General features: G+C 42.8%; 1 protein-coding gene and 1 long non-coding RNA gene across 4 annotated transcripts in view; one reads left to right on the top strand and one right to left on the bottom strand.

Moving 5' to 3' along the window:
* The window catches only part of LOC138758382 (uncharacterized), a 67,351-nt gene extending 55,241 nt beyond the window's left edge, over positions 1–12,110 (top strand). For 2 of the 3 annotated variants that reach the window (XR_011354262.1, XR_011354264.1), the window contains 3 exons: positions 2,727–2,955; positions 9,650–9,891; positions 11,718–12,110. This is a non-coding gene — a long non-coding RNA (uncharacterized lncRNA). The remainder of the gene's footprint in view (positions 1–2,726; positions 2,956–9,649; positions 9,892–11,717) is intronic. The other variant, XR_011354263.1, reaches the window with a different exon arrangement.
* A 34,602-nt stretch (positions 12,111–46,712) lies between these two features.
* On the bottom strand, positions 46,713–133,978 carry LOC138758381 (zinc finger SWIM domain-containing protein 5-like). The gene is made up of 15 exons (XM_069927210.1): positions 133,605–133,978; positions 125,312–125,513; positions 84,759–85,115; positions 78,901–79,049; positions 77,679–77,829; positions 71,399–71,587; positions 68,674–68,832; positions 66,750–66,896; positions 66,270–66,407; positions 62,912–63,172; positions 59,239–59,374; positions 56,968–57,125; positions 52,729–52,892; positions 51,636–51,717; positions 46,713–49,570 (listed from the first exon to the last, which is right to left on the bottom strand). Exons 1-15 carry the CDS (start codon positions 133,875–133,877, stop codon positions 48,708–48,710), a joined length of 3,429 nt encoding a protein of 1,142 aa, XP_069783311.1. The 5' UTR covers positions 133,878–133,978; the 3' UTR covers positions 46,713–48,707.
* Positions 133,979–144,179: the final 10,201 nt, after the last annotated feature.

The following is a 144,179-nucleotide window of genomic DNA, read 5'->3' as shown; positions in this document are numbered from 1 at the left end:
CCACAAAAATGTGCACTTCCTAATTCTTGTCATGAGATAAGTGAGCTTATTTACTGTGTGATCACGGGGAACCGCCGTTGAGCACGTGTGCGTTCAGCTGAGACTATTCCCTGGTAGAGAAGAAATGAATAGACTCACGCAGGCTGAGGTGACAATTTTATCCAAAGGGAATTTTAGCAACACAACCGAAGTCTCCCTGAAGTTTGTGGCTCTCATAAGGATGATTTAATAAATCAAGGAACCCCACAGGCTCAACACTTTCTTTCTCTGATCTGAATTTAAAATGCCACACACATTTTCCATAACAGTTATTTTTTTCCAAATGTTTGTCCATTTCTGTTTCAAACATTGGGTTTCTTCTGCTAAGCAACATTTTTCCTTCACCCGAACCTTCTTCCTTCAAAGAATTCTGTTGGTTTATCCCTTCAGTTTTGTTAATCAGCTTACATTTCCTCACTAATTATTGGAGTGAAGTAATCTTTCCCACACTGTCTTAGAGGAACCATCTGAATGAACACTCAGGATGTCCCCTCCCCAAACATATCCCTTGCTCTTCCAATGAAAGGAGGCCGCCTAACCTCTCCGCTGACTCATGGCGGTCGGACAGGATGTGACATGGTGCTTTGGAACAGGAGGCGGGAGAGAGAGAGAACACACACAGTGCTCTGGTGTTGGTGGGATCTGGTTTCATATCACCACAGCCTTTCATCTCAACTGAGGGCAATCTGGTAATTGCAGGGTCACAGAATGGTTACAGAGCAGCCGTTCTGCTCAGTGGCTCTCTGCAAACCACATGCCTGAATGGTGGCAGGAGAGGGTACCGTCCACAGGATGCACAGCGGAAACTCCCCGAGACAGTACTTTCCAAACCACCCTGACCTGTTTCAGCTGGAAGGACAAGGATGGATCCACCTGGCGGATGCTATCCAAACCACACACCATCCTGGCTTGGAAATATCTCACCATTTCTTCAGTGTAGCTGGGTCAACACCTTCCCAATGGCATTGAGGGTACACCCCAGCTCAAGCTCAATGGCATTGTGTGTCTACCCAGCTCAATGGCATTATGAGTACACCCAACCTCAGCATCACTGTGTGGACAACTCACCTCAAGCCCACAGCATTGTGGGTACATCCCATCTCAAGCCCAATGGCATTTTGGGTACTCCCCACCTCAAGGACTGCAGCAGTTCAAGAAGGCAGTCTCCCACCACTTTCTCAAAGGCAACTAAATCCTGACAAGCTCATATTCCTTGAATTATTAATAAGAGTCCCGTAAAGGATCTGCATGAGACAACATTGTGCAGGGGGTGGGGTTGGGGGGGGGGGGCAGCAGTGGTTCCAGACCAGCCTGTTCTTTCTCAGCCTCACCATCGTGACCAACACCTTTATAGCATCACATCCACCTTATCCGAACTGCCTGACCCGGCCATCTGCCTACTACCTGAATATCAGTCAAACCAGTTTCCTTTTCCTGATCCAAGACTTTTCCCCAGATCTAAAATTGTTCAATAAAACCAATTGCCAATGAGGCGATTCGGTCCTGCCCTGCAGAGTTCCCTTCGATCCCTATGGCTCCAGGGCCCTCCGGAATGTGGGTAACTCTAGCAAGATCTAAAGAGGAAATCAATAATGAGGTGTTTAGGAAGTAGGAGAAGAGGTAATCAGTAGATCATGGACATGGGGACTATGGGGTTCATTGTGGGGAGGCCTGCAATTGAGTTACAAAACCCCAAGTGTGCAGATGTTTACAAAGAGGGAGTGTAATAAAAGCACAGAAATGCTGGAGGAGCTCAGCAGATCTTGCAGCATCCGTGGGAGGTAAACCAACATTTCAGGCCTGAGCACTTCAAGGTATGAGTAAAAAGCAGGCAGGTGCCTGCATTAAAAGGGTGGAAAGAGGGGAAGAACGGGTAGGGTGAGGTGTACAGTCCGACAGACAAAGAGTGATAACAATGGACAACAAATTTTTTTTTAAGTTTTGCTTGCTGAATAAAAATTGGGGATTATGATAGATAGATTATGATAGATAATTTCAGATTTGCTGTATCACATAGCAAGATGAAGAAACATTAAATTAACATTGATTGAATTTAAAATGTCTAATCACATAACGATGTTGACACGTTGCCTCAGTTCAACTGACCTTAAAATGTTTTGCTGCTGATTTTCGTTTGTACTCAGCATCTGATGCCCCTCATGTCAGTGCCCAACAATAGTCGGCCGGCATTGATGATTTCCAATTGCCCCGATACAACCTTTTCCATGGTCGCAAACCTTTCACCGTGTTTGTCACTGACTGAACCAAGATCAGCAGGGAAGACGTCCAAGTGCGAATGCAGAAAGTGAATTTTCCACGACATGTTGCACTTCATGGTTTTGTCTGCTTGACGTAGACTTAAAAATCACAAAAATAGGTTATATCTGAAAAATGGTACATGATAGTAAAATGCTAAGTTGATTTTTGTGATCAGCAGCCCCAAATCCATAAAATGCACCCAAAAGTGTTCAGGAAGCAAAATCTTTGTGGCCTGGTGTTATTGGCTATGGATGAGACACAGGAGAGATTTGACTGGGTCAACACCTTTGACTGGGCTGATTGGGGCTCTGTGGAAGCAAAGCTGGGGGAATGGAGACAGAGAGAATAGAGAAGAGTGTGTGTGTGTGAGAGAGAGTGCCAGCCAGACCAAAGAGGGAGGCTTTAACAAATTCTTTTTGGCTTTCCAGTGAATTGAGGTGGTGGTTTTCACCCAAAACACCAGCAACTTCCAGGAAACAGTGTCTTCTTTTGGACGGAACTCAGCGGTGTTGCAATCAGTCCTCAGATAAGAGAGCGGAAGCCCTTTCAGTGAGCAGCGGGGAATTCAGAGAATGTGGGTGACGCTGGTTTCTAGAAAGTCGGATGACAATATCGATGTGAGCACTTGGCATCCAGAGGTAGACGGAGGTTTCAGAAGTAAGCATGTGTTTAAACCATCTTCCTTCCCATCAACAGCCATTTCCTTATTCAGAATTGCATGGGGCCAGATATGCTCTCCCACTGACAGAGGATGTGGCACACCCCTGGTGTCTCTCAAGTGACCAGAGGTTCGATTCTGACTTGCAGTGGGGCGTGCTTCTAAGACCATGTGGATTTCCTCCGTGTCCTCTGGGGTCCTCCTGTAGGTTGGTGGACTAACTGTAAAATGGCCCTGGGGTGCAGGTGAGAGTCTGAAACTAGGGGTTAATTGTGGGGAAGTGAGGAGAGAATTAAATGCGATCGGCGCAAGATTAACAGAAGTGGGTGCTTGTTGGCTCAGCACAAACTTGTTGGGCTGAAGGGCCTATTTGCAGGCTGCGTGGCACCAAGGGCCCCTCTCTTTGAACTCAGCCCCTCCTCCTTAGATGAGAGATACTGCATTCACAGAAACAACCTCTTTGTTCCACTCCGTACAAATCATCAAACTCTTGTCTGTGCCAAGAGTAAAACCCGAAAGGCTGCAGACACCGTGGTTGAAGGAAAAACACGATGCTGGAGAAACTCAGCAGGTCAATCAGCGTACTTTATATAGCAAAGATAAAGATACAGAACCAATGTTTTGGGCTTGAGCCCCTCATCAAGGTCCTGGCAAAATGTAGGCAGGCACCCAAACACACTGGTAGTTGGGGAGGAGCAGGGAGAGGAGCCTGGTCCCACAGGCAGAAGGTGATAAATGGAGAAGGGAGGGAGGGAGTGAGGGGACAGCAATGGTCAAAGGGAGGAAGGATGGTTAGGTGAAGGGAGGGGAAAAGGAGGGAGGAAAACTGGAAAGGGAGAAAGGAAAACAGGCAAGCAGGTTAGCAAGAACCAGAGAAATCAATGTTAATGCCATCTGGCTGGAGGGGGCCCAACGGAAAATAAGGTGTTGCTCCTCCAATCTACGGGTGGTCAGGGAGGGACAGTACACAAGACCATGGACAGACATGTGAGCGCGGGAGTGTGACTTCGAATTGAAATGGTTGGCCACTGGGAGGACTCTGTTAGTGGTTGGTGGCTTGGTTCAATGCTGTAAGACTCTGTGCCTACCTTAGGCTGACCAGAAGAGAACGATTGGAGGTGTGTTCACAGCGCTTCGTGTCCATGGTCGATATCCACTGCTGTCGATGGGGATTCCTGGTGACGTGATTTCATACAAAACACAGAATCACATTGCCAGGGATTACCAATCGGTGACAAGTGCTGTTTCATCCGTCCAAGGATACCATGAACGGTCGAATTTCTTCATGTGGAACCGGGTAGAACCAAATGAGAGCTGTGCCACAAGTACTTCATCCAGATATTGTTTGTACAAACGTTCCTATCAGTGGGAAGTTCCTACCTCCGTCCCAGAAGTACCTGGTCTGATGTTTGTTAGTGGGGAGATCCTACCTCAGTCCCAGAGGTACCTGGTCTGATGTTTGTTAGTGGGGAGATCTTACCTCAGTCCCAGAGGTACCTGGTCTGATGTTTCAGTTAGTGGGGAGATCTTACCTCAGTCCTAGAGGTACCTGGTCTGATGTTCCCCTTAATAGGGAGATCCTACCTCAGTCCCAGAGGTACCTGGTCTGATGTTCCCCTTAATAGGGAGATCCTACCTCAGTCCCAGAGGTACCTGGTCTGATGTTTCAGTTAGTGGGGAGATCTTACCTCAGTCCTAGAGGTACCTGGTCTGATGTTCCAGATAGTAGGGAGATACCACCTCATTTCCAGGTCTGATGTTCCAGTCAGTGGGGAAATCCCACCTCAGTCCTAATGGGTTCCTAATGGAGAAATGGCTGAGTAACAAGATTGCAGCTTAAAAATGATCAAGTTTCTCTTGATAACATTCAGTTTTGCAATGAATTCAAGGCAGGTGATGTGAGACAGCAGTACTCAAGGAAAAAAGAATTCAATGATTATATATTTAAAATGTGTCTACTTAAAAATTAGTAAAACACGTAAGTCTGCAGACACTGTGGTTGAAATAAAAATGCAACGCTGGAGAAACTCAGCAGGTCAAACAGTGTCCTTTATAGAGCAAAGATAAAGGTGTATAACCAATGGTTCAGGCTTGAGTGCTTCATCAAGGTAGAAGCCAAATGTAGACAGGCGCCCAAAGGAAACTCAGCAGGTCAATCAGTATACTTTATGTAGCAAAGATAAAGAGGAATAACCAACTAATAATTGTTTTTTCTTGCACAAACTGCAGCTGTAAATATTTATTCATCCTTACTTTGATATTTATCATCTTTTTTTATGTCTCAGCAGATTGTGGCAAGTTAATTTATACAATTTTTCATTAATATATATTTACTTCAGCGCCTGCCTTCATTTTGTCCAAACTTTAAAGAAGGCCTTGAGCCGAAAACGTTGATTCTGTAACTTTACCTTTGCTACATAAAGGACACTGTTTGATGCTGAGTTTCTCCAGTGTTGTGTTTTTACCACGTAAAAATAAATATTTTCCAAGCTGTATAGATGGAACAGAGAAGAGAGACTGACACTAATTGCTCATTTCTTCCAAGGGGCTAGTAGAGGGAAGATGAGCTGAGTGGTGTTCAGGGCTGATTAATCACAAGACAATGCGTTAACAGCTGGATCAAATTGGGAGACAAATGGCAATGTTGGATGGAGATTGATCAGAAAAGGTTTATTGCAGACGGGACGGAGGCAGGGCCTCAGGATGCTGATTCACTACCACCTCATTGTGAACCCCAAGAATATTCTTTGTTTTATGGGCAAGTTACCCCTGCGTACTTCAGCAGGTAATGCAAGAAAATAAAAGAAATCTGTGATAGTCAGGAGTTCAATTGTACGTATTACCAGCTTCAGCCAAATGGTTAGGCACAGTTTGCGTAGCGTTTAGCGCAACGTTGTTATAGCGCCAGTGATTGGGACCGGGCTTCGAATCTCACACTGTTTATAAGGAGTTTTTACGATCTCCCCACATTTGCATAGGTTATCCCCCAAGGCTCTGGTTTCCTCCCACTGTTCAAACATAGCGGGGGGTTGTAGGTTAATGGGGTGTAATTGGGCGACACGGACTCGTGGGCCGTAACAGCCTGTTGCTGTGCTGTATGTTTAAATTTTTAAAAAAATAATGAATAAAAAACAGGTACTTGAAGAGAACATCTATAAAAGTAAACTAATTGAATTAAATTTAAAGAGCCAATGAATACATAAGATAGTTCGTAATTATTCACAGTAATCCTGTGCAATAGTGCAGTCAATCCACGATTAGTGTAACAAGGGGGATTGCTGCTGGAAAGAAACATTCTTGAACCTAGAGATTCTTGTCTTCAGGTTTTTGTACCTTCTGCCTGAAGGGAGCAGTGAGAACAGGTTGTGACCAGGGTGATGGGGGTCCGTTATAATCTTGACTGCCTTCCTGAGGCAGCGTTTCCTGTAGATGTCTGGAATGGACAGGTGCCTTGCTGTTTGATGAGGGTGACCACGTCTCTCCATCCACCATGATCTCTGACCCACTGCATTGTAGTTGTTGCCTCCCCTGTTCTCCTTCAGCGAAGGCTCCATCTTTGAGCTGAGACCATAGTCGATGTTGAGTTCATAATTATGCAAGGGAAAAATACTGAAGTGATTTCCTGTTGCCTTCTTCAGTGGATTTAGTTACAATAAAACATAGTTGCATAGTGGGAAAAAGAAACATCAATTAAATGGTGCAATCTTATATAAATGGAAGGTCTATTCAAGAGTCACTAAGGGAATGTCCTTTAAATAGGGAACATCCCTGACAGGGATACAAGATGGTAAAGAAGGTTGAAATGTCACACGGGCATGTCACAGGAAATCTGTCCCCATCTGGATGGGGCAGAAGAACTCCTTGGGTGTGCATTGCTAATGGTCCCTCAGTGTGATGCTTGGTGCACGGACCAGTAGTCCGTGTTGCCATCCTGCCTCGGTCCCTTCCGTGCCAGCCACCAGCGGTACAGGGCTTAGCTAGTTTGTGAACAGAGCTGTGTTTGTCCCCTTGTTCACAGTGGCTAAGTTCCGCACCTCTGGGGCAAAAGTCAACGAGACAAGAAGCTCAGTGCCCGGCTGGTGAAACATCTGGATTATCAGGATCTTATCTTGCTGTACACAGCACAAAGAATCTCTGAATCAACCATCTATCACACTGTATTGCTCTTAGTACTGGCTGTCCTTTTCCAGTTGACCAATAGCTCTGTGGACACTGTCATCTTGGGTTGGGTACATTATTAATGCACAGGCCTTAAACCAAAACTGGATATTTTGGCCTTAGAACACAAAGTGCTCCAATAAGACTTCTAATGGTTGGTAGAATTGTCCAGAACAAGAGGTTCAGCATTCTGTGATCCCATCTCATCTTCACTGACGAATGGTAACAATGCCAGAGCACCTTCTTCTGAAGTTGTCCTTTGGAATCGAGGATGACGTTCACTCTGTCATGCGAGAACCTGCCTTTCGCATTGGGATAATAACTCAATGTGAGGTAGAACAGAAACAGAGAGAAGGAAAATAAGCTGGGGTAACAAAACACAGCCTGTGTCTCAGTGTAATTGTCCTTCTAGACCATCTGATGAGATGAGACACAAGTTTACTGTCATACATACATACAATGTATAGATGCACCAGAATTCTGATGCTGCAGACACAGCCACGCAAGATACTTCAGCTTCAATAGTACAAGTTATCTTACGACAGGTGGCCAAGACACAAAAAGAGAAAAGAAACATGGAAAGATAGATAATAGCCATTCAGCTGCAGTTGGCGTAAGAAAACGGTGACATTTCAGTGGAGCAGACAGATCTATTTTTATGGTCCCAGATTAGATTATGGCTAGGGTAGGAGGGGAGGTTTGAGAGCCTGGTAGCTGTTAGGAGAAAACTCCACTTAGACCTAGAGGTGCTGGTTTTCAAGCTTCTGTACCTTCTTCCCAAAGGGAGCAACAGGAAGAGGTTGTGACCTGTGTGATGGTGGCCCTTTACGAGGTTGACTGCCTTCCTGAGGGGGCGCCTCACATGGACATCTTCAATGTATGGGAGGGCACAGCCTGTGATGGACTTGGTTAGGTTTTCCACTTTCTGCAGCCATCTTGCACACTTGGAAATGAGATTCCCCCATCCTGCTGTACGAGAGCCCAGAGCTAGGAGTCCTGCCAAAAGACTCGCCGTGTCTCAGATGTCCATCATTCACACATCTGAAATCTCTCTCTCCAGCTGACAGGCAACTGGCAATCCAACTCCACTGGTGATTGCTGGCAATTCTCCATTCTACAGACACTCTGTTATCTCAGTGGCACATTAACAGAGGCCTTTATTTGGAGCATGGAAGGATGAGGGGAGATTTGAAAGAGGTTTACAAGATTATGAGAGGGTATAGACAATGAATGTGAGTAGGCTTTTTCCACTGAGATTGGGGGAGGTAAATACAAGAGTCATAGTTTTAAGCTGAAAGGGGAAAGGTTAGGGGGAACATTAGGGGAAAATTTATTCGGAGAGTGGTGGGAGTGTGGAATGGGCTGATGTGGTGAATGGGCTGATGTGGTGAAAGCAATCCTGTGCTTTAAGGATAAATTAGATAGATACATGGATAGAAGAGGTCTGGAGGTTTTGGAATGGGAGCAGGTCAGTGGGCCTAGCAAGATGGTGGTCAGCACAGACTAGAGGGGCTGAATGGTCTGTTCCATGGGAGTCTGTTTTACAGAAGAACTCATACAACATTCTAGGCAAAGTGGATGCAGGTTTCCACAACTTGTGCAATGCACCATGGTGCAAAATATGAGGTCAGCAGTGACCACACAGAAGTCTGTAGACGCTGTGATTGTAGTCAAAACACAGAAATGCTGGAGGCCTATAAAAGATGACAATCTGTAGTTTCATCCATTATAACTATTACCAATATCATCTTCAATTCTAGATTTATTTTCAGCCCACTAGCTTAAGCTTGTAGAACACCTGATCAGTTAACCTAACCAGCATGTCATTTAGTAAAACCCCAGCAAAAGAAATCATCACACATTAGAGGACACGACAAGGTGCGGGGGGAGGAAGTTTAAGGGAGGTATGCAGGGCAAATATTTTACAGAGAGTGGTGGGTGGCTGGAACAGTCTGCCTGGGACAACAGTGGAAGCAGATACAGTGGAAGCGTGGAAGAGGCTTCTGGACAGACACAGGATTATGAAGGGGATGGAGGGACATCTCACTGGTGCAGAAGTTAAGCATGAAAGTCCAGTGGGGTTGCAGCGCCAGACACAAAAGTGTTGGAGAAACTCAGCAGTTCACTCAGTGTCTAGAGGATGCGCGAGAAATGCTGTTTCCCCGGCCCACCTTAGTGTCATGAAGCAGAGTTTTAGTTTGATCTGGACCTCACGTTCAGCACAGATGAGTGGGCTGAAGGGCCTGTTCCTGTGCTGTACTGTGCTACATTTTTCTCTGTAAAGCCAAGTCTCGTCAGCATCCAAAGGAAAAGGAAGGGGTTAAAATGGATGCTGATGTGAACTTTCATCATTTCCTCTTTTTGTTTTAATTACATTTAAACACAACTGTTTGAAGAACTGACATCATCCTGTGTGGTATAAATAGGGCTGGCTAATCTGTTGGGGAGAATGGTTTTTTAAATCCGATCTGCCTCCGCAATGCCTGTTGTTGCTTCTGGCGCGACACCAGTAATTTGGAGTCATTTTTCTCCCAGGGTTTCCTGTTTGTCCTGTGGATTTTCCAAAGATTTGCTTCCTGCCACCACATCATCCGGCCACCACGGTTCATTTCTATCCTACAAGCCAAGAAGGCTGAGCCAACCTGGTCTGTGAACCACCGGCGTGGACCTTCTTGGTGCAACTGTACTCCCTCCCGCTTTCTGCCTACTGACAGGCATGAATCTCGTGCCAGGTGACGCAGACCACCATCTCTGGCAAGACAGGGTACACAGCTTAGGTTTGTATTCTTTATAAAAACACAACACTGGAGCTGGTCAAACCGTGTACTTTGTAAAGATAAAGACGCAACACCAGTGTTTGGGGCTTGAGCCCCTCATCTAAGTATTTACAAGGGCTCGCCCAAAACATCAGTGATGGATCTTTATCTTTGCTGTATAAAGGACACAGTTTGACCGGCTGAGTTCCTCCAACATCGTGTTTTTACTTCAACCACGGCGTCTGCAGACTTTCGTGTTTTACTCCTGTATTCTTTGGAGTTCAGGAGAATGAGTGGTGGATCTTCAGGAAGAGACAGGGTAGATGTTGAGATGTTTACCCTGGTTGGAGAGTCACAAGGAAGGGGGTGACAAAATAACTCAATGATCATCTAAAACTGAGAGCTGAAGAAATGTTTTCTCCTAGAAGGTGGTGGGTGAATCTCTGGAATCCTCTTCTCTGGAGAGTTTGGAAGCTGGATCATTTGGTCTATTAATGTAGAGATTGATATATATTCAGAAAATTGAAGGATTAAGGGTTGTGGGGGCTGTTCAGGAAGAGGCCAGTGTGTATTAGCCATGATCACATTGAAGGGTTAGGCAGGCTTGGTCCGCTGAGTGGCCCGCTCCTATCCCTGTGCTTGTATACTCTGAGCCAGCCTATCTGATGGGTGTCTACAGGGGCAGTGAGGTGTGGCCAACACATGCTGGGGCTCTTGGCTCTCAGCAGTCCTCACCAATAGACCACTGTAAGCATTCCATCACTTTGGGTGGGCACATGTAACAAACCCCTGGACCACCACACGCTAGCAAGCTTCACCTCCTTCCCATTTTGTTTTGATGAGTAAATATTTGGAGAATTTTAGGGGGGGTTTGTTAGTTGTCAAATTTAAAACTATGTTTCACCTTTTACCAGTTTGTTCTATCAGAAAGATTTCTGTTCAACACCTGTAATAAGCCCACAGTCCACTGTGGATCACAGGCTGAAAAATACTGCCATGTATGAACAGTAAAATCCAGTTTTGGGGATGGGGGAACATGTGACCCACACTTTAATATTACAGAGAAAACAGATTACACTGGACAAAATTTTTTTTTCAAAAGGTTTGTTTCCTGGAAATAAATTGGGGATTATGATGGACAACATCAAGTTGGACACAAAGATCATTTCAGATCTACTGTATTACGTAGGAAGTTGGAGAAACATTAAATTGATTTTGATTGAATTTAGCATGTTCAATATTATCATGAAGCTGACACGTTGAGTTAGTTCAACTGACCTCAAAATGTTTTTGCCGCTGATTTTCATTTGTACTCGGCATCTGATGGCTCTCGTGTCAGAGTCCAATAATAGTCAGCCAGCATTGATAGATTCCAGTTGCCCCGATACAACTTTTCCATGGTCGCAGTGTCCTGGTGAAACCTTTCACCGTGTTCGGCACTGACGGCATCAAGATCAGCAGGGAAGACGTCCAAGTGCGAATGCAGAAAATTTCAACGACACGCTGCACTTCGTGGTTTTGTCTGCTTGAAGTTGACTTTAAAAAATGACAGGAAATCACAAAAACAGGTTTTACATTAGGAAAATATTAAGGTGCTTTTGTGATGAGCAGTCCAAAATCAATAAAATATACCCAAAACTGTTCAGGAACCAAAATCTTCCAGTGCCCAGTGTTATGGTTCTGAGCAAACTGTTTAAAATGGCAAATTAGTCTTGGAACCTAGTTAGAGAGTTAAATGGTGTGGAAAGTTTGAAGGATCGCAAAGATAGAGCAGGTTAGAGAGATAAGGATGTCTACACAGGTCATGGTGTAAATGGGCTCTGGGATGACTATCCATTTCTCGGCAGGTGGTTTGTGTGGAAGATGGGAAGGACACAGAGTCGGCCTCTGATAAAGGATCACAGTTCAAGGGGTCTTCTGCTGATGAACAGGCAACAAAGAAATGTTTGAAAGTATCAAGATATCTTCAAAAAGTACCAGGCGATGAAGGTTAATTGGGCAACATGGGCCCATGGGCCAGAAAGGCCTGTTACCATGCTGTATGTCTAAATTTTTCATTCGTTGATAGAAGAGATAAACATAGAGTTTGATTTATTGGATTAAAGAGATTGAAATTTGGGATTTCATAGCTCACACTTTGGAAGATGATACTTTGAAATTAGGATATATTAGAATAAATAAAGTGACATCTATATTTTAAAAATTTAGTCCCATTTTTTTCCTCAAATTCCCTGTGTGTTCCACTTACCTTTTTTGATTTGTTTTCAGGACACTATTGGACGAAGCATCCAAATCTGAATTAAAAGGTGTTCGCATCTGAGGATGGCTCGTGTCATGGACAATCAGATTTTAGCATGTTTGGTGGAATTGCAGGAATGATCTAAGTAACTTCAACAACACGATTAACTTGTGGCCAAAGGATGTTTGGTTTCTTGGGTATGATTACATCATCAGTGACAAACTCCAACTGTGTATCTCCACCAAAACGCTCAGAAGACAAATTGGACTTCACCTTCTGTGCCTACTGAGCTGAAAATCAGTTGATGTAGATATACTGGCTCAGTTCAGCAGGAACAGGAGTTTGGTCCCACCTTCAACAGGAAGAAGAGGTTGCCAAACAGTAAATGTGGTGTCCCATCATTAACCCTTTGGATCCCGTGTTTCTGTTTCTAGGGACTACCAACAAGCGCATATACTCCATGTCACAGTTTATATATCCCTCGGGGATAGAGAGCTCTAGAGGATATCCAGTTACTGGGCACCTCATTTTAAATGACAACCCCATAATAACTAGGTCCTTCTGTGCCAAGCTCGCCCACTGATGGAATCACCTCAATACATGTCCCGTTATATATCCCACAGGGATAGAGAGCTCTAGAGGATCACCAGTTACTGGGCACCTCATTTTAAATGACAACCCCATTATAACTGGGTCCCTCTGTGCCAAACTCTCCCACTGATGGAATCACCTCAATACATGTCCTGTTATGTGCTTTATAGTGGTCACCCCTTAGCCCTTGGCAACATTTCCTCCAAATCCACTCAGTATCACTGTTATTTCTGGGACGTGGCCATTGGTAAACTGTCTGCCAATTTCGATTGCCCATACACAGAACAGAAATTCTGTCATCTTTTTTTCTTTTTTCTCTGAATAAAATGCCTTCAAAATTTACCATTTTTGATTGTCTTTTGTGATATATTTGATTACATCCAATCGAGACGTTCAACACACTCCAAACAAAGAGTGTGGTACAGTTACTGCAGAGAAATGGGTTGGAGGTCATTCCGTAAGAATATCAGAGGGGATCACTGGGGTCTCCCCTCCATCGACGTGATCTACCAGGATCATTGTCTGAAGAGGGCGTGCAAAATCATCGAGGACCCCTTTCACCCTGCACACAGCATCTTTCAGCTGCTCCCGTCGGGGAAGAGATCCAAGGGGATCAGAGCCAGCACCACCAGGCTGAGGAACAGCTTCTCCCCACGGGCAGTGAGAAGGCTGAACGACCCAAGAAACTGCTCACACTGACCCTCCGAGACTCTCATGTGTTCAAAACAATACTTATTTGTATATATGAATACTATATTGTTTGTCTGTATGTGTGTTAATGTCTGCTTGTATGTCTGCATGTTTTTGCACTGAGGACTGGAGAACATCGGGTTATACTTGTACAATCGGATGACAGTAAACTTGACCTGACTTGAAAAACACAGAAGCTTTTTCTACCAGTTGTATATAACAGGAATGGCAATTGTGTAACTAAGACATGTTCCCAATCTGTGTTCCCTTCCCCCAAGGCCTGATAGGCCCAGACCAGCCCACGAAACATAACTCTAGTTTATGAGCAACAGCACCACTGATCATTCTAATTATTTGGCTGAAATAAAGTTCCCACACGCCTTTCCAGAGACGACCCTGATCACTGTCGTTCTCAATCTTTTGAGAAGAAATTGGACAAGATCTGACAAGCTTAGGGTATGTCGGGGATCAGCTGATGGATTACGCACGCACTCAATTTGCCAACAACAACAACTTGAATATATAAAACCACTTGCGATGGCATCCAGTATCCCAAGATGCTTTTCACAAATAGTATTGGACACTGGTTGAAGCAAGCAATGCCGGGAGATAATGTTCACTCCATTAGTCTTCATTCCATAAAGGATGTCTACAAGAGGCGGGTGTTTCAAGAAAGCAACCTCTGTCCTCAAGGAACTTCACCACCCAGGCCATACCCTCTTCACTCTGTTACCATCAGGAAGGCCTGAAGATGAGCACCCACCAGTGCAAAAACATCTTCTTCCCCTCCACCTTCTGAATGACCAATGAACCACAGACACTGCCTCACAAAAACACAATGCTGGAGAAACTCTGCAAACTTTATATCGCAGAGATAAAGATACAGAACCAATGTTTCAGGCTTCAGCCCTTCATCAAGGTGTGATGGTTTGTGAAGAGGATATGGCCTGGGTGGTGAAGGTCCCTGGAGTCTTGAGACACCACCTCTTGCAGATATCCTTAACGGAGTGAAGATTAATGCTTCATTCCTCGATGAAGGGCTCAGGCCCAAAACGTTGGTTCTGTACCTTTATCCAGCGTTGACTTTTTACTTCAATCACGGTGTCTGCAGACTTCCTTGTGTTACGTCCACCTAATTTTTACTCTTTTTTGCACTAATTACTTTTTAAAATCTTGTATTTACAGAATTATAATTTAAAGTAATCTGGCACCTTGCTCTGCACAAAACTGCTGCCACAAAACAACAAATGTTGTGACATGTTCATGACAATAAACCTGATTCTGAACAAAGAGAAGGTTGGGGACACATTAGGTCTGGTAGCATCCATGGCAAAACGTGATAATTAACCTTTATGGTTGAGATTCTTCAATCGAGATTAGGAAGGGAAGATGTCAGGTAAAAAAGGGGTGTGGGGAAGGTGAGGGGGCCGAGGTTATGGGGGTTTTTGGAGCAGAAGGTGGGAGAGGTGGGGAAACGTGGAGGAAGAGACCACAGTCAGGGGAAGGAGAGGGGGCTGTGGTTATATTGGACAGTGGAAGGAGGAGAGTAATGGAGGAAGAGATCATGGCCAGGGGAAGGAGAGGGAGCTGTGGTGATATTGGTCAGTGGAAGGAGGAGAGTCATGGAGGAAGACCATGGCTAGGGGAAGGAGAGGAAAGAGAGAAAAGTGAGATCAGGAGCAGGAAAAGGAGAGATGGACACAGTGGAACAGGATCAGGATGGGCGTTAAATAAACTGCTGAACCAAACTATGAAAGACCTCAACAATGAAGACGCTGTTTACATCCGGTACCGGACGGATGGCAGTCTCTTCAATCTGAGGCGCCTGCAAGCTCACACCAAGACACAAGAGAAACTTGTCCGTGAACTACTCTTTGCAGACGATGCCGCTTTAGTTGCCCATTCAGAGCCAGCTCTTCAGCACTTGACGTCCTGTTTTGCGGAAACTGCCAAAATGTTTGGCCTGGAAGTCAGCCTGAAGAAAACTGAGGTCCTCCATCAGCCAGCTCCCCACCATGACAGAAGATAATATGCTGGTCCTCAGGTTTATGTTTAGCCTCACCAAGGCAACAGGTGAGGCCGAGGACAGCATCTGTGTGTGATTGGGGAGGAGAATTAAAATGACTTCAAGCCAGGAATTCTAGCTTGGACAAACTGATGGAGCCAGGTATTCTGTGTCATGGATTTTGCCTGACTCGTTGAGTCCTTCCAGCTTCTCGCCGGTCACTCAGGCTTCTAGAGCTATGGTTCTGGTGTTCCTCTTGAAGAACAAAGATCATTTCAGGCCTTTTAGCCCATGATGTTGTGCCAGACTGTATAAATATAACCGAGGAAGGAGGTATTTAAATTTTGACGCACAGCGCAGCTCATGCCGCCTAATTACACCCAGTTGACCTACAATCCCCACATGCTTCCGAAGGGTGGGAAGAAACTGGAGCCCCCGGAGGAAACCCACACAGACACAGAGAGAACATACAAACTCCCTACAGAAAGCGCTGGATTCGAACCCACGTTGCTGGTGCTTTAATAGCGTTACACTAACTGTGTTGCCCCTATGCTAACCACGTTGCCTTTCCTTTTAAAATATTCTTATTGAGTTTAACAAATAAATCCTACATACAAAGTCTTCTAATATAACAAACAACAGGTCATATCATATACATATCTCAAATTAAATATAAATCAAAAACCTATTCATATTTGTTTAACAATATTTCTTTAAAACATTCAATTCTATCCATATGGTAATTAACCATCTATCTCTTTCTCACAAGATATTCGAAAATAGTTCTGGATAGAAAATTTTAAAAAGACTAAATTAAACAATCCCTTTATCTAAACAAATTCTGTCTTATTTAATGATGTAATCTATGACAACCAGATTTAAGCCCATGTTTAACAAGTTCATCTAAAAGATAGAAGAAAAAAACCCAAAAACCCTAAAACTAACTGAACCCCTCCCTCTAAACAAGGTTGACTTGTAAAAATTGTGAAGATATGGATCGAATAGCGACCTTCAGACACTAGACAGAGAGTCTCCACACCATCCAGAGTTCTTAAACCTTCCAATGATGTTAGTATTATTCTATGATTGGGCTCCACATGTTGTCAAATTGTAACTTTCTATCTTTAATGTTGCATCTAACTCCAAACTGAAATAGGACATTACATCAGTAACCACTGCACATGAGTAGGTGAAGAGTCATCTTTCCATTTCATCAAAATTGCTCGTATGGCTATCAACCATAGCACCTTACACTTACTGTACAACCCTACGAGCCATGCCACCCCTACACTGGGAACTCTCAGAGGTCAGGCAGAAGCTGTAGAGATAGAAACCGGGTTAAATATTCACGTTGACCACCTTTCAGCTGTCTAGAAGGAGGGCTATGGACCTGAACCATTAATTGAGTCTACCATCACATATGCTGTCTGGTTTGCTGAACATTATGTTTTGTACTTCCTGATTTCTACCATCTGCAGTTCTTTATCATTTCAATGAGACATTAAATTCTTACTGAAACGCTGCAGGGTAACATTCAATGGTCGAATTACATCAGTTCTGCCTTTTAAGACCTTGTACAGCAGGTCTGACAGCAAGTGAAAATAACCAATGTACTTTATATTCAAAGAACAGTTCAGGACAACAGGTGCCTTCATTTGCCTTAAGAGTGAACCCGAGGCAAGTACTGACTTCTCCAGTAATCAATGATAATGTCACATTAAAATCCTTTTACCTGTGAAACGTTTTTTATTATGCGAGCCTTAGGCTATGTCATGTAGGTTTAGATGTTAATATCCCTTATTGCACTCCTGAGACTTGCGCTCTAGACCCTGCGGGGTACCCAAGTGAGTGGTGGCATCTTCTGGGTCATCAAGTAGGCATCCTCCTTCCTCAGGGTTTCCCTGATAGACCCACGACACCTCCGGAGGGTTCAGCAGTGAATCCTGACATTGCGGGCTCACCCCCTAGATGCCATTCACTCACTTGGACGCTCAAGTGGAATCCTTTCTCCTCATCCAGAGCCACTGACTACCCTTTTCTGCAGCTCTGGAGAGATCTTTGACTGCTTGCCGGTGTGTCTTTCCTCGCACTCCCAACTCCCAGAGTAGCCTGGATGTCGACGTGGCTACAAATCCTCTGCGGCCTACTTCAACCGGTCGGAAACAGACCACCAGCCAATAGTTCCACAGGTGATAAATACTGTGAGTGGTTTTTGGCCCCTTATATAAGGAAGGATGTTCTGGCATTGGAGAAGGCCCAGATGAGGTTTACGAGAAGGATCCCAGGGATGAGAGGGTTAATTAATGAGGAGCATTTGATGGCTCTAGGCCTGTACTCGCTGGAGTTAAGAAGGATAAGGGTGGGGAGTTGTTGAAACCTACTGAATATTGAACTGGCTGAATAGGGTAGACATGGAGAAGATATTTCCAACAGTGGGAGAGTCCAGGATTAGAGGGGACAGGCTCCAAATAAAAGGATGACCATCAGACAGAGATGAGGGGAGGTTTCTTCATGCTGCACTTGCTCAGTGCTAATTGATCTTCCCTTTCATTATTATCCTCTACTCTGCAAATTGTGCACTTTACACAGTTGTATAAAGGTTTGAGATAACATGTTAGGCTGCACGCAGAAGAACCCCCTCCCACAGTACTAGATACAGCGTCACAAATAAACTTAAACCTGTTGGAAATACTTGGCAAGTCGGGCAGCATCTATGGAGGAAGAAACAGAGATCCTTTATTGTCATGTAATAGGACAGAGCATGCTCCTCCACTTGCTCCTTTCCTTAAACCAATGCTGTCTGGTTGCAGACATTCAAGGTTCCTTTATAGTCATGAAATAAAACAGGTATAATATTTCACAAAATTTGCTTTCGTTTGCCATAAGGCAGACAGATTGACCATTAGCAGAAATTGCCCATTGCTCCATACAGTCAGAGAAAGAGAAGCAAAAGAGAATCCCCTCCAGAGTCACTGAGTGGATTCGCCTCAGTGTTCCTGCAGCCACAGTCCAAACCATTGGCAATCCGAGCTCCAGGTCTGACATGATCAAGAAGCCTTCAGTGCCATCGGCACCCTCTCGCATCCCGGTTCCAAAACCTGGTACCTCTTCAGCCAGTCTCCAGCTGCCTGAAGCCTGCGTGGGTTCCTCACTTCAAGTCGCCAACAGCCCGCCACCTGTGTGTCCTTCAGTCGCAGACTCCTCACTTGTCCGCTGCTGTGGTCACCGTCCTGTGGGTCGTATCCTCTGCTTCTCCTTCTCAAACAGGGTGGGGGTGGGGGGTGTCTCCCCATTATCTTGTGACCTGCGCCAGTCCTCTGCTGATCACAGGCACTGCCATCTTGGGCCCAGACCCCGCGGTCGACAAATTTTGAAATAAACTACTGTCGGCCCCTATAACAGGCCATTTAAAGCCTGTGTGGAGCCATCGGTGATTGAACATTGCAGGAGAATGCTGCGTCTCCACTCTCCGTCGGCCCGCACCAGTGGCAACGCCGCCGTTACAGGTGCTCTGGCAACGCCGCCATTTTTTTTTGTTCTCCCACTGCATGCCTGATTCCCTCGGTCCACTTCACTGCTAGGAAAACAACAAGGCTGGTGAAACAGCACTGCTTTACTGTGGTAGTACAGCCCAGGGGGCCACTCAGCCCATCACGCAGGCTCTCTCTGAGTACAATCCAACCAGTCGCACTCACCCAACCATTACTTTTCCTTCCAGATTGTTTTTGAATCTGCTTCCATTACCCCCTACCCCTACACCCCTGAACATGAGCTGAGTATAAAAGTTGACTCTCACGTCACTTTTTGCTTCATTGCCAATCAACTTCCTTCGACACCCTCTAACTCAATGGATGGAACAAAAGCAACTGTTGAACTCCCCAGCTTCCTGATCCTGCTAATTCTCTCCATGTGTGCGGGTATATGTGTGTGTGTTTCCAGCTGTACTGGTGTTAGCTGGCATTTGGAAAATGATCCTGCATGTTGGAAATTATTTCCCCAGCGAAAACATGGAAAGGATGAGGCAACACCTTGGGAAAGTTCTTTCCACACTGCAACAGGAAGCAATTCAGCTCTCCAACCACTCTGCCCACCACGTGGACCAATCAACCATGCCCCCGAGAGTGCCGATGAACCACACCTGCCTGCGGGGCAGAATTCATTGCTTCGGATGTATTTCACAAGAGGACAAGATATAGGAGCAGAAGGAGGCCCATTGGGCCCATTGAGTCTACTCCACCATTATAATCATGATCCATCCACCCACTCAGCCCCACTCCCCAGCTTTCTCCCCGTAACCCTTGATGCCCTGACTAATCAAGTACCTGTCAATTTCCACCTTTAATATACCCAATGTCCTCATTTCCACAGCCGCCTGTGGCAACAAGTTCCACAGACTCACGGCCCTCTGTCTAAAGAAATATTTCCGCATTTGTTTTAAATTGACGCCCTTTTATCCTAGACTCCCCGACTATGGGAAACACCCTCACCACACCTACTCAGGCCTTTCAGCATTCAAAATGTCTCTATGAAGTCCCTCTCATCCTTCTGTACTCCATCGAGTTCAGTCCAAGAGCTGTAATCATTCCTCATATGCTAACCCTTTCATTCCTGGTATCATTCTAGTAAATCACGTCTCAAAGCCACACAGTTCCGGGTTTACCATGGCCACGTGCTCCATAAAATGTTTGGTATTCTGCCAAACCTCTTCAAGGAATGCCTAGCCTGAAGTTCTCCTTTGGGACTTCTGTAAGATTCTCTCTCACTGCTCCCCATCTGTAATTACCGCTGCTCTCATGCTCGATGGCCATTTACTCACCCAGACTCATTTCCTCCACCTCGTTGTCTTCCTTGCTGTTCGCCTTGTGTCTTGTGGTTTCCATCTCTGGTTCCAGGCCTCCCAGTTTGGCCACCACCAGGATCTCAATACCTGCACAGCACTGACTGTTGCTCTCGACGAATTCTATGTACCAAGATTTCGGCGGCAACTCACTCTTGCACTGCCACAACTCCATACCTCGCTGGCCACGTCTGTGCCTAGTAATAGAAGAGTAAAAGAAATTAGTTTTTCAGAAATGCTCACCACTTTCCAGCTGATGCTTCCGGCATTCAAATACAGTAAAAGTCCAAAATTCCAGACGTTAGAAATCCAGACCAGACGAGAATCTGGACTTCTCGAAAACATTCAAACTTTAAAAAATTTCGCAGGCTTTTGTGCGTGCGTGCGCGTGAGCGTTACTGATGTACAGAAGTCATAGAAATGAATGAATTTTTTTTGTGCTTTATACTTTATATGAAAAAATGTTTTAATTTTAATTTAGACAGACAGCATGGTAACAGGCCATTTCGGCCCACGAGTCCGTGCCACCCAATTGCAAACGGTGGGTGGAAACTGGCAGCACCCCACCCAGGGAAAACCCACGCAGAAAGAGGGAGAACATTCAAACTCCTTAGAGACAGTGCGGATTCAAACCAAGGTCTGGTCCCAACTGCTGATGCTGTAAGGGTGTTGCACTAAACCACTACGCGAAACATGCCAGTTCTGCAAATAAACTAACAAAATTTACCCATTCATCTCTTTTTTTATTCCCCTTAAATTTGAACTTTAAAAGTACTGCCCGAGAATCCGGATTTTAGGCCTTTTATTGTTGTTCTTGTGGGGTCCTTGGGAGAGGGATTTAGTAGATGACGAGGAAAGTCAGACAGGTTGGGATCACGTGAGGTAATCATCAAGGATAATGTCAAGGATTCCCACGCTGGTGACTGAGTGCCTCCCAACCCTTGCTTTCTGGTTCAATCCTGTCCATTTTGTGTGGAGTTTGCACAATGTCCTTTCCAAGGGTTGGCGACGCCTCATTCGTCCACCTCCGGAAGTGTGCAGGACAGGAGGGGAAACGGCTGCTGCAACGGGTCTCTGAGAGTGTGGGCAGGTGGTAGAGCCTGAGAGAGAGAGCAATGTAAATGAAGGAGGAAGTCCAGTTCATTGTAATCCGATTGTACAAATACAACCTGACGAAACAGCGTTTTCTGGTCCTCAGTGCAAAAATACACAGACACACACACACACACACACACACACACACACACACACACACACACACACACACACACACACACACACACACACACACACACACACACACACACACAACCAGACATAACACACATACAGGCAAACAAGACATATACAGGACAAGTATTCATCTATAGAAATAAATATTGTTTCTTGAATATGACAGTCTCGGAGGGTCAGTGTGAGCAAATCCTTTGGTCGTTCAGCATTCTCACTGCCCATGAAAAGAAACTGGTGGTGCTGGCTCTGATCCTCCTGGTTCTCTTTCCCAGCGAGAGCAGCTGAAAGATGATATGAAAGGTCCTTTATGAATTTGTGTGCCCTCTCAGACAATGATCCTGGTAGATCACTTTGATGGGGCAGGGGGGCAGCACTGAGATGGGGTCAGTGTTGGAGACGCTACCTCTCCTTCCATCGAGTACCCTCTTCCCCTCCCAGACTTCTTCACACCCTGATATTTTTCCCCTTGATCTCATTCCTTCCTGCTGCAGTGGGAAGAGTCCCCATCCGTAGCAATGACAACTTCTATCCATGGATGCTGCCTGTCCCGCTAATCCCTCCAACTTCACCCCCTAGGCTCTGTCACCACAGAGCTCAGTGAAAGATCATGCCGCCCTCCTCCCCCACCCCCCCACTTTCCAATATTGGGGAAATCTTCACCGCAAAGCCGGCTTCACTTGATGGAGCCGGGAACGTGCAGGGTCTCCAGTACAGTGCAGCAGGTTCAGAATGGAGATGGCAATCAACGCAGAAGTGACTGTGCAGTTCCAAGGGGTAAAATCAAAGGCCGAAACAGTGGTAATAAATCACATAGTGCTGCAAAAGGAACCACAGCCTTCCAAGAATTCAGCTCCAGTCTGGAAACCACCTTCAACCTTTACTGGAACCGAGTACTCACACTAACCACAGCCATTGACTCAAAAACCAGAGGAAATTACTTCACCATCTATCAAGAAACAGTTACATTGCCCCTGCAGTTCTGTACCACAGCTGGTTGCTGGTGTCTGTTCTCATTTAATTTTTTTCATTGGAACATGTGTATTTAAGAATTCAGTGCTCATAAGGTCAAAATCCAATGATATATTCAACCTTAATAGACTATAAAGTACTTCACACTAAATTGTGGTGAAAAATTCATGTAAAAAAAAGATGTAAAATTTGAAAGTCCACAGACACCGTGGTTGAAGTAAAAACCCAACGCTGGAGAAGCTCAGCAGGTCAAACATTGTACATTATGTAGCAAAGATAAAGATACAGAACTAACGTTTCAGGCTCGAGCCCTTCATCAAGGTGTCAAGTTCATTGTCATGTAATAAAAACAGTGAAATATTGCAGAAATGGCCTAAAGAGCCCCTTACAGTCAGAGAAGGGGAAGCAGAAGAGAGCCCCCCCCCCACCCCCCAGGGTCACCGAGTGTCTGCGGATTCGTCTCCAGCGCTTCCATGGCCTCTGCAATCACACAGAGTCCAGCCCAAACCATCAGCAGCCCGAACTCCAGATCTGAACCTCTGACACAATTAGGAACCCTTCAGCACCCTCGGTACCCTCTCTCATCCCGGTTCCAATACCTGGTATCCCACCAGCCAGTCTTGAGCCCGTCTCCTGCAGTCCGCAGCCTGGTTTGTCTTCTGTGCTACCCAGACAGGTCATCTCTTTTTTTTTTCTCTCTCTCTCTTCCCTTTTCCCTCTGTCCTCCTTTCACAGAGTCACAAACAATGTTCACCTTTCATCTTATCACATCCTTCGGTCTGTTGGTCTGGACCCCTCCTCCTCCCATTCTTCCCCCAGCCTTTAATTCAGAAGCCTGTGGGGTTTTTTCACTCAGACCTTGAGGAAGGACTCAGGCCTGAAATGTAGATGACTAGGGATTATGTTAATCATTCCCGAGAAGTCCCATTATTGAAGAATAGTGAAGAAGATGTGTGTTATGCTTCACCTCGTCAATTTTATTTTGTTACACAGAGATTGGTGAGTGTCTGGAATGGGCTGCCAGGGGGATTGGTGGAAGCAGGTACAATGGGGCTGTTTAAGAGAACCATACAACACTACAGCACAGAAACAAGCCCCTTCGGCCCTTCTAGTCTGTGCCGAACCATTTTACTGCCTTGGCTATGACCTGTCCTCAGTCCATTGCCCCTCCCATCCATGTACCTGTCCAAATTCTTCTTAAATGTTAACATTGAGCCCACGTTCACCACAGGAAGGGGAATACAAATCTCATCGAGAGGTCAGCAGTGGAAAGGGTAATGAACTTCAAATTCCTGGGTATCAACATTGAGGATCTGTCCTGGAGCCTCCATGTCGATGCAATCATGAAGAAGGCTCACCAGCAGCTATACTTAGTGAGAAGATTGAGGAGATTCGGGATGTCACCAAAAACTCGTGCAAATTTCTACAGGTGGACCGTGAAGGGCATTCTGACTGTTTGCATCACTGTCTGGTATGGAGGTGCCAATGTACAGGACAGGAAAAAGGCCACAGAGAGTTGTGAACTCAGCCTGCGCCATCATGGACATCAGTCTTCACTCCATTAAGGAGGCAGTGTCTCAAGAAGGTATCCTCTATCCTCAAGGACCCCCACCACCCAGGCCATGACCTCTTCACTCTGCTACCATCAGAAAGGAGGTACAGGAGCCTGAAGACCAACATCCAGTGGCACAAGGACAACAGATTTCTGAAGGGACAATGAACCATAGATGTTTTTTTTTAAGTATACTTGCACCTGTAATGCACAATACTGCTGCAGAACAACAAGTTTTATGACAATAAACCTGAAGAACCTGGTGACTATTTGTGTTCAGACATTATTGGGTGTCTCTGCGTATAAATCACTCTGAGTTAACGTGCAGTGAACAGGAATAGCATGTGGGCCTTCACTGCAACAGGATTTGAGTAGGAGAAGCCTTGCTCCCAAAATGTCATTAATATAGCTTGACCTCCTATGGACGCTGCTTGACCTGCTGAGTTCCTCCAGCATCTCTGTATTTTTACACCAATGAACTTTAAGATTACGAGAGGCTTAGAAAGGGCATGGAGGATTCTGCAACATTTCCTTGGTTGAATTGAGTGACTTCATTGCAATTTAAATTTACACCAAAAAAACACAAGAACCATTGCATAGTGTCAAAAGGCCATTCAGCCCTTGAAGGTGTTTGTACTCGAACCTCTGTGCATTATAAATGTTACAATGCCATAGCTTTATTGATTGGTGCTCCCGTTGTGGCCTTCTCTACATCGGAGGGACTGGGAGATCACCTTGCAGAGCACCTTCACTCTGTCTGCATCAGTGGCAGGGATCTCCCAGTGGTCAATCACTTCAATTCTGCACGCCACTTCCATATACATGTGCCTTGGCCTCATGTACCATCCCACTAAGACCACCCATAAATTGGAGGAACAACAGCTGATTTTCCGTCTGGCCTTCTCCAACTGGGATGGCATTAACATCGACTTCTCTGGTTTCTGCTAGCCCACTCGTCATCTTCTCTCTCTCTTTCTTCCCCATCCCTCTCTCTCTCTTCCCCATCCCTCTCTCTCTCTTCCCCATCCCTCTCTCTCCTTTCCTCCAGTTCTCCACCTCCTTCCCACTCCATTCATAGAGCCACCCTCCTCCCCCTGTTTGCTAGTCCTCCCTCCCTCCCACCCCCAACATTTTGCCTACCTTGATGAAGCCTGAAATGTTGGTTCTGTATCTTTATCTTTGCTATGCTATGTAAATGGTTTGACCTGCATTGTGTTTTTACTTTGACTACGGAGTCTGGAAAGTTTCGTGTTTTCCTTTTACATAACTTTAGTAAGAGGTCTGTGTTATCGTGTACAATTAAATCCTACTTAATTCCCTCCACATTCCCATCAACTCTCCCCAGACCCGACGTGCATGCTATTAGCAATTGACCGGCCTCCCCTTCAATGTATCAGCGCATTTCACCTCAACCACTCTTCCTGCTTTCTTGTGAATTTCCTGCTGTATCTCAGATTCCATAAACAGATTAAGTAAAGTTTGGAAGTCGTGTACAGAAGCCTGCAGCATCTAATCACTGCCACAGTGAGTCAGGGCTGGGGAATGTTGAGTTCACTGGGTATACAGTAATTACATTTGACATGTATGTCAGTGAGGATATTGTCAATATGCTGCTTACCAAGTCTGGCCAGGATGGGTAATTCAAGGCTCAAATTTCTGGTTTGTTTTCTGGTGTGCCCACAGTTTGCAGGATTGTGATAAAACACCAGACTTTCAGCCTTGTGTTTTTCAGGTTTCCTGTCAGATTATTAATAGCTGATTTTTTTTTTTACAGACCACAGTGAGAGAGGCAGATCCTGCCCAGCATACAGTTGGTTTACTCTATACAGCTGCCGGGGGTTGTTCCAGAGTCAGGACAGTACAGGCCCTTTGGCCCACCATCTCCATGCTGACTCTGCACTTGTTCCATTTGCCTGCATTAGGTCCATTGCCTTGGCGACTGAGGTGGCTGTCTAGATGACAGCTAAATGTTGTGAGAGTCTCTCATTGCATCTTTTCCTCTGTTGTGTTCCAATTTCAATTTCCTCTCTCTTGCCTTGAACCTTGTCATGGGGAAAAGGATTCAGTCTCCCCAACCTTTCTTTGCCTCTCGTAATCTTAGACATTTAACAGCACCTAGACAAGCCACATGATGTCCAAATCAAACAGATGTTGATAACTATTCCCCCATCCCCTTCATATTCCCATGTCTATCTAGAAGCCATTGTTGTCCATATCAATGATCTGGATGATAATGTGGTAAATTGGATCACAAAGTTTGCAGATGACACAAAGATTGGAGGTGTGTGGACAGTGAGGAAGGTTTTCAAAGTTTGCAGAGGGATCTGGACCAGCTGGGAAAATGGGCTGAAAAATGGCATATGGAATTTAATGCAAACAGGTGTGAGGGTTGCATTTTGGAAGGACAAACCAAGAAAGGACGCACACAGTAAATGGTCGGGGCACTGAGGAGTGTGGTAGAACAGAGGGATCTGGGAATACAGATACATAATCTCCTGAAAGTGGTGTCGCAGGTGGATAGGGTTGAAAAGAGAGCTTTTGGCATATTGGCCTTCATAAATCAAACTACTGAGTACAGGAGTTGGAATATTATGGTAAAGTTGTACAAGACATTGGAGCGGTAAGCCAATGTTGTGCCATGATTGGCTTCTTCCAGCTGGACACACCTCCCAAGACCTATCCTACCCATAGCCCTTTGCATGCTCCCCCTTTCTCTTTCTTCAATCAGTCAATGAGATTGATGGTTGCTCCAGTCTTTAGTTCACAAAATCAGCCTTTTGTGATCATTGGTGAGGCAAATCTGGAGCATTGTGTGCAGTTTTGGTCACCTATCTGCAGGAAAGATATCAATAAGATGGAAAGAGTGCAGAGAAGATTTACTAGGATGTTGCCCAGATTTCAGGAACTGAGTTATAGGGAAAGGTTAAACAGGTTAGGACTTTATTCCCTGGAGCGTAGAAGAATGAGGGGAGATTTGATAGAGGTAAACAAAATTACAAGGGGGATAAACAGAATAGATGTAGGTTGGCTTTTTCCACTGAGGGTCGGTGAGATACAAACCAGAGGACGTGGGTTAAGGGTGAAAGGGGGAAAGTTTAGGGGGAAGGTGAGGAGGAATTTTTTCACACTGAGTGGTGGGAGTGTAGAACGAGCTGCCAGCTCATTTTTAACATTTAAGAAGAATTTGGACAGCTACATGGATGGGAGAGGTGTGGAGGGCTATGGACTGGGTGCAGGTCAGTGGGAAGAGGCAGAAAAATGGATTGGCACAGACTAGAAGGGCCACGATGTTCTATGGAGTTGACAACGGTGGGGAAAGATCATCAGCTCAGGATTAGCACAGAGACAGATGAATAACATACCTATGAGTGGGAAGATCTTGTCAAAAGATGGATGGGTGGCGGAGATTGAGATTAATGGGGATGTCATCCAAATGTCACCAGTTATTGCAGATGAGCTCTGGTGAACGCTGAGAGATCACATGGTGGGAGATAAAACATCAGCAGCTGCTGCTTTAGTTTACGAAAACACCTCTGAATAAAATAGTGATAAATTGACCCTGTTATCAGTTGGGGAAATACATTGCCTGAACTTTCATCTGCCATCCCTCATTATTGTTGACTGTCTACTTGTATCTGCTGTTTCAACGAATGTGAGAACCTGATGTACAAAATGTAAGATGAAAGTCTGCGGAGGCTGTGATTGTTGTAAAAACACAGAGATGCTGGAGGAACTCAGCTGATCTCACAGAGTCCACAGCAGGTGAAGATATATTACCAACGTTCCAGGCCTGAACCCTTCTTCAAAGTACGGGAAAAGCAGGAAGGCATCAAAATAAAGACTGGGGAGAAAAAAATGGGAGGGGGAAGAGTCCAGACCAACAAACAAAAGGTGTTAATTTGATATGATAAGAGGAAAGGTGAGAATTGATTCTTGCTCTGAGAAAAAGGGAAAAAGAGGAAGAGGGTGTAGAGACTGTGGTGATATGTAATTACACCACTAGGACACCAGGGGTCATCCCGGTGACCTTGTATATAAAGCAGTCCAGAGCTACAGTCTAGCCTTCCAGGTTCGTCTTGCAGAGAGACAAGACCTCTTAGTGTACAGATTAGTTTATTAAAGCTGTCTTATACTAATGCTGGTGTGGTTATTGTCAGTACAGAGACAAACAAAGAACAAGAGGCCATTCAGCCCAACATGCCTGAGCTCTCAGTCGAGGCAAGACGCACCAAGCGACTGTGGAGTTAGAGATGGTTCCTCACAACTATAAAGAGAGGGACCTGAACCAGGCTTGGAGGCAGGAGCCACAAGAGCCGCGGACACTGGAATCTTGAGCTAACAATGAGAGGATCCCCTTTCTACTTTAGTCTCAACCTGAAACACTAACTGATCATTACTCCCCCATGGATGCCCACTGAGTCCCTCCTGTATCTCACTGTGCTATGCTCGGAGGTAGCTGTCCGCCAGGCCCTGTCAATGCTGACCGGGACAACGTACTTCATAACATCTTCAGTCCAGATGTGTTACCTGCCAGCACCTTTTTCATAAAGCTTCCAATTTACACGTGTGGAATTGTTAGCAGGCAGTCCCGGCTTTGTTTATCCTTCGGGAAGTGAATTACATTGTAATTTGATCTTGACACCGCTTCAGCAACTCCAAACGCCAGAATATGCAGAGTTCAATGCAAGGCCAGCCGTGGCTACAAAACAAACAAGTCAATTGGGATCAGATCCTTGTCTTCCCTGAAACAGTTTGTACTACAGTTTCATTTGTTGACACTGTATTCTGCACTTGGTCCATGTGTGATGGAAAGGAAGTAGGCCATAAAAGATGACCATCATCATTACCAAAGGTGAGATTTGATGGGTGACTGAGAGGGGAGAACCCAGCCCTTGACGTTCCTTATCCAGGAGTCCTTGGACCTGCAGTCTTTACCTTTCACCTTTGTGGCAAGACGTTGGCCCCAAATAAGCATCAAGTTCAGTACCTCCCACTTGCCGGACTGGAGACCTACCTGCTCCTACTCCATCTTATCAATGAACTTGACTTACCCCAACTCCAGGAGCCCAACTTGCAGACCATCTTTCATCCTTTCCGTTACGACCTTGAAACATGCAGAGTTATGGTCACCATCTCCATAACGTTCTCTCACTGACTGTCCAGCAACCACATTCCCAAAGATTGGGCCCAGTGTTTGCCCCTTCTCAATCAAGGCTCAAGAAACTTCGACAGGATAAAGATTGCATTAGTAGTAGCACAGTACAGGCCCTTCAACCCTCGATGTTGTACCGGCCTACATATTCCTCTAAAAAAAAATCTAAATCCTCCCTACCCCGTAACCCTCTATTTTTCTTCCATCCATGTGTCGGTCTAAGAGTCTCTTAAATGCCTCTCAGAATTTTGTAGACCTCTTTAAATTTAGAGAAAATTAGAAACTCTGTCTATGAATCCCCTTCTAAGTTTGAGTTAACCTGGCGACCATTTATTCAATATTTTCATTTGTGGTGAGTTGATCTGGCTCTGTTTTCTTTCTATGATTATGTATGATAATTGGGCTGTAAGATGAGATCGGAGTGATCGGCGTGGTTTAGCTATATCTGTAGGGTTTTTTTTAAGTTTTTTTTTAAGTTTTTTTTAATTCAGATTTGTTTTTTCTTCTTTTTTGGGGTTTTTTTTCTCTTTTTTCATATATTGTTATTAATTATATCTTTTTTTTAGAGATAGTTCACACCCTAAACTGATCAAAAAATTTTTTTTATGATATATTTTTATTCTGTAATATTATTGTTTAATATCTCTGTATTAATTCATTACTTACTATGTATTTTTTTTATCTCTTTGAACTGTATGTGTTTATAAATTATAATAATAATAATAATAAAAATAATAATAAAAAGATTGAAAAAGAAAGAAAAGAATTTTGTAGACCTCTATTAAGTCTCCACTTATCCTTCTATGCTCCAAATAAAAAAAGTCCCACTTCTGCTAACCTTGCCTCATAAGATGTTTCCCAATCCAGGCAATATCCTGGTAAGTCTCCTCTGCTCCCTCTCTATAGCTTCCACATCCTTCCTGTAATGATGTGATCAGAACTGAACACAACATTCTAAGCGTGGTCTCACCATAGATTTGTGGAGTTGCAATATGACCTCTCGACTCTTGAACTCAATCCCCCAACTAATGAATCCCAACATCCCATAGGCCCTTCTGAACTCTCCTATCCACCTGTGCAGCTACTTTGAGGGATGTATGGATTTGGATCCTCTTATAATCCTGTGGATTAACCTCTGATCCATTTCTCTGCAGCTACTGTACCCGCCCTGTCTCCCAATGTCACCACTTTCAGGGAATGATGAAGCTGCACTCCCGGGTGTTGAATGGAGGAAACACTGTGGAGCTGGAGGGACTCAAACACTGTGGAGCTGGAGGGACTCGGGATCTATGGAGAGAAACAGACAGTCAACATTTTCAGCTCAGGACACTTTCTCAACATGGAGGAGCTCAAGGAGCTCCCATTTTCACACGTTTCTAACCTCTCCTCCCCCCGCCCCCCACCCCCCATGGCCATCTAAAGGGCACTGTAAACTTCACTGTTTCTGCAAGACCTACTGAGCTAAGGCTCAAGGGAGGACAATTAGAAAAATTTGCTTTCCACTAAGATGAAATTGTTAAGTGCAGTCCTTTTGATCGCTGGGAGCAGACAAAAGGGGCTCTGCAGCTGTCTAAACAGTGTTACAGAGGAGAACAAATTGTGCTTTGAATGGGAGAGAGGTTTTCACTTCCTGATTAATAGTCACAAATCCAGTCCACAGATATACGTTCCATCCCCAGTACCCTCTGCCCACCCCTGACAGGAGAACCACTGTCGTGTTACCAGCAGACAGAACTCCAAACCATTGATCCAGTTACAAGAGTTCAAATCCTACCCAGCAGCTGGGTAATTTAAATACAATTAAGTCTGGAGTTAAACAAAAATTAGTCATGGTAATTAATCCAAAAAATTATCAAATCATTGAAGCACGTCTGATTAGCTAACGTCTCAAAGTCTGCTACCTTGACCTGGTTCTAACTCCAGGCCCAGAGAAGATTTCCAATTTATTGTCAGAGTATAGGGCAGCACAGCTAATGTAGCAGTTAGCTCAACGCTGTTACAGCGCCAGCAACCTGGTTTGAATCCCGCGCTGCCTGGAAGGAGTTTTTACCTTCTCCCCGTGTCTGCATGGGTTTCCTATGGGTGTTCTGGTTTCCTCCTACCCTTCAAAACGTACCGGGGTTTGTGGGTAAATTGGGTGTATTTGGGTGGCACAGGATTATGGCCAGAAGGGCCTGTTACCGTGCTATATGTCTAAATTTAAATTAACATGCATACACATACAACCTGAGATTCTTTTTCCAGCAGCCAAGGCACAATTACCACTTATTGGTAGTGTAAAAAAAGTACACATGTAAACAAACTGACTGTGCAATAAAGAGAGAGAAAAAATCAATAAAGTGCACAAGAAAGTGTCCTTAAATGAGGACAACAATGTTGGCAAAATAGTGGAAACATTTAATGATTACTGCCCGTGTGTTCATTCACACTGAGCGGCTTCTTAGACTGCAAGTCCCTCAGTGCAACAGTCCCAGTGGTTGGGCAGGCAGTAGAGTGGGTGACCGTCAATGAATTTTTCCAGTACGATTCCTCCAAAAAGTTGTAGAGGTCCTTCAGGGTAAATCGTGTGGCAGGAATTGACTCAAAATACCTGCACATTCCTTTTCAGACTGCCTGTGCAGTGACAAAATTCCTGGATTGTGCCGTTACATGCCTGCAGCCTAAAAACCATACCTGATTGAGTTTGTTGTTGAGGGGAGACGAGATGCTCAAGGGTGGGAGGGTTTGGGATGCTTGGGGGGGGGGGAGGGTTCAAGCTGCTCAGGGGAGGGTCGAGATGCTCAAGAAGGAGATCAAGGGGGTTGAGATTCTATGAGAGTCCAGAAGCAGGGTCTTGTCCAGAAACACTGACCATCCCCTTGTCTCCACAAACACTGCCCGAACCACTGAGTTCCATCTAGTGGCATCATACATAAGTGTCAGTTCTCAAATCCACTCTTGTTGCCAGTTCCATCTAGTGGCATCATACATCAGTGTCAGTTCTCAAATCCACTCTTGAACCTTCGGTTACACTAATCAGGCTGCTAAACTACTAAACTACTACTAAACGTCACTTTTCTTACACTAGGATTGTTCTGAATATTTCTCATTTATCTATATTAAGTATTAATCGTATCTTAATTTAATTAACTGGGTTACGATTATAATTTTTCTTTACATATCCCTGTTTGGATACAGCAATCATTTCAGTGCACAAGTACATCGTACAAAGTGTATGACAATAAACTCAATTAAAATTACACTCATAAAACATTACAGGTCCTTCAGTCCACGATGTGCCAACCTACATATTCTAACCAAAGAAAACAAAACCTTCCTTACTCTGTAACCCTCTATTTAAACCTTCCTTACTCCGTAACCCTCTATTTTTCTTCCATCCATGTGCCTGTCTAAGAGACTCTTAAATGCCCCAAATGTTCCTGCCTACACCACCACCCCTGGCAAGGGATTCCAAACTCCCACAACTCTCTGTGTTAAAATTTACCCCTGATGTTTCCCCTAAACTTCCCTCCTTTCACTTTGCATAGACGTCCTCTGGTGTTTGCTACTCCTTCCCTGGGAAAAAGGCACTGGCTGCCCATGCCTCTCAGAATCATGTAGACTTCGGTTGTCACCTCTTATCCTTCTTCACTCCAAAGAGAAAAGTTCCAGCTCTGCTAACCTTACCTCATAAACCTTATTTTCCAATCCAGACAACATCCTGGTAAATCTCTTTGGCACTCTCTCCATAGCTTCCACATCCTTCCTGTAATGAGGTGGCCAGAAAAGAACATAATATTCCAAGTGTGGTTTCACGAGAGATTTGCAGAGCTGCAACATGACCTCATGACTCCCAAACGCAATCCCCCCAACTAATGAACCCCAGCATACCAAAGGCAATTCATTCTAATGATAACCAATCCCCTCCCCCCTCAAATTCAATGCCAAGGTAATTCATAGCAGCCAATCAGCCCACTCACATGCAGATCTTTAGGATGAGAGGGCAAACCGGGTCACAAGTTCAACTGGAGAACCTGCAAACTCCCCATGGACAGTACCAGAGGTGAGGATTGAACCTGAGTCGCTGGAGCTGGGAAGCAGTGAAAGATAAAAAGGTGATTTATCACAGAGATGACATCACAGCAGACTTTCTTTTCTTTTTGCACTAATTTATTTTTAAATGTAATTTATAGCAATACAGTAAAATCCCCGTTATCTGGAATTCAAGCAAAGGGCAAAAAATTGCAGAAAATAAAGATAAAAATATGAAAGTTTAAAATTAGCACCTTAATAGTCAGTTTGCCAATTTACAAAATACGCTATCTCAAGCAACCAGCAAATACACTTATCTGGCATCTCTTCATTTCTCAAGGTACCAGGAATTTTTACTGCGTTTGCACTGTAATGGTTCTGCAAAGCAATGAATTTTGTGTCGTGTTCATGACAATAAATTCTGATATTTAGGGGGAGGATAAATAGCAGAATGCTCAAGTAGCAGGGGAAGTTTTGGCAAAAACTAGAAAGGGTGCAAGAAGGAACCTCTGTATTTGTGTACACTGAGATAAACGTTGATTGTTGCTGGAAGATCATCAGTTCACTGCCAACCCACTCTCCCATAGAAAACTACAGCACAGAAAACAGGCCATTAGGCCCTTCTAGTCTGTGCCAAAACATTATTCCTCTAGTCCCACTGACCTGCACCCATTCCGTCTCCTTCCAGACCTCTCCCATCCATGTAACTCTCCAATTTATTCTTAAGAGTGAGCCTGCAATACTATGTCAGATGGCAGCTCATTCCACACTCCCACCACTCTCTGAGTGGTTTCCCCTAATGTTTCCTTTCATCCTAAAGCCATGTCCTCTCGTATTTATCTCTGTTAATCTAAGTGGAAAGAGTCTACTCGCATTTACTTGTCTATTCCCCTAAATTTTGTTAACCTCTATGAAATCTCCCCTCATTCTTCTACGCTCTAAGGAATAAAGTCCCAACCTGATTAATCTTTCCCTGTTACTCAACTCTTGAAGGCCTGGCAAGATCCCAGCAAATATTCTCTACCCTCTTTCGACCTTACTGATACCAGAACTGCACACAATACTCCAAATTTTGCCTCACCAATGTCCTATGCAACTTTAAAATAACATCCCAACTCCTGGATTCAATACTTTGATTTATGAAGGCCAAGATGCCAAAAGCTTTCTTTACAATCCTGTCTATCTGTGTCACCACTTTCAGGGAATTATGTACATGTATTCCCAAATCCCTTTGTTCCTCTACACTCTTCAGTGCCCTACCATTTACTGTGAATGTCCTATCTTGATTAGTCCTTCCAAAATGCATCACCTCCTACTTGTCTGCATTAAATTCCATCTGCCATTTTTCCAGCTGGTCCAGATTCTTCTGCAAGCTTTGAAAGCCTTTTTCGTTGTCCACAATGCCTGGAATCTTAGTGTCATCAACAAACTTGCTGATCCAATTTCCAACATTATCATCCCGATCATTGATATAGACAACAAACAACAATGATCCCAGCACCGATCTCTGAGGCACACCACTAGGCACAGGCCTCCAGTCTGAGAAGTAACATTGACCACTACTCTCTAGCTTCTCCCATTCAGCCAATTTCAAATCCAGTTTACAACCTCTCCATGGATAACTAGTGTCTGAACCTTCTGAATTAACCTCCTGTTAGAAATAGATGTCTTTGGCTTGGCTTCGCGGACGAAGATTTATGGAGGGGGTAAAAAGTCCACGTCAGCCGCAGGCTCGTTTGTGGCTGACAAGTCCGATGCGGGACAGGCAGACACGATTGCAGCGGTTGCAAGGGAAAATTGGTTGGTTGGGGCTGGGTGTTGGGTTTTTCCTCCTTTGCCTTTTGTCAGTGAGGTGGGCTCTGCGGTCTTCTTCAAAGGAGGTTGCTGCCCGCCAAACTGTGAGGCGCCAAGATGCACGGTTCGAGGCGTTATCAGCCCACTGGCGGTGGTCAATGTGGCAGGCACCAAGAGATTTCTTCAGGCAGTCTTCAGGCAGTCTATTCAGAAATAGATGTACCTTCACAGAAATTGCTCGAGACAAAAATTGAGAACAAAGAACATTTATTAAACAACAATGCAAAGTTGGGTGCTTCCCCTTACCCTGGGAATACACACATACACTGGGGCTCACCCAACTTTTATACAGTGAATTTCAGTATAGGAATACCCTCCCCCTTACATTCTTCTGCCTCCTGCTGGAGAGGTTTGGCATTGGGTAATCCTGCCTGCCTACGTGCTGTTTCTGTGCACTTGGAGGACCAGGGGGTATCCTGTAGGTGTCTTCTCATGTCATTATCCTCATTGTCCTTAATCACAACCTTGCCCTTGTCCCCATTCACACCTTTCTGACTCTCAGAGCTACAGTCCCTTCATATGCAGAGTTCGCTAATCCTGTCTAGGGTTTACTAATTAAATATGCATAACTTGATAAATCTGTGTATGGCTTACTAATTATATATGTAGAACTTGGTACTTCTGTCTAGGGCTAGGAGACCCTTATCTCATCCAGACTCTCTCAACTTCCTACATTCTATTATTCCTTACCTCTCCTTATCTTATTCATACGGTGGGCTCACTGATCCTGTCAAAAGGACTAGAAGGTTCTTATCTTACAGAGGCTGACTCTGCTTCCTGCATCCTAATTTCCATGCTTAGCCTGTTCATACTGGTTTAATCCATCACTCCACGTGTCTGCACTAGTTTCCCCATCTTTCATATTTTCATGTCAAGTTTCCTCATCTCTCACACTCCCATGTGGGACCTAGTCAAAGGCCTGACTAAAGTCCACTTGGGCAACATTCACAGCCTTTCCTCTAATGACTTTCTCCTCGAAAAACTACAAAAAACTCCTATCTGAAACCTACTCATCTTCTCGTGCAAGATGATGTGCTGTCTGGCACATTCCGTGGTGTGGAAGTACGTGCTGGGGGGGGGGGGGGGGGCACGGAAGCTCAGTGTAGACAACGCTAAGTCTCTGTGGGGAAGGACAGCCTATTTAACACTGATGCGATTCTCAGGGCTGGAAAACTCATCCCTGTTTGACACAATACCACATGTAACAGATGCATCGATAAATGTTTTCTCTTTCATAAATTGCAGCTGTAAATATTTAATCAGCTTTCCTTTGATGTTTATGATCTTTTACTGCCTTGGCAGATTGTGGCAAATTAATTTTACACTATTTTTCATTTATACATATTCATTCAGCCGCCTACCTACATGTTCTCAAGCCTTGATGAAGGCCTCAGGCCCGAAATGTTTATTATGTATTTTTATCCTTGCTCTATAAAGGAGGAAAAACCCAACACCCAACCCCAACCAACCAATTTTCCCCTGCAACCGCTGCAACCGTGTCTGCCTGTCCCGCATCGGACTTGTCAGCCACAAACGAGCCTGCAGCTGACGTGGACATTTACCCCCTCCATAAATCTTCGTCCGCGAAGCCAAGCCAAAGAAGATAAAGGACACTGTTTGACCTGCTGAGTTTCTCCAGCGTTGTTTCTAATTTATATTGCAGATCAAATACCCCGTATCTGAAGTTCCAAAAACCAAAAAGATCTGAAACCAAACTTTTTTTTTAGTGCCAACATGATGTCACAAGTGGAAAAAAAAAATTCAACACCTGACTTGCCCATGTGGGGATCTGATGCTCTGTTGGCGCCAGTTCAATTACAAGAGCAGTTAAAAAAAAAAAGACCAAATCTTTGCTTTTGGCCGGGAAGATGCCAAATGGAACTGGGTCCAAGTCCTCAGCTTCAGCTGCAGCCGGAGTTGGCAATGGCAACTCCATTCTCAGCATTGGGTGCAGTGCCATCCGCATCGAAGAAGGTGCCTCGGGCTCCTGGGGCAGGCGTGGGGACCATACTCGGGGACTGGAGGTGGTGGCTCTTGGGAGATGTCAGGGACGGGCAGCAGAGATCCTTTTTTTTGGTATTAAACATTATTTCCTGTGAATTTTCCATGTGGTATATCATATTGTTGTTTATTGCTGTTGTTTAACCACTGATACAAGTATTCTACTAATGCTGATGTGTAATTGCTTTTTTTCGGTTTTGTTCCAAAATAACTGAACAACGTCTGGTCCCAAGCGTACCTGCATTGTTTATTTATCTTACGTACCCGTGTGGCTGCAAGAATTTTAGTCCATCTGTACATTGCACTCTTGTAAATGACAATAAATTTTCCTCGACACACTCAGTACAGTGAATGCCATGTGAATAAAAGAATATTTTTACAAAAGGTGAATGGATTTCAGGATGTGCCAAAAATCTGTACTAATAATTCTGTGAACTCTGACACACCTCATCTCCTAGCTCAGGAAATTTTGCAGATATAAAACTCTACAGTAAGCTTCCTCGCTGTCTACAACACCTCCAATCTTAGCGTCATCAGCAAACTTGCGGATCCAATTTTCATCATTATCATAGCACAGGAACTGGCCCCACATCCGAACCAAACGAGATGCCCTGTCCTGCCTTATCTAGAAGTGTCAAGAAAGGCTACTTCATCTTCTTCCACCGTTACTCCTGACAGCCACTAACCACTTGGTAAAAAGCTCCCCTCAGTCCTTCACCTTCACAGTGCATCTTCCAGAGTGTGATATGTTTACCCAGGGAAAAGGATTCTGACTGTGTACCCCATCAATGCCTCTGAGGCCAGATCCTCAGAGACGTTGACACCCAGGAGTTTGAAGTTGATCTTTTCCATTACTGATCCCTCGATGAGGTCTGGGTCAAGTTCCCTTGACTTCCTCCTGAAGCCCACAATCATCTCCTTGGTTTTGCTAACATTGAGCGCAAGGTTGTTGTCATTACACCATTCAATGAGCTGATCAATCTCCCTCCTGGATGCTTCCTTGTTGCCGTTTGTGATTCTACTGACATTAAAATGAAAGACAAGAAATTTCTTCTCAAAGGACCATGAGACTTTGCAATCTCTAGGCCAGATTTGTGGAGCTTAAAGTGTTGATGTGGAATATCTTTGGACTCCCAGGAGGAACAGAGATCAAATCAACCCCGACGGAAAAGATTTGAGGAGACTGTCTGATTCACATTCTTCTAACTTTCTTACATTAATAATATAGATATATTTTAAAATGTATACATACAGCGTGGTCACAGGCCATTTCGCCCCATGAGTCCGTGCCACCTGATTTACACACCATTAACCTACACCCCCCGGTATGTTTTTGAAGGGTGAGAGGAAACTGGAGCCTCCAAGGAAAACCCACACAGACATGGAGAGAACGTACAGACATGTTACAAACAGTGTGAGATTCAAACCCCAGTCCCGATTGTTGGTGCTGTAAAGGCGTTGGGCTAACCACAACACCAACCTTACTAATGTAAAAATAACAAGAATATACTTGTATAATAATTCTTATATTAAAAATATTCACACTATGCATAAACATTTGTTTGCTGTAAAATGCAACTAAATCGAACTCAACACTTTCACATTTACAGGCATTCGATTAAAGTTAACTGCGACCAGACCCGTCACATTTCTGTGTTTTTAACTACAATCACAGCATCTACAGACTCGAGTGTTTCACAGGAATCACCCTTGCCTGTTTGAAAGGCAGTGATACTACAAGTGTGGCTGGCTCAACCTAGATGAAGTTACACTATGGCATTAAATGCACAGAGGCATCCAATGTTTGGAGAAGACCTTTGCCATGGTGTGACATCAGTAAACATTGGCAAGAGCACCAGGGTAAAGTAATGTATGCAGTCTTTGTGTCATTTGAAAACTGCAATGCAAATGTAAAAAATCAACACATTTCCTACTTATTGCTGACAGGTTGTTTTTAAGCAGGTGAAAAATAAAGTTTCTAAGTAGGATTTTCAGGGATACTTTGAGGATTTTTAAAAATGAAATATTGTTCACTTTTCATCATTTCCACAAGGGGGCAACTGAGTCCACATCTTACAGACTAAATATCCCAGTACAGTGTACAAGCGATGGGTCAGGGTTCACCACAATGCTAGTGGAACTCAGCCAGTCTTGCAGCGTTCATAGGAGGTAAATGCATCTTTACTCCTAAGGGCGCTATGAGACTTGCTAAGTTCCTCCAGCATTTCTGTGTGTTTTTAACTACAATCATAGCATCTACAGACTCGAGTGTTTCACAGGAATCACCCTTGCCTGTTTGAAAGGCAGTGATACTACAAGTGTGGCTGGCTCAGCCCAGATGAAGTTACACTATGGCATTAAATGCACAGAGGCATCCAATGTTTAGAGAAGACCTTTGCCATGGTGTGACATCAGTAAACAGAGGCAAGAGCACCAGGGTAAAGTGTGTGTAGTTTAATAGATGTAAAACTCTAGGTTCCGGAATGATCAGACACCACCTTACTTTCACTTTTACTATGCACCTTTTCTTAAAAAAAGTATTTTTGTAAGGTGAATGTTTGCACTGTGAATGGTGTTGCAAAACAATGAATTTCGTGACTTGTTCAAGACAATAATTCCTGAGTCTGAAAGGTTTAACCCAAAGGAGACCAACAGAAGTGGACCTTAATTCTGTGTTCAGAACACAATTGATCTGAACTGTTATCACAGATGGCTCTGGCTTTTGAAAGTAAAACACCTGGCATCCAGTACCTATGGGCATTGGCGGAAAAGTGATTGCGTAGGTTGGCAAACTAATCACTAGCAAGGGCACCAATTTTAAACTTTTGTACTTTTTTACCTATTTATTTTCCGTAGCTTTTTTTTGCCAGCTGCTTGGAAAGGATTAGAAATGGACCGGAGCCAAAAGGCATCATCCCATACTAATGACTCTGTAAAGAGGAGACCATCATGGCAAATGTGATCAACTACCTTTCTCCTCTCGTCCTCCTCTGTTCCATGACTGGGGAGTCATGACTGGTATGGGAACACCAATACCCCTGAGTGTAAAGCCCTTGTGATGGGCCCATAGGACCCCCAAAACCCAGAAGCAATAGAAATTCACCAAGACAAGTGGTTACTTAAACAGAAGTTGCTTTTATTAATGACCTTTAAACATGAAAACAGGATCAAACTCTAACATTACTAATAACTTAACCCCCTTCTAATTCTAAGCGCATTTGTATGCAATGTGAATGCAAGTTCAGAAAAGTTCTTTTTGAGTCACAGTCCAATCTCACTTCTCACTCTTCCAAATTCACTGGTATCAGGCAATTCTTATTCAGAGCACAGAATTTAACCTTTATGAATCTTCACCAGGCTTTGGAGCTTGAAAGGTAAATGTTACTGCTCAGGAAAGTTCTTGTTGGTTTTCAGAGATTTGTTGCTTGTTGGACACACAGATTCCTTCTGATCAGCCACTTCAGTGTCTTGCCGAAGAAACTTGCCCCATCAGTTTTCCAGATGATAACCTCTTTCTTTCAGGTTAGCACAGAGTTCCTTTTCGGTTTCCCTTATCTCATGCGAAACACCACACAGCCAGCCATCTCCTCTTGTATGGACCACAAGGGCTTTGAACAGGAAGAACTCAGAACCAGTCTTCAAAATGGGGTTTCAAACAAGCTTCCAAAAGCCACTGCAGAAAACCAGCAGTCTCTCTTTCACTTAGAGAAAAAGCTGTTTGACTCTCTCTGGTTGTTAAACCACATGATCTACCTAAAACAGCAAACAGACTGTGCCACCGGATCCATTCTTCTGAGTCCATTCATCTGTTGCTTTCCAAAGCAATAATCCATTACTCCAAAGCATGTCCAATTTTCCATTGACTTTACAAAGGCACTGGGAGCCTGGACTGTCTGGCTTGAGCCAAGATATTGCATTCTAAATGAGATGTACTGTGAAATGTTTGTGTTTGTTTGTGACCTACACTAAAAAAACCTCACAATTTATCTCCTTTAAAACATATCTAGATACAATATAAAACAAAACATAATCTGTCACACCTTCTAATAGGTAGTGGACACAGCCCAGGACATCACAGGCAAAACTCTCCCCACCACCGAGAAAATCTACAGAAAGCAGCAGCGATCATCAGGACCCACCCCACCCAGCACGCGCTCTGTTCTCGCTGCTGCCATCAGGAAAGAGGTATCGGTGCCAGAAGACTTGCACCACCAGGTTCAGGAACAGCTGCTCCCCCTCCACTATCAGACTCCTCAACGACAAACTCAATCAGGGACTCATTTAAGGACTCTCACTTGTCTACCTTATTGATTTTCTTTTGTTGTCTCTGTCTTTCTTTCTTTGGCTTGGCTTCGCGGACGAAGATTTATGGAGGGGGTAAAAGTCCACGTCAGCTGCAGGCTCGTTTGTGGCTGACAAGTCCGATGCGGGACAGGCAGACACGGTTGCAGCGGCTGCAGGGGAAAAATGGTTGGTTGGGGTTGGGTGTAGGGTTTTTCCTCCTTTGTCTTTTGTCAGTGAGGTGGACTCTGCGGTCTTCTTCAAAGGAGGTTGCTGCCCGCCAAACTGTGAGGCGCCAAGATGCACGGTTTGAGGCGATATCAGCCCACTGGTCAATGTGGCAGGCACCAAGAGATTTCTTTAGGCAGTCCTTGTACCTCTTCTTTGGTGCACCTGTCTCGGTGGCCAGTGGAGAGCTCGCCATATAACACGATCTTGGGGAGGCAATGGTCCTCCATTCTGGAGACGTGACTCACCCAGCTGTCTCTGTATTGCACAGTTTATCTGTTTGCATTCCTTTATTTGTTTACATGTTTACGCTGTGTGTGTTTTTGAACACTACCAGTAAGTGGTCATTCTGCCTGGCCCACAGGAAAATGTTTATCAGGGTGTATGTGATGTCACATATGTACTCTGACAATAAATCTGAGCCAACAGAAGCCTTCATTGCTGGGATTAATGTGCTTGGAAGGGCAAGGCTTGGTGGATGTACTTTACCCACCAGAATGGAGTGACTGTCACATGGGGCTGGATGGACCAGACATGTTCAAGAGATGCCAAAATCTCTCTCAGCCAGGACTCGTTGACTTCAGGAGAGCACAAGGTGTATGTCTACATTTAACTATGACATTCTAAACCAATGACAATAACCGCACCAGCAGTGCGAGTATAAGACGGCTTTAATAAACTAATCTGTACACTAAGAGGTCTTGTCTCTCTGCAAGGCAAACCCAGAAGGCTATTCTGGTCTGCTTTATATACAAGGTCACTGAGATGACCCCTGGTGACCTAGTGGTGTAATTACCTAATCACCACAGTGTAGGCCTGCGATAGTGTGTTTAAGCCCTTGTAGACGACAGCATAGAAACAGGCCTTTTCGGTCCTTCTAGTCTGTGCTGAACTATTTTCCTAGTAAATCTCTGCATTCTTTCTATCATATTGATATCTATCATTATCAATAGTCCAGATTCGGCCTCACAAATGCCATACTTTGATTTATGAAGGCCAATAACTAAAAGCTCTCTTTACAACTATATCCACCTCTGTGACAGCAGGTGGATACAGTTGTAAAGAGAGCTTTTCAGGGAATGATGGATCTGTATTCCCAGGTCCCTCCGTTCTACCACACTCCTCAGTACCCTATCATTCACCATTTAGGCCCTTTCTTTGTTTATCCTTCCAAAATGCAACACCTCACACTTGTCTACATTAAATTCCATCTGCTATTTTTCAGCCCTAGTGTAATCTACAAACTTGCTGATCCAATTTACCACATTATCATCCAGATCACTGATATAGATGACAAACAACAATGGTTCCAGCACCGATCCTTTGGACACACCACTAGCCAGACCTCCAGTCTGAGAAACAATCATCCACCGCTACTCTCTGGATTCTCCCATCCAGCCATCATCAAATTCAGTTCACTACTTCACCATGAATACCAAGCGTCTGAACCTTCCTGACTAACCTCCCATATCAGACCTTGGCAAAAGCCTTACTAAAGTCAATGTACACAACATCCACAGCCTTTCCTCTGTCAACTTTCCCAGCAACCTCCTCAAAAATCTTAAGATTGGTTAAACATGACCTACCGTGCACAAAGCCATGCTGACTATCCCTAATCAGTTTCTGGCTATCCAAATAATTGTACATCTTATTTCCTAGAACATCTTCCATTAATTTATCTGCTCAGGCTCACCGGCCTATTAATTTCTAGGGTTACTTTTGGAGCCTTTTGTGAACAACGGAACAACGTGAGCTACCCTCCAAACCTCTGGCACTACATGTGGCAAAGGCCATTTTAAGTATTTCTGTAAGAGCCCCTGCAATTTCTGCACCAGCCTCCCTCAAGGTCCAAGGGAATATCTTGTCAGGCCCTAGGGATTTATCCACCCTTATTTGCTTTAAGACAGCAAGCACCTCCTCCTCTTTAATCTGTATTGGTTCCATGGCATGGCCTCACTGCTTGTTTTCCTTACTTCCCATGACTTTGTGCCTATTTCCTGAGTGAATACTAACAAAAAAAAACACATTTAAGCTCTTCCCCCATCTCTTTTGTCTCCATGTAAAGCTGACCACTCTGATCTTCAAGGGGACCAATTTTGTCTCTTAATATACCTGTAGAAACCCTTAGGATTTTCCTTCACATTGTCTGCCAAAACAACTTCATGTCTTCTTTTAGCCTTCCATGTTTCTTTCTTGAGATTTTTCTTGCATTTTTTTTAATATACTCAAGTACATTTATTCCATGTTGCCTATACTTGCTATACCCTTCTCTCTTCTTCCAAACCAGATCCCCAATATCACTGCTAACATTCCCTTTAATCCTGACAGGAACATACATATTCTGTACTCTCAAAATTTCACTTTTGAAGGTCCTCCACTTAACTCGCACATCCCTGCCTGAAAACAACTTATCCAAATCAACACAATCTCAATCCTTTCTCATTTCCTCAAAATTAGCCTTTCTCCAATTCAGAATCTCAATCCGAGGCCCAGACCTATCCTTCTCCATAATTAACTTGAAACTAATGGCATTATGATCACTGGACCCAAAATGTCCCCTGCGCATATCTCTGTCACCTGTCCTATCTTGTTCCCTGAAAGGAGATACAGTATTGCATTCTCTCTAGTTGGTACTTCTATATATTGATTTAGAAAACTCCAAGCCATCCAGCCCTTTTACAGTATGAAAGTCCCAGTTGATAGCCCCTTTTCCACTGGCACATTGTCCCAGGAATTGTCAGGGAATTAACTGGAGCAGGGTCGAGTGCAAAAGGAAAACTGTCAGCACACCGGCATCAAATGACATCATTTCATGCCAGGGATTAACATCCTCAACCCCTACTCACATCCCCAGTGACAGTTGATGTTGGCGTGCTGATTAAATCAGTGGAAAAGGGACAGCAGAAAGTCACCTGCTTCTGGTTGAAGGGAGAACAGTCCGATCCACGGGGATGTATGTGTTCAGTGGAAAAGCAGTCCCTGTCCTAGTTAAAAGTAGCCCAGTGGAAACAGCACAGCTTCCTATCCCGTGACACTGCATGGCCAATTAACTGGGATGCCAATGGAAAAAGGGCTAATATGTGGAATTTAAAATCTCCCACTCTCACAATCTTGTTTCCCTACTGAGTTTCTCCAGCACTTCTGTGTAATCAGAGCATCTGCAGACTTCCGTGCTTCACTTCTTTCAGTAAAGGTCAACCCAAAGATCAACATTTGCCCAGAATCCCAACAGGTAATGCCTTCCAGCATTGGAAGTTAAATAGCCTAAAGCAGGGGCAGCCGAACCACGGCTCTTTGACATATAATGTGTGGCTCATGGAAATCTGTTGGCTGAGCCAGGAATTGTATGAGCCGGTACGGTGCTCATGATGCTCAGCTTGCATTCTTGTGATTGCATCATGTGTGGCCACATTACAGGCAGTGAAAGTAACAAATGTTAGTGTGATTCAGGCCACCCGCCCTCCAGATCTCCTGAAGTTCCAACCATGGTATGTGTACTTCTTGATTATTGAAATACTGTACAAATTAGTTTCAAAACTACATGAATTATTATGACTTACATTACTTTTTATATAAAATATTTGTAATAAAACACACATGTAAGTATAAGAATGTGTATGCAATACTTTTCCTGTCTTGCAGCTCTCAAATATCTGATGTTTATCGTATGTGGCTCTTGAATTAAGCAAGTTTGGCCACGCCGGCATCTTGCCCCCACAGTTCAGTGTATGAGCGCCACACCATGATGCTTTGCAGGTTGGACCAGTCATTTCGAAACTGTCTGCCTTCCCACTCATGGCTCATTGTTGACTTTATAGGCAGTCCCTGGGTTAAGAAGGTCCAACTTTCAGACAACTCATACTTACGAACAGTCTACACATGGCTTCAGCGGTTCATCAGCTCGAGGAAGGAGAACGCCATCTGCCATTTTAAGTCGGATCATGGTTATTTACCCTTGTAACCATACCTCCAAAGCGTAAATCCAATGCAAGAAAAGCTCTGAACAAACCTCGCTTGATGTTTATTTCAATAAATAATTAAGAACCATATGTGCCTGTTCCAATTTGCCTACAAATTCAACTTACAGACTTAGAAACGGATCTCGTTCATAACCTGGGAACTGCCTGTTTTCCACATCGCCACCCTCTCTGTGTCCTCGTAATGTTTAGACAAAGCCTCCTGTCCCCTGACCCAAGTTTCTCCACCTGCAGTAAAGATTCTGGGATTCTGGATATTGATGCCCCGTGAACGGTTAAGGGAAAGGTACAAAGAGGAACCTCATGTTAGCACTGAGGAAGCATCTTCACTTCCAAGCCAAGTCAGTAGGCCAGGTTGTCAAAGTGGCATGGCCCCAGAGCTCCAGTGACTCTAGTTCAACCCTGACCTCGGATGCTGCCCATGGTCAAGTTTCCCTCAGCCACCCTCACTTACTGCTGATGCTCCTGTTTCCTTCCAGGTCCCATTCACAAGATTGAGTTTAATTGGCTGCTGTAAATTGGGAATGTGGGAGAAGAATAAAACGAGGATTAATGTAGGATTTGGGTAAAAGGGTCAGTGCAGAAAGTCAGGTCAGGCATACCTGTACAAAGAGAAGCAGAATTAATATTGCATATACAGTAATAGTTGATACTGGGTAAAAGTCAACCCCCTTATTTTTGGCCCAAGTCACCTGCGCATCCGAGCTCCTGATGCCTTGACCCAGTTCTGGCCACCCACCCACCCACCCAGACGAGCTCCAGTCGCCCCCAAACGATGCAAGAACTTACTGCAATCAGAAGTAGTAGAACTGTAGAGCACTACAGCACAAAAACAAGCCTTTCGGCCCTACTAGTCTGCGCCAAACTGTCTAGTACCACTTACCTACACCCAGCCCATATCCCTCCATACCTCTCCCATTCATGTACCTGTTCAAGCATAATTTTGTAATATCCAACTCCCTAAATTTTACCCTAAAAATTGGTGCACAAAATTGGACGCACCATATATATGGCATTTCAAATTAATCATCTTTCCTCAGGAGTTCAGAGTATTTGCAGCATTTTGTTTTATTTCAGCTATCTGGCACCTGCTGCTGCCCCACTGCCAACTCTCGTGTCAAACTGACTTGGGGAGGGGGGGAGGGAAGGTAATGATAGCAGATTCACTGCACACCAAGACAATACAAGAGTGGATAAAATAACAACAGCACACACACCGCAATTCATCTTCATAGGTCTATTTCTCAACAGTGAAACCATTTACAAACTTTAATAAATACTTAACAAAAAAATTGAAGATACACTGTACAAAAATCACGAGCAAATCAAACTGACCAGCAGCCATTTTAAGTTTCTCCCTACAGCTGTGCGATACATCCAACACTTTTAAGGATGACAATCTGCTTGCCCACAAAAGAAATTCAAGTACTATATTACACATGTTCCATAAATTAAAGGCTCTTTACATTTTTAATATTAATTTGACAAATAAAATACTATTTACAAACCATTTTCTTCTTCCCTGAGAATGGGCTCAGTCACAGCACACACAGGTTTACAAAAAAACACAACCCTGATCAGAATGGCTTACTTTTATTTTTCTTCCTTTTTTTTTTAAAGTTAAAATTCAAGTTTGGCAGGAGTTTGTTGGCAAGAGATAGAGACAGAGAAAGTGTTGGAAGGAGGTATACATCAGGAGATTTGGTATCGTAGGTTACACGTGGGGGGTCTCTGAGGATTTAATTTTTGGTCGACGATGTTCTGCGTGAACTTGGGGGTTGGGATAAAGAATACCTCACAGGGAAGAGATTCCCTGCCGGAGTATCCCAAGCTCGCAGAATTCCCTGCCGGAGTATCCCAAGCTCACAGAGCAGAATACCAAGGTATTTCCCACAAGAATTTTTAACGACCACAGTGTTTCTGATAGAGTATTCCATTCAACAGGGTTGTTATCAAGTTTACAGCATCATTTTTTGTTTCTCTAAATTTTTTTTAAGATTGCTTCATACTTTTTTTTAAACTTTGAAGAGTTGGATACGCCAAGAGAGAGAGAATCCTTGACCGATGGGTTGGACAAGGACAAAATGGTGGTTAGTTCTGTTCAGCGCTGAAACAACCCATTTGTGAGTGGTGTTTGCTGGTTCCGTTCTACAGTCACTGTACTGTTTCACTTACTTATCCAAGTTTATATAATGAATACATGGCCGCCTGGTTGAGGGAAAAGGGGCTCTTGTGTAGCCCAAATCCAACAGGAAGCATTACTACAGGGCACACTGTAAAGCCATTCCAGTTTTGAAAAACAAATTCAAGCAAAATGTGAAGTGAACCAAGAGCAAAACGTGTCGAAATACTGATAGAGTGAACTATGCAACAGGATGTTATTTGGGAATGGAACACTTCCATTTTTTGGCACTCAATGTCACCAAGATAGATCCGTTGTCAGCTCCGTCTAAAGACGCACCATTATTTTTGAAGAGCCTATTTTTAAATTTAAAAACAGAACCTGTGCAAGATTGGTCTCCCCCACCCCCAGTGCTGGTCCTTGTTGCATGGTCTTGAGAGCAACAGTATCAAAACACAGGCAGCTTTCCTGCTTTGGCACACCAAGTTTCGTGTGGGGGTGGGGGGTGGAGGGGGGGACTGCTAGGGCAGAAGTTGGGAGTGACAAATCAGACCGAGTCACACACGAGAGCGGAGAACCACAGTACTCTTCCTGGGAAGTCCACCCCTTCCTTCCTGTTAACCAAAAGAACTCAACGCATTCTATCGCAAACTGTTTAACCATTCTTAACCGTTCACCATTCCCACTCTCACTCACCAAAATAGCAAAAGTTTAACCACCTCTAAACAGGGACTGCAACAGAACATCATTTCTGTACAAGTAACCACACAGAAAAGAAAGCTAACTCAGGGGATCCATGAAATGACAGGGGACCCTCAGCTGGAATCATTCGCCTCCTGCCAATTCAGTCTTCACATTCCAAGTCTGATGCTCAGCCCCACCTCGACAAAGATTGCATCCAGATTTTTAATGCCAGTTTATTTGAGCCATGTTGGGCAGGACCATGAGGTGGGGTATTGGTGGGTCTCAGACCGGAATGGAACCAACTCTTGGAAGTTCCCATTTATGGCTGCGCATGTGGAATGACTTTGTAATTTTGGCTCTGTCATTGATAGGAAGAGTGGAAGACTTTGGAAACAGGGGAAATCCTGAATTTCAGCCGAAACGTTCTCGCACGAGCATCATGAGCTTCTTTTTGCCTTTGTAAGACTGTTTGAGATTGTCTATGAACTGTGTAAACTGTATGTGTCCATCCTGAGCCATCAGGAAGGTCTCCCTCGCTTTGCTGAGGAACTCTATGAACTCGCCATAGTGACGGGGGCTGATGTGGGTCAGGCGCGAGTGCGTGGTGCTGATGTAGGCATCGATGGTTGCATTCAGCAACTGGCAAAGGGGGGCCTTTTCCGTCGACATGAGCTTGCCTGAATTCCTCCGTCCGGGAACGCCAGGCAGACCCGGAGCGGACAGGGTGCACCTCCTCAAGAGGTCCGACAGCACGGGGGCGCACTGCACGCTCTTAATGAGCAGAGGGATAATGGCAGCCAACTCATTCTTGCCCAGCGAGTGGCTCAGGGAGCAGGCCCACAGGACGTCAGTGATGGCTGGGTGCGTGTCCTGATTATAGGCCACACTGAGGTGGGACAGAGCCAGGCTGGCCATCTTGTAGGCGCGGATTGGGAAGCCCCTGTGCTCCATATACCGAGCAATGGTGAACAGGTGTGAGTAGCTCATCCCCGTGGAAGCCGAGTCCAGGACAATCTGGTACGCCGTTTCAAAGGCCACATGGTTTTTCTCGCAGAGTGTCAGCGCTGACAGGGCGCAGTTCTGAGGGTCCTTCATTGTGCACTGGAGCGCCACGGTCCGAGCACAGCTATCCAGTTCTTCCCGCTGGGTATAGTCCAAATTCAGATGCAGGACAGTGGCGTGGGATGTGACTGTGGCTGCTACTATTGTCGTTGCTTCCGTTGCGGTGAAGAGCGAATACCAGTTCTGCATTATATTCATCAAGGCACAAACACCTGAAAGACAACATCAGGACCTTAAGCACAGCTGGCAAGTTCACAATTCAAGATAGAAACCGGCTCCATAAAGATTGGTTTCACAGTTAATTGGCAGCACATTGTTCCTTGTTGTAATTGAGAAAAAGAAAAGCTGCAGCCAATTCAACCCCCCAGCAAGATAACAGAAGCAGCAATGAAACAGTGTTTCAAGGGTTAGATGAGGGGTGTTGGCCACAATATAGAACGTTACAGCACAGAACAGGCCTTTTGGCCCTTGATGTTATGGCGGCCTATATATTCCTACCAAAATTCTAAACCTTCCCTACCCCATAACTCTCTATTTTTCTTTCATCCATGTGCCTGAATGCCCCTTCAATGTCTCTTCAATTCCCTTATTGTTTTAGCCTCCACCACCATCCCTGGCAATGCATGTTATGCACCAACAACTCTTGTGTATAATAAAAACTTATCCCATGATACCTCCCCTAAAATGTCCTCCCTTCACTTTGCACAGATGTCCCCTGGTGTTTGCTGATCCTGCCTTAGGAAAAATATGCTGATTGTCTACCCTACCTATAGACCTCGATCAAGTCTCCTCTCATCCTTCTTCGCTCCAAAGAGAAAAGACCCAGCTCTGCTCACCTTGCCTCATAAGACATTTTTACTAATCCAGGCAACATCCTGGTAAATTTCCTTTGCCCCCCCCCCCCCAACTCTTCACAGCTTCCACATCCTTCCTATAATGAGGTGACCAGAACTGAACACAATACTCTATGTGTGGTCTCACCAGATATTATTGGATTGCAACTTGACCTTTTGACTCTTGAACTCAATCCCCCAGTCCCAACACTCTAATGTCATCGTGAAGAAAGCACGTCAGCGCTTCTACTTCTTCAGGGGTTTGCGGAGGTTTGTTATGACACCAGAAACCCTGGCAAATTTCTACAGAGGTATGGTAGAATGTGTGATTACCAGCTATATCATGGTCTGGTATTGGGACTCCAATACCCCTGAGTGTAAATCCCTCGAAAAAGTAGTGGACAGACCCCAGGACCACACAGGCAAAACTCTCCCCACTATTGAGTACATCTACCATCGGAGAGCAGCAGCAATTATCAAAGACCCACATCACCCAGTGCATGCTCTGTTCTTGCTGCTGCCATCAGGAAAGAGGTGTAGGGGCCACACCCACCAGGTTCAGGAACAGCTGCTCCCCCTCCACCATCAGACTCCTACACGACAAACTCAATCAGAAACTCATACTTGTACTCTTTATTGACCTTCTTTGTTCTCTCTGTATTGCAAAGTTTGGTTACATTCGTTATCTGTTTATAGTCCTTTTATTTGTTTACGTGCTTACGCAGTGTACTTTTTGCACAACCAATTAGTGGTAATTATGCCTCACCCATAGGAAAAAGGAACCTCAGGGTTTTATGTGATATCATGTATGTACTCTGACAATAAATCTGAAATCTTATGAAGCTCAACATCCCATAGGCCTTCAAAGGCCTACCATCCTGCATGGCAACCTTGAGAAGCAACACTAGGAAGGTCTCCTCTAATTTTCAAATCATTACATTTGATCTTTCACATTCACTCAAAGGGCAGGAAGGTGGCCTGACTTCTGCAAGCCTCTGACAGTGCAGCACTTCATTGAAGTGTCAGTCCAAACTGGGCTCGTCTGCACAGACTCAACATGGTGCCTCTTACCACACAAAACCTTCACGCAGAGAAGAACAAGAAGACCCAATGTTAATCACTGCTGTGAATTGCCATTTACTCCAGAGCTGGGGAGGAGAAAGAGCCTTCAGATTGTTGCTGAATTTGAGGACATGCAAGGGAGCCAGCCAAAACCATCTAAAAATATAAACCTCAAACACTTCACGGGTGTTCTGCATCATCAGTATATAATGCACTGGCTTGATGGCACAAAGAATAGGAACTGATTGCATTGGACTTCCTGCAAATATTTCCATTAATAAAGTTTCTTTATCCTTTGAACGTTGTTTGGCGCTTATAAACAAGGGTGTGCAAGATACTATTTCACAGCCGGGGTAAGCAAATGCTTTCATTATGAACTCACCGACTTCTGTAGCACAGCTCACTAGCCAACGAACCATCTCACGGCGCCGCCAGTTCATGGTTGATAGAGTCATCCTCATCACCTGCATTCAACAGATAAACCACAGTAGTTACACAGATACAAGTTCTGATCATGCAGACTCAAAAACAGAATTGAACGGGCCTTTATTCAATTTCATATTGCTCGTCAGCCTGAGGTTCAACATGTGTTTAGTTCAATGATGGTCTGAAACGTCACCACCATTCTGAAGATATTGTGACCATTTCAATTTGCTTCAATAGAAAGCGAGTGTCATGTTCATCTTCATAACGAGCTCTTGCTTCCAGCTGAACTGCCTGCAGTAATAACTGAACCAATTATCCAACAGAAGCACTGCACACAAACCGCACTATGAACAAGTCAATCCAGATATCAGATACAATACTTGACTTCAGAGATGTCATTTCTCCATCATTTGGAAAAGGTGAAAAGCCCAAATCCATCCCAGCAAATGGAATAACTATGCTGGTAACAAAGTGGAGACATGACCAGGATTCTATACAATAAGGGATTAAAGAATCTACGGGGAATGTTGCCGTTGGAGAGTAGCAGCAATCATCGAGGATCCGTATCACCCAGCACATGCTCTGTTCTCGCTGCTGCCATCAGGAAAGAGGTGTAGGGGCCACAAGACCCGCCCCACCAGGTTCAGGAACAGCTGCTTCCCCTCCACCGTCAGACTCCTCAACCACAAACTCAATCAGGGACTCATTTAAGAACTCTTGCTTGTTTATTTCATTAATTTTTTCTCTCCATATTGCACAATTTGTTTACATTTCTTTATGTGTACGTGTGTACAGTTTTTTTTTGCATTTCCAATAAGTGGTAAATTCTGCCTGGCCTGCAGGAAAAGAATCTCAGTGGTGTATGTCCTCACACAATAAATTGGAAATGACTCAGAATGCTAAAACAGACTGCTCTTTACAACATCTTTACAAAAACAATTACAATATTTGCTAATACTGCCATTTCTATTCTTACATCCTCTCCTAACAACAGATCATTCAAACTACACCACCACTAACACCATTACTGCATACAATAAAATCCCCACCTGCAGCCCGAGCTCCAGAGATACATTGAGGAGTGTAATGTCAGGTGCACAGTTAGGAGGTGCTGCCGTCTTGCAGGCATCTTGTGCGAGTTTGTAAATTAGCGAAGGAGAATGGATGTTTTGTTGAATGGATTCCAACACCACTCGTAGCCACTTCGGGTCTCCTGCAACAACAGGAAGTATTTGCAGACTGATTAAACCAACAGAAGGAACATGTCCACAAACTTGAGCCCACAGCTTTTTCCCCAATCAGTTCCATATCTGTAACATTTTAAACTCATGGCCTGACTGAACCCATTTGATGATGAGTCAAGTTTTGTTCAGCACAGGTTCGGCCCCTCCAACATGACCCAGATGCCCATTTCTGCTCACCCCATTGTCCTGCATTTGCCCCCCTCATACTGTCCAAATGCTCTTTAAACATTTCAATTGCATCTGCCTCTACCAACCTCCTGATGTGATCAAATTATATTTTTCAAAATGAGTAATCGTAAAAGAATCAGAACCAGAGTCATACAGCAATTATTTGGGGAAAATTCCACATATCCAAAAGATAGCAATAAGGTAGAAAGAGGGCAGAGAAGATTTATTAGGATGTTGCTGGACTTAGGAACTCAGTTACAGGAAAAGGTTAAACAGGTTAGGACTTAATTCCCTGCAGTGTAGAGGAATGAGGGGAGATTTGATAGAGGTATTTAAAATTATGAGGGGGACAGACAGTAAATGTAGGTCGGCTTTTTCCACTGAGGGAAGGTGAGATACAAGAGGACATGGCTTAAGGGTGAAAGGGAAAATGTTCAGGGGGGAATGTGAGGGGGAAAGTCTTCACACAGAGAGTGGTGGAGTATGGAATGAGCTGTCAGCTGAAGTGGTGAATGCAGGGTCAATTTTAACATTCAAGAAGAATTTGGACAGGTACATGGATGGGAGGGGTATGGAGAGCAATGGACTGTTAGTGGGACAAGGCAGAAAAATAGTTCAGCACAGAGTAGACGGACCAAAAGGGCCTGTTTCTGTGCTTAATGTTCTGTTTCTATGTGGGATTTGAAATTGCATATTTCGATCAAGCGTCATCCACCACAGCCTTGGATTCAGACATTATGGCAAATTTTTTAAAATAAATTAATTCACCAGAATAATTAATAGTAGAAGCAGTGGATAAATATTTGATTACAATGAAATAGGTGGGGAATGAATCTCACTGAACTGGCAGGTCCAGTGAACTGGAGAGTCTCCATCTGTGTTCCAATACTACAGGATAATGAGAAACACAGTGCATAACCATACCATGGAGACAGTGGCTCATAGCCACACCCCTTTGATGTGTGAAGACATTTCCCCAGAGGAGGAAGGTGCCAGACCATGTCCTATATCTGGAAGGGATATAGCTGGAGTTGCATTGACAGAAAAATCTGGAGCAGCTTTCCAAAAGCACTCTTAAAAATGCAAAATTGTGAGAAGCGGTGGACCTTAATTTTTTTAAATTTAGACATACAGCACGAACACGGTAAGAGGCCTTTTCAGCCCACATGCCCGTGCCACCCAATTGACCTTCAACCTCCAGTACGTTTTGGAGGAAACCGGAGCCTCCAGAGAAAACCCATGCAGACATGGGGAGAACGCACAAGCACCTTACATACAGCGCAGGATTTGAACCCAGGTCCCAGATGTTGTAACAGCGTTGTGCTAACTTTGCCACCTGTACAGAGACCCTCTCAAAAACAATATCTGATCTGAAACCACTTGCAGTGCACCTTGGAATTAAAAGCAGATGTTCAACCCTTATATCGCACTGAACCCCATAAAGAGACTTTAACGTTTTTAAAAGGAAAGCTCCTTCTAAATTTAAATTTAATTTACATTTTTTTTTAATTTAGACATGCAGCACTGTTATAGGCCAATTTGGCCCAACGAGTTCGTCCCGCCCAATTTACACCCCATTAACCTACCCAGCACATTTTTGTCTAATAGTTTCCAAAAAAAGGAACTCGAAAGTGGCACAAAGTGAAGTGGAAGCAGAACACATTACAGCTGACATTGTCTTACACTTGCTTTTGCAGGAAATCCCATGAATTTCACTAACTGTTACCAAAACAAGTCCAGTAAAGCAGAGGCCTTGAGCTAGTTATTCCTTTGGTGGGGAGACACTGGGGAAATGCATTAGAAGAACTGAAGAACATTGAGAATGAAATTGCTTTAATCTCCATAGCTACCAAGCTTATTGAATTATATTGTAAAGCATCTCGTCTAATAGCTAGCCATCTTTAAATTACATCACCAGTTGTGTTAAATTTGCAAGAGTGATTTATTTTCTTTTGAAAAAAATCTTGCAAAGTGCTGTTTGTTGAAAATTAATCGAGCCAATGACAAAAAGCACTACTGGCTACACAGAATTGGACACGTTACTTTAAGCTTCTGCTTTTAAAATGCACTGTCAGCAAAAAAAAAACTTTCCTGTTGCATTGTGGAACAGGAAAATCATTAATCCACAGGGCCCTCTGATTTAAAAATCTATTAACTTTAAAAACAAAGTAGAAATTATGTACATTAATATCCTGGTTAATGTCGATGGCCCAATGGTTATCTGAGCAGCTTATGAATAGCAAAATAAAAAACAATTAGAAGCACCCAAAAAGCTGATGAAAAAGCAAACAGAAGCCAACAACAAGCATAAAATGCAGCTGTATTGGCAGAAAGACCCAAACAGAGAAGGGAAGCGCTGCAGGTGACAGTAACCAGCCCATAGATCGAACACTGTGACATGCAACAGCTTGATTAGCACACTGCAGGAACAATGCACTTCCACTGGAGATAAAACAGACAGATTTGAGGGCATTAGCAGCCAAGGAAAGATTGGACATGTTCAGTTATTTTCCTTTAAACCTGGAAGTGTAAAATTATGCTGCAAAATATGATAAGTAAAAATCTTATTATTCTTTGGTTTGAACCCATCTGTCAGGGTGATGGAAGGTGAGAATGTTTTTAACCAAGAGGATGGTGGGGCTCAAACTCTGCCAGAGGTGGTGGGAGAGGCAGAAACCTCTCTGACATTTAAACAGCGCTCTGATGTGTGCCCGAGAACAGGGACCAGCAGCAATGGGAAACTAGCGATGAAGCATATAATTCAGCCAAATAGCTTCCTCAGCTGACATGAGCCAAATAGTTTCCTTCTGCATTTTAATTTCCTACAATGCTATTTTGCATTGCTAAAATGAGATGTCAGTTCCACAAAGATCTTGATGGCCACAGGTATTTAATTGTGGGAAGTTGATCTGACTTGGTTTGGAATAAGATTACCAATCTATTGCAAAAAGCTTCATGTTATGAAATTTAAAAATGACACCTATTTTCCCCCTAAACAAAGTTTATTAGTTCAGTCAGCATTTGATGGCATGCTACTATTTCAGACAGGTTTGAATAGTTTAACAAAAGACAAGAATTGTAACACTCCAATCTACAATTGCAAATTATTTCAGCTTGTTTCATTCTTCCAAATTTTCTTTTACCAACATTCCCCAGTCAAATACAAATTGTTCTTATAGGAACAGTTTAAAGAGGTTCAAAGAACTTCAAATTCTTGGGCGTCAACATCTCCAAGGATCCGTCCTGAAGCCTCCATGTTGATTCAATCATGAAGAAGGCTCCCCAGCGGCTATGAGTTTGGTATGTCACCAAAGATTCTCAAAAACATCTACAGGTGTTCCGTGGAGAGCATTCTGGCTGATTGCATCACTGTCTCATACGGAGGTGGCTACACTCAGGACAGGAAAAAACTCCTGAGGGTTGTTAAGTCGGCCTATGACATCACAGACACCAGACCACTGCATGGAGGGCATCTACAAGAGGCGGTGTCTTACGAAAACAGCCTCTATCCTCAAGGATGCCCACCTCCCAGGCCATGCCCTCTTCACTCTGCTACCATCAGGAAAAGATACAGGAGCCTAAAGACAAGCACTCAGAGGCACAAGGACGGCTTCTTCCCCTCTGCCAACAGATTACTGAATGATCAATGAACAGACACTGCCTCACTTTGACCTTTGATGCACTATTTTTTAATTTACTTTTGTAAGGTGGTTTATATGAATGTGACGCTGCAGCAAAACAACAAATTTTGTGTCTTGTTCATGACAATAAGTTCTGACTTGGATTCTGAGGTATTTTTCTTCCAACAACTACAGACAGTCCTAGTTGCCTGAGTCAGCAAGTTACCCACAGGGATTTGGGTAAGCAGTTCCGTACCTTTTGCGGCTGTTAACATTGTGGACGCCAGCTCACACTGCTGAGTTTCAAGGTGCCCGAGGATGAACCAACGTGGATAACGACTAGGATCCACTAATGCTACTAGGTGCGGGTGAGAACCATCCCCGGCTGGTGCCATCGATTCTAGCACTGGCAATCTGCACAAAGCAAAAAGGTAGAAAAGGTTGCATTTTCTTTCAACACATATTCAAATATCAGTTTGTAACCAAAACTCCATTGACAATCTAATTCAGAGCAAATTTTGCAAAAGTTTTTACTCTTGAAACATAATGGCAGCACTGTTCCATCATTTTACCAAACTACAACTTTATACTTTAAATGCAGGAGCCTGAAGAAATACATAATCGAGACTGATCTTTACCCCTCTACTACTTTCCTGCACTAACACCCACGCTCCTCAACATCTAAAACAAATTAGCATACCAAGCTTTGCAATCTCATTCTTCTTAACTATTGGTATAATTGGAGCAAGATCTCTAATCTTGTACTCAATCCTTTCGTAATAATGGCCAACATATACCCATTGCCTTTTTAGTTGCCCGATGCATCTACCTACTGACTTCCTGTAGTAGGACATCAGGGTTCCTGACGAAGGATTCGGGTTCACGATGGTAACTGCTTTTACTTCTTATCGATACTCAATGACCTGCTGAGATTCTCCAGCATTTGTTTATTGCACTGGTTAAATACAGGATTCCTGCGTACCGTGTATTAGATTATATTAGTGTCATGTGTACAGAGATACAGTGAAGAGTTTTCTGTTAAATATAGTAAATAAATTATTTCTCATACTAAGAAATAAAGTAATGCTTTTTGAGTTGAGACAATAGAATTTAAGACCATCAGAAATAGGCTACAGGTATTCAGCCCATCGAGTCTGTCCCACCGTTTAATCATGAGCTGATCCATTTCCCCACTCAGCTCCACTGCCCGGCCTTCTCCCCGTAACTTTTGATCCTATCATCAAGATCCTATCAATCTCTACCTTAAATACACCCAATGACCTGGCCTCCACAACTGTTTGTGGCAACAAATTCCACAGATTCACCACCCTCTGGCTGAAGAAATTCCTCCACATCTCTGTTCTAAGCGGACACCTTTCAATCATTTGAAACACCACAGTGACACGAAAGTGCAAGTAATTATGTGAAGGATTAAAATTGTGCTATTTAAAGAGAAGGAAGGAGGGTGGAATTGCACTGAAACCCTCTGCCCATGTCATACAATCTTTGTTATTCTCTTCTCTTTGGCTTGGCTTCGCGGACGAAGATTTATGGAGGGGGTAAAAAGTCCACGTCAGCTGCAGGCTCGTTTGTGGCTGACAAGTCCGATGCGGGACAGGCAGACACGATTGCAGCGGTTGCAAGGGAAAATTGGTTGGTTGGGGTTGGGTGTTGGGTTTTTCCTCCTTTGCCTTTTGTCAGTGAGGTGGGCTCTGCGGTCTTCTTCAAAGGAGGTTGCTGCCCGCCAAACTTTATTCTATAAAGTGCAATAATAGATCAAGTTTAAGGCTTTCACAAGAGAATTACACTCACCCAAGCAATGGTTGGTGATAGAAAAATATTTTTGGGGTAGTTGATGTATGCTTTACAGAGGGAAGCCTCTTGGAATACTTAACTGGGTCTGTGATCACAGAACTACTGTTCTTGTTCAGGTAATTAAGTGAGGAACCCACACAAAGTAACAATGTGACATCTCATTAGAGTAGTTTCCCTCATTTAAGCAGCCCACATCATTGATGTTACAGCTCAGGCTTACCACAATGGATGCAAAACTGGGTCATAAAAGGTCCCTTTAATCCTAGCATATACTGGCATATGAAATGTCACAAACCCCCAGGTGCTAAGTGGGAAGTGGAGGAGCAATGGTTTTTGCCTCAGCAGTGATTCACCGCCAAAGCATTTACAGTTCTTTACAAAAAAAGTCTTGCAATGAGTAAAGTAATGCATGGAGACTGGATTTTCCTTATGAAATGGGGTTAGATCAGCCATTATACACAAATGCACACACTCGCAGAAAAGTTCCAATTCTCCAACCCTTGGGAGACATTAACTACCCTTATGGAAACAAACCCCATGTTGCAATGTTAGTTCCATTTCCTATTTTCCAAGATTTGTTGCTCAGTTTTTTTTCCAATTTTTAAAGTTGTATTTTCAAAGGCAAAACTAAACAGTTAGGATTTGGCACAAATGGGACAGCAACTGTTGCCTGATTAATAAGGCTCAAGATTCTTCAAGGTATTTCACTCACCTCATTGCTCTCAAAGACACTTTGTAAGCCAGATCAGGGTCATGAAGAAGAAGAGCTTTGAAAAGGTATCTTGCAAATGTGTGCATGGGAACACTTTCTCTGTGGACAACTTCTCCAAGACCACTAAAGGGACCACCTGGAAAAAAAAATATTTTTAGTGTTGATCACCTCCAAAAGGAAGAAGCAAATAATCAATTTTATTACTACCGTAATTCGTGTGTCACACATTAGACCATAGGCAATTTTTGGTTGAAGTTAGGGGTGTGAGAGAAATTACCTCGGCCCCAGAAAACAAATTCCAAAGTAAAAATATTGCAAACAAGGCTCTCAAACGAGGTTGCTTGCCTTTCAAAACAAGCATAAAGACACTTGCATTTACAAGAGCCAGGCTCATCCTCAGGAGGGAAAGTAATGGTGTGGCCTATCTCACAAGTACTGAATTGAAACAAGCAGAGACTTAAGTTTTGCAAATACGCGTCACTTTCTAACAGGCAACAATAAGAAGCACCAAAGTCCAGAGGCTGTTGGAGGTCTATTTAGAGTTGGTGGTGGTAACTTTTCAATGACTACCTAGGATTTAACCAGAGTGTTACTGAAGGGAAATTTCACAACAAATTTGCAGGGTTATTTTGAGAAGATTTTGCAATAGTTAAACACCATTTCTCACTTTGCCCAAATGCAGATATTGCACTGTTGGTAGTGCAGTGAATGACTATCGACTTGCACTTTCAATGAATAAAGCCTTACTCAGCTCTGCAGCCAATATAAAGAACACGACAGCACAGTCTCAGAATCTTGTGGACCTCTATTAAGTCTCCTCTCATCCTTCTCTGCTCCAAAGAGAAAAGTCCCAGCTCTGCCAATCTTGCCTCTTAAGACTTAATTTCAAATCCGGGCAACATCCTCTGACCCCTCTCCATAGCTTCCACATCCTTCCTATAATGAGGTGACCAGAATTAAACACAATACTCCAAGTGTGATCTCACCAGAAATGTGTAGAGTTGCAACATGACCGCTATCCGTCAAACATGACTGATTCAACATAATAATGTGTGGTATCTCTGGTGTAAAGTTACAATATGACCTCTCTCAACTCTTGAACTCAATCCCCTGACTAATGAAGCCCAGCATCCCAAAGCCCTTCCTAACTATCCTAGCAACCTGCGTGGCAACCTTAAGAGATGTATGGATTTGGGCCCCAGTTTCCCTCTGTTCTTTACGACAAGCAGAGTCGAGATCAGATCAAGTTAACGTGCTTCCAGGAGAAGAAACTCATTTCAATTAATTGGATCATATGATGAAAATTTTAATTCATTACATTATTTTGTCCCATGTACTGAGATACAGTAAAAATACTTTGTGTGTTATCTAGGCAAGTCAACTGCAGGTAGCTCAATCATAACTGTGCAGGGATTTGTGCCACATTCAGCCAAATTACCAGGATATAGAGAAAAGTCATTAAAATAGAGGACGGTAATCAACATTTGACAGTGAGATTCACTTAAGAATCTGATAACAGCAGGAAAGAAATCTGGAGGCTGAAATTTTAAAGCACATGCATCTTCTGCCTGACTGAAAGGGAGAGAAGGAGTAGAATGATGGGTCGTTAATAGGTAAGTGACTTTCCTGAGACAGTGGGTTATATTGATGGAGGGGACATTGGTTTGTGTGGTGGTCTGAGCTGCATTTACACTTTTCTGCAGCTTCTTGGTCCGAACAGTTCCCCCTAATGCACTGCTGACATGCAAGATACATTCCACTAAGCAATCACATTTTCAGCTCGACACAAATGTCAATGTGGTTTTAAAGGTTAACTCGGTAAATATTTGTGAGGTCGTGGAAATGCCGAGGCAAATTGGAGAAAGATTCTCCGACAATCTGACCCGTGTACACAGACTCCATTTTCAGATGACAACTCTGAAGCTCTTTGTGCAGATTGCCAAAAATGCAAGCTACTCGAGGAGTCAAATTCCAAACATTTTAACCAGGCCTACAAATAAGTGCTGCATTCTAAGACAAAATTACCCCTTCCAAAGTCTCTCACGTAATTATTTTCCATAATGTTTTGATAAGAAAGTAGCAAGACTGATCTGATGAAAACTGGGCACCATTAAATCTTTAGTGTTGAAGAACTGCTTTCCTGTTCATAAAGTGCATAAAAATTCACAGGAACTTTTGTGGGAAGTGCTGCCATTTTCAGTCATGTCAGAGTGGATGGGATCATTGGATGGCAATAGCCCCCACTTGCAAGGAGAAACAGAGGAGACGACCCACTGGACGGTCGACCAGTAAGGGGCTCTGAGGCTGAACAGCACAAAGGCAGCAGGTGACTCAAGGCAAGGAACCTGCGCAGGCTGAAGGTGACTGCTGTCAAGGAATTCGCACCAGGCTGCGGACTGCTGGAGACTGCGGACTGGCTCTGGCTGAGGGGGTACCAGGTATCAGAACCAGGTTGCTAGAGATTGCTGAGGGCAATGAAGACTTCCTAATTGCATCAGAGGTTCGGATCTGAAGCTAAGATTGCCGATGGTTTGGACTGTGGCTGCAGAGGCTCTGGAAATGCTAGAGGCATATTGGCACGTCTGTCTTACGGTAGACTAAAGCAACATCACATTTTCTGCTTTGATTACATGACAATAAAATCATCTTGAATCTTGATAAGGCATGAATGTTAGGGTTGTGATGGCGATGGCTTGGTGGGATGGAAGGCAAGGCTCGCCTGTGACGATGCTTGAAAGAGCCAATTGCCAGAGGACCCTCAGACACATCACTCTCCTTACAATGCTCTGAAAGGAATGCTGGATACGAGTGAGCCCCAGGCTGGGACGAATGCAGAAATGATGTCAACGGCAAAGGTGATACATGCCTGATATGATCCAAGTAACTGAAGTTATTGTTATAATAGCTGTGAAAATAAACTATTCTCAAACATGTGCAGTAAAAGGCAGCATTATGTTATTGGATTGCCCAGCAGAATTATTAAAAACTGGAAAATTTGAAGTTAAATAGTTGGAAGGACCAATTTAAACCTTCAATTTCTCTCTCCACAGAGGATCTCAAGTTGTTGCCAAGTATTTAACATGTTTTATTTCCGATTTTGCAGCTATCAGCTTAAATTTAGCTTCTGTTCTTGTCCATTAAGTTGAAGTGACAATAAATACACAGGACTCTGGGGAAGTCACATCAGAACGGCAAGCTCAACTCAGTGTCAGCACTCACATCATAACTGGACAACGCAAAGCTTGGACGGTCCATTAACCCTGCCACATAGAGCCCTGACATCTTTACCCCCCTCAAACCGCAGCCTGGTGATGAAATTCAGGAAAAAAGACAAAGCAAATGCAGGGAGAGGAAAAGAACAGTGATAGACACCATCGTCTAAAGCAATTGTTGACCACCAGGTCTCGTTCACAAGGTTCGGGAACAGGGAGGAGAGGCCAGATCTTAATTGTGAGCACCATGTTTGGACCATCAGGTGTTCAGGCTCAAGCAGGATCGCATTCTGCATTCACCAGCTGCGAAGCAGCTTGTTCACACTGCCCAGGCACAGACTTGAAACCAGCTAGCAGCCAAGACAGAAATACAGCATGTGTAAAGACAGGTTTAGATGGAGGCAAACCTTGAAGAAAGGGCACAGAGCAAACAATAAAAAAAAACATTTTAAAACCTTTACCTTCCAGTAATAAGACGGCTTGCTTTCGTAATACTTGAACAAGTCGGTCATCAAACTCCATTTGCGACAGCATCGCAACAAGCTGCTCTTCATTCCGACAGACTTTGTCCTGAGCATAGAGCCCTTCTGGCATTAACCTCTGCTGGCCTAATCCTATCAGTGCCACTTCAAGTGCAAGTGCATAATAAGACTCTCCAGTGTTGCTGGTGCCAGGAACTTGAAAGTGCTGGTAGATTGGCTTCCGAAGGTCATTGATCGAATCTGACAATAACAAAACATCACAATAAGTCAAATTACAGATGGAAAGTTTAATAGATATGCATGTTCTTGAATGATGAAAGTGAAGGGGGTGAGTGGGAGTGCAATTAAACAAGGCTGAATATGCATTTGCGGTCTATTAAAGTATACTCAACTCAATACCCACCACCTATGGCATAATGTGTGCAGTAAAACAGCCATTCTCAACCTTTTTACTGCTATGGCCCCCTTAGGATTCTACTCAAGGTTTATTGACCCCCTTCCCTGTGAAGCAGTTGTTTAGTTGGTTTCTTCCCTACTTCTTTCCGACTGACTATAAAAATAAAATATTTTTGTGATTTCAGTCCCTGGTCCTCCTTTAAATGAGCTGTATAGCCTTATTGAGAATAGGTGCAGTAAAGGACTCATCACATAACAACAAGGCAGGTACATCACATAACAACAAGGCAGGTAGGCCCCTCAAAGCTGACAGATCTCTGGCCCATGCAGATTCTGGTCAGCATGCGATACTGAACACAATACCTGAAATGTATTTGCATCAAATACAATGACATACATGGTCAGCCACTGGGAAACATTTTAAGATCACAAGCCCTCTCAAAAAATCAATGTGTCTGCTTAGAACAAATGCACTGCCTTCCAATGCTTGCAAGTAGGAGCAGGAGTAGGCCATTCAGCCCTTCGAATCTACCAGGACATTCAGGGTTAGTATCATCTGACTGTATGTATACAACCAGACAAAACTCCATTTCTCTAGACCACAGTGAACACCAATTTCCCACACAGCAAGTAATCACCACATGCATAAAAACATAAAATGTGTAAATATTCCAAAACATTTCAATCCGTTTCATTTTTAAGAGACCGAGGTCTCTTGGTTGGTCACTTATTCTATCTCAAATGACATTTTCTTGCTCAATGCCTACATCCAATTCCTCAAAGTAATAAAGATCTCAGTGATTGTTTATCCACAGCCCCCAATGGTTTTAAATCCCAACTATTCCCCACCCTCTGAAGATTGTTTTTGATTCATCATTCCAAGCACATCCCTTGGTTTTGTTTGTCTGGATATGTGTTGTGTCTGGTTGTGTGCGTGCTTTTCACCGAGGACCAGAGAACACTGTTTTGTCAAGTTGTATTGGTGCAATTGGATGACAATAAACTTGGTTATACGCCTCAGTTACAGAAATCTGCAATTTCTCCCCACACCCATCTCAATTTATCATCAGATTTTCAGTGACATCACTTTGTATTCTTCCAACTTTAAATGCCCACAGACTCTCCCTTTTCATCTGCTCGATCTGCCATCTGAAGAACCAGTCTGATGACTTCTGTTTCCTTCTTCTAATGCAGATATATCTCTTTATTAAATGGGGGGGAGGGGGAAAAGAGGCAGTTGCAAACAATACTCCTGATGTGGTCTCAATCCTACTACCACCATTCGCATGGAAATGGGAGATGGAGGGAGAGGGACTATGTTATTGGGATTGTTACTTCAATCCAGTTACAACAATGGGGATTCAAAAATTCCACAAATTCTCACACCATGACAAATTAGTAAGTGCTGCAGAGGCTGCAGGAGCGCTGGAGGCGAATCCACAGACACTCAGCATCTCTGAAGGAATTCTCTTTTGCTTCTCTTACTGCAAGGGCCACCTGGCAATGCTAATTGTGACTCTTTGTCTGCCTTACGGCAGACTAAAGGAAATTTTGTGTGATGTTACATTTTCTGTATTATTACATGACATTAAGAAATCTTGAAGAAAATGGTCACTGACAAAAATACACTGCTTCCGCCAAAGGGAATAGTAATCAGTGTTGATTCAGGATCCCAAAAGCGAAATCTACCCCAATGCAACGCTTTATCCCGATATATTATATAACTTCCATAGTCAGGTTAGCCTTCATTCTGTTACTATGCTATGACGACAACAGTTGACATGATAACAGATGCTTAAAGGAACAAATGCTACTGCAACATGTTTCGTGACGATTTGCACAATCTTAAATTACTCCTTGATTACATTTCAATACATGATACACAACCAATCTTTCACCAAGATTTTGTCTTATCAAATTGTTATCTTGGTGCAAGAGCTCCTTACTAATGAAGAGCCCAATTCTCAGCACAACAAGATTTAAGTTTGCTTGAATATCAAGTTCCCAGCACCCAAGACACCCCTGGACCTACCACAAGAGCAAAAACACGATGCTGCAGAAAATCAGCTGGTTGAACAGGGTTCTTTATCTCGTAAAGATAACGATATAGAACCAACATGATATATAAATCAAGTGATGAAGGCTTATGATCAAGCCTGAAATGTTGGTTATCTTTTGATACCTTGAAGGGCTCAAGCCCAAAACGTTGGTTATGTATCGTTATCTTTGCTACATAAAGTATGTTTCCAATTATCAAAAAGCCACTTTACTGAATTGTCAATTATCTGTGAAAATTTTTAGCAGCGACTCATCACAAGTTGAAATAAAGTTGAATTTTTTTAACTTGCCAAGTGGGACTCTGACATGCTGTTAGCGCCATTTTGAATCCAATGGAGCTCTCGTGTATTCGAATGTACTCAAGGTAAGAATTAAACTTTATTTTGTGCTTGAAAAATCTTCCTTTGTTCTTTGTTGTTGTTTTATGCTGATACCACTCGACTGGGATCGGAGCGGGAACCTCGAGCTCCCGGGCAGGCTTGGCGATGGCGGTGGGAGGTGTCGGGGATCCGAGTGGGGACCATGGGCTCCTGGGCTGGTTACGCGATGGCAGTGTGGAAGTGTCGGGATCAGCGATGGCCAATACAAGTATTCTGGTGCTTAACTGGGCTGCTTAAAGAAATTTCTCAGATATCCAGAAAATGCAGTTAATTGATACATGTCTGGTCCCAAGCGTTTCGAATAATTGGAAATGTACTGTACAATGTTTGACCTACTGAGTTCCTCCAGCTTTGTGTCTTTACTTCAACTACAGTGTCTGCGGACTTTCACGTTTTACTATAACAGGAATATTTGCTGCATCCCGTTTACTGCCTTGGCATCATGCAGATTAAGTGCTCAGATTAGCAAATGAAGTTCACATCTTCAACTCTGGAGTATTTACCTGTGAATAACACCGAATTGTCATCATCCATTTTACAAGCCTCAAGCAACGTTCTGCACAAGCACCCTATCGGATCTAGAGGATGTCCGACCCAACCTTCTTGATTTGCAATTGTGGTTACACCTTTTTGTAATAGGTCTATAGAAAAATAAAGAGGAACTATTAAAATAAACCCTTTTCCCTACAGACTGATGCTTATTAGACACATATCATTATATTCAGCTTCTTAAATTGAAGAGCATGTTACAGCATCGCTCACTACATCCCAATTTACATACAACTTTAGCTGTAAAATTTACTTTTTTTAAATGCTTCTACAAAATAATATAATGCCAAATTTCAGGACAATAAATTCTGATTCTGAGTCTGAAATGTCAAATCAGAAATATGATGGTTTCAATCTTGATTTTTGAACCCAAAAAAATGTATTAACAATCTGAGATTCTTTAGTGAGCTCAACTCATTCCTCTGTGCCCCTACCTTTCTTTTGTTGCTTACACGTTTCCAACTGCCGCCTTTTTTGCAACCGGACAGTGTTAACAATTGCCAAAGCCAAACGAAGAGATTCTCTGGGGTATCCATGCGACCTCAATGCATCCACCCTGGCACAAGCAGTTGGTACATGCTCTATGGAATTAGATTTTCAGCAAAAGGAAGTAAACACACTTCAAAATTATTTAATTACATTTGCAATCCAAAACCCAAATCTCTCATCAAACTTTTAGAATATGTAAACTTAGGGAAAGGGATGAAATGGGGCGATGTTACAGCACGAAGTATACAAGATTTTTAAAAATATGTGCCCTATATACTCGTACAATTGTCTAATTTTTTTGGACCCTTTATCGGGCTAAAAGGGGGAGGGGGTTGACTTTGACACAGGTCAAACTTTTGACCACAGTAAGTACCTGCGTCATTTAACGCATCAGGAGCTTGGATGGCTGGGACCAGGTGGCAAGTCCATGATCGGGATGTCAGGAGCTTGGATGGGCGGGAGGCCAGGGCGTCAGGAACTCAGATGTGTAGGCGGCCGGGGCAAGATCCACGTTTGGGACCTTGGATTGGTGGGCGGTCGGGGCCTAAAATTTGGGGGTTGTGGAGAGGTCGACTTTTATACAGGTCATACAAAAACACCTGATTTTTGAGCCAAAAACAAAATGGGGATGGGAGCTAATATATGGTAGCTTTCTCCAAGTAATAAAAGCTTCTGGTATGACTTGCTTCCAACACAGTGCTCAGCTATGATCTGGAATGTTCCCCATGCAGAAAATGCCTGTGCTGATCATGACTGTCCAAACAGAATTGTAATCTTCTAAGATGAATGAGATACACAGGTTTAAAGACATTGCTACCAGGAAATGGAAGGCAGTTTAAAAAGCCATCATTTCACATTAACAGCTATACTCAGCTTTAGAAATGCAGGTGGAAGCTGCAGTGGCCAGGAACCACCCACAATGGGTGGAGGACAGGGAATTTTTAAACAGGCTACTCGTGCATTGCCTGGGAACAGGACACTATCTGAAACAGCATTGAATGAATTAGGTAGTAAGAATAAAGGCTGCATTTTGTAAAAAAAAAACACCTTAAACTCAATTATTTTCTTTTGCTGCACATACTCCACTCCCTTTGCCTCTGCCAAGTAGAAAAAGGAGCAAGCCCTCTGCAAGATTAATGCTATCAACTCCAAGAACAAATGATCAGGATCTGCGTGCAGTTGCAAATGTTTTGTTTGCTTATGGGTCGACGACCAATTTTGATGGTCGGGTAGTCACTTGCTGAGGGGAGGAGAGAGAAAAGAACCAGCTGTAGGATTCAGTCTGTTATTCCAGAAGTACAGAAGGAAGTAAGATGTATGGAATATCCCAGTCATACTAATTACCCATAGCTATATCATAGATTTAAATAAATGGAAGAACAACTACTGCGAAATTTTTCCCTTTAGGACAACATATGAAAGGACGTGGGCTTTTTCCACTGAGTGTAGGTGAGACAAACCAGAGGACATGGTTAAGGTGAAAGGGGACAAGTTTAGGGAGAATTTCTTCACGCAGAGAGTGGTGGGAATGTGAAACGAGCTGCCAGCTGAAGTGGTGAATGTAGGCTCAATTTTAATTTTTAAGAAGGATTTGGGCAGGTACATGGACGGAAGGAGTATGAAGGACGATGGATAGGTGCACGTCAGTGGGTCCAGGTAGAATGATAGTTTAGCATTGACTAGAAGTGCTGAAGGGCCTGCTTCTGTGCTGTATTGTTCTATGTCAATGAGTTAACTGTATGTTACTTGGCCTCACCTTTAGCCATGTACATTGAATGCATTTTTATCCTCACTCATGCAACCATCTTTGCAAAAGCACCAGACTCCAGAAGGAAAGAGCTCGACAATATATTGACAGACTGTACATACCCAGCCAAAGCGGCCTTCCCTGGGAATCGAACAGTGACCGGTCCCCGTCACCCCACTGATTTGTATAGTTGTCACTACTGATGATTTTGCGAAGATGACAGTCTTTCCAGTCAAGGCCACAGGCTTCTATTGCACGCACAAAAACAGTTCTCCGTGATCCTGAGGAGAGAAATGTTTGTTTTGCTGGTCAACATTTGTGTGTGGAATTGTACCCTCTCAAATGCAGAGCACATGCAATCAATTCCAAAGATAAATGGAAACAGGAAATTTTAGGCCCAAATGAATCCCCATGTTCTGGATGCCTTTTCTTTCTCTTTCAATTTGAAGTCAGATTTACCCTTCCTTGCAAAACAACTTTAACAGAATTCAGAAAGGGTGCTGGCAGAGCTATTCCAATATAGCCTTCATGGGCAAAAGATTCTCTCTTCTGATAACCATCGAAGGATTCAGTGCAATTGTTGATGCAAGCCTATCCTCCCAATCATTTCTCTCTGCCACTACAATATCAAATGACAACAGAACAACTGCAGCAGTCATCAAGCTTAATTCTCAGAAAATAACCTCATGTTCGTCGCATTGGATCTCACTCAAAAAGTGGATTACTTAGGCACGTAGAGGTGTAAGGAAGGCAGACTGATAACCGAACTGCACTTTGAGACTGATGGAGAAACTAAAATATTCACACCAGGCTGTTTGGAGCTACACACTTGTATGCTGTACGTTTCAGCGTATATGACCCTTGAAACCCCTCAAAAAAGGCACTCAAAAATCAGGGGTCATCTTATACGCCCATTATATGATACAACTATGGTCGACATACGCCAAAATATACAATACTTCATGGGATTAGGTTTACACGGTGCTCAGAAAAAGGCTTCCAAGAGGACTTCCGATTCCTAACCAAGAACCCAATGTTTCCAAATTAAATATTTAATCTGATAAAATATCAAAGTATTTGGTGGATGCCAACCTGTGCCCTGCCACTCCTTCATGTGATTCATAAATACACAAACATTAATTTAACTTGCTCAGTCCAGTCCTTTAACAAGAGCTGTATTTAACACCACCACTCTTTGTAGGATAGTATCTTCATCTAACCCTGCAGGCAAGACACACTGCTGCTAGATCACAAGGCTCCAGTCTGTTGAGTATTGGAAGACAATTGTTCCACATGCCTACCACATGTGGTGGCAGTGAAGCTTCCAGGTAGCTAGCCTGTATGAACCTGCCAGCAACAGGTAGTATTTCCAGCACTTCAAGACCTACATAGCCGAGGTGGGAGTGTAGCAAGTCATTTCACAAAACCCTCACGGAAAGTTGTTCCACAATATCAATCAAGCAGGTTTCGACAGAGCAGAACTAACTGCATTTTTATGGAGTTTAGCAATCTCAACCATCCACAGCTATAAAATCAAGCCGACTTTGAATCAAGAAAGTGGTAGCAAAGTTCATCTGTTCTCTAACAGATATTATCTTTAAATAAAAAGCCTGTTAAATTTAGAAATTTAGACATAAAGCATGGTAACAGTCCCTTCCAGCCCACTAGACTCTACCGTCCAAATTCCCCAATTAATCTACAGCCCCTGTACTTTTTGAAAAGTGGGAGTAAACCAGAGCACCTGGAGGAAACCTATGTACAAACTCCTTACAGGTATAACCAGATTGGACCCGGGTCTCTGGCAGTGTAATAGTGTGGTGCTAACTGTACCGCCCTGTTGTTGCCTCAAATTTTTCAGAGCCTTTTATTAGTACCATAACATTTTAATTGCAATATCCAACTATAATATTAAGTTCCAGAGAAAGCGCGGGTATGATACAAGACCTCGTATTCAAGGTAGACCAAGAAAATGTGCTATCTCGTACCTTGAAGTAGCAGAGATCGCTTTACTCAAAGTTCATGCCTCAGAAAGCACATAAGTATATGCACACGTATGGGTGGCACGGTTATCACAACGTTGTTACAATGGCAGCAATTGGGACAGGGTTCGAATCCAGCGTTGTCTGGAGTTTGTACGTTCTCCCTGTGTCTGTATGGGTTTCCTCCAGGGTAGTGGTTCTCAACCTTTTTCTTTCCACTCACATACCACTTTAAGTATTCCCTGTGCCATCAGTGCTCTGTGATTAGTAAGGGAAGGTTGAGAACCACTGCTCTAGACCCAATTGTTATTGAGGAAAATTGTCATTGGCCCATTTCCTTTGGAGTTATTATACCGTGCACATAACAAGTCAATTAGGTACGATTAAAACAGGGGTTTTCAAATTTTTCTTTCCACCCACATACCACCTTAAGCAATCCCTTTCTAATCACAGAATACCTATGGTATAGGGATTACTTAAAGTGGAATGTGAGTGGAAAGAAAAAGGTTGAGAACAACTGGTTCAGGAGCTCCGGTTTCCTCCCACCATTTTGAAATGCACTGGGGGGGGGGTTGTAGGTCAATTGGGTGTAATTAGGTGACCCGGGATGAAATGGCCTGCTACTGTGCAGTAAGCCTAAATTTTAAAAGATAAATGTAACTGCGGAATGTTGATCATCCCAAACCAAAACAAGGCTTTAACCAAATGGCTCAAAAGGATATTATAACAACCAGGTTTTTAGCTTGAACAAAACTAAGAATATTTCAGAGGCAAAAGGGAGAATTGTTACATATCTCTGATAAGTAAGAAATTACAACAAACATGATTTTTTTTTTGTGGAAAATTCCAGAACAACATGCCACAATACCTTGGTTTCGATTTGAGTTGTGCTGTAAACCAGCTGTGATGCTTGGGGTTTCGTTGACATAGTTGCCATAGTTACCATCTTCTTGTGGGCAGACATCCATGTTGTTCCATTTCTTGAGAAGCTCGACCCAGCTAACTTTCTCCTCCTGCTTACAATGAGGATTTAATACGACACACACCCAGAGAGCACCTGAGGGAGAGAGAGAAACTGATCATTAGAAATAGGTGTCCAAAATAAAAGTGAACCACTCTGGGTGCTGCTATATAAACAATGGGACAAGAACAGTGTGCTATGTCAGGGTGGGCTGAAACTTGGCATGCTGTTCATTTGACAAAAGGAAATTCAAACTAGTTAACCACGCAAGCAGTCACTAACCACGCAGACACTTTCCTGTGACATGCACTTTCTGAAAGGGTAATGGAAAAGGAGAGATTTGCCATTCCATCAGTGGAGAATAAAATGTGACCATGGTAAGTATTTGGTGTAGGATTGGAACAAGGTCGCATTTCCCCCACTACTTTCACCTCCCAGCAACACGGGATTCTGCACTGCAGCGAAAAGACTGGAATTATGCTCATTATTGCAACACTAAAAAGCTCCTTGTGGTGTTTTGAGATTAAATTGGTTGAGAAAGCATGGTGTGACTATGATTAGAGTTGCCAGTCCTTGGGCAATGCCAATTTTAAGGTGGCTTTGTGCATATATCAACTTCGAATGCTAAACAAAATTAGACTTACTAGTCCTGATGAAAGAACATTGACATGAAACAGTTTTTACATTTAAATTGCTTAAGCTTTATTCAGTTGCCCAAATTTCCTCTTTCCAACTACCAACAGGGAAATTTCCAAGCTTATTCTTTGGTACTGACTCAATAGAAATTCATTTCTTAACATAACATTCTATTCCTTGATGTTGAGACACTGAAGTCTGAGAATCACCAGAATGCAGGGTTTCAGAGAACTGAAACAGGCCAATTCAATTTTTGTCTTACATCACTTTTGACACAAGTAGCCCAGATGCAGTTTGTAGATTTCTCCCTGATAAGTACGGTGTAGGATGCACAATATTCTTAAAGCTCTGTTTATCAATGTTAAAACATGCAAATGCATGCATTTATAATTATACAGAAGCTTCAGAAAAAATGCTAGTTTGAAGCCTCATTATTCAACTTACAAACAATTGCTCCTCAGTGAAACAAGTGGCACAGCCCTGTATCTTGAATAAAGAGAATTGGTTTCTTTTAGATCTTTCCTCACCGAGTTGTTAAATGAAAATTTACTGCCTTTAACATCAAGATTCATTTTTATTCTCATGAAATAATGCAAAAAAAATGTAATGATATACTTCAACTTTTGCCTTCTGTAAGGCAAACAGTCGCCATTAGCATTGCCCCTAACAAGAGGAAGAGAAACAAAAGAAAGTCCATTCAGAGACACTGGGAGTCCATACCTCACTGATTAAAGTTTAGAAGTGCTTAAAACAACCCTTTTCAATTAAGTCACTTTAACACTGAAATGTATTGTTGGTAGATATTTTAACTTAAGACATGCCCATGAGCCTGTGCCACCCAAATACACCAATTTACCTACAACCCCTGTACATTTGGAAGGGTGGGAGGAAGGAAACTGGAGCACCCGGAGGAAACCCATGCAGACACAGGAAGAATGTACACACAGCGACAGATTTGAATCCGGGCCAGTGGCGCTGTAATAGGGTTTCGCCTACCATTATGCTAACTGTGCCACCCTAATTTAGATATAGCTATGTTAAACTGGGAAAGCATGCAAAATAATACCATGCATTATCAGTACATTCACAGAAGTAATTGCTGCATTAAATTATTTAAAGGCTTGCTCAGAGACATCCAATAGGGAGAGAAGATGGAAACAAAAGTAGATTGTAGAGATGCAGGAAGCAAGTGAATGCTGGAACAAGCAATGAAACCTTAGGTTCCTGAATCATCCCATATCACTTAATGCCTTTACATCGTTAAATCATTTGGAGTGTGTTAAGCTTTTACTTTTCCCCCTGTGAACCCAGTACCTATCCACTCAACCCTGTGGATTGAGGGTGAAATAATTACTGCACAAAGCAAAAAAGGAATTCAAATGACTCATGGTTTGAAATTAATGCTTTGAAATCAAGAATGTGTATTCTCCAAATCAGAGTGGCCAACACAATAACTCGACAGCAGGTTATAAAAACAAGGCTTACTTCCTAATCTCCTGTGCTGGCAGGATGAGCTGGTAGGCAGAAGCATGGCGCTCCCACATGGGGTGTGGAGAAGGGAGGATAGTTGAAAACAAGTCATAAGGCACTGCACATTTATCTCATTATTCTCGATTAAAACCCTACCCACCCTCGAGATCACATTGTTGCTACAAAAGCAAATTAATGACAGAATAAAGGGAAGAGGCCAACTTCTAAAATGTATACTACACACATCCAATCAAAATGGAGTACTCCATCTCCATTTTGCTTACCGTATAATGCCGGCATACAGGCCGACCCCCAGATTTTCCACCTCAAGGAGGATCAGAGCCAGCACCACCAGGCTGAGGAACAGCTTCTTCCCACAGGCTGGGAGAATGCTGAATGACCAAAGGAACTGCTCACACTAACCATTGGAAACTCTCATTTGTACAAAAGAATATTTATTTATTTTTACAGATAAAATACTTGTCCTGCATGTGTATTGTTTGTCTGTATGTGTGTTATGTCTGGTTGTGTGTCTGGCTGTTTTGCACCGAGGACTGGAGAACGCTGTTTTGTCAGGTTGTACTTGTACAATCGGATGATAATAAACTTGACTAAAATGTAATGTTTTGAGCTATAACCTTTTGTACAAGACGATCTCCAAGTCTGGCACTGACCAGTGGAGTGATGCTATCACAATATTTTAAATACCAAATTACCCCGTGAAGGTTTTAATTTTATTAGCATATTTTAAAATAAACCACCGCTAGCTTCTGTAACAGGACGTTTAAAGCCTGTACGGAGCCAAAGGCACTGAGACTAGGCGGATAGACTCCGCGGGGGAGCGCTGAGACTTCATTGGACAGGCACAGGTGTGCCCCGCTGAACGGGCAATGCCCCTTAATGCGCACACTTTCTTTTTGCTGTGGTCATTTGTGTGGAGGTGAGCTGGGTTGTCAGCGCAAGGATGGTGTACCGAGGTCCTGACCAGGACATGAGTCAGAGCTGGTGGGATGGGGATAGGATACGGAGGAGGAGGGGGAAGATGGCAGCAATGCTGAGACTTCACTGCCAAGGTTGGGATTTTAGACCCAGCACACAAGACGATTCTGATTTTGAGGTGAGTTTTGAGTTATGGTCTATACGGCACTTCTTTTACAAAGTATTCTGGAATATCTCCCAATCTTGATCACATTGCAACAATATTTTCATCATGCCCATTGAATCACACTAATTTATATCTCATGAATGCTGTGTCTATTCAGCTAATAGGGTTTTTAATATAATCTTTCTTCTATTTTCTTGCTGTGGGTCTACCTCTGTTCATGTGCTTTCCAATAAGCACTGGTTGCCACTCAATTTGTAATCACTGCCCTGTACTTTCTATTCTAGCCTTTAAATTTCCCTTCACCAGAACACACTCTGAGCACTATTTAGTTGGCTTCAATTCACCAGGGCACTGCTCCCAACCCATCCTACAGAGAAGCTTCCTCTTTCCTCAGTCATGATGCCCATAGCCCATTTCTCCCTCATTCTTTGCATTCACCACTGATCTCACTGACCTTGTGCCAATCCTCATGGCTCAGGTTGTTCTGCAGAAATTACCAGCCTTCAGCTTCTACTTTACTGTATATGCTGCTCATGTTCCTGCACTGTCACCTTGCACGTAGTAAATGAAAAATGTTCCTCACACTCCACGTTCTTCTCTCCCCAGGAATTTGTCCTCAATCCTGGCACCCAGGCAACAAAACCTTCATGAGTCCTGCTCCTTTCTGCAGGCAACAGCATTTAATCTTCGACTTACATCGCTCCTGTTATTACTAAATTTCTTGTCATTCTCTATTGAAACCTAGTGGAGAGGACAAGTTGAACACAACCAGAGATGAGGCAAAGCTGGAATCAATCTTTGCTCTCAGGAATAGTCGACAGCACCTGCCAGTTTCGCCTGCCAAAGAAAGGCAGCATCTCCAGAGAAGGGCATTAAAGGGAAAATAGTTCCTTGCAAGAGCAGATTAATTTACAATTAAATTTGATTGACAAGGAAATCCTCTACTTTCCTTAAAAAGCATTGACATTATTTGAAATTTATCTTAAGCATCAGTTTTCCCCAATGTGAATATAAAAAGCCACTGGAAAAACTAATACTAGTCTTCCAGAAATCAGATACATGTACTACACTAGATCCCAGCATCTGCAGATTTTGTTTGCACATGATTTATTCTCCAAAGTCACGGAAGAATTTAACCATGCCAGTAGCTAGAATCCTTGTCAAAATGAGAACCAAGCTGTTTAATATTCGACTTCAAGAACGACGGACAACAGCAGAGAGTTCAACATGGACTGGCATCAGATCAGCCTTTATCAAAGACGTGGTGCAAGTCATACATTGCACATCGAGACAGCAAATGCTTTCAGTGTTGGTATTTGAGCCACTCTGCAACTTGAAATACAGATGGAACTAAGCACGTGACAAATTAAAGCTGGCAATAAAACACAAGCGTCTGTAGACACTGTAATTGAATACTTTGATGAAGGGCTCAAACCCAAAACATTGGTTTTGTTTCTTTATCTTTGCTATATAAAGGACAGTTTGACCTACTGAGTTTCTCCAGCATCATGTTTTTATTTATTTTAAATTAAAGTTGGTACTTGATTCTGATGCACAAAAGGTCATTTGATAGATTTAATTGAAAACCTAAGCTTCATTTTTTACCCCCAGTTCTTTTTTTTTGCCTTCAAGATTCCTTTATCAAACAACTTGCCCTCAAAATTGATTTTGTCATTTAGCACACACCTTAAATATTTAAGTTTTTTTAAAATTCTCCCCGTAAAGTGTGAAATAATATTAAATCAATGGACGGAAAGCCTTTATCTTGAAATTACAGCTAGTGCCTTCTCCTCAGATGCTGCCCAACCTGTTAAGCGACTCTGATACGTGGGTTTCTATTTGAGGTGGCATCAACACACATCATCCATCATACTGATAAAGATGGGTATAGGAGGTGCTCTCAAATCAAATAGAGAATGCTTGACCAATGGAAGCATACATTGAACTGCAGTATTAATAAATTAGATGTTACCTATTTACTCTTGGTTTTATGCAATTGTTGCCAATTTCTATTCAGTCAGGAAAATTGGAGCCTAAATTCCCTGCAAGATACAAGCGGGGTCAAGGGAAATGAAATCTGTATCGTCAGATGTCTCCCATGACTAATATGATGGGCTCAAAAGTTGTTGAGAAAGGTAAACTTGAAGATTTCCATGGCATTTGAGAAATATTTTAAGTGAGAGCGCACAGTCCCACAGGCAGGAGGAAATAGGTGGCTAAGGGAGGGAGGGCACAGCAGCAAACAGGGGGAGGGGAGATGGCTCTGAGAATGGAGGGGGAAGGGGGTGGAGAGGTGGAAGAAAGAAGACAGAGGATTAGGGAAGAGAGGGAGAACGGGGAGTGGTCCAGCAGAAACCGGAGAAGTTGATGTTAATGCCATCCGGTTGTAGAGTACCCAGATGGAAAATAAGGTGTTGCTCCCGCAGTTTACAGGTGGTCTTGGTTTGAAAGTATATGAGGCCATGGAGAGACATGTCAATGGGGGAGGAGGGGGCAAAAATTGAAATGGTTGGCCATTGGGAGATCCCTGTCACTAATACGGACACAGCGAAGGCAGCCGCAGGGGCAGGTGCCAAGGGGGCGATTAGTGGGAAGGGATGAGTAGACGAGGAAGTCACGGAGGAAGCAGCCCCTATGCAAGGCGGATCAATCTGAAATATTGTCTCCTCTCATGAATGCTGCTGGACTTGTTTAATATTTTCGTACTTGTTTAGCCAATGCAGAGCAGGCCAAGTCAAAGAACTAGAAATAAAATCTCTCCAAACTGGCTGGCCAAATTTACAATAGCAAACAACCAGTACTCAAAAATAATCTCATGACAGCTCCAGTTAATCCAATAAAAGACATTCTAAGACACAGCCATTCTCAAAATACAAAACAGCATATGAAAATGTTATTGTGTAAAATAGAAAACCACAATGAGTCGCTACCAGACAGTGCACGTTTTTACTACAAAGTACGCGCTCCAGCCATTACCCAACTCATCCCACAGCTCCCGGCATTTGTCGGTCATTCCCGTTCCCTGTTGTCGCCACAGCGAGAGGCGTGGGTCTTCCATAAACTGCTCTGTCATTAGTGTCAACATACGAGCCCCATTTGAATCTCGCATCCTGAGCATCTCCCGCACCTGTGAGCAATAAAGGATTTTTTTTAAAGCCATGCAAACTTAACAGCTACACTGCAAAAAAAAAGCCTCAATTGTAAATGATAATAGGCACGAGTAATTATTTGCTATCAACAGACTGCCACATGGCAAATTAAACATGCAGCCTTCTTGGATGGCTACTGTGGATCTTGATAAATCAGGATGCATTGCAGGTTAAGAAGCCAGTTGGGAATACAAGCTGATCTCATCAATACAGAGAGGGGTGAATGATAATTAGCCTCAGAAATGAAGGTCAGGAAGGGCTCTGGAGAGAAGAATCTCACTCTCTGAAATTCTTCCTCGAGAGGGAATGTTGATGATGAGCAGGTTCAGGATCAGGCTGAGGGCCTGTCACTCGTTTCCCATTAATAGAAATACAAAATGATCACAGTCAAAGTGCCTGAATCTTGTGAAAGCATGTGAGAATCTGCAGAGAACGTTAATGCCTTCATCAATTAATTTGGTTTTCAAAAGAAAATACATTGCAAAAATACGCTGGGGATGACTATTGCAAATTACAAAATCCAAATACAACCTATTTAAATTCCAAGCAACACCACACACAGGTATAGACCCTTCCCTTTCCTCAACTCTTTCACGCATTAAACAATTTTCATTTCTGTAAAACAGTTGGGACAAGAGCTGGACCAAAACTGTTTTAAGCAATGAGACTTGAAAGCATTGGTGGGGGGGGGGGGGAAGAATTGTGCCACCAAAGAGTAGTTTAATAATTTCCTTTCAAAATTTAAGATAAAGCACGACAACAAAGCAGAACAGATTCCATTCTTGCACAGCTGTAGGCTCTGGGCTTTAAAGCACTGAGCAGCACAGAGAGCGCAATTCCATTACAGCGCCAATGATCCAAGTTCGAATCCAGCGCTTTATAAAGATCGTAAGATTTCTCCGAGACTTGTGTGGGTTTTCCATGGGTACTCAGATTTCTTCCCAGCCTCTTAAAGTGTATGGGGTTGGCAGGTTATTTGAATGCAATTGGACAGTACGGTTTCAATGGCCGAAATTTTAAATATATTTTAAATTATTACAAACTCTTACCTTAGCAAACATTGAATGCAGTTGCTTGCTAGCTCCATAGTACCCACTGATGGACAGCAGCACTTTCACCTGTTCCTGTACCTGTTCTTCATCTAGATGCCAGCAGTTCTCATCATCTATGCTTGCACCTGCTGTGGGATCAGGAGCACCTGAAAATCAACGTAGAGAGAAACTTAGACATCCTGTTTAGATTCTGCAGAATATATACCAACGCAGATGAAATCCCATGGAGGCAGAATACGAAAGGTGGATGGGACTTGGATCAATTAATTAGTCCAAACCCTCAACTCAAGCTGGCAGTAAACACGGAACTGTCCCCATCAGAAGTTAAGCCATGCAAGTTCATATGCTGTGAAGATAGAGAATTGACTGCACTATAACCCAGTCTTGATCAGAACAGGATTGGGGAGGTCCTGATCCCATTGTGAAACCGTTGCCTCGTTGGACTCTAATTATAATTCCAATCTCAGCCTTACAATCCATTCTGGCTTTGAGCTCCTTTTCCAGGAGCTGTTTTCTTCCCAGTTATAGGCCAAAAGTAAAAATGTGTCACCTATTTTAATGCCAGTTTTGCAACACAGTCTTTAGCATTGGGATCATAGCCATTGCTAACAAGTGCAGGACACAAGATCATTTAGGATTTGGGAAATCTTTGCAATAAAAAAGGTTTACAGATTACACAGAAATCCAATAAACATTTGACAGACTTTTGAACTGTAAAAAACCCAATACAACTGTACCAGAAAGGTTTGCTGAATGGACTCTGTCATCCCTTTCAGCCAGTTACTGCATATAATTTTCATATGTACCATGCTTTTGCTCAAAAGCTGCCATAAAAACAATTTAAACATTGGTCACGTGATGGACTAGTGGCTGGTCGAGTGGAACCAGGCCTCTCCAGAGAAAAGAAAAAAAAAGTGTGGAAAAACAGAGCTCAATAAACATAAAATACAGGAAGAGAAAGATAAAGTTGGAGAGAAGAGACAGAAGATGGTACCCTAAAGAGAAAAAGTAGGAATAACTGAAAAGGGAAGAAGGAAAATCACTGGAGAAGAAAGAAGAAGGCCTTACCTGCACATCAAAGCAGAGAGCCACCGTAGAGAGGAGCAGCCGATCTCCGATGTTGGTGAGTCCCCAGAGGAGCGGTGTCCTCCCGACCGGCGGACTTCAAAAATGGCTCTAAGAGCCAAGAAGAGGTGAGCAACTGCACATGCGCGAAGAGTTGAGCATGCACAGTGCACAAGTAAAAGAAAAGGTTAACGCCGGCAGGAGGGGGACTCAGCTGAGGAGCGGCCAGCTGAGAGACGCCCAGTATCGAGGCGTTCGGCTGGGGGAAGTAAGCAAGAAAGAAAAGAAGAGTGATGAGAAAGAGAATGAAGGGCTGGAAGAGGGTGAGCGGCAATGGGGCAACTGGCAGGGAGACGACCTGCGGCAGGGGGCCCAGCAGCAGGTCGACCTGCAGCGGGAGGCCCAACAATGGGTCGTCCTGCAGCAGGAGGCCCAACAGCAGGAGACACAGCAGCTGTAGGCCCAGCAAAGATACAGAGAAGGATAAAGATACACAGATACAAAGAGAAGATGATACAGACATAGATACAGACACAGAAGAAGACCAAAAATTTTAAAGGAAAGTAAAATAGAAGGACAAAATTTAGATAAAGCATTTTTTGAAGAACAAATGAGGTCATTAAAAGAATGGCCATCATTAGAATTTAGTTCAATCAAAAGAAAAATTAAAAGAGCTGAAGACAGAATGCAAAGCTTGACTGAAATAGGGAAAAGAGGAGAAAATGTGGAGGAACGAGAAGCTGCTGTAGAAATGGAGATAAATGATTTAAGAGGGAAGTTGGAGGAGAGAAAAAAAAATAAAGAGACACAAGATTTATTGTCACAAAAAATTGACGTATTGGAAAACTACAGTAGGCGAAACAACATAAAAATAGTGGGCCTGAAAGAAGGCAAAGAAGGGTCAGATATGAAGGAATTTATAAAAGGATGGATCCCAAAGGTGCTGGGAACGACAAATTCACATGAAGAAATAGAAATCGAAAGGGCGCATAGAGGACTAGTACCGAAACCGCCACCACATCAAACACCGAGATCCATATTGGTAAAACTTCTAAGATATACGACAAGAGAAAATATACTGGAGCAGGCAAGAAAGAAGGTCAGAGAAGACAATAAGCCATTGGAATATAAGGGACAAAAAAATATTTTTTTACTCGGATATAAGCTTCGAACTTTTAAAGAAGAGGAAGGAATTCAACACAGCGAAAACAATCTTATGGAAGAAAGGTTATCACTTTATATTAAGACATCCAGCAGTACTCAAACTATTTATTCCTGGGGAATGCAATAGATTGTTCTCGGACCTAAAGAAAGTCCAAGCATTTGCTGAATATTTGCAGGACAGGAGAAGAGAGGAGGAAGAGGAGTAACAAGAAGGATGACCAGCAAGAAAATAATCAAAAATATGTAAAAAATATAAAGTAAAGATAATATATAAAAATTTAAAGATGGATAAGAGAAGGGGAATACGGGGAAAAAAAGAGAGCTTTGTTATATGTATACGAAAATAGTGTTCTCTAGGGGGGCTGTGGGGGGGAGAATAATGGTCACTGTGAAATCGATTGACGCTTGCGAGTAAGTTCGCAAACCGAATGGAAAGGGGAGTTGTGGTTGCCGTCAAGGGACAAGGGGCAATCCAAGGAGGGGAGGTTCATTTGGGGTTAAAGGGCTATTGATTGTGGGGATTGTTGAGGTATTTCATGTATTAAATGTGCTGTCATATATTGAGTTTAAAAAGGAAAACTTAAAAAACAGTAATGGAAAAAAGGGGATGGAGGTGGTGAAGAGGTGGAAAAGAAGTGAAAATAAAGATATAAGATGGTCACGTTGAACTATATGACTATAAACATTAACGGAATATATAACCAAGTTTAAGTGTATCCTATTGGGGGTAAAAAAAAAATCACATATAATTTAAAAGATAAAGTTACAATGTTTGAAAAAACCTGGAACATAACAGAATGAGCAGGCCTCAGACCACCACCACCACCTTAAATGATAAGAAGATAAACATGATCAGATTTAATGTGAGTAAGTAGATGATAAGTCTTTTTTGTTTGTATTTCTTTTATATAAAGAAATTGTTTTATTGTATTTTCTATGTTCAATATTTACTGTTTTTGGAGGGGGGTGGGAAGGGGGAAGGGAGAGATGGATAAAAAAAAGAGAAAATGTCACTGTGAATATTTAAAGAGATGCATCTGTAAATATATTGGTTGATATGGTTCATAGTGCGATAAATAAAGAATTACAAAAAAAATATTAGCAGGGTCAACCAAAAAAGGATAGACATTAAATTAATTGTTGGATTTGTATAACATTAAACTAAATCAGTGATTTCTCTTCAAATAATACAACCAAAGGTGGTTTGAACTTTAATATGTCTGTTTTTAATCATCGTTGTACTGTGATTTTGCATAATCAAGTTTTATTAATAAATGAAAGCCTAATTTGCTCCTTCAAAAAAAAAAGACAATTTAAACATTCCAAACAGTACATTTTGGCCAATATAGCAAAATATTCCATGAAAACATGAAATATTCCACATGTGTGACCTTGATCAGCACTTTGAAGATGTCACTGTATTTGTGACTGGCAAATTCCACATTTTACACACAAATTAACAATTTTTCAGTATCTTTATCTCAATGAAGACTGCCAATTCGTGTAGTTTCAATTGAATATAACTAATTATATCAGAGCCAGAGAAGGACTGAATGGGTAGTGGTCTACTGTAGCAATATTCTTGTTGGTTTAGACATAGACAGACAGCTTTAAATTTAAATTTAGACATACAACACAATAACAGGCCGCTTCCTTTCCAGAACCCCCGGAGGAAACTCATGAAAACACGGGGAGAACATACAAACTCCTGACAGATAGCGTGGGATTCGAACCCCAGTCCCAATCGCTGGCGTTAACTGCACTTTGCCAAATTATCCGTAAATATAAAAGGACACACGATTTATACAGGAATTAATAAGTCCAGGCTAACTCGCTGTACTGGAGAAAGCCAAGCAAAGGATGCCAGTCTCCAGCAAGACATTGAACTGGTTCCTGGTAACTTAAAAGGTAGGCACTAAAGTCTCACAGGAACACAAGAAATGTTTCAACCTCTTACCCAAGATTCCTCCACAAAATAGACCACAAAATAAAAGTGCACATGCCTGTCACTGTAGGGTATTTGCACAGAAAACTACATGTTCACCTATTCACTGACTTTACACTTTCAAACAATTAGCAATAGATGGAATTTTTTAGGAAAACTGCAACACTCAGACAAATAACCAGATAGACAGTGCATTTGGGCCATCTGAACATTACTATGCTTATTCCCTCTACAAGCCAACTTCATCCCTTTTATTTATTCCTTTTTCTCACTCATGTATCTATTCAGTGTACCATTAATGCATTTATACAGTGCAACTCCAGGAGGACCCTGCTCTTTCTCATTTGAATGTGTCGCTTATAAATAAAGATTTGTAATCTGAATTATGTAATACAAATTTACAGCGCAGACAGGGATGTGTGGCTCATATCTGCTAGACAAGAATTTGTGAAAATGCAATACAGAATCTGCTCTGACAATTTTTTCCAGAAACTAATCAGAAAACTTTCCCAAACTTGCAACATTAGGATGTCTACTGAGCAATGTGTAAGTGCTTTGAGTCCTTATCCCAGTTCTAGGTAGATTACAATAATTCTGTCTGCACTTTAACCATGAGACAACACATCTTAATTGAGGGCATAAAATGAGAAAAACTCAAAAATCCCACTTTAAAAATAAAGTCCCTGTCTGGAAGAGCACAGGCTGGATTGGAAACATTCAAAAAGTGAAACACGCAACAAAAAGCAAGAATATACATTAAAATGACAATATGTGTGGCATGAAACAGAGTGTAAAATCAAAAGCTTTAAAGGCTAAGGGTAACCCACTAGTTGAAATTTGCATTAATACAGACAAACTATGAATACAACTTTGACATCAGAAACCCTGGCTAATTTCTACAGATGTGTGGTGGAAAGTGTGCTGACTAGCTGCATCGTGGTCTGGTATGGGAACACCAATACTCCTTGAGCGTAAAGCCCTCCAAAAGGTAGTGGACACAGCCCAGGACAACACAGGCAAAACTCTCCCCACTATTGAGAACATCTACAGGGAACGCTGCTGTCGGAGACCCACACCACCCAACACCTGCTCTGTTCTCGCTGCTGCCATCAGGAAAGAGGTACATGGACCACGAGACTCACACCACCAGGTTCAGGAACAGCTGCTATCCTTCCACCATCAGAATCCTCAACGACAAACTCCTTCAGAGACTCATTTAAGGGCTCTTACTTGTGCACTCTATGGATTTTCTTTTTGTTCTCTCTGTATTGCACAGTTTGTTTACAGTTTTTTATTTGTTTACGTGTTTTATGCTGTGCACAATTTATTTTTTTGCACTGCTGATAAGTGGTAATTCTATTTTGCCCGCAGGGAAAAGAATCTCAGGGTTATATGCAATGTCATGTATGTACTCTAACAATAAATCTGAAAATCTATAACTTCTTAGTAAAAACAAAGATGCTGGAGGAACTCAGTAGGTCATGTCGCTTCCATAGGAGGTAAAGATATATAACCAATGTTTCAGGCCTGAGCCCTTCTTCAAGGTGTTTTTACTACAGTCACAGGGTCTGCAGACTTTCAAGTTTCACTCAATACAACTTTATTTTATTTTAATACCAAACTAACTGGATGTTAAATTACAAATTAAATAATACCCACAATATATAGTCCTGATCCTTACCATGCACTTGATTGATTTCAGAGCATGAAGATAGAATTTCATCAGCCAGTTTCTGTGCAGTGGGAAGAACCTCCGTGTGGTGGGCTGTGATAAGATACTGCACGAATTTCTGCAGTTGATCCCGATTCATTTGCGATAACGTCTCAGAGATGGGGAGACGCAGCTCCACTTGCTGGGCTTTTCGGATGCGGTACAGGGAGAGGGCCACGACATGGCCACAGTAGAAGATGTCCTTGTTGCCACAACCGCATGTTACAGAGGTAATTTTGCAACGGTCAAAACTGATGGCGACTTTGTACGTTTTCTCAGGTTCACCCTGGCTGGCGAGCTCCGTCACAATTCCACTCAAATGAAAACCTGTTAGAGAAACCAAAGACATTTGCTGTCATCTTCAAATCATCCCCAATTGCTTTCCAAAAGCATGAGAGCGTGCAGAAATGAGGATTGCAAGATTTGAATCCCAATGAGGTTAATAACTGGGGTACCAAAAGAGGTAGGAGAGAAGCAAAACTATTATCCAGCTTCACTAAATTCAAAATGGAAATAGGAGACAAGGATCTTGGCCAGTCTGTCATCTCTCCCTGGCCTCTTGTAATCAAAGAGTTTGCCAAGCACTGATGAAATGAGGTTTGGGCTTGGATCCAGATAAACCTAATGAAAAAAATCTCCTTCTTTCATTGCTTGGAGAAAAGAATCTGGAGCAATCTCACGAGAACAAAACACTAGAGGTGCCCACAATTTGGGCATCTTGTCACTTTTATAATAGTTCTATTTAAATTCAGATTGTGGGTGTCCAGAATCCAAAAGTAGGATCACATTGTATGGTGATCCCCTTTTCTGGCAGGCTTGGACACAAAAAAGTGGAGCTTTAAAATTCTCTGAAGCCGTGCTGGTTAAGACAAAACTGGAATCATAAATTTAGGGACTCTCAGACACCGGTTTCCCGGAGTTCATTAAAAAGTTGCCAATGCAATGAATTGAAGAACTGCAAAGACACAAAATTCTAATTTTTAAACCAGACCTCAAAATGCTCAAAGCCAGCAACTGACAATCTCATTGCAAAATAGAATACAAAAGTGATTTTTTAAATTTTGAATTTAGACATACAACACGGTAACAGGCCCATGAGTTCACGCCACCTAATTACACCCAATTGACCTGCAACCGCCACTGCCGGTATGTTTTTGGAGGATGGAAGGAAACAAGAGCACCCAAAATAAATCCACGCAGACACAGGGAGAACATACAAATTCCTTAGCGCCAGATTAGAACCCAAGTTGCTGGCGCTCTAACAGCATTGTGCTAACCTTTAAGAAGGGATTCAGGTACAGATGCATCTTTCTGAAAACGTACTTAAAATTATAATTTATTTATTGTAAACAAATAGCATTATGAACCTCTGGTTACAAGCCTCTTCTTTGGTTTGGATAGCTGGAGTCAGAGCTCTCCTAACATCGAGCTAAGTGCATATCCAAATGGTCAGCTCACCTGGATCCCATGCAATCTGACTTTGCAGACCAGCTTATTGTGTGACATCAAGCAACTTCCAGACCACACAGGATTATAAAATGGAGTAAATGCTGAAACCATCCAGCAGGGAATTACAAGTAAATTGCAGAGTTGGGACATACTGGGATTTGGAAGTCCACTGCATACACAAAGCTTAGTCCTGAAGCCAACAAAAATTAAAAATAGAAACTGTAAAATGGGTTGGTTTTGCTGCAATTTCATTTGAACTGACTCCCAAATATGGAACAGAAAAGCACAACCACAAGCAAAACTCAACCCATTCCCAGGTCAGGCATATGGAATGGTTCCAAGCTTCATAAAATCTCACAGACCAAATTGAGAGAACCTAGTAATATTTTGTTTTTAGACCACAAACTAGAGGTGACTAAACATGGGCAGATTTCTGTAAACCAGACTAAAACGTTGTCAGCACAAAGTCACAGCGAACTGAGTGCAGTCTAGTCACCGGGTATTGGAAACGACCTTAAAAATAATGACTTCATACCACTGAAGCTGTAACGCACCACCACCCCACCCCTCCAAATGGCCACAGCAGTAGCTTGTTCTAGGAGAGTGGGGGGGGGGGGGGTGAACAGGGAGAGTAGGAAGTCATTCCCTTGTTGAGAAGGTAATTGATGCTGTCAGCTGCCGAGCTCATGGTACCACATCGCACCTCCATCAGCCTCATTCCCCAAGAGGAACAGACCCATCCCCAGGCTCTGCTGGAAGCTCATTTTTCCTTAATTAGTTTTAATAAATGATTCGATGGCAGACAGATGACACTGGTCTTTAGTTTACTGGACGTCTATTGAGTTGCACTGACTGCAGTGGAGAGGAGGGAGAGGCAGGAATTACACTACCCTTGGGGAGCAATCAATCAGCTGTCTCAATTCTGTCCAAAGGCAAAAGGTCCAATGCAATATTCTATCTCCTCAGCAGTTGCCAGCATACTGAATTATAGATAAACATGTGCAACTCTACCTACATATAAATTAAGCTATTACATTTCAACACCAACTTCCTGTATATTGGGGAAAATAGACATCAAATGCAAACTATTGTGGCTTTGGCTTTTATCTACAAGAGAGAAACAACTGTTTTCTTTTAAAACTAGTGTATTCATTGGTCTCAGCTGTTCAAATCAAATTCATATAGGAGGTCAGAATGCCTGTTATTTTGCACAGTTGTCTGAAATAATGGATTACAATAGAAATTCAAATTAATGCACTGCACCACTGGTTAATCCCTTGCCAACAATCATTCCACAATCAGCCACATTTTATTCAAATCATTTCAAAGCAAGTGAATTCTGTACTGTGCAGTTAATTTTAAATCATCAGCTGTAAACTTGGTATTCTGATAAGATAAGAGCATGGTTTCTATACGAAGGTACACACCAGCAACTTCCCACATTTCGCACTGCTGACAAAAGGAATTTCATTCTAGTGTCTATTTTCCCATGCAATGCACACCACAGTAACTTTCCAAAGTTTACAGTAAACCACTTGAATCACAGGTCCTCTTTTGCACCACTGACTCAAAACGGATTATGCAAGACTTATTACAACCCTCTGTGGAATTGCGCTTTGTTGGGAGTCGTAGCCCTAAAGGGAACTGGAGTTCATCTTCAACACTACTCTTTGCAGCATACAATTGCACTGAAGGTTGTATGCTGCTGTATCAAAACCTTTAGCCCCTCTTCAGCCAGAGGCAAGCCCTGACCTTCACAAAAGAATTAAGTTTAGCCAATTTTTCTTTTATCTCACCATTTAAAAAATATTAATCTGCTTTTCAAATTTGTAATTATTTTATAACTTACATTTTGAATGGTCTTTAACATTTTATGATTAAAATTGTCAGCAATGAATGCAACTTGACAGCACCAAGCAATAAAATGCAACATGTTTACATCAAGCATGGTCCAACCCAACACTTCTATTGGTATGTATGAGAATTGCTCTTCAGGTAACTTTCACCACTGTCCAATGCATCACAGCTTGGGGCAAGAACTGCTCTGCCCAATGCCGCAAGAGAGTTACGAGCATAGCTCAGGCCATCGAGAAACCCCTTAATCCACCTGGACTCCCCACTGACTCTGATCAACCAGACACATTAAAAGACTCATCACATCCCAGTCACACTCTTCACGCCCGTCAGGTAGAAGATAGGAATTTGAATACATGCACCACCAGAATCAAGGACATTTTCTTCCCCTGCGTTTTAATTTTAGACATACAGCATGGTGACAGGCCCTTTCGCCTACGAGCCCTTGCCGCCCAATGATCAACACCTCCGGTACATTTTGAAGGGCGGGAGGAAACAGGAACTCCCAGAGAAAACCCACACAGACACAGTGAGAATGTACAAATTCCTAACAGACAGTCCCGGATTCTAACCCCAGTCATTGTAACCGTGTTGAGCTAACTGCTTCATTATCTGTCCCGTCCAATCAATGGAACCTCATAAGTAAAACAGCACCCATGTGTTGTTTTAACTGAACTTTTTCCTCTGTACTCTGTACTTTTATTTTATACTATTGTACTCAAGGATATAATGATTTGGCTGGCAGTATATTGGACAATAATCATTCAATGCTCCAGATGGCAGGCTGCAAAGTGTTATTACCTGTAAACTGTTCCCCACACTTACAAACTTTGCACCTTTAACAACCTCAAAAAGAAATGTAATCATTCTTCTCCCCAACAATATGGCACACCCTTACACTGAACACCGGTCAGTCTTTGATTATGTGAACTTTCTGGACTGGGCTTAACCCAAGAGTGCTGAGGAAGGAGTGAAGTGAACAGTACTGAAAGTTCAGCACTGACACTTGCAGTCAACCTGGTTCTAAAGATATGAGTGAAACATGGTGATGGTAATAAAAACAGTCCAAAATGCTGGAGGAACTCAGCCAGTCTTTCAGCACCCATTGGAAACAAAGATTATATTGCCAACGATTTGGGTCTGAAGAAGGGCTCAGGGCTGAAGCATTGGCAATACATCTTCGTTTCCTATGGGTGCTGAAAGACTGGCTGAGATCCTCCAGCATTTTGGTGTGTCTAAAGATTTAAACTTGCACAACAATGTACACTGGAGAACAAAGCTTAAATTTGCTTTTGTAGGAAGCAGCTTTGAAGATGTGATTACAGAAACAACGATAATAAAAAGATTTATAACAAACATGTACATCAAGCTGCAAGAGAAGGAAAATGATGAAATAAGCCATAAACCCAAACAAAAGTGGGAAAAAGATTTAAACATAAAGATAAAAAATGAAATATGGGAAAAGTTATGCTCTGGATCTATGAAAAATATAATAAATACGAGGTTACACATGATACAATATAATTGGTTACACACGCCCCAAAAGTTAAAAAAAAATGGGATCCAACATTATCAGATCGATGTTTTCACTGTAAGGAAACGGGAACAACAGTACATGCAATTTGGGCATGTGAGAAAGTGGAAAAGTTTTGGGAAGATCTAAATCAGGTATTAAAGAAAATCACAAAAAGCAACATACCAAAAAATCCAGAGATCTTTCTTCTAAGTAATATAAGAAGTAAAGAATTAGGCCTCAAACTGGATGAAGCGCAAAAAAGATTTATTATGATAGCCTCAGCTGTAGCAAAAAAATGTATAATGTCAACTTGGAAATCAGAAGAGAGCCTGAGAGTACAGCAATGGTACATAGAAATGAATAAATGTATTCCATTGGAAAAAATAACATACAATTTAAAAAATAAAGTCACATTATTTGAACAAATTTGGGAACCGTACATGGAACACAACAGAGAGGGCTTGCCTCAGATCTCCACCCCCTAAAATGATAGAATGAGAAGAAGATGAAATGAACTGACCCAGTGTGTAAAAGTAGATGACACAATTTTCTTGTTTATTTTCATTGTATGATGACATTATTTAATGGGTTTATTGTATTGTATATGTTGAATGTTTAATGGGTTTGGAGGGGGGTGGGACGGAGGAAGGGAAGGGAGGGGGGAAAAAAGGGGAGAAAATGCCACTGTGTATATTCAAGAGGGAAATGTTTGTGTGTATCTTGATTGATATGGTTCACAATGTGAAAAATAAAAAATTATTTTTAAAAAATTTGCTTTTGTTGCATTAAGAGTTCATCGTGAACTATTTATTCCATTTGATTCACAACTCCATGAAAAATTGATAAACAAAAAATAAATTCCTTCCCATGAGCTTTGGCCTTTTCCAATGTGCATTTCTTTCCTCCAAAGACAGTGACTTTAAGCACAGCTTTTGGGAACAATATATTTGTTCATGTCTGTTGATTTGTTTGGTTACTTGACTCTCAATCAACTGATCATCATTATCAGAAAACTGAAGTTTGCTGTTAACCCACAGACTGGCCGTAAGCTTGATGCAAGATAGCACAGTTTGCAGGTCTGAAAGGTGGTTGCGTATCCATGTTGGCTGGTTGTAGGTGAGTGGAGGAAAAGTAAGATGGAGGTGCAAGTGAGCAGAGGTGGGAAAACAGACTGGGAACTGCATTTGCCGATTGAAATAGAAATGCACTCCTTAAAAGTACCACAGCTGCATCTAACCACTTTATAACAAGGTACGACATTTTTCAGTACGAAATACACTGCATTTTATTTTCTGTTCCGGCAAAAGTGCCCAAGGCACATACATTTATGCACTCTGACAGACCTGGGTGGAACAGTGGTAACATGCAAAAATAAATGCAGCATGTAGGAATAGACAAAGCTTTCCATCTGCTTAGAAATTAAACATGCTGATACTGAGTGTTCAACGGAAAATCATTTGTTATCTGGGAATAATGTATAGTTCAGTCACTGAGCATGAATGGATACGCAACTACCTTTCAGACCTGCAAACTGTGCTATCTTGCATCAAGCTTACGGCCAGTCTGTGGGTTAACAGCAAACTTCAGTTTTCTGATAATGATGATCAGTTGATTGAGAGTCAAATAACCAAACAAATCAACAGACATGAAGTTCAAGTCCAGTTTATTTATCATCTGATTGCACAAGTACAACCTGACAAAACAGTGTTCTCCGGTCCTGCAGACACAACCAGACACCTTTTCAACTCATGGTCATATGTCCTTGATTGATAATCTGTACTGCAAATGAAAAAGGCCCTGGATACTTTGGTTTGCAGATGCTCTTTTGTTGCCACTCAATTCAAAAACCTGGAAAACATTTGACTGAAAAAAATTGTGCTCTCGCATCAAAAGTGAAGCTTAGATCCAAAAACAAACTCTCCCAAGCTCCAATTTCAGGAGATGCCTTCAGGAAATGGAAAAGGTCAGATAAGTTTAACACTCCATCCCAAATTTCTCCTTTGTTCCTAACTAGAGGAAAGATATCAGTAAGATTGAAAGAGTGCAGAGATTTACTAGGACGCTGCTGGGTCTTTAGGAGTTGAGTTACAGGGAAAGATTAAACAGGTTAGGACTTTATTCCTTGGAACAAAGAAGAATGAGGGGAGATTTGATAGAGGTTTACAAGATTATGAAAGCTATAGAAGGAATGGATGTGAGTAGGCTTTTTCCACTTAGATTGGGGGAGATAGATACAAGAGATTTTAGAAAGGGGAAAGGTTTAGGGGGAACATTAAGTGAAAGTTCACTCAGAGTGGTGGAAGTGTGGTGATGTGGTGAATGTGGGCACAATCTTAAGCTTTAAGAATAGACTGGATAGATACATAAATGGGAGAAGTCTGGAGGGTTATGGAATGGGAGCAAGTCAATAGGACGAGCTGTGATGGTTGCCACAAACTAGGAGGGCCGAATGGCCTGTTTTCTGAGCTGTAGCATTCTATGGTTCCTGAACTCTTGCACATTTACAAGAATAAATTACCTCAAGCTGATTATTTGTCATGTGTTTTAACTACCGTATATTCACGTAAAAATTGACCCCCTATTTTTGGCCCAAAACTAGCATTTTCCATATATCACACGTAAAAGTCGACCACCTATTTTAGGCCCTGGCCGCCCGCTCACCAGAGCTCCCAACGCCCGAACACAGATTTAGCACACTGTCCCTGCCACCCGACCATCTGAGCTCCTGACACATCAAACGATGCAGGTACATATTACAGTCAAAAAAAAAGTAATATGTGTGTAGTAGTCGACCACTTAAATTAAACCCTAAAAACTGATCCACAAAATGTGAATATTACACGCATATATACAGTGCAAGAAATATTACATACCATACCCATGTAGCGGCAGCTACATTGCTAATTGAAATAACGCACAACCAGACGGGTTGAGCTCAGTGAGCAGAACTGATTTATTGCAGGCTGCCTGGCTGGCCTTATACTCCCAGCCCGGACTTGGCAGAGAATCGTGCTGGGGGCGCTGACATCACCAGGACGTCACATGGGTCCCCAAGCGTGGGCTTCTGAGCACGTTGCCGAGGTCGTAGGGGAAACCCCCGACGGCGCCATTTTGACCGGCTGTCCTGATGTGGGGCTGGTTCGCCTGCCTAATGGCATGCCGCCACACAAAACCCCCCGCCCCAGAATTGGCACCGATGTCCTTTTTAGTCAGGCAGCCTCGCTTCTTGGGCTGGGCCACAACTACTGGTTCGGTGGGGTCGAGGTGTGTTAGCTTCAGCCTGTCCACCGTAAACAGTTCCCTCCTACCGCCGATGTCCAGCATGAATGTGGACCCTGAACGCTGGACGACTTTGTACGGCCCTTCATAAGGCCTTTGTAGAGGTGCCATGGATGGGCCTCGCAGAATAAAAACGTACTCCGCGGAGTGCAGCTCGCTGGGGACGAAAGAGGCTCGTGTGCCGTGTCTGGGTGGCGGCGGGGGTGCGAAGGAGCCCAACTGGGCAGGGAGGTGATCATGCGATGATCACTGGGGGTTGTGAGGTGCGTTGACGAACTCACCAGGTAGTGCTAGCGGTGCGCCGTCGACCAGCTCGGCTGATGACGCCTGTAGATCTTCTTTGGGCATTGAGCGGATGCTCAGGAGCACCCAAGGCAGTTCGTCCACCCAGTCGGGACCGGTGAGGCGGGTCATAAGTGCCGACTTAAGGTGGCGGTGTAGTTGCTCGACCAGCCCATTGGCCTGCAGGTAATAGGCCATGGTGTGGTGTAGCTCAATCCCCAGCAAGTTTGCGAGCTGTGCCCAGAGCGCAGAGGTGAACTGGGAGCCCTGATCGCTGGTGAAATGATTCGGGACATCGAACCGGGCGACCCAACCGTGCAACAGCGCTCGGGAGCAGGAATCCGTGGAGGCGTCTGGCATCGGGATCGCCTCGGGCCAACGAGTGGTGTAGTCCACCACCGTGAAAAGATAACGGTTACCCCGGGAAACAGGTAAGGGCACGACGATGTCCACGTGAATGTGGCTGAACAGTTCCCGGATGTGCTTGAACTCCTGTACGGGCGCTCTGGTGTGCCTGTGCACCTTGGAAAGCTGACAATGGGTGCAGATTCTGGCCCAGCCCGCGATCTGCTTCCGCAGCCCGTGCCAGATGAAACGCTCTGCCACCATATGGACCGTGGACCTGATGGAAAGGTGCGAAAGGTCATGGATATGGTGGAAGGCTTGCCTGCGCCACTGCTGAGGAACCACTGGCCAGGGGGTGCCCATGGAGACATCACACAGGACGGTGCCCTCACCACTAGGACCCAGGAGGTCCTGTATCCGCAGGCCCGTGATGGCAGTCCTGAAGACTCGCGTCTCCTCATCGGACTTCTGGTCCCAGGCGAGCTGGTCAAAGTTGAGGCTGGGTGTCAGTGCGCAGATGGCCATTCGTGAGAGTGCATCGGCGACCACATTGTCCTTCCCCCTCCCCCCCCCCATGCCGAATGTTGATGTTAAACTCTGACTCGAAGGAGAGGTGACGCTGCTGACAGCCGACCAGGGATCCTTTGCCATGGCGAGTGCCTGAGTGAGGGGTTTGTGGTCGGTAAAGATGGTAAAAATCCTTCCCTCCAAGAAATAGCAGAAATGCCGCATCACCAGGTACATCCCCAGTAATTCACGGTCGAAGGCGCTATACTTGCGCTCTGGTGGACGTAGAAGCCGGCTGAAGAATGCCAGTGGCTTCCACTGTCCATTCACTTGCTGCTCCAGGATGGTGCCGACAGCTATGGCAGAGGCATTGACGGAGAGCGCCATATGCAGGTCAGTGTGAGGGTGGGAGAGCATGGTAGCCTTCGCGAGGGCATCCTTCATGGCCTCTAATGCTCTGCAGGTCTCTGGAGTCCAGGCAAGCAATTTGTGTTTGGCCACGATGAGGGCAAAGAGCAGCTGCATGATGCGCATAGCACCTGGGATGAAATGGTTATAGAAGTTGACCATACCCACGAACTCCTGCAGCCCCTTGAGGTTGTCCGAACGTGGGAACTCCTTGATTGCGGCAACCTTTGTAGCAGCGGGCGTGGCACCTTCTGCCGTGATGGTATGGCCCAGGAACTGCATGGACTCTTTCCCAAACTGGCACTTGGCTGGGTTGATCGTGTGGCCGAAGTCGGGCAGTCGGGAGAAGAGGGTGCGCAGGTGGGCTTTGTGTTGCGCCCGATCCCTGCTAGCAACAAGGATGTTGTCCAAGTAAATAAAGACGAAATCCAAGTCCCTGCCCACTGAGTCCATAAGGCGCTGAAAGGTCTAGGCGGCGCTCTTGAGCCCAAATGGCATGCGAAGGAATTCGAACAAGCTTAAGGGGGCGATGATGGCCATCTTGGGAATGTCCTCAGGATACACCGGGATTTGGTGATACCAGGTCGAATTGGCCGTAAAGTCCTGAATGTAAGGAATCGGGTAATGGTCAGAAACTGTTGCCTCGTTGAGTCGCCGGTAGTCTCTGCAGCGGCGCCAGCTGCCAGAGGCTTTCAGGACCAGGTGGAGCGGTGAGGCCCAAGGGCTGTCGGAGCACTGAATGATCCCCAGCTCCAGCAGATGCGAAAATTCTTCTTTCGCCACCTGGTGCTTATCCGGCGGGAGCCAGCATGCCTTGGTGTGGACCAGTGGGCCTTGGGTGGGCATGTGATGGGACACCCCGTGGCTTGAGGAGGGCTGGAAACTCATCCAGGATACGCTGGAACTAATTCTTGGGCGTGCTGATTGTGGCCATATGCGGCTGCTCTGTGCGGGAGGCAGTGAGGCGAACGGCCTGGAAGGTATGGGCATCTACCAGGCGCCTACCTCGAATATCAACCAGGACCCCGTGGACGAGGAGGAAGTCGGCACCCAGGATGGCGGTCGGAAGGGACGAGATGGTGAACCTCCACAAGAACTTTTGCCGGCCGATCTGGAAATGGACGGTCTTGTCTCCATACGTCCGGATCTCCATTGCATTGGCCGCACGGAGGAGAGGTCCTCGAGGCCGGTTCCTGGACTCGATGGCAGTGGCTGGAATGACGCTGATCTGGGCCCCAGTGTCGATGAGGAAACGTCGACCGCTGACTGAGTCCCGCAGGTAGAGGCCTGTGTCCCTGGCCAGCCGCCACACCCATTAACAGCGGCCGGCCTGCTCGTTTCCCTGGAATGAGCAGGGATGATGACACTTCTGAGCCTTGGCTCCCCAGCGCTGGTGGTAGAAGCAGAGGCCCAGAGCAGATGCTTTGCCTCTGGTTATGCTCTTTGTGGCCCCTGTAGGATCGGGCCTTCTACTACAGCGCTAGAGGAAGGCTTGGGGTGGTCATGCCCGTGACTCATGACCTGCTGGACTGCTGAGCCCTCCGGGAATCGCTCGAGCCATAGCTCTTGAGCCTTCTGAGCAACTTTCCTCGGGTCGGCAAAGCTCTCTTGAACCAGTAGCGGCCGGATGTCCTCAGACAGCTGGTCGAAAAAGATGCTCTCAAAAAGTAGGCAGTTGGTGAGATCGCCCATGAGTGCGAGCATTTTGTTCATTAGCTCAATTGGGGTCCTGTCCCCCAAGGCGTCGAGGTGCAGCATCCGAGTGGCACGCTGGTGCCTGGATAGTCCGAGGGAGCCAGTGAGCACCCGCTTGATGATCCCGTATTTATCTTCTGCGGGAGGGTGTTGAATGAGGTGCAGCACACATTTGGAGGTGACCTGATCCAGGGCGGCGACCACATGGTAGAACCTGGTCGTGTCTGATGAAATCTGGCAGAGGTGAAACTGAGCCTCTGCGTGGCTGAACCAGGTCTCTGGCTCCTGCACCCAGAAGTCAGGGAGCATGACGGCTATAGCACTGATCGAAGGTTCGCTCATGTTGTGTTCAAAGGCATTTGAACCTGTCAGGGTCACCAATTGTAGCAGCAGCTAGACTGCTAACTGAAATAACACACAACCAGACGGGTTGAGCTCAGTGAGCAGAACTGATTTATTGCAGGCTGCCTGGCTGGCCTTATACTCCCAGCCTGGACCTGGCTGAGAACCGCGCTGGGGGCACTGACATCACCAGGGCGTCACGTGGGTCCCCAAGCACAGGCTTCTGAGCCCAGTGCCGAAGTCAAAGGGGAAACTCCCGATGGCGCCATTTTGGCCGGCTGCCCCGCCGCGTGTGTTACAAGCGGGGCCGGTTCGCCTGCCTAACGACGTGCTGCCACACCCATTTCATTTCAGTATGGATTTGCCAGTATTCCTGCAAACTGCTCTCCTCTCCTGGATCAGGCTTGCAGTAGAACACCGCATAACAAATTGCCTGGCTCGTCAACTAAATTAATCCTGCCCCTAACCCTACTTTCAATGGAGTTTTGCTTAAAATAATAGAAAATGGCATCACTCGCCATCCTGCATCCATTTGATTCACTGGAGCCAAATTCAATATCTTTTGTATTGGAATTGGAGGATGAATACAGTGGAGTCCTGTTTTATTTCCATGCTTTCGCTTTCCTAGTTTCCATATGTCTCAAAGCCAATGCGTTTTTTTAGTGATTTATTTGAAGACTTACTCCCTTGTTCGAAATTTGCTTTATCTTTGTTTTAATTTTGATCTGATGCCACATTTGCAGAATGACCAAAATCCCTCCAAACATTATTCAAGGAAAATACTACCAAATTATTGTTATTTACCACAGTAGATATTTACCAGCGCTGGTCCAAGGAGTTCAGAATGCCGTGTGAACAGCACATTCATCAATACAAAGTCGTCATAAATACTACAGCACCGATGAAATGGATTTAGTTAGCACGTTGCCACTGCATGTCCTTGCACGCAGTCATCTTCTCCAAGGAGCCCAAAAAATCCAAATTGCTCCCCAAGGAGCTATAACAGCTTTTAGAACAAAAAGGCATGTCACTGTGGCAAGCTGTATGAAATGACATCCCTTTCTCTCTGGAGAAAAGCATTTTTCTACCAGAGTTGGGATTTCTTTGTCGGGATTTACTGGAGCTCAACGTCTCAGCATGTGCTGCGAGCTTAATCAATCAAATTACTTGGAAACTTTATAACACTGACAGAAGGGTGGAATGGCACTTTCTCACACACAACCCCCACCTGCCCAACCTTATCTGCACAAAATAAAAGAAATAAGGGAGCTGTATCTCTCAAAATTAAACGCAAAATCAAGGTAATGTGAACAAATTGAAAATTTTCCAATTATACACTTTAACTCGGGAAACTGTAGATTTGCTGTAAAGATACAATAATAAAGAGCTCCATACTTAACATTGTTTAATTAGTGCAAATGTGAAACTGAATTAGATCAAAATTAAAACAAAGATAAGGCAAATTTCAAACAAGGGAGAAAGTCCTCATATAAATCACTAATGTATGCCTTTCTAAAAATAAATACATTGGCTTCTTTGAGAAATGTGGAAACTAGGAAAGCGCAAGCATGGAAATAAAACAGGATTCCACTGTATTCATCCTACAATTCCAATACAAAAGCTACTGAATTTGGCTCCAATGAATCAAATGGATGTAGGATGGCAAGTAATAAGTACGAGTAGAGTCAGAGAAAAGCAACCTAGAAACAGGCCCTTTGGCTCAACTCGTTCCTGTCGACCAAGTTGCGGATCTGAACTAGCCAGCCCCATATCCTTGTTTATCCAAGCACCCAGCACCCACTCTGTTCTCGCTGCTGCCATCAGGAAAGAGGTACAGGTGCCACAATACTCGTACCACCAGGTCAGGAACAGGTGCAAGGATAAAGATGTATGACCAATGTTTCGGGCTTGAGCCTAAAACATTGGTTATGTCTCTTTGTCTTTGCTTAAAAAAATACGCCATTTAACCTGCTGAGTTTCTTTTGTATTGTGTTTTTACTTCAACCATGGTGCCTGCAGACTTTTGTGTTTTGCTATTCCTCCATCATCCGACTCCTCAACAAGCAGACTCATTTAAGATGTCTTACTTTGCACATTATTTATTACTGAATACTACTTTTTCCTGAATTGGACATTTTGTTTATTTTTCCTTGTTTATATTTCTCTCTTTTCTATACTCATCTTTTCTTGTATAGTTTTTTTTTTGCATCACCCAAAAGTAGAAATTTAATCTGGCCCACAGGAAAAAGAATCTCCAGGTAGTATGTGATGTATGTACTCTGATATGAATCTGAACTTTGAAGCTGGAAGGACTCGGCAGTTTAGGCAGTATCCTTGAAGACATTACCTGACCTGCTGATTCCTTCAGCTTCTCAATGTTTACTCATGATTCTTGTCCCTGCAGTTTGTGTGTTCCCCTCCATGGCTTCCACATAGTACTTAAATGCCATGATTGTACCAGCCTCTGTAGCTCATTCCACATTAACTTTTTCTACATAGAAAAAGTTGCTCTCTGGGCCTTTTCCCAATCTTACCCTTCTTACCTTAAACCCTCCAGTTTTTGACCTGTCGACCCTGACTATTCATTTTAATTAGCATTTCTCATGATTTTATATACCTATTAAAATGGGAAAATGGGGTTTTCTTTACATATTCAATTATCATATGCTGTTGTATAGGGCGATCCTTGAAATATGAACATCTTAACAACGGTTTGTCCTATACAAAGAGTCTAAAATTCTTAACTTAACAACTAAGTCTCAACACCGCCGCCAGTTTTCTGCCAGCTCCGATGCAAATAGCTATCGGGGCATGCACGAGGTTGCAAAGTGTCCACGCTCCTCTGCAGGCTTTAAATGGTCTGTTACAGGAGCCGACAGTGGTTTATTTTAAAATAGCCAAATAAAATTTAAACCTTTAATGATCATTTGTTCTTAAAATATTTGTGATTTGCTTTTAACAGCATCCACTGGTCAGCACGAAGTGTCAGATTTTATTTTGGGGGTGGGGGGCTGTCTTATTCAGAGGATTTTGCTCAAAACCAACATTTTAGGTAAAAATTCTGGGTGCTGTCCCAGACCATGTAGTCCTATCCAATAGCATTTACAGTACTCACCAGATATATTAAGTACAGTATTTATGAATGTCATTTTACTTCAAAGACTTTGCCAAGTCATCTGCTACATTTTATTTTCAATAAAATATTTTTCTGCTCTAACTATAAAGACATGCAGACAATTAAGGCAAGTGAGACAACCCTAAACCAGAAGACCATCTTCTCAAATATGTTTTTAATATTTTTTATATTTAGATATACTGCCCTGTGCTGCCCAATTTACACCCAATTAACCTACATCCCTGGGAGGAAGCTGGAGCCAATGGGAAAAACCCATGCAGACATGGGGAGAACATACAAACTCCTTACAGACCACACAGAATTCGAATCCCGGTCCCGATCGCTGGCGCTGAAAAGGCGTTGCGTTAACAGCAATGCCAACTGTGCTGCCCAAGTCTTTATAATATTCTGCTCATACTCTAAAAATATGAATTTAGAGGGGTAGGGGCATCACAGAGCAAAGAACACACAAGAGAAACAAGCTCAAGGAATTCTACCTCTCCACACATAGTAAAAAGCAAGTATTTCCTTTCAAGGTTGGTGATAGGGGAAAATCAAATTATTGTGGTTGCTCAGGTGAGGCAGGAAAGTATTTTCTCTCCTGCACAGTCACTTAATGGGTGCAAGCAAGTGGAGCATCACATTTCAATTAAACTCATGATTGGTTTAGAGAAAATAACAGGGCATTCTTTAACAGAGAATTTTCAATGTACAGCCCTGAAACACTGCACAAGGTTAGTACTAGCTTGGTCTGCTGGCAAGAGAAATGCCCTGTAAGACAATAAAAGCAAGGGATCAGAAAGGTCACAAAGTACATCTCTGCTCTGTTGAGCAGTTAATTTCAGCCAAGATGCTTCAACTGACTTGGTTTGAGAGCCCAAGGGGAAACAAAGTGAAGATACCAGTGGTTCCTTCAAAATTGAAGAACTACTCAATTCTGAATGGCCAACTGATATTTTATATTATAAAGACTATCTCTAAAAGTCACTTTCATTTGAGTATTAGCCAGATCAAAGAGACACAAAAAGGTCAGAGATCTGAAGGTATGAATGAGCAGAAGAGGTTACAGTAGAGCTCAATTTTTTTTTTAAATGCCAGAATATTAACACAAGTGAGAATCAGGGTGATTGGACAAATTTCAAATAAGTGAAAAGGGAACACAAGGAAGGACTGGAAGTAAACACAGAAGATGTTGTGTCAGTCTTCAAAGGAAGGCGCTGCTGAAATGTAGGCAAAGGAAGACGTCTTAGGTGGGCTACAAATTGATAAACAGCGGAGATAGGAATAGACTCTGCTCTTTGTGTGGACAGGTCTGTACTCAACAGTACTAGGGAAAGGATAGGCATATTGTCACGGTCCTGGTCAACCCCACCTAAAATTCTAGATTCAGAGCCAGTTATCAAGGTTTTGGAAAATGCAAGTTGTAATTAAAAATGTATAGATGATGTGGACTAATTGGTTTGCCTTCTATGCCAGTCAAGATTCTTGGACACAAATTGGAAGAATTAACCATGTGGAATGAAGGCAGAGAGCCAACATTATCTTTTTGGGGGGAGGTGGGAAATAAGCAAATCACATCTAAGATGCATTTTTGATGAAGGAACTGGGCAGTTTTTTAAAGGAACAGAGTTGATGTGATAAATGCAGACTTCCTGAAGGCCATAGAATGAAGGGCTATAGCAATACAGCTTGAAAATTGCCAAAGTAAACAGTATAGTAATGGAAGGTTTTATTTTTAGACTAGAGAAAAGTTTACAGTCGGCTATTGATCGTGGACAAACTGATTTTATTAATACATTTATGATTTGGATGAGTACACAGCACAATTCCAAATATTCCAGCTAACAAAGGACAAGGAAAATGATGGACTTCAACAAGACTAGGCTATATAGAGTGTAGAAATGCAGAGATCAATCACCAGATGTTTGAGGTGGTGTTCAATTGGCTACTGAATTCCTCCTACAGGATAGATGAACGATAGAATTGGAGGCAGGATGATAGAAATATAGAAAGAATGAGAAGGTTAGGATAGTGATTAGCGCAACGCCTTTACAGCACAAGCAATTGGGACCTGGGTTTGAATCCCACACTGTCTGAAAGAAGTTTGTACATTCTACCAGTGTCTGAGTGGGTTTTCCGCAGGGGCTCTGGTTTCCTCCCACTGTTCAAAACGTGCCGGGGTGTAGGTTAATTCTCATCGATTTACCTGCATGGACTCATAGGCCAAAATGGCCTGTTACAGTGGTGTATGTCTAAATTAAAGTATGGAACATTATAGTTTGGTAAGCAAGGCCATCATTCTAACTGTGGTACAAAAGCATACCAGGTGATAAACTTGTCTGGTGAGGGAGGTCCAGAAAGTTGTTTGTGAAAGCACTGGGAATCCTGAGCTTTAATGCACTCTATCTTCTTAGAAAAACTGGTTAGTCCTTGACTAGAGAGGCTTCTCCATTTCTGGGGGAGTTAGGAAGAATGAGAAAGCTTTAAAGAGGGAGAAATAATTTAGTAAATTGATTCCAGGAATGAGGGTTCACTATTAGGTCAATAGACGCAGGTTGTTGTTGCCTTTGGAGTCTAGGAAATCGCATCAAGATATGACTCATTTAAAGGGTGAAAAGAAAGCTAATTGTAAGAAATTATTTCCAGGAGCAGAAATGTCAAGATCTAAAAAAGTGAAGATGATTTGCAAACATTATGATGATTTTAAAAACAGAGGCTGCAATGTGGAAACCACTTCTGTGATCGTAGAGGAAGTTCCACTAGAAAGACCTCCAAAAACAGTCTCCTGCAGTACAGAATACAACTACAATTGAACCCCCATGTATGGCTCAGGAGTGATTCAGTTGGGGGACACGCTAATCTAATGTTTCGGGTGTCCACAAGTAGCAGCAGCAATACAGGCCCAATCCTGACCTCCAGTGACAGTTATGCAAAGCCTGCATGTTCTTCCTGCGACCATATGGGTCCTCCCTTTATCCTCCAATTCCTTTCTGCTTGCCAAAGATGGTCAAGTTGGTGTTTAATTGGCTACTGAATTCCTCCCACAATGTCAGTGAGCGATAGAAATGGAGGCAGGACGATGGAAATATAGAAAGATGAGATGAGATAAAAGTAAATTCATGGCAGTGTGGACTTGGAATGCTGAAAGTCCTGTTTCTGTCGTGAGACTCTTGGACAATATTATATACAAGAGCCCTGTTCTTACTACTTTAATTTCCTGCAGCAGATAGAACTCTGCTAATCCCATACCACACCTTATTCCTTCCTGTTTCTTTATCGAGAGGAGTGCTTTTCTACAGCTCAGACAAGACGACTTGAGATGGTCAAGCTTAACGATGACCTTCAAAATGAATTCTGTGTGCTTTTGTTTCCAGTACTAAGAAATTAAATGTTCTGGAAACAAACTGTTTAGCCATCCTGGCAGTCATATTTTATAAAGCTCATCCAGATCAATAAAGCCATTGACTCAAAAAAAATCCAAAACTGGTGGGATTTCCCAACCCCCCACAAATGCAGCTCAAAATTTTGCTTTAGGTGAGTGTGCGTTAAATCAGGGGAGGGTGGGAGGGTGTTTAAAAGCTCCCATCTCTCCATCTGGCTGGCTCTAATTTCCTCCTTTTCAACTGGCTACATAGAGCAGCTTGCCTGCTGCCTGCTACAACAGGAAACCACGGTATCAGCTGATGACCTTCCAAAATGCTAATTCTGTCTCCATATGGCTACGCATTAATACAGTTATCACAACAGTGAGAAGAGCACAGGGGCCTCAAAATGAAACCTCATATGTACACATCTCCATCTGAATCATGTTCCCAGCCAAAAAGAAGCACATGCTGTGAAACATTATCCTTCTCACAAGCATACGACATTTCCTTGCTCCCATTGTCTGCCACTGTCTCACTCCCGTGAAGGTCAGTGCTCAAATGCAAAGCCCGGAAGACTCCAGACACCCCACAAATCAGCTTGAATTGCCAACGTGTTTTTCTGATCACCATCTTGAAAGACCCTAGTGCACTGCCCTTTATAGTAACTGTTCTTTTGGGAAAAACGCACTTGATGACGTCGGGGATGCTGTAGGTCCGGATTTTTAGGATTCCTGGACAGAACTTTTAAAATTCAAATTTAATGAGCAATAAAGAGATGAACAAGTAAATGCTGATAGTTTATTCATGAGCAAATACAGCATTGCTCATTTTTCAAAGCGAGCAGTTTTAAAGAAAATTAAAGTGGTCGGTTGTTGCCACTGTGCATCTGTGGGGTTTATGCCTGCCCAATTTTGAATGTTTTCGAAAAGCCCGGATTCTCAGGTTGTCCAGATTCCTGCCATCTGGATTGTTGGACTTCTACAGTAGCTAAAATATTCTTACTGCAGAAATTGGTTTGGCAGCAATTGTGTTCCCTGTCATTCTAAAGCAGTAACTGCACATTCAGAACCATCTTGTTCCTAACCACACCTTCCCCAATCTTTAAATATTCACCTCTTTAGCACATTACATGTAACGCTATAGTAATTCATTCCCCAAAATATAAAGTAGTGAGCAACACATTATTAAACTAACAAATTACCCCAAAGATCTTTAAAGAAAGTCCTAAATTTTAAACACTGAAATATCAATGGGTGGAAAGTAAAAGAATCTTTAGAATTTTGAGGCATATCACATTGAGCCATTTGCAGCCCATTTCACAGATACTGCTCATATAGACAATCAAAGCACTGTTGGAATGGATACACAAGGTGAACCCATGTATTTAATGCCTGTTAATCTGCGGCATACCAGTCTTCTAAATCTCAGCATACGCTTCTAATAGAACAATTCAGTGAGTTTTCTGGTTGTTTGAGAGTCACTTTTACAAATATCTAACTAATACACCTGCATTAAGAATAAACAGACAAAAATACTGTACTTACGCTGAATAAACTTCACTTGCATGGATATATAAACATTAAAGGATTTTACTTTATTTTCAGTCATTCTTTGAATACATTTAACCGTCGCTGCATCTGAGGACTCCTCACCCTCCACGGAGTCACCCAAAAGGCGAACAATATTATAATTAACACTCTCCACACCCCCTCCCGCACCAAAGTCTACAGATAAAGCCTCACTAACATAATTATATACAGTACTGAGAAAGACAGACACTTAATAATCAGGGATAAAGAGACACATTAAGAGAGTCACTCCAACAGCGAGTGGCATCACCCAGCCCTTCATCCTGCTCGATGCCATTTTATTCAAACAGTAGCTATGAGCAAAGCACGACATTCACTGAATATTTACTGCCATCTTCACCAAAAGTTTCTGTCACTTCAGAGAACATTCACTTTTACAATTTTAAACTTATATTTAATTTTTTATTTATTCTTATTTATTCACACATTTATATATTTATTTTCCTCTTTTTTTTGCTGAATGCTTGAGGTTTGCTGGTTACTTGAATTCTGGATAACAGGGGTTTTACTGTAATTTGGTCCAATTCAAAAATTTACCTGGAGCTTATGCAGCTCACGCCCTCTTCTTAACCATCTGAGATATTAATTCCCAAAAAAGTACTCAATCAACACTAAATCGGAATTAATGGAAAGCCAAGAGATGGTTGTAAACCCAAAATCAAATTGTAACAGGCCCTTTGTTTCCACAGATGCTGTCTGACTGCTAAGTGTTTCTAACATTTTGTTTTCATTTCAGACTCCCAGTGTTTTTATGGACATATCCCCATTGCCTATACACCACATACTCTGCATAAGTTGTATTAAAAGATAGGATTTACTTGAATTTTGCCAAACAAATTCAAATCAACCAACTAAAGGGGATCCACTCTATTTGAAACATATTTAAAACTCCTGATGTTCACGTGGAATATCTCATCATTTTTGGCATGAATATGTGGAATATACAGCAAAAGAAGTTAACAAATCAAGCCAGCTATAATCAGGAATGATATTACTATAGAAATTCCAATTTCTCAGCTAACCAGAAATCAAAAGGTTATAGACTTGCCTACAAGGCCAATGGATACCACTGGCAGTACAAAATGTGTTATGAGACCACAAGTCATGGATTCAGCCCATCAAGTCTGCCCTGCTATTCAATCATGAGCTGACCCATTTTCCCCACTCAGCCCCACTGCCCGGCCTTCTCCCATAACCTCTGATGCCCTGGCTAATCAAGAACCTATCGCTGCTTTAAAATCTCAGAGCAAAGTTGGCATATGTTAAAGATGCAGAGAAAGCCATTTTACTGCAGAACTGGCTCCAATACCAGCAGCTCAAGGGGTCAATGTGAAAGGGGGCGCTTCAAAAGTCCTGATCTGCTATTATGGTCGTTCTTTTAAAATAACAACACGCTACTGAGACAAAACAGCCCATATTTTTCTTATATTCCTCTATATCCATCAAAAGGAAATAACCCATAATACAAGCTCCTCATACAATCTACTGAAGCTTAATGGTGGTGGGGGGGGGGATGGTCAGTGTAGCGAATAGCGCATCACTGTTACAGCACCAGTGACTCATGTTCGAAATCCAGCACTTGCAGTAAGGAGTTTGTCCATTCTTCCCCCTATCTGCATGGGTTTCTTCTGGGTGCTCCGGTTTCTTCCCTCCCTCCAAAAACATACAGGGGCCGCAGGTTACTTAGTGTATTTGGGGAGCAGGAGCTCATGGGCCAGAAGGGGTTGTTACTGTGCTGTATGTCTAAATTTAATTGAAAAATCTCACTTCCATTCTTTTTCAATATTGCCTCAAATACGAAATAGCTGAGTTACTCCCAACAATGTCCAAAACTGAATTGTTTAATATAGCCATTTACAACAGGAGCTACGGCATAGTTAAGGGGGACCACAGACTGAAAATATTTTTAATGTTTTTTACGTAGTCAGTAGGAGAGAAGTACAGAAATTTAGAGGAAAGTCCTAAGGGTGCCATAGTCAAAAAATAGTCAAGAATGGCTGATTTAAAGAACATGGTCTTAAATGTACTGATGTTACTGTTTGAATCCAATGGCAGCACAGTAGCTGCCTCAAAGTGCCAGGAACTTGGGTTTAATTCTGACCTCTTGAGCTGTCGGTGTGGAGTTTGCCATCTTCCTGGTGGCTGCATGGGTTCCTCCCTTACTCTGAAGATGTACGTCATTAGGTTAATCAGCATGGTAATTTGCCCTGGTTTGGATGGGTGATGGAGTCTGGAGGAAGTCAACAGGGATGTGCGGTAAACAGATTCAGCGTATTTGGCTGCTTGTTGGTCAGTGTGAACTCAGTGGGCGGAACACCCTTTCCATTCCGTATCAAGTGACACTCCCATGGAATCCATGGGTTTGCACAGAATGGGTCCCATTACGCAGGAAGTCAGGGATTGAAAAACTTGGATCAAGGTCCATAATTTACTAAAGAAAATAGTTGCTCATCTGAGCAGAAGCATAATAAGGTTACAAAATGCTGAAGTTTTTGAATTATGCAGGAGAAGAGCAGAAATTTTAAATACAGAGCTTCTACAGCTTTAAGATCAAGAAAATACTGACTCAGTAAAGGACAAGATGAATGGGTGTAAAAGAGTCAAGGAATTATTTCGACATTGCAGGAAATTCCGGACCAAAAGTGGCATTCCTGCATTTATAAAACCCAAAAGGACACGGAACAGCTCCCAAAACAAGTGTTCTTCAACTCACAGACGATCCTTGATTTGCTGATTTCCAGAATTACACTCATTTCAGATTTTCTTTGCTTTAAAATTGGGACGAGTTACTGTTTCATATGAAAGGGTGTCAGATTGAGTGGACAAACATTCCTTGGCACTATTCAAAGGAAACAATTCCCCCACTGAAAACAAGCATAAGATGACTGGAGAGAGAACCAAAGATAACATTTCAGATTGACGACATTTCAATTCTTCCATTACACTAACCAGAATTTCTCCTCCAAACAACCAACACTAACTACCCAATAGGTTTACCGCTCACATTCATTCCCCTACAGCAGCTGCACTAATTAGCTTGCAAGGCTTCTTAACAGACTGAAATGACAAGGCACTGTATAGAAATACAGAGTTGTTCAGAGAACTTGACAGATTTGTGGCGTCACTGCTAAACACCAACTTCAGCTCTGCAACTGACAAAACATAAGCTGAGCCAACAGAGAGCTGACAAAAATGTTCTCATACCAAACACATGTCATTGTTCTGTGAACAGGACCGAATTTTGCTTTTATATTTTTAAAATCCAAAAGATCAAGCATACAAAAATTTCAAGAGTTAATCCAGCTTCTTGGACCTCTTAAATGTACAAAAACCATTCACGGGCAAAAGCAGAAAAACATGGATTTGTACGAAGAAATGCCTGCTTGAATCAGGTAGTATCTGTGGATAAATGAAACTGTTAATGTTACTGCTCAATGACCTATAGGACTGCCAGCATAAAGTAACAAATTGCAGAAAGGTATGCCCCCAAACCAGTTGTAAAAAGAAATATTTGATCTTTTCATAAATCAAGGTTAGAAATACATCTTGTGCCAGCTATGGCAACAGATCAGAAAACTGTTATTTCAGAGTTACATTTGGAAAAGGATACAAAAAAAGCAGCTTTGATTCCTCTAACTCAGATACCAAATCGTGAACACATTCAAACTTCCATTTAAGCCAAGTACAAAATGTGTCACAAGATAAAATACCAAACAAGTCGCTCCTCAAATGAAATGATGCATCAAAGTATTTTCACCCAGGGATTACAAAGCTTCTGCTTTGGGAAATCAGGGCAAAAGTAAAGAAAAGTTTGAACAAAAAGAGCAATGTTCACACCTGTTTACAAAAGAGATTCAAGGTTTACTTATACCCCTCCATTCGTTAAGGAGATCATGTTGCAGCCATTATCAGAAAATTTGGATAAGGCGCACTTGGAGTGTTGTGTGCATTTCTGGTCACCCCATCACACAAAGAATATGCAAGCGTTGGAAAGATACAGAAGAGATATTCTAGGATGTTGCCTGGATTAGAGGGTATGAGCTATGAAGAGAGGGTGGACAAACTTGGGCTTTTTTCTCTAGAGCAAAGGTGAGTGGTGACCAGATACCTTGCAAAATTATGATGGGCCTTGAGAGGGTAGACAGAATCTTTTCCGGGGTGGGGGGGGGGGGGGGGGAGGGAATGTCAAATATGAGAGGAAATGCATTTAAGATGAGGGGATAAGTATACAATATATATATATATCCTCTTTCTTTGGCTTGGCTTCGCGGACGAAGATTTATGGAGGGGGTAAAAAGTCCACGTCAGCTGCAGGCTCGTTTGTGGCTGACCAGTCCGATGCGGGACAGGCAGACACGATTGCAGCGGTTGCAAGGGAAAATTGGTTGGTTGGGGTTGGGTGTTGGGTTTTTCCTCCTTTGCCTTTTGTCAGTGAGGTGGGCTCTGCGGTCTTCTTCAAAGGAGGCTGCTGCCCGCCAAACTGTGAGGCGCCAAGATGCACGGTTTGAGGCGTTATCAGCCCACTGGCGGTGGTCAATGTGGCAGGCACCAAGAGATTTCTTTAGGCAGTCCTTGTACCTTTTCTTTGGTGCACCTCTGTCACGGTGGCCAGTGGAGAGCTCGCCATATAATACGATCTTGGGAAGGCGATGGTCCTCCATTCTGGAGACGTGACCCATCCAGCGCAGCTGGATCTTCAGCAGCGTGGACTCGATGCTGTCGACCTCTGCCATCTCGAGTACCTCGACGTTAGGGGTGTGAGCGCTCCAATGGATGTTGAGGATGGAGCGGAGACAACGCTGGTGGAAGCGTTCTAGGAGCCGTAGGTGGTGCCGGTAGAGGACCCATGATTCGGAGCCGAACAGGAGTGTGGGTATGACAACGGCTCTGTATACGCTTATCTTTGTGAGGTTTTTCAGTTGGTTGTTTTTCCAGACTCTTTTGTGTAGTCTTCCAAAGGCGCTATTTGCCTTGGCGAGTCTGTTGTCTATCTCATTGTCGATCCTTGCATCTGATGAAATGGTGCAGCCGAGATAGGTAAACTGGTTGACCGTTTTGAGTTTTGTGTGCCCGATGGAGATGTGTGTATGGAAATTAAAGATGTGCCAGTTCAGTGCAATTGTGTGTGACTATAACCTTTGGTTATAGTTGCATTTAAAATGCACTTTAGCTCTGGAATTGTTTGGACTACACAAGCAACCATAAATATTGTTTAAACACACAATGCTGGAGAAACTCAGCAGGTCAAACAGTGTCCTTTATAAAGCAAAGGTAAAAATGCATTACCAATGTTTCGGGCTTGAAACACTGTTTGACCTACTGAGTTTCTCCAGCATTGTGTGTTTTTACTTCAACCACAATGTCTCCAGATTTTTGAGTTCAACCATAAATATTGTATCGCCTTGGATGTTGACATTACTTGTCCCCTCTCCCATTTCATTTTGAGGTGGGGAAGAGAAAGAATTCTATAGCCACCCATTAAAGCAATGCCTCAATCAATAGCACATGAAAATTAAGCATCACTGGAAAATTGATGCAAATATAAACCAGTAATTCCATCAGCCTATATTTAGAGAACAGGATTGAAGGCTCTCCTTGAAATCCCTGGACTCCCAACAAGTACTGCTAGTTTTGGACCACCCAAAAGGAGTTCCACACACATGATAAATACATCAATGACATCAACTTACATCTCCATTTAAAAGGGCATGGAAAACACAGAAATGATATTTTAATGCACCAACTCAAACAAAATGAATCACACTTTCAAAATGACCCGAGAACTGAAACTTCCAAAAGATCACACGAGTTTCATAGCAACTATGGCTGATCTGTGCTGATTCTGAACATTTGCTGTCAAAACAACAGGAGCCCCAGACCCAGAGAACTCTCGCTCCATAAACAATTAAAGCTTCCAAATAGACCCAGCTAAATAAATAGTCAGATCCTATTCCTCTAGTTACATGTGGGTGCAAAACTAACCACACTTTAAATTACACAGTCCTGAGATTAATTTTTAATCTCTAATGCAGAATTAATTCAAAGGGTTGCTAACTCAGCCTGTGACGTCACAGGCAATAGTCTTCACTCCATCGAGGACACCCAGGCCATGCCCTCTTCACTCTGCTACCATTGGAAAAAAGGTACAGGAGCCTGAGGATGAGCCCTCAGTGGCACAAGGACGGCTTCTTCCTCTCCGCCATCAGATTAACAATTAACAAAGACTCGGTTTTTTGCTCTATTTTTTAAAATTTATTTTGAAATGTGGCTTCAAGAAATGTTTGCACTGTGATGCCGCCACAAAACAACAAATTTCATGACATGTTCATGACAATAAATTCTAATTCTGATACTTAAGGAAGAAAATTTGATAGTGAGGACTTGTGCCTACCATAAGATATTGGTTCATATTACTTTGGTCTCTTTTACTCATAACTATACAAATAATGTAATAATAATGTAACAAATGTGTCAATCAGTATCTGCATCCCAGATTTGGCTCATGAAAAGTAACAGCAGCCTTAAATTCTCCCTATTGGCAGTGTTGTCTATGCAATGCTGACCAGACACTGATTGCATGGGGTATTGAAAGTACGGTACATTCAAATCCAATGGGGTGAATGAAGTTTGGAATGGCCTAATCTCATTTGATGTTGACAATAATCATCAGTGCACAAGAACAAAGTGCACTCAAAGCATAGGCAACCGCAGTGCAATGACGCAATATAATTGGTGAAGAGAAATTGAAGCCCATCAAATTTAAGATGCTTTTGGCGTGGCAAAGCTGGAAATTGAAGCTTAACTGGCACAAGGAAAAGGGTTCTTTCACAAGCAGTTTAGCAAGACACTCCAACATGCACACGGCCGTATAAATAGCAAGAGCAGAATCAGAGTATATTGTTGCAGTAGAAAGTTCAATTCATACATAGCAAACACAACATGTGGTGGGGTTCATTCAGGAGCCCGATGGCTGTGGGGAAGAAACTGGTCTTTAAGGCTGCTGGTGCATGATGTCACACTCTAGAACCTTCTCCCCAATGGGAGAAAGAAGAATGTCCGAGGTGGAAAGGACCCTTCAGTATTTAAATCTGATCGTTAAAATTTTCATTTAATATGATGAGCAAGTACAGAACCATAGAACACTGTATACATTTTTTTCCTAGATTTATAGTTCTAATTAAGATCATTTAGAATTTTTTTAAATTTAGACAAACAGCACAGTAACAGGCCCATGAGCCCATGCTGCCAAATTACACCCAATTAACCTGCATCTCTGGTACGTTTAGAACAGTGGGGGGCAAACCAGAGCCCCCAGGTAAAACCCATGCAAACGCAGAGAGAATGTACAAACTCCTTACACACAGTGCGTGATTCGAACCCTTGTCCCAATCCCTGGCACTGTAACAGCATTGTGCTAACTGCTAGGCTAACCTGTGAAGTAAATTAAAATGTTTGCAAAACATTAAGCCATCCAAAACATTTTCTTTATTTTCCCAAGGCTGTTCAACATTGTAGACAATATTGGATTGATCCACATTCTTTCTTCCCAACTCCCATATTTTATAATCTGGAACTTTCAGTCATCAAATGTTTACTCTGGAGGAAGACTAGTAAACTCCAGTTAATCTTAAACCTTCAAAACATCCAACCTTGGCTCACGGTGAAGTTGTGTGCACCAACCAAATGTATTTCAACACGGCAGCAAGGGTTTTCTCAACAACTCTCTATCTAATTCAATAGCTGACAGTTATAAACAATCCACTATCACCAGTACAAGCAGATTTACATGCCCTGTGCAGACTTGCATTAAAAGTTTAAAACCAAAACCAAAAATCCTACTGTACATTTCTGCACCCATTTGCAGAAATACAAAATAGAAACTTACTTACTGGTCAATTTTCCTGCGTCTGCAACCTGGTAGCACAATAACGAACCACCATTAGGGTTTATAAAAGGAGATTCAAGTTCATTGTGAAGTTAAATATTTTACTTCGAAGGAATCTCAGAACATATCATTGTTTTTATTCATAACAGTGTTCCCCGCTCCAAGAATTCCACATGAAAAAAGTGCACAGCTGCATAAACATGGAAAAAAGCAATGTGATACTAATTACAAATACAGGCCTAAACTATCCACTAGCAATCTGTATTCTGTACGTGACTGGTACAAGTAGGATTAATGTCATCAATCTGATTGTTTTTAAAAGGGAGTTCTATAGACACAAATAGGTACAAATCAGGGACAAAGTTGAGCCAGAAGATTTGAAGTCCCAGGGAGGGTGACTGGAAGTATATTGTTAACTTTCTGGTATAGCAAAATTACTATCTTTAACTACCAGTATTTTTAAATCACATTTACCAGAACAGCATCATGATCTAACACTAAAATTTAAGAGAATATAAAGATTGCCAGCAGCTTTGTCAAAGAAGGGATGCAAAGGTGGAAAGACAGAATTTGGGACTCAAATAAAAGCCAAGATTACCAATGAGGCAAAACGGGGCTCTGTTAAGGAGGTTAAATTCTGGCACCAGAACAGTTTACCTTCAAAACTCTTTATATTTGTGACTGTTGATAGTTTTGTTTTTAAACAATGAAAATTTTTCATCAATATCAGTAAACTTTTATTTCACATGGAATGAAATGCCCTGCTTTATTCACAAATTGACTCTTGAATGAACAAGGGTTCTCCCTAATGCAGTACAACAGAACTTTTAACAATTCTTGCCAAGTGATCTGTGGAAATTATAAAAGAACTTCAGGCTGGTGGGAAAGCCAGCAAGTGCTCATCACAACTGAGAAAATAGAAAACTTTGTAGGTTTCTCTGTAATGTTTACAAAATTTAATCTTGTAAAATTACACAGTTCATTTCTTCATCTGCAGATGTGTATGTAACTTGCTCAGTTCAAAGCTAGTGGAACAATAGGAGGCCAATACAACTGTTTCTCTGGTCCCATAGTTCACAAGTAACTAACTAGTGGAGAGGTGAGTCAAAGGGACTCATATTCATCTATAAGCTACTAAATACTGACCCCCCACCCCCCCCGCCCCCAAGGTAATCAACCATTATTAAACCTCTCAGAACATGCTTATGAGTTGAGATATTTACTTCAAACAAGTCAGTTGTGACTGCATCCAATTTACTTGATGTGTCATTTTAAGATGACAAACTTTCAGGCTTAATTAAAAAGTAATTGGAAGGTGAAATTTCATCAAGCTCAGGAATGGAAGAAGGGCTCCAGATTTGAGAGACAGTGGTCATCTCCAAATTAAAAGACAACACAAACTGCTTAACAACTGGGAACCTTGGGCTGACGGAAACATGAACCTTATTTTTTTTTTAAGACATACAGCACAGTAACAGGGTCTTTTGGCCCATGAGCCTGTACCGCCCAATTACACCCAAATGACCTACAACCCCGGTACGTTTTTAATGGTGGTAGGAAACCAGAGTAGCTGTAGGAAACTCACGGGACAAGGAGAATGCACAAACTCCTGACAGTCAGTGAGGGATTCGAACCCCAGTCCTGTTCGCTGGCACTGTAACAGTATTGTGCTGGCCACTACGCTAACCTTTGTATAAACAAATTCACAACAAGCAAGTCCACATTCCAAAGAGAATGTCGTGCATAATCCAGTGATCAGAAGCAAGCATCTTGCTTTCTTCAAGCCATTCCATCCACTGACAGAATAAAGAAAAATTAAAACAAACATCAATCTTATTTGAACATAGAGTACTACAGCACAGTACACACTGATCAGCCATCAATGTTGTCTGGCCTATATATTCCTACCAAAAAATAGACTCAACCCTTCCCACCTCGTAACCATCTATTTTTCTTCCATCCATGCGCCAATCATGTTCCAGCCTCCACCACCACACTTGGTAAGACATTCCAGCCTCTGTGTAAAATAACCCCTACCTTTGATGTCTCCCTAAACTTTCCTCCCTTCATTTTGTACATTTGTCCTTTGTTATTCCTGACCTGGGAAAAAGGTACTTGCTGTCTGCCTTGTTCTTTGCCCCTCGGAATCTCGTAGATCTCTATCAACTCCCCCCTCATCTTTCTTTGCTCAAAGAGAAAAATCCCAATCCAGGCAACATCCTGGTCAATCTCCTCTGCCCCCTCTCCACAGCTTCCACATCCTTCCTATCATGAGGAGACCAGAACTGAACACAATATTCTATGCATTGTCTCACCAGAGATTTGTTGAGTGACCTCTGACCTCAATACCCCAACTAATGAAGCCCAGCATCCCATCGGCCTTCTTAACCATCCTATCAACCTGTGCAACAACCTTGGGAGATGTATAGATCTCCCAAGGAGATCCCTCTGTTCCTCCACACTGTTAAGTAATTTGGAAAGCAAAAGAACAAAAGTACTGATTGCATAATAGCTTGGCAGAACATTTGAGTCTTTTTTTGGTCATATACACAAGTGTAATGTACAGATGCACCAAAATTCTCACTTGTTGCAGTCAGGAAGGGAAGATACACCAAATTAAATTATCATAATATGCCAAGACAGAAAAAGAGAATAAATATTCACAGACGTAATTTTTAAAAAGTGAGATTTTAATCATGTAGACAGACCTTTTGCTGGTCTGGAGTAGTTATCGTTCGGGTGATAAGGAGACTCAAGAGCCTGATAGCCATTGGAGGGAAAAAACTTTTCTTGAACCTAAAGGGGCTGGGTCTTCAGGTTCTTTATCTTCTGCCTGAAGGTAGCAGATGAGAAGAGGATGTGACCAATATAACTTTGCTACATAGTTTTGGAAGAGTAAATATCCAAAAGGTCACTCCAACATGGGCAATTTGATTTCTGGCCTCTGTTGCAACCCTTTCAAGTCAATAGGAAATACAAGACTGATCTTGTCCAAATCTGAAATATCCTTTCTGGAAACAGGTGCTAACTGAGTCATCTTGCTTCACAGATGGTTGAGTACAAGCTATCATTCAATTCAGGCATTCATTCAATAATTAAGATAGTATTGCAGCTCAACAAGACTAACAACATCTTTCCTCATATCTTAAATCTGGTTTACCAGTTTCACTCAAGTCTGTGCCTGATTCATAGACACCACCTAAAACTGAGCACAAAGACCCTTCCTGACAAAGTTCTTTCTGTAGAGTGATTACAAAAGGTTTGCTTCCTGAAAGAGAATTGGGGATTATCATAGACAATTTCAAGCTGAACACAAAGATAATTTCAGATTTGTTGTATCGTGTAGGAAGCTGGAGAAACATTAAATTAACTTTCATTGAATTTAGCATGTTTAATCGCATAATGACGCTGACACATTGCATTAGTACAACTGTACTAAAAATGTTTTGTCGCTGATTTTCATTTGTACTCAGCATCTAATGCCTCTTGTGTCGTGTCCAACAAGAATCAGACAGCATCGATTGATTCCAGTTTCATGGTCGCAAGGTCCTGGTGAAACCTTCCACCGTGTTTGTCACTGACGGCACCAAGATCAGCAGGGAAGACGTCCAAGAAAATGAATTTTCAACGACATGTTGCACCTCATGGTTTTGTCTGCTTGAAGTTGACTTAAAATATGACAGGAAATCACAAAAATAGGTTATATCTAAAAAAAAGTACATGATAAGAAAATGTCAAGATAGTTTTCGTGATCAACAACCCAAAATCCATAAAATATGCCCAAAAGTGTTCAGGAAGCAAAATCTTCATTGTCTCATGTTTCCAGGAGAAACTTCTACTTCTTTCCCCCTTTATGCATGTCTTGATAAAGAATTCATGTCTTGATAAAGAATTCAGACCAAAAACAGTGACAGAAACCCTTGACCTTCTAAGTTTTTCCAGAAATTCTTTGCCTGGCTTCAACTACACACACCTAGCTTTATTATTCAACCACAGGCAATTGACTTGTAGGGCTCCTGCACATCAACTGCTTCTCGAACTCAAAAAAACCCACGGAAAGTGGAACAAAAGTACAGAACTTAATAGAAAACACAAATTATTAATCAATTGGGAATTTGCATCCAGGAGCAGATTTAAAGTAGCACAGAAACAAGTGAATGAAGCTGAGTTCACCTTTGATCTTCTTTAAACATTTTATGCAATAAATTCCCTAACAACCTCCAATGGCAGCATTCTGACAGGGCTTAAGAGGCAGTAAGGCTACACATACGTGAAAGGAGAGGCAACCTTAAAATTACAAAAAGAAATTAAGCAGTCATTGTTAGCTTCTGTTTATGATGAAGTAGGTAATAACAAGTAAAATGTAACTATTAAAAAAAGTTATGATTGTTCATTAAATGAAAACTCACCTGCAGCTCGTTGTTCGTGGATTTCTTCCCACTAAATCAAAGCAAGCAGCTACTGTTGGAACCCAAACAAATCAATTCGCTGAAACTCACAGGAGACCATAGTCTAAACTTCAAAAAGTAGTGATTTGCACATGTGGTCAACTACAGACATGCAAAATGATCAGTCTCAAAAAGTAAAGTGATTTATCACAGCCAGACACCTCAACAAAAAAAGTTTAAAATGTCCATGCAAACACTGCTTTGGTTCAAGGCTGTGTTAACATCTCCAACTGTGCCGTCCTCAATTCCAATGGCCACTTCCTTCAGATCTTTTAAAGAAGTGAGGATAAGAGGCTTTGATGTTGTAGTGGAAGACAGAGCCAAACACTTTGTTCAGGAAAGCATGTTTCCAATCAGAGGACAAAGCCTGTTATTTAACCAATAAACAATTCTTAACAATTAAGGCTGTTAAAACAATTTGAAGGAGAGTATAGTAATCTTCTATTTCCCACCCTTTCTTTACTTTTATTATTCATTTATTCCCCTCCCCCCCAGGATGTGGCCTTCCTAAGCATCATTCCTTTTTCCCCCAAAACTACACATGATTCACAATACATACAACAGGGACATCCTTCTCGACGTTCATTGCATCAACAGTTCAAAACACACTTTTGCAATTGCGTCTGAAAAGGATAGCCTTGCTAGACCATTTGAGAGCTTTAAGAGACGACTGCAGGACCTTGCTTCAACTCTACAGTCTCTTCTGTGCAAGGATGGCAGAATTCTTTTGATTGGTGAATATAGTAATTTTGTGATAATCAATTCCAATTATTGGCCATTGTTTTCAAAATCAGCATTATTAAATTTAAATTCCACAGCAAGATTTAAATTTGTCTCTGGGTTGTTTTCAGACATCTCTAGGTTACCCTAATCCTGTTAAGCACTGCCCGATTGTACCATATTTAAAAGTCTATATTTTTAAAGAGTGATTGAGTTTTTCCTGTGCCAATTGCCATTTGGACATTCATTCTTAGTAAACAGGAACTGCAAGAGCCACGAGTAATTATGCTGTTTCCTGAACAAAATCTCTCAGACTTCTTTCCTCTATTCACCACCAAAAGTCAAATCTTCCCATTTCTTCTCCATCTCCCTACCCTCCACCATATTCCTTCCACAGTACTAGATCCAGAATCACTTGTCCCTCAACAAGCACATCATTTCCCCATTCCTAACACCATCGCAGCATTGAATCAAGACAGAAATACTGGAAGAACTCAGCCAGTCTCGCAGCATCCATAGGAGGTAATGATACATGACCGACGTTTTGGGCCTGAGCCCTTCAACATCTAATGACACTCCTGTAACAAAGATACATCCAGCCGCAAGATGAATTATGGCAGGAACAGCTGTGTATTGCCATGTAAAAACACCTCTGGTGAGGCAAGTAAGAACTGTTTTCTTAGAAATCAAGTTCAATTATTTTCAGGTTAGTTGATACTTCAATTAATGGCCAAGCCATGGAAGTAAGGGTTCCTTGAGTTCCAAAGTCAGTGAGGATATTTGCTTTTGTTTTCAAGCCAGAGTACCACAAAGTTGGCTCTGATCTCTAGACAATTGGACAAAGATTATCACCTTCATAAAAGACTTAGATATTGGATATTGGGGTCAAGTGCAATACACAAATGTTGATTATCCTTTACTTCCTATGGATGCTGCAAGACTTGCTGACTTTCTCCAGTACATTTGCATAGATGCTGGATGCATTTTTCTGCTCTGTGAAATTATGTTCAGGCCCAAATTAATCCTTTTTAAGAGGATTAAGCAAAGACACTCCTCCAGTTTAACCAGTGTGACTATGTGCCAGGTCTGCATTGGTCACACTTCTAATGTTTGTTAGTGCACTATTCACACACTAACCCTTTCAAACTTGCCTCTTGTCACCCACCCTTGCGGAAAAAAAAAGCCTGTGAAAGCACCTTTATGCAAAGTAGATCTGCTTCTATAGAAAATGAGGATGTGTCATGAGTCTGTTTTTTACTGCCACCATGAAGTTGAGAAGGTAGTATTCGAAAAGGTGATTCAATCAATGATACAGCACTATGACAATACTTCCACCAGAACCAGGGCATGTAAATCAATGTACTCAGCCTCAGAACTTTTAGTACAATTTCCTCACCTCATATCAAGGTACTCTGAGAAAACTTTACAATCCAGTATTCTGATGGTTAAAGCAGCACGGTTGGCACAATGCCTTTAGAGCGCCAGTAATCGGCTTCGAATCCCTCGCTGTCTGTAAGGAGTTTGTACATTCTCCCCGTGTCTGCAAGGGTTTATCCCGGGAGCTCTGGTTTCCTCCCACCATTCGAAACGTATCCAGGGCGTAGGTCAATTGGGTGTAAATTGGACGGCAAGGGCTTATGGGCTGAAGTGGCCTGTTACCGTGCTTTATGTCTATATTTAAATTTAGAAAGATCTTTTGAAAAGTTAATGCTTTCCAAAGGCCAGTCAGTGGAGCTGAGTGGAAAAATGGATCAGCTCATGACTGAATGACAAGACAAACTCAATGGACTGAAAAGCCTATTTCTTGACAATAAAAACTTTGCCTGTGCATCTTCAGCAATTTAATAACCATATATAACCATATAACCACTTACAGCACAGAACAGGCCAGTTCGGCCCTACTAGTCCATGCCGTAGCAAATTCCCACCCTCCTAGTCCCACTGACCAGCACCCGGTCCATACCCCTCTAGTCCCCTCCTATCCATGTAACGATCCAGTCTTTCCTTAAATGTAACCAATGATCCCGCCTCGACCACGTCTGCCAGAAGCTCATTCCACATCCCCACCACCCTCTGCGTAAAGAAATTTCCCCTCATGTTCCCCTTATAATTTTCCCCCTTCAATCTTAAACCATGTCCTCTAGTTTGAATCTCCCCCTTTCTTAATTGAAAAAGCCTATCCACATTTACTCTTGTCTGTCCCTTTTAAAATCTTAAACACCTCTATCAAGTCCCCTCTCAATCTTCTACGCTCCAGAGAAAAAAGCCCCAGTCTGCACAACCTTTCCCTGTAACTCAGACCCTGAAATCCTGTCAACATTCTCGTGAACCTTCTCTGCACTCTCTCTATTTTGTTTATATCTTTTTATAAAGCATCCATGATAATGAACAGTTAAGCATGTTTCCTTGAGGAAAAAAAGAGATCAAATATGCAATTTCCTTTCCTATCACATCAACATCTAGAATTTTCTTCTCTTCCTTACAATCATAGAAATGTTTGCACTGTGATGCCACAAAACAACAAATTTTGTGACATATTTTCATGAGGATAAATTCTGATTCAGATTCTACCATTATCTTTTAGATAATAAAAGTGTGCTTTCACCTGCGGACTAAAAATCAAGGCCCTTTGGTGATATCTCCTTCAATTCACCCCTTTCCCATGAGCTTCCTCTTGCCCATCAAAAGGAGTTTATTCTCTTGTCAACCAATCATTTTGGCCCATAAAGATGGCTTCATATATCAGCCAACCTGCACAGTCTGAAAATGAGAAGACTGCTGCAGGCAGTTTTGAACCTCAGAGTCGGGATGAGCTCATTTTGCTGGAAAGCCACTCCACTTACAGGCAACATGAAGCAATTCTATATTTTATGTAACTAAGATCCAAAGTAATATTCTGTTTTAGGATTCTTGATAAGAGAAGCCTGTTATGTTTTCTCCCAAGTGATGACCAGACTTGGATTTGCCCAGTTTGAAAAATCAATTTTATTGAATGCTTTAAATAAACAAGTTATCGTTAGTTGATGAGGCAATACAGGGACAGAAATTTAAAATCTCATACTGGGCTCTTGGGAATTTTTTTTTGAATACCAAAAACAGCTGTGTGAACAAAACTTTTTAAATAACTTTTTCTTAAAATTTGAAATAGAAGATGTGCTCTTCCACCCCCCCCCCCCTCACCGCCCCCCCCCCACCCCAACACATTTTGTTCAGGCACCTGCCTGCATTTTTCTCATAACTTGAAGGGCTCAAGCCCGAAAAGTTAGTTTATACATCTTTATCTTTGCTATATAAAGTACGCCCTTTGACCTTCTGAGTTTCTCCAGCGTTGTGTTTTTACTTCAATCATGGAGTCTACAGACTTTTGTTTTACTTTGTGCTGAAAAATGTAATGATCATGGTGGGAGAGGAGAAAGATTTATCTTTTTCTCCATCTCACAACATACCATCAGGTACCAGTATTCTGAGCAATACCTGAACCAAATTAGACATTGTCCACAATCGTTAAATACACCTGCAATGTTAGATTTGAGTTATTCAATATTAAATGTAGCAGGTGATTACAAGTTTTCATCCAGCATAACAAAGTTTGCTTAAAATCTGGATTTCTGAACACTTTGCCTTAAAATAGATGTGTAGCATGAAATTTAAATTTATTTGTAAATTCACATGTGCATCAATCTATAATTCACAAGAGGTCATTCTCTTAAATACAGGTCTTCAAAGCCTCCATGACCACTTAGGATAAAGCGGCAACTAAACACAGAGTTAGCCTGATTTTCAAAGGCTAGACTCTCAGACACAAGGGAGTCACAAATAGCACCAAAGTCACAAATAATGTTAAACAAGGGGCATTAGCTCTTAGTACAGCTGTTGAGATGAGGTGACACTGAATGGTAACTGCATGAAAGGCCACTGGACTGTACAAGCTCCTTAGGAGAAGAATTTAGTTGTTCCCATATTCCCACCCTGTCCCGATGGTCATAGGAAGGTGTCCAAGAAACCAAATATACAAGTATTTGGATAGTGAGGGACTGATAAGAAATAGTAAACATGGTCTTGTGTGTAGAAGATAGAGTTTTTCAAGGAGGTTACCAGTAAAGATTATAAAGGAAAGGCTGAGGATGGACTTCAGTAAGGTTTTTGACAAGGTTGCACACGGGACATTAGGAAGGTTCAGTTACTCGGAATTCATCATGAGACTGTTAATTGGATTCGACACTGGCTTTACGAGAGAAGTCAGAGTGGTAGTGGATGATAGACTCTCTGACTGAAAACCTATGACCAGTGGAGTGCTTCAGGGATCAGTGCTAGGGCCATGGTTGTTTGTCATCTATGTCAATATGATAATATGGAATATTAGCTCAGAAAATTTGCAGATAACAAAGATTGGAGGTGGAGTGGGCAGCAAAGGCGGCTTTCAAAGCTTGCAGAGGAATCTGGACCAGCTGAAAAAAAATGGGCTTAAAAATGGCAGATGGAATTTAATGCAGACAAGTGTGAGTTGTTGCATTTTAGAAGGACAAATCAATGTAGGACTTGCTTAGTAAATAGTAGGGCACTGAGGAGTGTGGTAGAACAAAAGGATCTAGGAATACAGATACCTGTACACAATTCCCTGAAAGAGGCATCACAGGTGGATAGAGTCATAAAGCTTTTGGCTCATAGACCTTCATTATTCAAAGTATTGAGTATAGGAGTTGGTGCCTTGTTGAAGTTGTACAAGACATTGGTGAGGCTAAATTTTGGAGTCAAAGGCAACACACGCATGCAACAAATCAAACATACTCCTGTCTCCAATATCCCAGATCAATCCTAATTAAATGGAAACACAACTGGACACTCCCTTCCCTGAAAAGTCTGCAAGGTGACAAATGAACCTCAAATTATAAACATTGTCAAGCCATTGAGGGAAAACAACCCTTATGGATTGTTTGCAATGTTAACTTTCACCGTGGAATGGAACAAATTGAATTGAGCAGCAGATCTTGAATGATGGGGGGGGGGGGGAGTGGAAATTGAACATGTACTGAATTTAACTACTCCTCACGTTCTCTCAAAATTCCTCATCATTTGATTTCCCCCTGCCCACCACCACCACCCACATCCCTATAAAATGTAATCATTCTGGATTGATTGACAACACGAATCAGACAACCAACCAAAATGGTTTCTTTTTTTTTTGACAACAACCTTCAAACGTGGAGCCAAAATAGAACTTAACTTCATAATATACTGGTACTTCACTTAGTATCCAGGAGGCATTCCGTGAACTAGAGTGCTAATTGAAACAGCTCTAAAAGGGGTCATTACATACCACAATTTAATTGGCTAAATGCTAATAATGCAGTGCACTCACTGACAGAGCAAGTGTACACAACAGACCTATATTGAACAAGCTGGTGAGTTATGGTCTCTTTTTTCATTTATTTTTACTAATATACTGAAGGACACTTTCCCAATCTAAGAGTGCTGCAACGGGTCTGTAGGATGGTGCTAGAGGGTTCCAAGGAGAGAAATCATATTGCGGGTGAGAAGGGAACCAGTGAAACAGAGCATCATTTAAGGGAAATCTGGATGCATTTTAAATAAACTACTCTTCAATGAGAAGAGTCACAGCAAAATTCATTTATAAAGCAGCTGACTTGCACAAAGTTGCAAAAGTCACTGGTGCTCAGAAGGCAATGCCAACTGCTCCTATTCCACTTTTACAATGTAGGTCATTATTGAAAACTCTTGGGTGCACCTAACACTTTATTGCAAATGCCATATATGTACACTTGTCAAAATGATTTTTTTTCTCAACACATTGCCAAATTGGCTCTGTGAAGTGACCTTGCAAGTACAAATACAAGCTTCCAGTGGTTTCTCGGGGATCTCTGATCCAAATTGTGTGTCCTGTAACTGCACACCCTAAACAAATCATTTCGGGGAAGCCCAGAGGCCAACAACTTGGAAACATTGGTGCCCTGTTACTACCAGGAAAACTGTGCGACTGACTCATTGTCTAATCAGCGTCCCGAACTATGGACAAGGTTCACCTGTTATGCAGCTACTAGAAAAGGGTAATTTTCGTGCAAGGCTGATGAGGAACTGGAGCTTAATAAAAGTTACATGAAGGTTGTTCAGACATTACAGTCAGAATAAAGTTGGGGAAACTTGGCAACTATAGGAAGATGGAACACATACAAAAGGTTATTGTAGAATTTGATTTTTTTTATTTACTCACTTTAAAGATACTAATTCAACCATTTGGATCCACAGGGATGAACACTCTGAACGAATATCAACTCAAAATATCAAGTTTCTTATCACAACCAGGCTCAACATCCTAAACAGTCAGCAGGGATTCCAACCACAGAGCTACTATTGGAACTCACCAAAGCAAGGAATTGCTTAAAAAGTAAAGGTCCCATTATTAACCATATAACTACATTTAAAATGTAACATACATGAAATTCTTTGACTCTTGTCAATCGTAAGGCAGACAGAGAGTCACCACTTTGTCCAGCACCGCTAACAGAAACCTACAGCACCTGGCATTCCAAAGCAGTCTCCCCTCCAAGTACTGACCAGGCCTGAGCCTGCTTAGCTTCTGAAATCAGACAATCTCATGTGTATTTAAGCTGTTAGCACTTTTCTTGACAACTGGGGGACCCCCCAAGGAACATTACAACAATGAATACACTCATTTAACAAAAAGGTAGAAAATGAATCTGCTATATACTTGCACACACCATGCTATATAAATAGCAATGTGATAATGACCCATTTATTTAAAAAGAAATGTTAGTTGAAGGGCACATATTGCCCAGAGGTCTTCCAACTGAACCTCGAGATCTTTGTATTCACAAGGGCTGAACAAGGCTTGAGTTTAAAACTTGAAACAATATAGTGTTAAAACCCTAAATGAACTCAAATCCCTACAATTTTCTTATTCAAAGGCAAGAATGCCAGCAATCAAAGCAGCATCAAAATGATTTCCCAGCCAATTATTTAATAGAGGGGGCAGGGAAAGCCAATGGAAAAAGCAGGAAAAACCTACCTTGGGGGAGGGAGAGCACATCCTTCTACAGTACAGAAACACTTGGTAGTTCGTGCAACTTGGAATACATCACAGAGCCCCATTTATTTTGTTTTGAATGGAAGGTTGTGCCCCAAGCCATTTGAAGTTATTTTATTATGACTTCACTATTGTGGGAAAATGTTCCATTTCCACTGTCTGGGGACCACTCGAGTATCGTAAAAGGAAGTCCATTACTTAACTTGTTCTGCTAAAAGCTGAACAATGCCAAGTTGGTAAGCTAGACCTTGTTAATAGCGCCTTAAAAGTTATACCTGCTTTACAAGCTAGTCCAGTGGCATTAGGAGAGCAATGCAACAAAAAGAAATCAAGCCACAGTGATTTAAAGAAAGATTTCAATCCCACACCCATTACAAACCATCAAATGCTTTATCCGCTGTTGCAAATCTCAATGGTCCCAAGGCATTCCTCCTATATGCAGGCTGCATGAGGAAGTAAGCCCTTCTCCAAACATCCTGAAGAGAATTTCCACCTTCCTGTACTTCTGGTGCACAAAATTAGAAGCAAACATCATACTTTGATGTCTTAAACCCAAGAAGTGTTGTTAGGGTGTGCCACTGAACCATATCCAAAGTGCAACTTTCCATCAGTTATCCCCATTTCACAAACCTATCTCCAGGCATCTTGATAAAATACTCACCTACTTGCAGTACACGTTCTATAGCTCCCGTTTCCAATAACCTCAGCCCTTTGTTGAAAGGAACTTCGCCGTCCTTCTCCCCTTCTTGACACTGATAGCTGAGTGATGAGTACATGCAAATTTCTCGCTCATTTCTAGGAAAGGACCAGAATATAATCCTCCTCTGAACAGGCTCTGGAATTCGAGAAAATCTCTCCTCCACCTAAAAATAAACGCACAAAAAAAAAATTGAATAACCGAGCCATCGACGGAGACCAATACATACAAGTTGAATAACCAAATGAAAACAATATTCTGAGAATAAAATACTTGCAAAAATTTGGTCCAAGCTTCCAAAAAATCAGATGAATATTACTGGTTTGCAAAGTGAAAAATAATGTCAATTCCCAGCTTTCAACATACCAGTAAAGGAAACAACGTGCAAGAGAGCAAATCTTGAGCAAGATGATCACTGATTTCAGATTCATTGTTAGAGTACATACACATCACATACAACCCTGAGATTCTTTCTCCTGTGGACCAGATAGAATTATCACTTATTGGTAGTACAAAAGAAAATTATACACAGCACACACATGTACACAGATAAAAGAAATGCAAACAAACTGACTGTGCAATACAGAGAGGGAAAATATCAATAAAGTACACGAGAGCCCTTCAATGAGTCCTTGATTGAATTTATTGTATTGGAGTCTGATGGTGGAGGAGGAGCAGCTGTTCCTGAACCTAGTGGTGAGAGTCTTGTGGCTCCGACACCTCTTTCCTGATAAGAGCAGCGAGAACAAAGTGGGTGCTGGGTGGTGTAAGTTCTTGATGATTGCTGCTGCTCTTCAAAGGCAGAGTATGTTCCCTGTGATGACCTGGGCTGTGTCCACTACCTTTTGCAGACCATACCAGACCATGATGTAGCAGGTCAGCACACTTTCCACCACACATCTGCGGAAACAACAATGTCATATCAGATCTCTGTAAACTCCTGAGGAATTATAGGCGCTGACGTGCTTTCTTCACGATGGCGTTCATGAGTTGGGTCCAGGAAAGACAGTGACTCACAAGAACCCTCTCCACCAGTGATTATTAATTGAAGCAGTGAAACAAACGTTTGCTGACATTGTGATTGGAGTAAAAACAAAATGCTGGAGGAACTCAGGAGGTCACATAGCAAAGGTAAAGATACATAACCAATGAAGGGCTCAGGCCCGAAATGACGGTAATATATCTTTACCTCCCATGAACGCTACAAGACCTGCTGAGTTCGTCGAGCATCAGCTGAAGCAGCTGGATTGCTCACGAGAATTGATTCCTGCAACATCACAATGGCAACTCTAGCTGTAAATACCAGCCACCCTCCTTCATCAGAAACCACAGCAGTTAGTTTTAAGCAGTTTACTTTTACAAACATCCATTTCAACTCATGAGACAATAACTAAATCAAAGTAGTTTAGAAAGCATGAAGACAATCAATTGGCCACTCAGCCTATTCTTTTCACCCATGAAGTACAATTTAAACAGCTATGGACTCCACCCAAGCCTTGAATAGAAGTTGCATGGTATTTTACCTCCTATAACATAGAACATTACACCACATTTCATGCCCTTCGACCCTTGATGTTGTGCTGACCTATATATTCCTACCAAAAAATGTACTACCTCGAAACCCTCTATTTTTCTTTCATCCATGTGCTTGTCTAAGAGTCTCTTCAATGCCCCTATTGTTTCAGCCTCCATCACCATCCCTGGCAAGCCATCCCAGGCTCCCACAAATTTCTAGGTTAAAAAAGCATACCCCTGATGTCTCCCCTAAACTTCCCTCCCTTCACTTTGTACAGAAGTCCTCTGATGTTTGTTATTCCTGCCCTGGGAAAAAGAGGATGGCTGTCTACCTTATCTATGCCTCTCAGAATCTTCTCCTCTCATACTTCTACATTCCAAAGAGAAAAGTCCCAGCTCTGCTAACCTTGCCTCATAAGGCTTACTTTCCAATCCAGGCAACATCTTCCCCTGCACCCACATCCTTTCTATAATGAGGTGACCAGAACAGAACACAATACTCTAAGTGTGGTCTCACCAGAGATTTGTTGAGTGGCTTGCTCCTAGTTTGCTGGCAGTTTATACCCAAGCATTTTAGCATAGTTGCCATTCCACAAAACACAACCTGACACACTTAAAACAGATTTATTTAACGATATGCCTTCTGAATTTAGCATTCCACCTGCCAACTCGCACAGACTTGTAAAACAAAACCCAACTCCAAACACCAGAACCAAATCAGGCATCAGAAAATCAGACCCTGTCGATGCCAACACTGGCACCTGGAAGTCGGTTGCAATATTACCTGTGAACACTGATTGCACTCGTGCAAGTCTCTCTCTCCTGACAAGATTAAGTCTTGGCCTATTTAATCTGAGCAACTTCAACACAGGAATTTGATACAGCTACATTGGGAAATTGTTTCAGATCAACAACAGTCTTTCATGGACTGGGGCTAATAGATCATGAAACACAACAATCTGCACAGTCATGCAATATTCTCAGTGTGTTACGTCAAATATGCTCCGTGCCCTGACTACTATTAACGACATCACTGGATCTTAAAATTCTCTGCAAATGCAAACATGAAAATTGCATGGATTTTTTTTCCCTCTCTCACCATGGATGAAGCACGACTACTTACACAGCACTCCCCCCCCCCACAACCCCCCCCCCCCCCGAAAGTTCCAGGTTATGATCAAAGAAAGTGCAATTTAGACCTTGTTAAAGTTTCAAATGGCAAATGCTTTTAGCAAGGCTATTTAAACATAGAACAAAAATATCCTGGAGTGAAAAAGGAGTTCAAGGTGGATTAGCACGACAATCGCCTTAGTCCCACAGCCTTTAACCCTTAGCTTGTCATACTCTCGCAAGGTTCAAGTTCTAGGCCAACAGAAGTTCGCAGCACAAATGCTAGGCTGACCCTTCAACTCAGAACTGAGAGTGTGCTGCACTGATAGATGAGGTGTTAAAATCATAAGGCATTATTCTGAAGGTGGCATGAGAGCTGTCCTCAATAATCCATCCATTATTTGTGCCCTGGCCAGCATCAAATTATTTTGCAAGTGGGAGTTTGCTGTGCACAAACTGACTGCTGCAGACACTGTAAATGTGGTAAAATGAAATGTTGAAGGACTCAACCAGTCTCGCAATGTCCATAGGTGGTAAAGATACATTACCAACGCTTCAGGCATGAGCCCTTCTTGGAAGAGCTCCTCCAGAGTTTCTGTGTGTTTTAACAAACTGACGGCTGCACATCATCCACTGCACCAGTGCCACATTGGATATAATAATTGAGAGAGGTACCACAAAAACCCAATCTGTCTGCCAATCCTATTCCAGAGCGAGCGAAACCACAAGAAACCACAAACCACTCTGTTTATCTTGGAAATTTCAGCTTTGAAGTAGAAAGGCTTTGTTATGGTTTATTTCTGCTCCCTGCCACTGCTTTAATTGCCTCGAGACTAGGTTACGCCAGCCCCCAGTTGTGGGGTTAGTACGTCCGGACGTGGGTGAAGGAGGAGAATATCTGATGGCATTTTTATTTTCACGTAAGATAATCAAGCCCCTGAGTTACTGAAGACGCACAGGAAGTGCTGGAGTTGGACACTAAACACCATAAAGGGTTCCAATACAAAACCACTGATGCTGCTCATCCCACTGACTTCCTCCAGTAGATTCTATTTAGTTTAAATCCACTGTTAAAACCCACTTTCTACAGAGCTGTTTGTTTTGGATACTTAAAGGAAGCCTCTACATATGTGAGTAGGGCACTCTATCTGGCTGCATCACTGCGAGACACGGAGGTGCCAACCCATAGGACAAGAAAAAAATTCCAGAGGGTTGTTAACTCGGCCTGTGACTTCACAGGCACCGGCCTTCACTCCATCTATAAGAGGCGGTATGTTAAGAAAGCAGCCTCTCTCCTCAAGGACCCTCACCACCCAGGCCATGCCCTTTTCACTCAGCTACCATTGGGAAAAAGATGTACACTCAGTCTCACATGGATAGCTTTTCCCCCTCCGCTATCAGATTCCTGAATGAACAATGAACCATGGACACTAACACTTTGTCTTTTTCTTGCACTATTTTTATTTATTTTGTCAGGTGGTTCATATAAATGTTTGCTCTGTGATGCTGCCACAAAACAACAAATTTCATGACATGTTCATGACAACATATTCTGATTCTTTTAAAAATCAGGGTACACATCACATTGCACCCAACAATATTCACCTACTGAGGCTTGATCCTCAATAGTAGACGCTGGTCCATCAAGCACATACATGCCTTCACCAACATACCACAGATAAGTTAGTGTCTACAAAACAAATCAATTTCAGTCAACAAATCTTGCAAATTAATGTTTTTTGGATTAGTACTTGGACAAAGAGATTAAAATTGGAATGCATACGCAACATAATACCCAGCTGGACTGATACACTACAAAACTACCACTGGGTACATACAATATGAATTTAACCAGTCTGATTAAATAAGAGGTCATAGCTACCAAAAGGACTGAGATCATTACGATCCACATTACCCAATTATTTTTAACAGACCCACTCAGGGCACAGATGAGCAGCAAAAAGGCCCAGACCAGTATCTTGGCTGAAGGCACAATTCAAGCCCTCGATTTCTTTCACAACAAATCAATATTTAAAAATTAACTCCAGAAACACAAATGTGATTAAAGTAACTCATTCCTGAATCATATCTTGACCAGCTTTCAGACCTTCCCTGTGGGGCAACAGTCCACACCCACATCCTCAGGGAGATGGAAATGGAAAGAAAAGGGGGTGGGTAAAAATAGTCAGACGGAAACAAGAGCATGCACTCCCACCCTTGCTGACACACACCTCTTGAATGTGGTTCCTGTGGAAACAATACCAGTCTTCAGGAACAAATCTACTCTCGTGCTAGCAGGCAAGAAACACGTAATCCATTAACAATCAAGAATGCACAGACTGAAAACAGGTCAGGCACATTTCAGAACTTGCACCAATGTTTTTTTTTAATTATATTTTTCCATTAGCAACTACATGAAAACCAAAAGATCCTTTTCTTCACGTTTCAGTCACACTTCTTTCACACAAACTTGTACAAGTCTGATATCGCAAGCAATTCCATTTGTCAGTTAATTTTAATATTTTATCTACTCTTTTAACACGCATGTACAGAAGAAAGCTCTTGCTTTTCTCAAGTTTTTGTCTTCATTTGTAAAGAATGAAGTCAACAGAGAAAACAAAACATCAATTAAAGCAGTTAGCACAACTATTTTGCAGTAAATTACTGCAAAATGTCTGTACTTGCTGTATTTTGTCTGTTGAACCACAAAACCAAGACTGCAAAGTGCCCAAATCTTCCACCAACGTTCAATGGCAAAAATTGCCCAGACAATGATTTCCACTGCAGGCATCAACTGTGAGTGCCAATCTTTACATTAAGATGAAGAGTGCATAAAAAAAATTTGGGGGGTGGGGTGAATGGAGGTGGAGAGAAAATAAATTGTTCAATTCCAATCATGTCATAAAAATGATTCCAATCCATGGAGCACTAGGAGTCTTTGACAAATGCTATGCAGGTTCCCTTTAACTCAGTACATTTTTAACCTCAAGCAATTCATTCACTCAATTTCTTCCCCCTTATTCCATTTCATAATTTCCCCAGTCATTGCAGTGATTTCTCATTCCTCTCCCACATTAATTGAAAGTTGGGGAATTTTAAAAAAAAGAAATTTTTATATATATAGGTTTTTAAATCCCAGTGCAACTCAGCCATATCTTCCTCCTCAATATATATCTATATATAAATGCTTTAAAATGAGCTGGGTATGGGACAAAAACAGTAACTCAAAAGCAAGCAGGGAAATTTAAATAAAAATTAAATTAAATTTTAATAAAAATTAAATTACATCAAGAAAAGTTAAACTGAATCTTCACAATGTGTATGTGTGTGGTGGGGGGGAATAAAACTCAATAAACATTTCTGGACGGCAAAACAAAGAGATGAGGGAAGAAATGAGAGGAGAAATAGCATTGATAGAGGTTTTTTGATAAAGGAGGAATAACATTGAAAGAGGGTTTATTTGATTTGGGGAGGAATAACATTGAGAGGAAGTTTATTTGATTAGGAGAGGAATAACATTGAGAGGGCTTATTTGATTGGGGGGAATAACATTGAAGGAGGTTTATTTGATTAGGGGGGAATAACATTGAGAGGGAGGGTTTATTTGATTGGGGAATAACATTGAGGGGGGTTTATTTGATTAGGGGGAATAACATTGAGAGGAGAATTTATTTGATTGAGGGGAATAACATTGAGGGGGGGATTTATTTAATTGGGGAAATAACAATGAGGGGGTATATTTGATTAAGGGGGAATAACATTGAAAAGGGAGGTTTATTTGATTAGGAAGATTAACATTGAGAGGGGGTTTATTTGATTAGGGGGTAATAATTGAAAGGGGGGTTTATTTGATTAGGGGGTAATAATTGAAAGGGGGGTTTATTTGATTAGGGGGTAATAATTGAGGGGGGTTTACTTGATTAAGGGGTTTAACATTGATAAGGGGATTTATTTGATTGGGGTAATAATTGAGAAGTGGGGTTTATTTGATCTGGGGAATAATTGAGAGGGGGGGTTATTTGATCGGGGGAATAACATTGAGGGTTTTTTATATGATCAGGGGGGAATAATTGAGGGTGGGTTTATTTGATCAGGGGGAATATCTGAGAGGGGGTTTATTTGATCAGAGGGATAATTCAGAGGGGGGTTTATTTGGGGGAATAACATTGAGGGGTTTATTTATTCGGAGGGAATATCTGAGAATGGGGGTTTATTTGATTAGGGGGTAATAATTGAGGGGGGGTTATTTGATCGGGGGATATCTTGGGGGTTTATTTGATCAGGGGGTAATAATTGAGGGGGGGTTATTTGATCGGGGGAATATCTGGGGGGGGTTATTTGATCAGGGGGTTAATAATTGAGGGGGGTATTTGATCGGGGGAATATTGAGGGGGGTATTTGATCGGGGGGAATATTGAGGGGGGTATTTGATCAGGGGAACATTGGGGGGGTATTTAATCAGGGGGAATATTGAGGGGGGAGTATTTGATCGGGGGAATATTGAGGGGGGTATTTGATTGGGGGAATATTGGGAGGGAATATTGAGGGGGGTATTTGATTGGGGGGATATTGAGGGGGGTATTTGATCGGGGGAATATTGGGGGGAATATTGAGGGGGGGTATTTGATTGGGGGAATATTGGGGGGGTATTTGATTGGGGGAATATGGGGGAGTATCTGATCGGGGGGAATATTGAGGGGGGTATTTGATCGGGGGAATATTGAGGGGGGTATTTGATCGGGGGAATATTGGAGGAATATTGAGGGGGGGTATTTGATTGGGGGAATATTGGGGGGGTATCTGATCGGGGGGAATATTGGGGGGGTATTTGATCAGAGGGAATATTGAGGGGGGTATTTGATCGGGGGAATATTGGGGGGGAATATTGAGGGGGGTATTTGATTGGGGGGGATATTGAGGGGGGTATTTGATCGGCAGAATATTGAGGGGAGGGGGTATTTGATCGGGAGGAATATTGGGGGGTATTTGATCAGTGGAATTTTGAGGGGGGTATTTGATCGGGGGGAATATTGGGGGGAATATTGAGGGGGGGTATTTGATTGGGGGAATATTGGGGGGGTATTTGATTGGGGGAATATGGGGGAGTATCTGATCGGGGGGAATATTGAGGGGGGTATTTGATCGGGGGAATATTGAGGGGGGTATTTGATCGGGGGAATATTGGGGGAATATTGAGGGGGGGTATTTGATTGGGGGAATATTGGGGGGGTATCTGATCGGGGGGAATATTGGGGGGGTATTTGATCAGAGGGAATATTGAGGGGGGTATTTGATCGGGGGAATATTGGGGGGGAATATTGAGGGGGGTATTTGATTGGGGGGGATATTGAGGGGGGTATTTGATCGGCAGAATATTGAGGGGAGGGGGTATTTGATCGGGAGGAATATTGGGGGGTATTTGATCAGTGGAATTTTGAGGGGGGTATTTGATCGGGGGGAATATTGAGGGGGGTTGTGCTGTTCCAGTTGCGGGACGAGGCGCCGGTTGGGCTGGAGCTGCAGTGACAGCTCGGCCTTTATTGCCCATTGTCGTCGTCCGTCCCCCCGCTCCTCCCCCCCCCGCTCCCGTTTACTGAGGGGATTCTCGCCCGTTGTGGGGACGGCTCCTCACCTGCTCGAAGGGCCATTTCTCCGCCACCTTCTTGGCGCTGATGTCCAGCAGAGCGTCCGGCTTGTGGAACCTGCCGTGGCCCGGCTTTGTCTGGGCCGCTTTCGCCGCCGCCGCTGCCCCCGTCGTCGCCGCCGCCCCGCAGCTGCCGAGGCACGGCCGCTTGGCCGGCGGCTCCCCCCTCGCGTCCGCCATCGCCGACGACTCACTCGCAACTGACCGCACGCCGGCTCCCGGCGACGGCCGCCGCCGCTCCCGCCTTCCTCCCTCTGCCATTGGTCGTTCGACGCGGCCGTCTGGCCGTTGATTGCCCCGTGTCTGTGTACGTCACCCGGCAACGCCCCGCCCCGCGCAGCTGTGGCGTCAATCTCCCTTTGGCCCACCCTCTGCTTCTGCCTTTGGCTGCTGACGTGTCAATCACGCAATGATCCCACCCCCCCCCCCCCCCCCCCCCACAGCTCCAGGAGAATTAATAATGTCTGTTATTGCAGACTTACTCAATCAGGTTCATGTCTGAAGCAGTCTCGGCTTGGATATTTTACATATGAGCACACAGGATCTGTTTCTAGCGAAGATCCTTTCAAAAAGTTATCTTGGCTAAATATCAGGTCCAAAGGAACCAGATTCCAATTCAGATTTATAGTCAAAGCACATACATGTCATCACATACAACCCTGAGATTCCTTTTGCTGTGGGCTAGGCAGAATTACCACTGCAAAATAAAGATTGACTCAACGTGAAAATGTAACCAATTCATGTAAATAAACTGACTGTGCAATGCAGAGAGAGTGAGAGAGAGAGACAAAATCAATAAAGTGCAAGAGTCCCGAAATGAGTCCCTGATTGAGTTTATTGTTGAGGAGTATGATGGTGGAGGGGGAGCAGCTGTTCCTGAACCTGATGGTGCCAGTCCTGTACCTCATTCCTGATGGCAGCAGCGAGAACAGAGCGTGTGCTGGGTGGTGTGGATCCTTGATGATTGCTGCTGCTCTCTGACGGCAGCGTTCCCCGTAGATGTTCTCGACAGTGGAGAGGGTCTTGCCTGTGACATTCTGGGCTATGTCCAGTACTTTTGCAGAGCTTTATGCTTGGAGGTATTGGTGTCCCCATACCAGACTGTGATGCAGCCAGTCAGCACACTTTCCACCGCACATTTGTGGAAATTTGCCAGGATTTCTGGTGTCGTATCAAACCTCCACAAACTCCTGAGGCAATAGAGGTGCTGACGTGCTTTGTTGACGATGACATTAGTGTCTTGAGTCCAGGAAAGATCCTCCAAGTTAGTGACTCTCAAGAATTCCAATTCACGATGTGAGTTGACATGGGTTTTAGACCTTGTGCTCTGTGAGGAGCACTCAACACTCTGAGCCAGGATACAATAAAAACAAATAGAGAAAAACAACGCAAGCATGGGTTCCCTTATCTACTAAGGGATCCTTAGTAGATAAACTCTCATTACATGGAGGGAAGAATCAGGCTCAGTTGTGTGTTATGTCAGAGCAAAAACATAAACTCCTCAAAGAACATAGCAGGTCAAGCAGCATCTGTGGAGGTAAAGGGATGGTTGACATTTCAGGTCGGGACCCTGTATACAGGTCTGTGGTGTTAAAACAGTTCTTCCAAGTGAAGTAAAACTTCACTTGTGTATCTGCAGGAGTCATCCACTCATCCAGTTCTCCCGTTGTGGCCTTCTCCATATCGGAAAGACTGGGCGCAGACTGGGAGATCATTTCGCTGAGCACCTTCGCTCTGTCTGCATCAGTGACAAGGGTCTCCCAGTGGCCAACGATTTCACCCTACACCTGTCTATCCATGGCCTCGTCCTGTCAAAACAAGACCATCTATAAATTGGAGGAGCAACACCTAATATTCTGTCTGGGCCCTCTCCAGCCGAACAGAAATAGCATTGACTTCTTGGGTTTCTGCTTGCCCACTCCCCATTCTCTGTCTCTTTCCCACCCCTCTGCCAGCTTTTCTCCAGTTCTCCACCCCATTCCCTCTCCATTCACAGATGTGTCACTCCATTCCCCTGTTTTCTGTGCCCTCCCTCCCTTATCCACCTACTACCTCCTGCCTGTGAGAATGAGCTCCTCTCCCTGCCCCTCCCCCACCATTTTGTTCAGGTGCCTGTCTACATTTTGCTCATATCTTGAAGAAGGGCTGAAGCCCAAAATGTAGCTTATTTATCATTATCTTTGCTCTATAAAGTTCGCAATTTGATCTGCTGAGTTTCTCCAGCATCGTGTTTTTACTTCAATCACATGTTTTATTCCTGTGATGTTAAAAGTTGCTTAACAACATTCGCAATCAGGCAGTAAAGTAATAGAGAATCTAAAATAAAATCTGCAGAAACTGGAACTCTAAAGTAAAAACAGAAAATGTTGCAATACTTAGCAGATGAGTCCACAAATGTGGGAAGAGAAACAGACAAAATAGTTCAGGTTGAACGCTTTTGACAATTGGAAGAAAGAAAATTGATAAGAGCTAGTTTGCGCATTCAACATTTGAAGAGAAATCAAAGTTTTGGAGAATGACTGTTACGATAACTTTTATGGTCCAGCCTGCTTATATTAATTGAATATGATTCTCTGATCTGTTTCTAGATTTTCATCCAGTAAGTTTATAAAATCATCAACATAAAAAGTCTGGCCCATCGAGCCTGTTCTGCCATTCAATAAGATCATGGCTGATCTGATGATGGGCTCATCTCCACCCACCTGCCTTTTCCCCATATCCCTTAATTCCCCAACTATGTAAAAATCTATCCAATCTTGTCTTAAATACATTTACTGAGGTCGCCTCCACTGTTTCAATGGGCAGCGAATTCCACAGATTCACCACCTTCCTCATTTCCATCCTAAATCTACTCCCCTGAATCCTGAGACTCTGTCCCCTAATTCTGGTCTCCCCCACCAATGGAAACAACTTACCTACTTCTATTTTATCTATGCCTTTCCTAATTTTATATGTTTCTATAAGATCCCCTCTCATTCTTCTAAATCCAGTGACCCAGACGACTCAATCTCTCTTCAATCGATTTGGACAAATTTCAGATTTATTTCAGCAAATTTATCATTTTTTTCTATATCCCCCCCTGGCAAATTTTATTATTCAAAATACAGGCAGGTTGCATCAGTGGTGGCAGAAAACTTCCAGCTGGCAACATCAACACAGCAAAGGTCCCAGCCTGGCTGGGTTTGGAAAGTTGAATCATTGAGCATGTGATGCACAAAATACTCCACAGATGAAGAGGTTGGAGACGATATGGATCATTATTCCACATCTCATTCTACTGTAGCTTAACTAATATTATTTTGTGGGTAACACATATTCCAAAGTAACAGGCGTTTGCCTGCAAACCCACCTAATAGATACATAGGAACAAGATGAGATCATCAGCTGCTGAAGCCTTTCTGACATTCAATTAGATTGTGATTTTCCAGTACCAATATGCCCTCCTTTCTTCCATACCCTTCCCTTTTGACAACCTAGCACTTTCAGCCACAAAGCCAAAACCCCTAGTTTCCACAAATTCTTGTGTCAGATTTTCATGACCATTTGATTGAAAAAGTGATCATTAATTTTACGCCTAAGTGATCAAGCTCAGAATGGGAGATTTTGTGCCCTTCTTGACACGTCCTCAATGACAGGAAATAGCTTCCCTTGATTCTACTGAATCTCTTCATCTTGAGTTTTTGCAACTGCATAATTTAAAGCCTTGGTACCATTCTGGTGAATCCAAGCTATATTCTTTCTGAGGTTAATATATCCTGTCCAAAAATGAATGCATTTCAGATGGGTTTCAGACACTGAGGATACTAAGGCTTTGATGAAGGATTTAAACATTAAAGCGGAAATTCGTCACTTCAGTATTGAAACTGCATTGCGAACTGGCCATGATTTCATTCAGTTTCCTGTTTCATTTTTATACCATTTGTTACATGGACATCCAAATCCAACTATTGTGAAAACTGTGTTATAGGAAGGATGTGATTGCATTGCAAAGGAGATTCAGTTATGTGAAGAGACTGAATAGACTCGATTTGTTTCCTCAGAATGGCAGAGGGGTGACTTGTTGAGATGTACAAAATTATGTCTAAATTGCACAGGGATAGTTTAAGGGTTATATAAGGGATCTGAGGAGGAATGTTTTCACCCAGAGAGTAGTAGTAGTAATCTGGATTATATTCCCACAGAGAATGGTGAAGGCAGATACAATCACAACATCGCAGAAGAGGGCGGGCAAAATCATTGGGAACCCCTTCCACACCGCACACAGCATCTTTCAGCTGCTCCTGTCAGGAAGGGGATACATGAGGATCAGAGCCAGCACCACCAGGCTGAGGGACAGCTTCTTCCCACGGAGAGTGAGAATTCTGAATGATCAAAGGAACTGACCACACTAAGCATCTGAGATTCTCATATTCACGAAGCAATATTTATTTGTATAGATCACAAGATAAAGGAACACAAGTAGACAATTCTGCCCATTGAGACTGCTCCACAACTCCACCCTGAACTAAACTGTTCTCTCATCTAGTTCCAAATTCTGGCCTTCTCCCCATATCCCTTGATACACTGTCTAATTAGGTACCAATCAATTTCCTCCTTAAACTCCCCCAAAGATCGGGCCTCCACAGCTGTACTCCTCAAATCCACAATCCTCTGGCTAATGAATGCTTGTCCTGCATGTGTATTATTTGTCTGTATGTGTGTTATATCTGGGTGTGTGTCTGCATGTTTTTCACTGAGGACCGGAGAACACTGTTTCGTCAGGTTGGACTTGTACAATCAGATGACAATAAACTTGAACTTGCCTTGATGAGCACCAAAGCATCATTGTACTGATGTGCTGGCAAATGTGCTGGTATATATGGTGACTGAGTCATCAGCATGGACACGGTCAATGACGTCTCTGTGCAGTCCATGGTATCCCATTGTACAGATAGAAAATGGATGGCCTCACACCCATCCGTATTGACCTCTATTTTAATTTTTCAAATTTAGACATACAGCACGGTAACAGGCCCTTTCAGCCTTGAGTCCATGCCACTCAACTACACCCAAATGACCAACAATCCCCAATACATTTTGAACGTTGGGATGAAACCAGAGCTCCCAGGGAAAACCCACACAAACACTGGGAGAACATGCAAATTCCTTACAGACGGCGCAGGATTCAAACCTGGGTCCCGAACACTAGCGTAGTAACAGCATTGCACAAACCGCTACGCCAACCGTGCCACCCCTCCTCTATCTGCCCACCTACATGTCCTCTCTGCATCTATCTCTGCATTCCTGAACATACCATCTGTACTTCATAGCAGTTTCAATTGCAGACTTGGAAATGAGATGCAATATTCCCTTCAAGCCATTTTATCCAGTGAGTGGAAAGTTGAGACCTGAGTGCAGAATATGGAACTGTTCAGCACTAAACAGGCCCACAGAATCTACACCGAATATGATGCCAAATTAAAAATATCTTCTGCCTGCACATTATCCATATTTCTCAATTCCCCGCACATTCATGTGTCTATTAAATGCTACTATCATCTCTGCTCTTATCCCTTATCAGGCACTTTCTCTGTAAAAAAAAAACTTGCCTCATTTCTTGCAGGACTCAGGCCTGAAACGCCATCCTATTGACACTGAGAGACCAGCTGATTCGTCCAGCATTTCCGTGTTTTTACCACATCACAATATCTGCAGATTTCCATGTTTCACCCCCTTGCCTCATAGACCTCCTTTGCATTCCCCCCCCTCTCACCTTAAATATACATCCTGAGCATTTAACACTACCACACTGAGAAAAAACCCCACCCATCAGGTCTCCCTCCACTGAGCTTCCAATGTTCCAAACAACTCAAGTTTGCCCAACTTCTAATTATCACGAATACTTTCCAATCCAGGTAAATGATCAATGACCCAAAGACAGTGCCTCACTTTGACTTTTTCTTACACTATTTTTACTTATTTTGTGAGGTGGTTTATATGAACGTTTGCCCTGTGACGGTGCTGCAAATCAACAAATTTCCTGACATGTTCATGACAATAAATTCTGATTCTGGCCACCTTTATGAATCATATGAAATGTTTCTTGGAAGCCCCCATGGATGCCCCTACACCCAAAGTGCCTGTGGTGTCCAGCCTTGGAGAGAAAGGAGAATCGAATCTATCAAAGACATCTCTCACACTTGGCAGCTGCTGTATTTCCAAACAAGAGCCAGTCACTTTTGAAGTGACTTCAAGTGGAAGTTGTGACCACAAAGTTGCCATCATCCACAGAACCACTTCCTCTGACGAATGATTGTGCATTCTAGAAGTCAAGGTCAATTCTTTGGGAAAAGAGGAAATTGAGGAAAAATTTAATCAAGGGGTGAAAAAAGCAATAAAATGTTCCTATTTTTCTTGGCCTGATCAGTAACTATGGGACATATATTTTAAGATTCAAGATTCCTTTATTGCCATGGAATATTACACAAAATTTCCTTCTGCCTGCTGAGGTGTTGCCAGGTGCCCTTTATATTAAGAGAAAGAGAAGCAAAAGACACTGAGTCACTGAGTGGCCGTAGATTTCGTTGGGAAGATTAAGTATTGAAGAATTTCCTTTCATCTATAGACCAATAACACGGTGTGGTTAGCACAACACTGTTACAAAACTAGAGAATGGGGTTCAAATCCGCCACTGTCCGTAAGGAATTTGTACTTTCTCCCATGCCTGCTTGTGTTTCCTCCCTCTCTTTGATAGATACGGGGGTTGTAGGTTAATTGGGTGTAATTGGGCAGCATGGGTTCGTGGGCCAAAAAGGCCTGTTGCCGTCCAAATTTAAGTTTATAAAACATACCAAGAGTGCATTGCCTGAAAACGGTGGCGGGGGGGGGGGGGGGGGGGGGGGATGGGGGTGGGGGGGGAAATAGAGGAACATTTAAAAAGTAACTGAATCAATTCTCAAAGAGCTTTATCTTACAACTCTGAAGACCAAAACTTCACAAGTAAAATCAACCTAAGTTACACTTGCTTGTACAAATACGAGTGCACTTGCTGAGACATTTTTCTAACTGAAGAGAGCAAATTGGTGCTGTTGTGCCATTAAAAGTTCATGGTGCACGGTATTCCTACAGCTGTCTCCTGACGCCATCCTTTCTGATAGTGGATAACATGTGCAGCTCTTCTATTCTATTCTAACACTTGGAGCCGGAGTTTCCAGCAGGAGGAACTGAACGGGTCGGTAAAGGGTTCCGATCTGAAAGGATGACTGACTATTTCTACCCTGTCTGGTCCGTTGAGTTCCTCCAGCTAATCATTGTTTGTCCAAGATTCCAGCATCTGCAGATTTTGTGCCTCCAGAACTTTTCACCACTTTCTTAAAATATCCAAAGAGAAATACAAAAGTCTTCAGATTCTGTGATAAAGGATCCCTTTATTGCCATGTAATAGTACAGAACCTAATATTATACAAATTTGCCTTCTGTCTGTCATAAGGCAGTTAAAGAATTGGCACTAGTGTCGCCCGGCGCCCCTGACAGTGCAAGAGAAATAAAGTCCCTTCAGTCATCGAGAGGCCGTGGATTCGCCTCCAGCGCTCCTGCCACAGCCACACAGACTCCTGTTCGATTCATCAGTAGCCCGAGTTCCAGATCCAAACCTCCGACATGATCAGGAAGCCTTCAGCGCATGAGCCCTTTTTGCCCTCAGTGCCCACTCGATACCTGGTTCCCATGAGCCAGCCTCCAACAGCCCATGGGGGTACCCCCTCAATTCTCAAGTCACCCATTGCCATGGTCGCCTTCCCTGTAGGGTCGTCTCCTCTGCTTCTCCTTCTCGATGAGACGTTCTCCTTGCATCTAGTACCAGATTCTGCAATACCTCATGGCCTCGGGCACAGACCTCTGCACCGGCTCCTTAAACAGGCTATTTAATGCCTGTATGGAGCCCCGGCATTAGAACCAGGCGGTTGAACCCTTTGGAGCAGCACTATATTTCCGCTCTCCTGGGTCCACACCAGTGGCAGTAAGCACAGTTTTCATGTATAGATGGGAATGCAGAGTTGGGTTTACAACCAAACCAGCCATGAGCAGTCCCGGGATTGGAGGGGGGGGCATGGTGTGTTGATGGCCTAATCCAGGAGCTTCCACAAAGAATAACAGTGAGGACAAGAGGGGATATTTCATTGCCTGTGGGATAACTACACGATGGCATGCTGCAATTGGTAAGGCAAAGAGGCCAGAAGTTGCACGTGACTTCAAGTAAAGGAATGACTCAAATGAATCCCACAGTTCACTTAATGGTTCTTGCAACGCTGTTACAGTGCCAGTGACCTGGGTTCGAATCCACCGCTGTCTGAAAGGAGTTTGTATGTTCTCCCTGTGTCTGTGTGGGTTTCTTCTGGGTGATCCGGTTTCCTCCCACCCTTCAAAAACGTAGCTCAATTGTGTGTAATTGAGCGGCATGAGCTTGAGGCCTCAAAGGGCTTGTTACCGTGCTGTATGTATGTCAAGGGAAAGTCTGCAGATGATTATAGTAAAAACACATCGAAACGCTCGAGGAACTCAGCTGGTCTTACAGCGTTCGTAAAAGAGAGAGATATATAAATGTTGCCAGGCCAAGTTTATTGTTATCATGTTGTCTGTGCATTTCTGCCTGGCCTGTTAAGTCCTTCCAACTTCTGCTTGTTATGCCGCGGTAGGCAGCAGAATTCAGCAGGAGAATGGAAAACTGCTCACTTTCCCTTCTCCAAGAGTGCCATTTGTAACACAGCTGTGGTTTAACTTGCTGGATTGTTACAGGACCTGTGACAAATACTTTAATGCATTTGAGGAACCCTGTGAATGAGGTGTGAAGCAAGAAAGATCATTGATCATTCAAAAGCAGAGCTGTTAATAAAAGATGCAGCGCACAAAAGACAAGGCCTCACACCTCCTGGAACTATTGTGCAAAACAACAGTCAGGTCAGGAAGCTGATATGGATGAGCCCTGTGTTACTTCCTTCTCAGAGGTATTTGTGTACCCAGATGGATAAATGCCATACACTATCGATAAACATCTGTTAACAAGTCAGTGAAATGAAAAATAAACCAGCTGATCACTAGCCAGTCTGGAGATGAGTCTCCTAGCATTTTTACTGAGAGTGATAATGTCTTGCGATAGAGAGGGATAGAAAATAATGAGAAATGGGGTGAATAGACTCCTTGTCCTGTAAACAAGGAGGGATTGAATTTAAGAGCAGGGAGGTTATGCTGCAACAGTACTGGTGAGGCTGCATCTGGAGAACTGCATGAAGTTCACCAGGTTGATTCCAGAGATGAGAGGGTTGGCCCATGAGGAGAGATTGAATCGTCTGGGACTGTACTCGCTGGAATTTAGTAGAATGAGAGGGGATCTGATAGAAACGTATAAAATTATGAAAGGCACAGATAGGATAGAGGTAGGTAAGTTGTTTCCATTGGTGGGGGAGACCAGAACTAGGGGACAGAACCTCAAGATCCAAGAGAGTAGATTTAGGATGGAGATGAGGAGGAACTGCTTTTCCCAGAGGGAGGGGAATCTGTGGAATTTGCTGCCCACTGAAGCAGTGAGGCGACCTCAGTTAATATATTTAAGTCAAGTCACCTTTATGTATTGTTCATACCATGTTCGCACGGTGAAGACAAAATAATGTTTCTCCAGGACCACAGAGCATATTTACATAAATGTGGGTTAGTATAGAAGTTCAACTCATTTAAAATATTAAGACATACATTACCCTATCCCAAATGTTCTGGGGATTCAGATGGCCTGGGGAAAAGCTCTTGCACAATCTGGACATAAGGACCTGAGTGCTACGGTACCTCCTGCCAGAAGGGAGAACAGTTTACATGAGGGGAGTGTGGAGTCTTTCACAATGTTTATTGCCTTTCACCTGCATCGAGTGTTGTAAATGTCCTTCACGGAAGGAAGAGAGACCCCAATGATCTTTTCCATGAAAGGTTGGATAGATTTCTACACAGTCAGGAAATTAGGGATATGGGGAAAAGGCAGGTAGGTGGAGATGAGCCCATCGTCAGATCAGCCATGATCTCATTCAATGGCGGAGAAGCTCAACAGGCCGGATGGCTGACTCCTGCACCTATTTTTTATGCCCTTGTGTTTACATGAGAGCCTGCAGACTTCATCTCCAAAGAAGGATTCCAGCCCGCAATGTTGACAATTCCTTTCTCTCCCACTGATGCTATGTGACCCGTTGAGTTCCTTCCGCAGACAGTGAGTGCGGATCCTGGCGTTGTGACCTTGTTATGATTCTGTCCTGACGTTACACTGTTCCCTCTGCAACCAAAATATTGTTACCACCTCTAAAATGGAACGGGAATTCCTGACCACCTAATTTAGAAGTAAGTGCCCCTCACTGAGCCGCTACAGATATCTGAGCCATCTACTAAATACGACCATAAGCAGCATCGTTGCAATCCTAAAATAGAAAACTCCTGGTCACATCTTAATTTGTGCAAATTCAGCTGCTTCCTTGCCAAATCTGTCACAGGATACATCCACATCCCCAAGATAAAACTTCATACCACACATCCCTGGAACAGTTTTCTTTT

The sequence above is a fragment of the Narcine bancroftii genome, chromosome 3 (genome assembly GCF_036971445.1).
Source record: "Narcine bancroftii isolate sNarBan1 chromosome 3, sNarBan1.hap1, whole genome shotgun sequence".
Classification (NCBI taxonomy): Eukaryota; Metazoa; Chordata; class Chondrichthyes; order Torpediniformes; family Narcinidae; genus Narcine; species Narcine bancroftii.
Note: the sequence above shows the minus strand (reverse complement) of the source record. Positions and strands in the feature narration are given on the sequence as shown.

Bases quoted from the DNA above. Each gene is read 5' to 3' on its own strand.
- LOC138758381 (XM_069927210.1), bottom strand. From the start codon at position 133,877: ATGGCAGAGGGAGGAAGGCGGGAGCGGCGGCGGCCGTCGCCGGGAGCC. The intron at 85,116-125,311 runs GTGAGTATTTTA...TTTCTCTAACAG, and splicing joins AGAACGTGTACTGCAAGTAG to GTTTTCATTTGAGTGGAATT. The intron at 66,897-68,673 runs GTATGTACAGTC...CTAATTCCATAG, and splicing joins GGGAAGGCCGCTTTGGCTGG to AGCATGTACCAACTGCTTGT.